This window comes from Dasypus novemcinctus, chromosome 16 (assembly GCF_030445035.2).
Source record: "Dasypus novemcinctus isolate mDasNov1 chromosome 16, mDasNov1.1.hap2, whole genome shotgun sequence".
NCBI lineage: Eukaryota > Metazoa > Chordata > Mammalia > Cingulata > Dasypodidae > Dasypus > Dasypus novemcinctus.
Window position 1 is genome coordinate 51817535 of NC_080688.1, and position 106506 is coordinate 51924040.

Consider the following 106506-nt stretch of genomic DNA (forward strand, 5'->3'; position numbering starts at 1 on the left):
AATTTCCAAAATAAAATAAATGAGTTGAAAGACAATATGGCTAGAGAGATAAAGGACACTTTAAAAAGAAAAGAAAAGAAGACACTGAGTGAGCAAAAAGAATTTGAAAACCTGAAAGAAATGTAACTGAGTTCATGGGAATGGAAAACATGATAGGTGAGATCAAAAACAGAGTACAGCGGGGAGCAGATATGATTCAAGTGGTTGAGTACCTGCTTCCCACATGGGAGGTCCCAGGTCCTATTCCTGGTGCTTCCTAAAAACAAATAAACAACAAGCAAACCAACAGAAAAACCAACTTAGGGAAGCCCATGTGGCTCAGTGGTTGAGTGCCAGCTTCCTAATATGAAGTCCTGGGTTCAATCCCCAGCCCCAATACCTCAAAAACAACAGCAACAACAAAACACATTAGAGGTATACAACAACAGACTTGAAATGAGAGAAGAATAAGTAATACCAAACAGAACAGCTAAAATTGAAGAAAGTAAACAATAGATAGAAGAAAGAATGGAAAAAATTGAGCAGGGGCTCAGAGAGTTGAATGATAACATGAAACTCAACAACATACGTCTCATGGGAGTTCCAGAAAAAGAAGAGAAGGGAGAAGGGGCAGAAACAGTATTTGAGGAAATGATGGGTGAAAATTTCCCAACACTCATGAAACGAACTTACCTGTCCAAAAAGTGCAGCATACCCCAATCAGAATATAGGCAAATAGACCTACACCAAGACACATACTACTCAGAATGTCAAATGTCAAGAGAAAAAGAGATACCCTCCCCTCTGTTTGAGAACATTAGGCCTCCCCAGGATGGGGCATAACACCTTCTTGCTCACTGTATGGGTCTCCACCCACTGATATAACACACTGTGACATGATGAGCACCCACACCCTCTCTAGAAGCCTGCCCCAGGTACCACCCTGTACCAGATGGCCCCTGTCAAACCCTGTAAACCAGTAACCCTTCCTTATTATATTTTCTAAAGAGTTTTCTCAACATAGTTTCAACCACACACCCGACAATCTCCTGTGTTCACTTGCTCTCCCCGCCCAATCTGCAGGGAAAGGGAAAACAAGGTGTGATATCAGGGTACTTTTGGGACCTAGAGTTGTCCTTGATGATATTGCAGGGACAGATGCAGGACACTAGATATCCTGCCATAACCCACTGAATGCACTGAGAGAGTGTAAACTACAACATAAGCTATAATCCATGTTGTGTAGCAATGCTCCAACATGTACTCATCAAATGCAATGAATGTAACACACTAATGAAAGAAGTTGTTGATGTGGGAGGAGTGGGGGTTATAGGGAGTGGGGTATATGGGAACTTCTTATATTTTTTAATGTAACATTTTGTGTGATCCATATATCTTTTTTTAAAAAAAGATAATAAAATTTTTTTTTAATTAAAAAAAAAAAAAGAGAAAATTCTTAGAGCAGCAAGGGAGAAACAAACCATCACATACAAGGGATGCCCAGTAAGACTTAGTGTGGATTTCTCATCAGACTCCATGGAGGCGAGAAGATAGTGGTATGGTACAATTAGGATACTGAAAGAGAAAAACTTCCAGTCAAGAATTCTTTATCCAGCAAAACAGTCCTTCAAACATGAAGATGAATTTAAAATATTCACAAATAGGCAGCGGACTTGGCCCAGTGGTTAGGGTGTCTGTCTACCACATGGGAGGTCCACAGTTCAAACCCCGGGCCTCCTTGAACCGCATGGAGCTGGCCCATGAGCAGTGCTGATGCGTGCAGGGAGTGCCATGCCACGCAGGGGTGTCCCCCGTGTAGGGAAGCCCCATGCACAAGGAGTGCGCTTGGTAAGGAGAGCCGCCCAGCGCAAAAGAAAGTGCAGCCTGCCCAGGAATGGCGCTGCACACACGGAGAGCTGACACAACAAGATGACGCAACAAAAAGAAACACAGATTTCCGTGCCGCTGACAACAACAGAAGCAGACAAAGATGACGCAGCGAATAGACATAGAGAACAGACAACCAGGGTGGGAAGTGGGGGGTGGGGGGGAAGGGGAGAGAAATGAATAAATAAATCTTTAAAAAAAAATCACAAATAAACAGAAACTAAGAGAGTTCATAAAAAAGATCTGCCTTTGCAGGAAATATTTAAGGAAGCCTTACAAGCCAAAAGAAAAAGACAGGAGAAAGAGGCCTGGAGGAGAGTGCAGAAAGCAAGAACAGCAGAAAGAATAACCAAAAGAATAAAAAGAAACAAGAAAATAAAATACGACATATGAAAACCAAAGAATAAAATGGTGGAAGTAAATAATGCATTTATAGTAATACAATTGGTGTGAATGGATTAAACTCCCCAAGCAAAAGATATAAGCTGACAGAATGGATTAAAAAAAAATGAGCCATCAATATGCTGCTTTCAAGAGACTCACCTCAGACCCAGGGTAAAAACCGGCTGAAAGTGAAAGATTGGAAAAAGATACTCCACACAAACAGTAAAAGGAGTTGGGGTAGCTATACTAATATTAGACAAAACAGACTATAAATGCAAAAAAAGTTACAAGAGATGCAGAAGGCCATTATGCATTAATAAAAGCAACAATCCTTGAAGAAATAACAGTCATAAATATTTAAGCACCAAGGGAGCAGATGTAGCTCAAGTGGTTAAGTGCCTGCTTCCCATACCCAAGGTCCTGGGTACAATCCCCAGTTCCTCCTAAAAACAAAACAAACAAACAACAACAACAAAAAAAAACAACTATCACAGGGAGTAGATGTAACTGTGCTGAGCACATGCTTCCTATGTACAAGGTCCTTGGAGCAATCCTCAATACCTCCTAAAAAAAAACACAAAATTATATGCACCTAATCAGGGTACCTCAAATATACATGAGGAAAACTCTGGCAAAACTAAAGGGAGAAACAGATATTTCTACAATAATTGTTGGAGACTTCAACATACCACTCATATCATTAGATAGGACAATTAGACAGAAGATGAACAAGGAAACAGAATTTGAACAATATAATAAATGAACTATACAGAACACTGCATCCCAAATCAGCAGGATATACATTGTTCTCAAGTGCTCATGGATCATTCTTCAAGAGAGACCACATGTTAGATCACAGATCTCAATAGATATAAAAAGATTGAAATCATTCAAAGGACCTTCTCAGATCATAATGGAATGAAACTGGAAGTCAATAATACATAGGACTCTGTATCCAACCCCTGGGAGAAAATCTACACCTCACTGGTGAGTCCCTGACCCAATTTTGAAAAATTATGCTGATCAATTTTAAAAACTGATAATAAATTGAACCAAATATCAAAGAAAAGCTGTGAAAAAAAAATAGGCAAGAGAGAGAAATTGGCCATCAGAGTAAAATCACCAACATATTCAGATGCGTAGGCATCAGCAAGAAATCACAAGCTATTCTAGGACAGAGGAAGAAAAGGGCCAGCTAAAAGAACAAACCAAATATCCTGAAGAGATTCAGGATTTAAGATAATCAGAGATAATCACACAACTCTCCAAAATCACTTCAAGGAAATTATAGAAAATATGACTCAAGATGTAAAGGATATTAAGAAGACACAGGGAAAGCACATGAAACAATCCGAAAACCTACAAAAAAGTAGAAGACATTATGGGGTGAAACAGATGTGGCTCAAGGAGCTGGGCTCCCGTTTACCACATAGGAGGTCCAGGATTTGATGCCCAGGGCCTCCTGGTGAAGGCAAGCTGGCCTATGCACCAAGCTGGCCCACACAGAGTACTGGCCCATGCGGGAGTGCTGGCCCATGTGGAGAGATGGCACAGCAAGATGACGCAACAAGAGACACAGAGGAGAGACAACAAGACGGAGCAGAACAAGGAGCTGAGGTGGTGCAAGAGAATGATCGCCTCTCTCACTCGGGAAAGTCCCAGATCCAGTTCCAGTTCCTGGAGCTGCCCAATGAGAATACAAGCAGATACAGAAAGAACACACAGTGAATGGACACAGAGAGCAGACAATGGGGAGGGGGGTGGGGAGGGAAAAATGAATAAATCTTAAAAAAAAAAAAGACATTATGGGAATGAAAGACATAATGAATGAGATTAAAAATACACTAGAGGTACAGAGGCATAGATTTGAATTGCTTGAAAACAGATTTAGTGACTTCAAAGGCAGAACATCTGAAATGGAAAAGAGAGAACAGAAAGAGAATGGAAAAAATGGAACAGCGTCTAAGGGAATTGAATGACAATACAAGACACACAAACATTTGCATTATTGGTATCACAAAAGGAGAAGAGAATGGAAAAGGGGCAGAAAGGATATTTGAGGAAATAATGATCTAAAACTTCCCAACCATTATGAAGGACATAAATATCAATATCCAAGGACAGCGCACCCCAAACAGAATAAATCTGAATAGACCTACTCTGAGACACCTACTATTCAGAATGACAAATATCAGAGATAAAGACTGGATTCTGAAAGCAGCAAGACAAAGTAAAGCATCACATACAAGAGAACTAAAGATTAAGTGGAGACCTCTCATCAGAAACCATGGAGGACAGCAGAAAATGATATGATGTATTTAAGGTACTTAAAGAGAAAAATTGCCAGCCAAGAATTCTGTATCTGGCAAAGCTGTGCTTCAAAACCGAAGGAGAGTTCACAGTCTTCACAGATAAACAAAAACTGATAGAACATGTTACCAAAAGACCAGATTTACAAGAGATACTAAAGAGGTGCTGCAGCCTGAAAGGAAAAAAACAGGGTGAGAGAATTGGAGAAGAGTTTAGAAATGAAGGTATTAGGGAGGGTAAACTAAAGGATAAGACAGACAATAGAACAGTATGACAACAGAGAACTGAAGGACAAAATGGATGAAGTAAGTAATGTCTTCATAGTACTAATACTGAATGCTAATAGATTGCACTCCCCAATAAAAAAGATAAAGACTGATAGAACGGATAAAAAAAAAGAGTCATCTATATGTTGTCTACAAGAGATCCACCTCAGACTTAAGGACTCAACCAGGTTAAAAGTGAAAGATTGGAAAAAGGTATTCCATGCAAATAATAACCAAAAAAGAGCTGAAGTAGACTAGATGAATGTAAAATAACATTATAGTACATGAACTATAATTACTCAGTACAAGTAACATCAGTATTCTGTAAGTTTCTTCATACAAAATAAATACTTGCTTTAAATTGAGGAGGACTGGAGAAGAGACATATTTTTGGATATTTCATTTTTCTTTACCCTTTCTTACATATACTTGTTAATTAAAATAATCCTTAATCTATCTGGATCAATAATGATTTAGCATGACTACTGCTGAGAAAGATTTTGAATTTTTCTGCCACATAAAATTATGAGTTGGCATATTGTTATCTGCTGTAATTCATTTCAATAAGAATTCCCAAATAGGAATTTTATTATCCAGAAATTATTATGGCCTAAATGGAAATTAAATAACCAAACTAATAATTTATTTCATTCTTAGAGATTACATCTAATAGTTGGTTGTAATATAAAATTAGAATTATGTTAGAATTAATTTCTATTACATTAGAATTATTTACATTTATAAATGTTTGTTGCTATGCTATTTCTTATAATTGATTATATTAAATCTAATGAGGCCTTGCATTCTCTTTTAAAATTTGTATTTCTTTCCATCTATTTTTCTATTTATTTTACAATCTTACAATAAGGTTCTTTTTAACAGCTAAAACAAGTCACTGATTATAGACTTTGGACAGATCATATGGTATGTGAATATATCTCAATAAAACTGCTTAATAAACAAATAAATAATTGTGTAAGAATAGCCAGAAATAGCAGCTATGTATAGCAGGGGAAACAGAGAGATTAACAGGAAGGAATTTTCTTGTTTGCTTGTCTTTTTTATTATTATTAATATTGAAATAATGAAAATGCTTTTAATAATGATTGAGGTGATGAATGCACAGTTATGTGATTATACCAAATACCATTGATTGTACACTTTGGATAAATTATATACTTTATTAATACGTATCGATAAAATTGATTTTTAAAAAATAGGGTGGGTTTGGGGAAAAATACACCAAATATAAGACATGGACTATAGTTAGTAGTAATATTTTGATGATTCTCTTGCATAGTTTTTAACAAATGTATCAAAACAATGCAAGGTGTTGGTAAAGGGGTGATATATGGGACTCCATATAATGTTATGCATGTTTATTTTGTAAGTTCACAACTTTTACTATATACTTATTGCTCATGTATGTACATGTGTGAATGACATACGTCAATAAAAAATATATATATATATATAATTAATACACAGGAAAAGGGAAATTTCCAAATGTGTGGAGGCTGAACAAGACACTCCTAAACAATTAGTCAGCAAAAGAAGAAATTGTAAGTGAAATTAGTAAATATACTGAGACAAATGAAAATAAGAACAAAACTTATCAAAACTTACAGGAGACAGTGAATACAGCACTGACAGGGAAATTTATAGCCCTAAATGCCTATATTAAAAAAGAAGAAAGAGCTAAAATCAAAGCTCTAACTGAACAACTGAATAAACTAGTGAAAGATCATCTAACCATTCCTAAAGCAAGCAAAATAAAAGAAATAATAAAGATTAGAGCAGAAATAAATGAAATTGAGAACAACAACAAATAGAGAAAATCAACAAAAGCTGGTTCTTTGAGAAGATCAATTGACATTCCCCTAGCTAGACTAACAAAGAAAAAAAGAGAGAAGATGTAAATAAACAAAATCAGACTGAAAGGGAACAAGTAATGACTGACTACAGAAATAAAAAGGATCAAAAGAGGACATTATGAGAAACTCTATGCCAACAAACTAGACAACCTAGATGAAATGAACAAATTCCTAAAAATGCACCAACAACCTACACTGATGGTACAAGAAATAAAAGACTGAACAAACCAATCACATTTAAAGAGATTGTATCAGTCATTGAAAATCTCCCAACAAAGAAAACTCCAGGACTGGATGACTTTACAGGTGAATTCTGCCTAGCAATTCAAAAAGAATTAACATCAATCCTGCTTAAACTCTTACGAAAAAATTGAAGAGGAGGGAAAATTACTCAATACAGTTTATGAAGTCAACATCACCCTAATACCAAAGCCAGATAAAGACACTACAAGAAAAGAAAATTACAGACAAATCTCTCTAATGAACATAGACGAAAAAATCTCAACAAAATACTTGCAAATAGAACCCAACAGCACATCAAAAGAATTATACACTATGACCAAGTGGGATTTATTCCTGGTATGCAAGAGAGGTTCAATAAAAGAAAGTCAATTAATGTAATACACTACATTAACAAATCGAAGGAAAGAAAACACATTCATATCCATTTATGCAAAAAGAAGGCATTCAACAAAACCAGCATCTTTTCTCAATAAAAACACTTTGAAAGATAAGAACAGAAGGAAAATTTCTCAATATGATAAAAAGCATACGTGAAAAAAGTACAGCCAACATCTACTCTATAGGGAAAGTATGAAAACTTTCCCTTTAAGATCGGGAATAAGAAAAGGATGCCCACTGTCACCATTGTTATTCAAAATTGTGCTAGAGATTCTACCTAAAGTAATTAGAAAAAAAAAAATGGCATCCAAATAGGAAAAGAGGAAATAATCAGTAATGTTTCTGTACACCAGCATTAACAATGTGAGGAAGAAATCAGGAAAAAAAAATTCCATTTATAATAGCAACAAAAAAGGCCCAAATACCTAGGATTAATTCAGCCACAGATGTATAGGATGTATATTCAGAAAACTACAAAACAGTGGAAAAGAAATCAAGAAAGACCTAAACAAATGGAAAGACACTCCGTGTTCATGGCTTGGAAGACTAAATATCGTAAGGATGTCAATACTACCCAAACTGATCTATATATTCAATGCAATACCAATCAAAATTCCAAAAGCCTACTTTACAGAAATAGAAAAGGCAATCACAAATTTATTTGGAAGGGAAAGAGAACCTGACTAGCCTAAAATATTCTAAAAAAGAAGAGCGAAGTGGAAGGAATAGTCACTGCCTGACCTTGAAACATATTACAAAGTGTGGCAGTTTGATATTATTTATAAACTCCAAAAGAGATATTATGTTTGTAAACTGGTCTTTACCTCTGGGCATGATACCCCTTTGATTGTATTAAATTCAGAAGTTTCACTTTTATTTTATTAAATCAAGACTTGGGCTTTGATTTGACCATGCCATTAGGGCATGCAAGGTTGAATCTCTGTCCCCTTGGTGGGCTATATACACAGACAATCAAGAACACAGGAATAGATACACAGAGAAGAACACAGAGGCAGAAATACACAGAAGTAGATAAACAGAGAAGATACACCTTCTTAGACCCAACAGAGGCCCCAGGAAGAGAGACAAGCCATTTTCCTGATAGTTTACAGCTGACCTTGTGAAGGGACCAGAGCAGCTGAGTCTAGAAAGCAACAAGCCCTGGGAAGAGACACAAGCCCTCTGTCAGCCTACGGCTGAGTTTGGAAGCTGGACCCACAGAACCTTAAGAGGGAAGAAGGCTGAACCCTCACAGATGTCACCTGCCATCTTGCAACAACACATGGTAACAGTTTGGTAAGGAAGTAACCTTGAGATGGACTCTTTAGGGACTTGTAACTGTAAGCTTTTACCCCAGATAAATACCCTTTTTAAAAGCCAACAGATCTCTGGTACTTTGCACCAGTACCCCTTTGGCTGACTAATACACAAAGCTACAGTGGACAAAACAACATCATATTTGCATAAAGATAGACATCGATCAGTGGAAGAGAATTTAGAGTCAAGAAATAAACCCTCAGCTCTAGGGCCATCTGGTTTTCAACAAACCTATCAAGCCCATGTTAATGGAACAAAAGAGTCTCTTCAACAAATGATACTGAGAACACTGGATATCTGTAACCAAAAGAATGAAAGAGAACCCTACACAAGACTCCCTCCCTACACAAGAATCAAGTAAAAATGGACCAAAGATCTAAATATAAAACCCAGGACCTCAAAACTACTAGGGAAGCAGACTTGGTCCAATGGATAGGGCATCTGCATACCACATGGGAGGTCCATGGCTCAAACCCCGGGCCTCCTTGACCCATGTGGAGCTGGCCCATGTGCAGTGCTGATGCGCACAAGGAGTGCCATGCCACACAGGGGTGTCCCCCTTATAGGGGAGCCCCACGCGCGAAGAGTGTGCCCCGTAAGGAGTACCGCCCAGCGCGAAAGAAAGTACAGCCTACCCAAGAATGGCACCTCACACACGGAGAGCTGACACAACAAGATGACGCAACAAAAAGCAACACAGATTGCCAGTGCCACTGATAAGGACAGAAGCGGTCACAGAAGAACATACAGTGAATGGACAGAGAGAGCAGACAACTGGAGGGGAAAGGGAGAGAAATAAATAAAAAATAAATCTTTAATAAAAACAAAACCAAAAAAAAACTACTAGTAGAAAATGTAGGGAAGCATCTTTTTTTTTTTTTAAAGATTTTTATTTATTTCTTCCCCCCTTCCCCGCCCCCCCACCCCCGGTGTCTGCTCTGTGTCCATTTGCTGTGTGTTCTTCTGTGTCCGCTTGCATTCTTGTCAGGTGCCACCAAGAATCTGTGTCTCTTTTTGTTGGGTCATCTTGCTGCATCAGATTTCCATGTGTGCAGCCTGTGCTTTTTTTGCATGAGGCAGCTCTCCTTGTGGGGTGCACTTCTTGCATGTGGGGCACCCCTACATGGGGGACACCCCTGTGTGGCATGGCACTCTTTGTGCGCAGCAGCACCACGTGTGGGCCAGCTCACCACACAGGCCAGGAGGCCGTGGGTATCGAACTCTGGACCTCCTATATGGTAGGCAGATGCTCTATCAGTTGAGCCACATCCGCTTCCTGGGAAGCATCTTAAAGATCTTGTGGTAGATGGTGGTTTCTTGGACCTTATATGTAAACCATGAAGAACAAAAGAAAAAATAGAAAATGGGACTTCCTCAAAATTCAACACTTTTGTACCTCAAAGGACTTTGTCAAAAGGTGAAAAGGAAGCTAACTCAATGGGAGAAAGTATTTGGAAATCACATATCCGGTAAGAGTTTAATATTGATGATATATAAAAAGATGCTACAACTCAACAATGAAAAGACAAATGACCTGATTATAAAACAGGCAAAAGGGGAGTTCCATGGTTTGAATGTCTGCTTCCCATGTACAAGTTTCTGGGTTCAATACCTCCTAGAAAAAGAAGTGTGTGTGTGTAGGGGGGCAGGTGGCAAGGCTTGAATAGACATTTGTCCAAAGAAGAAATACAAATGGTGAAAAAACACATGAAAAATTGTTCAGGTCACTTATGATTAGGGAAATGCAAATCAAAGTGTGAGATATCATTTCACACTTATTAGAATGGCCACTATTAAAAAGATAGAGAACTACAAGTGTTGGAGAGGATAGGAACATTTATTTACTGTTGTGGGAATATAGAATGGTACAGCCATTGTTTGGCAGTCCCTAAAGAAGTTGAATATAGATTTCTCATGTGGCCCAGCAATACAGCAATACCACTACTGGGTATATATACCCAGCAGAACTGAGAGCAGTGACATGAACAGACATCTATACACCAGTGTTCATAGTGGCGTTATTCATGATTGCCAAAAGATGGAAACAGGTGAGGTGTCCATCAACTGATGAATGGATAAACCAACTGCAGTGTGTAAACACAATGGAATATTATGCAGCAGTAAGATGAAATTAAGTTGTGAAACATAGGACAACATGGATGAAATTGGAGGACATTATGTTGAGTGATGCAAGCCAGACACAAAAGGATAAATACTGTATGATTGCACTATTGCGAAATAAATATATCGTGTAATCTCATAGAATTAATAACTTGAGTATGTGTTGCCATAAAATAGAATGAGTTTAGAGAATGGAAAACTGAAGCTTTCCTAGAGCAGAACTGGTAAAAAGGATGTGTGTTAATCTTTGGAAATGAATATAAGAGGTAAAAGCACTCCATAGTGTTGGTAAGTAGCAGTGCTATTATATGGGTATGACAGTGGTTGAAAGGAAAAAGGACATGTAAATTACTAAAAAGGAAGCTAAATATAGCATGGGACTCCATAGCATAGTAAAATCTCATGTGAAATATGAATGCAGGTAATATAGCATATATTAGACCATTTTTCTTTGAAACTGAACAAATATATGTTAATGTTACAAGATGTGAATATCAGAGCAAAAAACCCCATTATGCTAAGTTAAAGAAACCAGACACAAAGTACTATGTATTTCATGATTCTATTTATTTAATATGCAAATATAAATCAAAATTTATAAAGATGAAATAAAATTAGTGGTTATGTGAGGCTGTGGAAGCACAGAGGGATTGAGAAGTGACTGCTAAAGGGTGTGGAATTTTTCTTTTTGGAATAATGAAACTGTTCTAAAATTTTTTTGGTGGTGAATACACAACATTGTGATTATACTAAAAGCAAATGATTTTCTTATTTGTCTGGTTTTTGTTTATTATTATTATTGAAATAATGAAAATGCTCCAATAATGCTTGAAGTGATAAATGCACAACTATGTATTTATACCAGATATCACTGATTGTACACTTTGGATGAACTGTGTGCCTTATTACTATGTATCTATTAAATTGATCTGTTTAAAAAAGTCAATTATCTCCATTTATTATAATAAAATTCGATTATACTAAAAGCCATTGATTATACACTTTGGACAGATTGTATGGTATGTGAACACGTCTAAAAAATATGCTTTAAAATAAATAAATATACAAGAATAGTCAGAAATAGCAGCTATGTACAGCAGAGGAAGCATAGAGAAATTGAGAGGTGATGAATTTTGCTTGTCTGTTTTTTGTTATTATTATTGAAATATTGAAAATGCTCTAATAATGACTGAAGTAATAAATGCATAATTATGTGATTATGCCAAATACCAATGATTGTATACTTTGGATGAATTGTACGCTTTACTAATATGTATCAATATAATTGATTTGTTTAAAAATTTTTAAAAGAATCGTCTGTTTAGCTTGTTTAAAATGCAAATTTCTGGATCTATCTGAAATCTTCTGAAACAGAATCTCTAAACATAGGTCCCAGGAGTGTGCATTTAATACACAACCCAGATAATTCTCAGGCATTGTATAAAATCTACTTGTATAGACAGGGAAAGTAAATGGGAATGGGAGGTGTTTGAATTCAGGTAAAATGAACAGATGGAATCAGGTTTAGAGAGCCAGAGGTATCAGCTAGAGGACTACATCTCCCAAACTTTCTGGAAAAGGATAACCAGATCAAAGAAAATTTTTATTCAGTAGGTATGTCCCCTTTTGCCAATGCCCCAAGGAGTCCTATCAAAGGAGTTTGACAACACTGCCCTACAAAGGTTCTCATGGATCCCCGATTTTGATTTAAAGCCAAGGTGTGGTGAGAGCACCTGTGCTCCAGGGAGGACCAAGTCAATCTCTTCACTCAAAAGTCCTTTCTAAGTATTACAGAGCAGTGTGTCACAAAAGATATGGTCTTGTTCATAAGGAACTTACCATGTAATAAACTGTAAAACCCATACTTTATAATCTTATTACCTGAACTGTGAAATATTTTAAATTGCAAAGCAAGCCATGGGCTTCAAAGTTGGTCTACGAAAGTGGTCATCAATGCGCAGTCCCTAAACCCAAGTAGCATCAGCAACAAGTTGATGGAAATGCAAACTGCCAGGCTTACTCCAGATCTACTGAATTAGGCAATTTTGGGGGTGGGGCCCAGCAATCTGTATTTTAATATAGCCTCCAGGTGATTCTGATGCTCCCTCTCAAATTTAGGAACAGTCAAGCAATAGGACTCTCCTTCAGCAGTTCTACAGTAAGGTCACTGAAAACTACCAGTACTTTGCTTCCCTCTCAGTCCATTAATCTCTCCCTTCCCCACCCCATATCCACTTAATCAGATTCACAAAAATAATGTACACATTTCAAAAAGAACATAAAACTTTATTAAGAACATCTTATACTGTCATCAGATACAACCAAAGAAAAAGGAAGAAACAGGGAGACTTCATTCTCCCATGTGCTGTTGCCGCCTCAGAACAGACTCAGGTGTGAATGGCTAGAATTACAGTTGGCAACAAATGTTCTGTATTAAGTGACTTCAATAAGTAACTCAATATTCCCTTTCTATGCAGAGAATCAGGTTATGTGTGAAAAACCTTTGCTATAGTGCAACAACTATGAAACAAGACTATGTCTTTATGAGCTGTTTCTTAATAGAATACAAAGCAGTTTAGTAGCTTTATATTATTTAACATAATGTTAATTTTTAGAATGGAAAATTCAGAAAGGACAATATTACTTTCCAAAATAATGCATTTATACTTTTGAGTTTTTTTTCTCTAAAGATTTCTAAGAACCAGTTCAATAACTATACTTTAATCGACAGTGACAACTGACAATCTAGTTTTGTTCTTTTAATTTTGCAAATCAAGATGAATAGCTCATCCCAGTTTTTGTTGATTCTGAACAATTTCTTATAGAAAAACTCTGATTCACAGTGCATGTAAGAAGAGGTATCAAATCAGCTACATCTGGACTGGTTTTTCTAGAGGGAAAGGTTGGCTATTGAGCCAGGCTGGCTTTCTCAGACTCCCAGGATTCCCATGTGGTTCTTTTACTTACTGTAGTGATGGAAGGAACAGAGGAGCACCAGGGAATCTGCTCAAAATGCCACTCCAGACAGCTCTCTGCACTGTTTGTAGAGAAAAGAGTGATGGTATCCATTCAAACCACAGCACCCCTACTTCAAGTTTGATGACATGCTTTTCTCTTAAAGGGCTTGGCCAAACTGCACGCAAAGAAGCATACTTGTCTAAGGTCACAGTGGAGAAAAAGCTCATGATTTAGAATTTGGGACTACAGTATCCCATCTAACTCCCATTTCTTGAGAAAATGTAGCCTTCCTCTTATAAATGGAGACTATTTACTGCTAAGGCTTATCCATGTTAACTACCATAAGGCTGAAAACATGACTTCTAAATAAAACAATATCATTTGTGTTTACAGTTAGTGAGTTAACAAGTGAGGGTTTGTGAAGAATCAGTCAAGGGGTGGTATTGAGGGTGTTCAGATTCTGGAGTACTATCAGGTATCACAAATCTCATCAACTTTAAAAAAATAACGCATATTTCTCATAAATATTTAGAGCAGATACTGGAATTAAAATCAGTATCTAAGTAAGGTGAAAATATTTCAACAAACTCCTAATAGATTTCACTCCTCCCCGAGTATATAGTTTACACATTAATTTTAAAAAGAAAAAATATTTGAATGGATGAATCACCATTTTAGTAGATCATAAACAAGGTCAAGATGTTAAAAATAAGTTGACATACTAACAAGATTTTGCCTTCACATTAACAACAGCAAAAGACTCACTTACTATACTTTTGTAACAGGTTATAAAGGCTTGATAACTGTACATTTATTATCCCACTTGCTTAATCTTCTGTTTGTTACACCTAGGGACAGAAGAACACAGCACAGGCAGATCCAACTTGGAGACACCCCAATGTGTGAGTATAGCTGCTGTACACCATTTCCTTAGGGTGATAAATGCTGGTCACTATCTACAATTAGTAGTAATTTGTCAACCACATTCAAGTTAAGTATATTTGTGGTTAAATGGATTACTTTCCCAAGTTATCTGTAGTAAGATTCACAGGGAACCTAACTACTATTGTTTCTGTGAGAAAATGTGCCCTAACTACCAAATGTTTACTAAAAAACTTTAAAATATATGGATGGTGACTACTTACATGTGTCTCTGTTTAGGGGAGAGGTTGAATTGTTAATAGCACTGTTTTCAGAACAATTGGCTTAAAAAATGTTTGCCTTCTCCTTCACATGTAAATTCATTTTAACTATAACCTCTAATACTAAGAAAGAAACAGTGAAGCCATTCAAACTAGTGAGACATAATTGTCTTGTGGGATTTAAAAGGAAATGTTTTATTGACTATTCTAATTTGAATCTGCTAACAATGAAAAGAAAAATCTCTAACATGTAAAAGCAACGAATGAAAGAACAAATTTATCCTAAATTATTACTGGATACAAATCCATGGCTTAACAATGTGCCTTTTAAAAAAAAGCATGAGAGCATGCAACTGTTCTAACACATAGGATTAGAAATAAAAGTTAAAAGTACATTTGTTTTGCCAACTCTGAATATACAAATATAAAATTTACAAGATCTACACTGTAGTGTAGCTCTGCTTAATTTCAAAATATACAGTCATTCAAAATCCTTGAGGAAACATTAAAAATGTTTTAGGCTACTTTACCGAACATTAACGAAGACTGTGTTTTTGAAATATAAGAGCTACAAATGCTATGGTTTTTAAAGTTATATGACTAGGGAGTAATAAAAGTATTATTATTTTTAGTTTCTTTTCATTCCACAGATGACTTTATGTTAAAGGGATCAATTATGCTAAAAAGAGACTGATTTAACAAATAGAAATCAGTTCCAGAATCAAAGTTATCGTTTGGAAGAATATCAAAATTTATAATATTTCCAAAGCATTTTCATATTAATCTACTCAAATAATTCTAATAGCTTAGTCAAACAAGTCTTTAATAGTTTTCTTTCCTACATTGGTAGATGCAGTGGAATTCCTTTAATGCTATTGTGGAAAAGGTTCTGCAGGCTTTGATCTGACTCTCGAAGTGGCATACAAGTTTAGAGCTAAATTACTGACCTCTAGGGAATAAGGAGTCAAAGGCATTGAGGGCACAGAACTGATATTTTGGATGAGGAGAAGGGTAAGGATTAAGTTGGAACATTTGTCCCTTCTACAATCAAGTCCTAACTATACCATAATAAAGGCTCAACCAACTCCTGATTCATTCTTTCCCTTTAGAAAGTACACAGTATACAGTGATTAGATACTGAAGAAAGTAAAGAGAAACATTCAAAAATACAAGGAGATATAGAAACATGGAATTTCTCACAAGGCCCTGGATCAAAAAAATTTACAAAGAGATCTGTTGAAAATAATCACTATTTGTGAGCTTATTAATACACAGAGATCATTACTTTGTTTAACTAAGTCATGTAACTTACCAATAAAATAGTAAACAAACCAACATTTTAAACAATTTTATAAATTACTCGTTTCTTTTGTTAGTGTTACTTTCTCAACAATATACAAAAATAATGCTACAGGGCTATCCACCTAACCTGTCTTCATCTCTTGCAAAGTCCTGGGGCCCTGGAAAGAGACTGGTATCAATCTTCACTGTAGATGTCCCCGGCAAACGGCAAGTGCATGTGGCTGCCTGTGACATTGGGCAATCGAGATAAGTCTGGCAGGCTCTGGATCCGGGACCTGAGTTCTTTGCGCACCAGGGAAACTCTGGCTAACTTGCGCTTGTATTCCTGTAACATTAAACCACTTTCATTAGCATTTTGAGAGTTCAGGGTAGAGTTATCTAGTTAACACACAGCATAAAATCTGCTACTACAACAGGATAATACAAAATATAAAAAGTTCACTACAATGCGAATTTTAGAATCAAAAGAGTGACTTTGGAAACATATAACTTGGTAAACTCTATTATTATAAGAAAAAACACAATCTTTGGCTATTGTTTCCCACATATAGAAAGAAGACTAACATTAATACTCTTAAGCTAGCATGTATGATTTCCAGGGATCCTTGAGCTTTGGTAAGAAAAATCACATATTTTTCACACACTCAAGTTGAAATTAAACATGTTTTCAATTGTGAATGTTAGCAACAACCCACAGAAGTATTCTCAGTACCTGTGACTTAACCTCCAATAGAAATCATTTGTTTTCATATTACATTTTTTGAAGCTATCTAGAAACAGTGTTTACATTTGAAAGTACAGTAATTCTTAGACCAACCACTAAATGTTATCTGATATGTTAATAAAGAAGCGTATATGATTATGCAGTTATTTATTGGAAACAGATGTGGTTCAAGCAGTTGAGTGCCTGCTTCCCACATGGAAGGTCCCAGTTTGGTCCTTGGAGAATCCTAAAAACAACAAAAGCAAACACCAAGCAAACAAATGAAAAAACCCTTTCAATCTCCCTCTCTACTAACCAGGACTGATTGTTGAGGACGTGGAAGGGAGTGGAATTATTTCCTACCCAGGAAAAGGGAAAGGGCTGCCAGCAAAGGTTGGAGAAAACTGTCTAGAGAAAATTTGAATTTCAAGGCTCTTAGCCTCCAGGAAGGAACATATATCCAGTTCATGTTACAACAAACACTCCAACCAGGCATTGAAATGAGGGCTGTCAAAGAGCGCCATCTGCTGGCAGATCAAGGAAGTGCATGTGAGGAAATTAAAAGTAAATGAGAGGCTTTTTCCAGCCTTTATACCCTCCCTCCCCAAAACCCTAGGAAGTGGATGTGCAACCCAGTACTGGAACCAGAGCCCAGTTTTGAGTGACTAACAAGGACAATCCTAAAGACCCAGAAGAGGTGGAACCAAGAATCAAAGCACAGTAGTAACAAACAGGCTCCTGCTACTGAATCCTTACAAAAGAGAAATTGAGCACCTGAGTAAACTCATCATCCTAATTAGATGTCTAGACATCAACAAAAAACTATGAGCCATACAAGAAAATAGCAGACATGGTTCAAGAAAAGGAATATAATGAAGCCTCAGAAGAGATGCAGGATTTGAGGCAACTAATCAAAGAAACATATACAAATTTCCCCAAAATCAAAATAATGAGTTGAACACACAATATGCCTGAAGAGATAAATGACATCAAGAAGACACTGAAGGAAGTGGTTATGGCTCAACTAATAGAGTGTCCACCTACCATATGGAGGGTCCAGGGTTTGATACCTAGGGCCTCCTGATCCGTGTGGTGAACTGGCCCATGTGCAGTGCTGCCGCATACAAGGAGTGCCATGCCACACAGAGGTGTCCCCCATGAAGGGGTGCCCCACATACAAGGAGGGTGCCCCACAAGGAGAGCTGCCCTCTGCAAAAAAAACACGCAGCCTTCCCAGAAGTGGTGCCACACACACGGAGAGCTGATGCAGCAAGATGACACAACAAAAAAAAGTGGCACACTTTCCCAGTGCTGCATGACAAGAATGCAAGTGGACATAGAACATACAGTGAATGGACAGAGACAATGGCGGGGGCGGGGGGATAAATATCAGAAATCCTTTCAAAAAAGACTGAGTGAGCACAAAGGAGAATATGAAATCCTGAAAAGAAATGTAACAGAGTTCACAGGAACGAAAGATACAATAGGTGAGATCAAAAACACATTAGAGGCATATAGCAGCAGACTCAAAATGAGAGAAGAAAGAATAAGTAATACCAAAGACAGATCAGCTGAAATTGAAAAGAGAAAATAATGGAAAAAACTGAGCAGCAGCACAGGGAGTTGAATGACAGCATGAAATGCAAAAACATACGTGTCACGGGAGTTCCAGAAGAAGAAGAGAAAGGAAAAGGGGCAGAAAGAATATCTGAGGAAATAATAGCTGAAAATGTCCCAACTCTCATGAAAGAAATGAACATATATGTCCAAGAAGCATAATGTACCCCAATAAGAATAAATCTGAATAGACCTATTACAAGATATACACTACTCAGAATGAACTTGGATTAACTGTATGCTTTATTAATATGTCTCAAAAAATCAATTAAAAAATAATTGTGCAAGAATGCCAGAAATAGCAGCTATGTACAGCAACGGGAACAGAAAGAGATTGAGAGATGAAGAGTTTTCTTGTTTGTTTTTGTTTTTATTATTGAAATAATGAAAATTATCTCTAATAATAATTGAAGTGATGAATGCACTACTACATGATTATACTTAATACCATTGATTGTACACTTTGGATGAATTGTGTGCTTCATTAATATGTACCAATAAAATTAATTTGTTTAAAAAAAAAAAGGATCAACCAGGCTATGGTATAAAAGATGAAACTGAGGAAGAAACTCAGCTAAGAGTTTACTGCAATTACCCAGGAAAGAAATAATAAGGGCCTGAATCAAGCCTGGAGAAGTAGGACAGAGCAATGCACTTTACAAACCACACTGTATGTATTTAATACCTTAATCAAAAAGATAAAAATATGTTTACTAAGAAAAATTTGTAGGACATAGGTATTTCTAATGTGAAGTAGAATGATGAGGTTTCAGGCTTGATGAACAGATAGATGGAGACGTTGTTATTTGAAATAACAAAGATGGGTAGAAACTCCCTTGGGATAAGTAAGATAAAGAGTACAGTTTCCAACATGTTATGTGTGAATTACCTTTAGACTTCTAATAAACACATGGAAACATAATTCTAGCATTCTGAGCTGGAAATAAAGATGCTTACTTTGTCATCAGCAAATGAAGTCTTGCTAAACCAGGGGAAGCATATGAGCCAGGTAGACTTGTATGAGTGCACATAGGGAGGATTTCACAATCATTTTAAGCCACCTGCCTCTCCTTTTTCCAACTCTTTTGCACACCCTCCATCAGATAAGACTGTCAAACTTTAGTTTTCAGGGTTTCAGAAAAAAAACCATATATATATATACACACTGAACCTAATTTTCTATTAATAAATTATCTATCATACCACATGATTCCCATGATTATAATGTGCTCACAATGAGGATAAATGTCTTCTCCCTCCCCTGGTTGAGAATCAGATATACAGGAAGAAAGAAAAGTAGGCTAATAGCATAAAGTGGTAATGTACCCAATGTTAAGAAGGGACGGAAAAAGCAGTAGAGAACCAGGAGAAAGTAATACACATTTTTCAAAATTTTAAAATTTTTTAAAATTTAAAAATAAGCAAAATTTTAAAATTATTTAAAGTTTAAAATTTTTTTCTTAGGAAAATACTGACTTTCTCAATAGATGCTTTGGGTGCTGTGACAATCCAATTATTTGAGAACGGTACCATTCACATCCATTATCTGAAGAAATCAGTTATTATACTAAGCCAAGATAGAATATCTGCTTTGCAAGGTCTTGTAAGAGAATTCAATAACAAATTAACTGCAATTATATATTTGAAAATGGTTCACTTAGAGAATTTCATATTTGAAAATAATGGATTCCCATTCCTTAAGTATGGGATGCACGTAGGCACTTCCTTCCAAAGAGTACAGAAATAGAGAAAAAGACCAACTTTACAGCAGAGAAACTTAACGAACATAACCTCAGTCAGGTGATCAAGGTCAAAATCAGCAGTGATAAGTCATGTTGACATTATGAACCCTTGATAGGATGGGATGAGAATGGCTCTTTATCTCTGTGTTATTCCTCACCAAAACATGTAACTCCAAATCTAATTGAGAGAAAAATATTGACAAATCCCAAGTGAAGGACATGCTACAGAATACCTGAGCAGTAGACCTCAAAACCTTCAAGACTGTCAAGGTCATTAAAACAAGGAAAGTCTAAGAAATGGTCACAGCCAAGAAGTACCTAAGGAAAAATGACAATACAACATGATAGCCTAAATAGGATCCTGAAACGAAATCAGGACATCAGTTAAAAACTAAGAAAATGGAGAAAGGATGGGTTTTAACTAATAACAATCTATCAATACTGGTTCAATAATTGTAACAAATGTAACATACTAATATAAGATATATCAGCAGGAAAACTGTGTGAAGGGTAATAGGAACTCTTTGTACTATCTTCATGGGTTTTCCATAACCCAAAACTGTTAGGAAATAAAAAGTTGATCCTTTTATATTTTCCCAGATTACCCAAGCTGCATTGCCTACACTCTTTTCTTAATTCACACAAGAATCCTGCAACATAGTTATAGTTACACCTATAACTACAGGACTGCAGTAATAAAATGCCAAATCAAGAAAAAAGCTTCTTAAAAGCAGTGCGATCTCCTGCTTTCCTGGCTGGTCCCTCCCTCAACTCACCCACTCTGCATGGAGCCAGACCATGTTCCCAGTAAGGATCCCTGGTCTCAGATCCACAGGGAGCAGGATAACCCTAGTTCAGATGCTGGGAGCATGTATGTCTGGCCCAATCTGTCTGGTGGTGGCCTGAGGCATTTGCCATCCCAGAACTTGCCCTGCATGTATAAAGTAGCTAAGAGAGCTCTCCTACAGAATACTATGGGAATGCAATTAAGTTGCATTGCCTGGACCAAGGGATTGCTAGCAGTAGGACTTACAGTACAGTGCCTGGGGCTATGAAACTGGTTCCTAGGGAAAAGGGGACATTTGTAACTGTGTAAAGAGGGGAATTCCAAGGGCCACATGTGCAAGTTCCAGACCAGATGCATGCACAAAAAGGATCAAGGAGGTCCCTATGTTTTGGCCTAGAGTATTCTCATATTGATTGTATGAATAGCTCCTAAAGAAGAGCACTTGCACAGATTAATCTGCAAAGACTGGGAAAGGAGTGTTCATTTTTTCCTTTTATTTTTGTCAGCTCTTTGCATTCAAGGAAAACTTGGTCCTAACACTAGTTGGTTACAAGTCTAAGGAACAGATAGATGCCAGAGTCTAAAGTTCAGTGATAACAAATTAATATATCAAAATGTCCAGGTTTTGACAAAAGGCTACAAAACATACAAAGAAAGAGAATGCACAAGCTCAGGCAAAGGAAATGAAAGCACTAGAAACCATCAATGATGAGGACAAGATCTAAAAAATGCCAGTAAAGACTTTTTTAAAATGGTCCTAAATATGTTCAAAGAACTTAAGGAAAACATGAACAAAAAACTAAAGGAAATCAGGAACATGACAGAGGAACACAAAGAGAATATCAAGAGAGATGAAAATTATGAAAAGGTAATAAACAGAGCTGAAGAATACAGTAACAGAAAAATTTAAAACTTCCTAGAGGGATTCAATAGCAGATTGGAGCTGGAAGAAAGAATCAGAGAACATTTGCAATCATTCACTCTGAGGAACCTACAGGACCCTATCAAGTATACGAATATACACATTGTGGAAATGCCACAAGGAAAAGAGAGAAAGGGACTGTTAGAACATTCAAGGAAATAATGGCTGAAACTTCATAAATTTAACAAAATGGGAGCAGCTATGGCTCAAGCAACTGCGCTCCTGCTTACCATACAGAAGATCCAGGTTAAAAATAAAGAAAAAGAAAAAGACCTGTGTGGTGAGGCGCAGGCCCCCAGGTGGCAAAGAACACATCAAAAAAAAAAAAATTAACAAAAGACATTAATATAGGAAACAGATATGGTTCAAGCAGTTGGACTCCCATTTACCATATAGGAGGTCCAGGGTTCAATGCCCAGGGCCTCCTGGTGAAGGCAAGCTGGCCTGCATGGCATGCTAACCCACACAGAATGCCAGCCCATGTGGGAGTGGCCTCCCATGCAGGAGTGCTAGCCAATGTGGAGAGCTGGCACAGTAAATGATGCAACAAAAGACACAGAGGAGAGAAAACAAGAGACATGGCAGAACAGGTAGCTGAGGTGGCACAAGAGAATGACTGCCTGCCTCTCTCCCACTCCACAAGGTCCCAGGATCAGTTCCTGGAGCCGCCTAATGAGAATACAAGTAGACACAGAAGAACACACAGCAAATGGAGAGCAGACAATGGGGGTGGGGGGGGGTGGAGGAGGGAGAAATAAACAAATCTTAAAAAAAAAAGACATGAATATACACATTCAAGACACTCAACAAACTCCAAAGAGGACAAAGTCAAATAAACCCATGCCATGGCATATTATAATTAGACTGTCAAATGCCAAAGATAAAGAGAGAAATCTGAAAGCCAAAAAAGAGAAGCAGTATGTTATATACAAGGGCACCTCAATAAGATTAAGTGCCAATTTCTCATCAGGAGGCAAGAAGGCAATAGGATGATATATTTAAAGTACTGAAAGCAAAAAATTGGCAATTAAGAATTCTATACCTAGCAAAACGAACTTTCAAAAGTGAGGGAAGGATTAAGACATTCCCAGATAGAAGAGCTGAGGGAGTCTGTCACCACTAGACAAGTCCAAAAAGACATGCTGGAGAGAATTCCACAGGTTGAAAGGAAAGAACAGAAGACAACAGATGGGGGCTGTATGAATATGGGTAAATATAAAAGCCAGTACTATTGTATTTTTGGTTTGCAACTCCACTTTTTACTTCCTATAGGATCTAAAAGGCAAATGCACAAAATTTAAGGAGAAATAAGTAGTTCTGGACTCAAAATATGACCATGTAATTTGTGAGAACTACATAAAGGTGGGAGGGCAGAGGAGTATAGGAAAATAGTTTGTGTGCTGTGTATGTGTTTGTGTGTGTGTTTAAGAGGTACCAGGGTTTGAACCTGGGACCTCCTACATGGGAAGTAGGTGCTCAACAACTGAGCTACACCCACTCTCCTGTGTACACTACTGAAGTTACATTGGTATCAAAGCAAATGAGATTGTTACAGATTTAGGATGTTGAATTTAAGCCCCATGAAACTAAAGAAGATGAAAGCTTGTAGAGACAGAAATTAGAGTACAAGTTGCCAGGGGTGGGTGTGGGGAGACAGACTGAATGGTGAGTTGATGAATAATGAGTGAAGGGTTTCTGTTTGGAGAGATGGGAAAGTTTTAGTAATGAAGGTGGTAAGTGTACTGCAATATTGTGAAGTGATTAATCCCATCCAATGGTATGCTTGGAAGTGGTTTAGATGGGAAGGCTTATGATATGCAATTTAAAAAAAAAAATTTAATTAAAAAAAAATTTTTTTTAAAAATTTAAATTTTTCCCACAATTAAAAAAAAAAAAAAAAAAGCAACTAAAGAGACAATAACAATTAAATGCAATACATGATCCTGGATGGGATTTAGCAAGGGACGAGAAAAGCTTCAAAGGAACATTATTGGGAAATATGAAAGAGATTGGAATATAGACAGTAAGCTTTATATCAATGTTAAATGCCTTGACCTTGGTAACTGCACTTAATTTGGTAGTTACATAAGTGAATATCCTTGTTCTTAGGTAATGTAGGTGGCAGTATTAAGTGTTCAAGGAGTATTATGTATACAACCTATACTCAAGTGTCAGAAAATGGATAGACAGACAGACAGTGAATGGAAAGAGAAATAAAATGATACAGAAAATGTGGCAAAGCGTTAAAACTGATGGACCTGGGTATCTGGGGGTGGGTGTGTGTGAGGGTTGGAGTTTTCATTAGGGGATTTTAATAGTATTTGTAACTGTCCTGTATGTTTCAGTGTATTTCAAAGTTAACCCAAAAGTCTCTTCTTATAAGAAACAAAATCCTATTTGGACTGGTACTTAGTTTGAGCTTCTTTATGATAGAATCATCATCTACTATTAATGTTTAAGCAGTCAAATAAATAGAAATACTGCTATCAAAATGCAGGAAATTCGAGACTCTTGTTCACAAATATATTTTTATTTTTCTTCAAAAATGAAAGGTAGAATATAATTATTCAAAAAAAAAAATAACCTGGATTTTGTAATATTAACCCTGACCTGAACAAAGAAACAAAATTTACTTGAAGGAAAAAAATGACAAATTACTATTTAGGATCTTTTGCTCAAATTCTTCTTCCCTTCCTTGTTCAAGATCTTCATCCAATTTCTATCCATCCCTCAAGTGTCAGCTCAAATCCCAAGTGCTCCATTGCTTATTTCTTGCACATCTCAACTTTCACTACTACTTATCAACTATTTAATGGTGCACTGCTTTGTCATCCCATTGACTATCTGCATACTATCCATAAAGGATACAATTTTTTTAAAAGTTGATAAATGAAGTTAAAGATACAAAAATAGAAAAAAAATTTCTAATCATTTGAATGACTAAAACCCTTTTACATGCATATATATATATACACACATTTATTAAAGCCAACAGCCCTAAGCAAAAGAATCCATTTTTTTTCCTTTATATCATGGTTTAACTACTTGTTTTCTAAGATTACTTTTGGAAAGAGGAGGATTTAAACTAAATTAGGAATTCACTTGTGCCTGTTCTATTAAGACAAAGATGTAGTTAAACTTAACAAGAGAATGAACTTTGTATCTTTTCCCTATACAAATTCTGATCACCTCTTTAGTCAATGGCTACTTAAATCTTTTTAGAGAGCCTTCTTTATATTGCCACATTTCAATATTAATGAATCAGATACCATTTGTCTTGTGTACACTCCAAGTGGGTTAGATCTAGCTTGAAATCTAAACCACTTCTAGAAAAGCTTTAACAGCAAATACTGAGTACATATTGAGTATTTTATGTAATATAAGACCTACTTTAAGGATGAGCATTATCACAGAAACTTTCTACTATAACTTCACACTAACCTCTTTCAATTTGAATTATTTCTGAATTAATACTACTAAACTGTTCTCGTCTTCATAACCGTAATTACTGGAAATCACACTTTCATATATCCATATTTCTTACAGTGTCTAGCAAAGCACTGGGTATTAGCAGATCCCTAATTAATATAATTGGCCATAAAGTCAGAAGATTTGAAGTATTACTTCCTCATTTACTAAAGTGACCTTAGGCAAGGACTCCCTAAGATGAACAAGCCTGAACTGCTTAGTTTCCATTTATAAAATGGGACTATCTCCTTTGAAGGGTTGTGAGGCTTAATTCATACAGAAAATGTCCAATTATTCAGTGCTATAGAACTGTGATTATCATCATTCTAGGATGATATCAGAACCATCTTACAGTTAGATGACCTAAGGGAATGAATTTCCTGCAATTGGAGTAATTGCTCATTTTAGGGCTCACCCACATACAGTTGTACTAAAATTCCAACTGCTTTATGTCTTGGTTATTATTTCTGGATTTAAATATTTCTATAGCTGCCTTTTTCTTGCAGATATTGCTTAAATTCTGCTCACCTCTCTCATAAACAACTTTTCAAAAATGCTTGGAAAATAATTTCAATTACATTCACATGGGGATTTTTAGGGGTCAATCAAAGACTGTGGCCAATAATTATAAGCATCATGCCTACTACATTATGTTACAGCAGCAATGGATTCCTACTCACTTACTAAAAGAGAACTATAGCAGAAAGAGGACTGCACCAAGCCAGGAAGCTCAATCCTGAATACAGTAACCTAGCTGTGTCTTTTGTAGAAAGCAAATTTGAACATATAGTCCAGATTTCAGAATGTCTGAAAACCAGGACATAGCTAAGTAACTCCCTCTCTCACTTTTCATTTGTGAAATCAAATCTCTTAGCATCTTTTTCAAGTATAATGATTGGGCTGGGCAACAGCCAGTACTACCATTTTTTTCCCCAGCAAAGGAAACAGGGATATACTAGTATGATAATTAAAGACTCTTCCCACCACGGCACTTTTAAAGATGGAGACAGTGGTATATTTTCATATGGCACCTTATTTCCATAGTATTCCATAAGTTCTGTCTATGCAATCATATAAGCAGTTTCTCCCTGGGAGCTTCAACATCTGTGCCCGTAGTCTGAAATCTGATTTCTTCACTTCTACTTCAAATATTATCAGTATTAATCATAACTAAATATTACAGAATTAGAATAAATGGGTTGTTGGATTACAAAAGAACAAATTAAAGAAAAGGAAAGCTCGTCATCTCCACTCAAAAGTACTACAAGGTATATGGCCAAAGACTTGAAATAAGGGACTTGAACAGATATTTGCGCACCAAGGTTCATAGTGGCATTACTGAAAATTGCTAAAAGATGGAAGCAACCCAAGTGTTCACCAATCAATCGATATCTAAAATGTGGTATATACACACAATGGAATATTCAACTGTAAAAAGGAATGAAGTTCTGATACATGGAACAACATGGATGAACCTTAAAAGGCATCATGTTGAGTGAAATAAGTCAGATAAAAAGGATATTTTATAACTTCACTGATATGAAATGATTAGAATAAGCAAACTCAGAGTCAGAATCTAGAAGGGTTACCTGAGGGCAGAGCCAGAGTAGGTAATGAGGAGTTAATACCATATTTTTGCACAATTTCTATTTGGGTTGATCTTAACGTTTTGGTAAGCAATGGTGGTGATGGTAGCACAACACTGTGAAAGTAATTCGTTGCACTTAATTACATACGTGAATGTGGTTAAAGGGGGGAATTTTAGCTTGTATATTAAAAATAATTTTAAATCCATAGAACAGTACAACACAAAAAATGACACTATTGTACATGCTGGACTATAGTAAATAGTACAACTATTAAAATTTTATTTTATGTATTATAACAAATGTATCTCACTAACACAAGGTGTTGATAATAGGGTGGTATATGGGAAGTCTATATTTTGTTTTTTTCTGTAAACCTTATTTTTAAAAATGTGGTATCAAGGCATATTCTTCAGAACCTGTAATCGAAGCCCTAAAGTTGATAATCTTGACAACCCTGGTTCCCTTTAGTTGTTCCCTTGTAGACAACTAAATAAAGCCATAGAATGGTTTTATTTTTTGACACTGCATTTCATTATGTCTTTTGCCTCTCAAGAAACTAACAATTATAACAAGCTTTCATGATAACTATTACGAAGTTTGGGTTATTTTTCAGATTCCACCATTCTTTTTTCTTCATTTTTCTTGGCCTTGGATTACGGCTCTTGCTAGTTTACATGGTAAAAGTTAATTGGAGTATTGCTCCAGATAAAAATTACACAGTATCCCTAACTAGGCCAAGAAACTCCATGTCAAGCAATTCCTGTCACTGTGGAGATTAGTCAAGTCTGTTATTACTAGAGACAGAGTACAGATCAGGTAAAGATGCTATCAGTTGTTTGGCCCAACCCACCTTCCAGAAAACAAGTGCCCAAAATTAGCTAGGTGTCTATCCCTGGGATTGATAAATCTTTAAATTATAAAATCCAACATATCAAATCTTCGTTTCTTTTCATCTTGAACCACTCTAACATAGCCATCATTTTTAACTTGGCTGTACAGCAGCTTTCCCATCTACTGGGAATTACTTTTGTGTAAACGAATGTCATCTAACACAACGTCCTACTTCCTTCAGTTCATTTCAGGGCTATCATTTTCTCAAACTGTCTATTCTAAAAGCAGATTTATTTAGCCTTACATTTAAAATGTTCTTGGAATAAGTAATTCTCATGTATTTTTATAATTACTGCTAAGTTTCATTAGATTTTTAGACTTACGAATGGAAAGACAAAATTACAGAGGCTATACAAGGGAAAAGAAACAGGAAGAAAAGGGAAATGGTGCCCATAATTTCCAGGAAGGCTGAACCTGACAATGATCATCAGTTTCAACCATGAGAATTAAGCCAGGAGCTACAAGCAACATATTACTTGGGCAATTTCTGATTAATAAACAGCTTCAAAATTTAAGTTGGGAAAAGAATGAAGGAAATAAAGTATAACCATCAAATTAACTCCTTGTGTTGATAGTTAAGTGAGGAAGTTGACTTAATTATACTTCTTTTAAATTATTTCCACCTTTTAGCCTCCCCTAGTACATATTATTGTTACTAAAGAATTAAATTTATCTAGGGTCATAAAGGATCTAATGCGTTTAACCTGGTGTTTCTCCAGTTGAGTGTCTCGTGGATGTTTTTCCAAGAGACTTTAACAAGCAGACCACACAGAAGTTGAGCTCATGTTTGGGAGCTAAAAAGATTTCTTTTACTACAGGCCTGTTCATATCCTCAATAGTCTATGTCCAGTGAAACTTCAAATGAAATCTGACTTGCAACTTTCCTCCAAATCATTTTGGCTGATCTTATACCATCTCCCATAACTAATATCTGATTTACAGCATATGGTTAAAGATGGATCCAACAGTTATCCCATTCTTGCCAGCCAACCTCTCTCTACCTCCTCCTTCACTTTTAAAGAATCATCTCACTGGATATAGAATTCTAGGTTGGTGGCTTTTTCTTCAACACTTTACTTCACCCCACTCTTTTGCTTGAATAATTTCTAAGAAGTTGCTCTTTTATCTTCGTTCCACTGTAGATGTCCCCCCACCCCTGCCCCATGGCTTCAACTTTTTCTGTCTTTGCTTTTCTGCAGTTTGAATATGTTATGCCTATGTATACATTTTTGGTATTTATCCTGCCCGGTTTCCTCTAAGCTTTCTGGATCTGTGGCTTGGTGTGTATTAATAAATTTGGAAAATCCTTGCCCACTAATATTTCAGGTTATTTCTTCTCCTTTTTCTCCTCATTTTCCAATTACATATGTTACACCGTTAAAATCGTCCCAGGTCTTGGACACCTTTTCTCATTCGTTTTTTTTTTTTTCTTTGTACTTTGGTTTGGGAAGCTTCTATTCACTTATCTTCAAGCTCACCAATTCTTTTCTCAGAAGAGTCTAAACCACTGACAAGCCATGAAAGGGATTTTCATTTGTTAGTGGTTTTTTGCATTTTGATTCTTCCTTAGCATTTCGATTTCCCATTTACACTATTTCTTGCAGTCTACTTTTTTCATTAGATCCCTTACCATATTAATGTTATTTTAAATTCCCTAAATTCCACAATTTGAGTCTAGTTCTGATGTTGGCTTTGTCTCTTTAGATTTTTGTCTTTAGCAAGCCTGGTAATTTTTTGAAAGCGGAACATAATATAGCAGGTAATAGGAATTGAGATGAATAGGCCTTTAGCGTGAGGAGTAGAGTTGTGTTTAAGGTCTGCTATAGCTGTAGATGCCAGAGGCTGCAACTCAATACTGTATATAAAAGCCATTTCACATCATGCAATTGTGACAAAACGGTCTTGCTCATCACCTATTAACACATTAACTAGTCCTAATTCGGTCCTCTGAAGTAAATCCAATGCCTCTTTTATAACAGAATTTGAAGCATCTGAAGACAGCTAGGACATAAATCATGCCCCTTCCCCAACTCTGATCTCCCATTTGCTCAACTGTTCTCCAAGGGGTTTTGTTTCTGTATCTTTTGCTCTCCTGGCCCCAGCCTACCTATGCATTGTGTGAGTTAACTGCTTTTTCAAATGTGGGATGCAGAAGTGAATACAAAATTACATCTGTTTTTGTGTGATTTATGTATCTTTTAAAAATAAAAATATATTTTTAAAAAACACACTTTATATGTGGTTAAACCAGGAACTAATTTAAGTATTTTCCACATTCTGAGCACTGTTTGTGTAGCTTACCACTTCATACCAGTTACATCACTAGAGTTACCAGCTATGTGTGATGAGTATTTTCTCCCATGAAGTGCTGCCAGCCAGGTCCTGCCCATAATGATGCACCTAACTTGTGGGAATCCAAATGTAGAAATTTATAGTGGAGTTTTTAAGCAGAGAAAGGTGATGAGGAAAGCACTGAAGGGTTTCACACTGATCCCTGCTAAGTTTGCACTGGTTACAGACCAATGGACTGGCCAGTCAAGAACTTTAACCACTAGATGACACATCTGAACCCAGAGCCATGGATGAGTTTCAGAAGGCAGCCCTAAATCAACTGAAGTTATAAGCCAAATTGTGTGCATGTGTGCATTTTTCAAAGCTGTCTGTAACTCAAAACTATCTTTATGATAGTTCAGAATATATAAATACATGAATTATATATATACTTTTATTTGATTGGCGAGAACAAGTTATATTACCAAGTGACAAAAAAATCTTTCAAAATTAGAATTACAATAAAAGGTATTTACAGCATCAAAGTATCTAGTATGTAATCAAAATTTGCCATCAAATTTACGTTAATATAAGCTGCACTTTCTATCTGTGTGTTTCACTGTATGTAAATCATCCTGGTTTTTAAGATGTCTGGCTTTTTAAGCTCCATAAATGGAACAGGCTTTGATCTAAAGCAGTGACTTTCTCCATAGCCAGATCTAAACATGCATAGATGTGGGGGCTGCTTCACCAAGAATTCTTGTTTTAGGAAATTTAAGCCTCAGAGGATTCTTTCTATCAGCTTAAGCTTCTCTGGATGACATGGTTTCCCTTAAAATTTTGATTGCTGTATCTGCTACATAGGTTTACAATATATAGTGTGCAATTATATAAAAATTATCAATACTTAAATTTTAATTCTCATATGAATCTTACCTCAAAAATAAGGAGGCATTAAATGAATAAGATGGTACAGTTAATGGTAATAGCACTTCACCAATAAATTACAATGGCGCACTGAAAGAACTGGACATAGAGAGGCAGTGAGGACTTTTATTAAACTTTCAATTTTCTTTATACTAAATGTTTCCCTGTCATTTGTCATGCAGACCTGATACATTGAAGTAGTATGACTTATTCACCTCTAATGGATTAAGTCTTTAATTTAAAAAAAAAACAACAAAAACTCCTCTCCTGTTTGAAACAAAAAGGGGGGGGGGGAGTGCAATAAATGCTAGCTATTAAATGTTAAGTAAAAAAAGAATACTTTCATATTTTAAAAGGTGAAATTGCAAATATGCAACTATTTCAGATAAACACCAAAACAATGTAATGAAATACATCCAAATATTTATAATGGTTGGCTTCAAAGGCTAGTGTAAACCTGAGTTGTTTTCCTTTCTTCAGTTTATTGGTATTTTCCACATTTTCTATAAACATATATTTTTCGGATGGGAAAATTTAGGCAAAAAAGGCAAGGAAAGAAAAATTTAAACTCAACACTGGATTTATAAGTTGAATTAAACTGAAGTACTCAGAAGTTCCCAGCTAAAACCAAGAGATAAGGAATAGGTGAAAAGGTCAAAAGTACCAAGTTTTAGAGTCAGAATAGACCTTACAAGTCATGAGGTTTGGAATATACATGTTGCAATGATATAAAAAAGACCTGGATATTACACAATGTGTTCAAGTTCAAACAGTAGGCTCTAGAATTCATAACTCTCAATTCCCAGGCCATTATTCTACTCCACACCCCATACCCACTGAAGACTAACCCAACTAGAGAGCCAAGCAGGAAGCAAATCTGTAAATGCATTATGGCTACAACTATTTTTACTTTTTTGTTTTGTACAAATATGCCTGCAACTCTGCTTAAAATATTTTTAATCTGTGACTTATTTTAAGACTAAAGGAAATAGATCAAAATGTTATCAAGAGCTGCTTCAATGCCATTTTACTCCATTTTTAAGATTTCCTTTGAAAATAACACTTCTGTGCCTCAGTATGCTCATTCATAAAATGGATAGAATACCTACGTCATATAGTCATAATATCAATAGGTAAATATTAAGTATTTAGAACAGTGCTTTGGCATACAGTGAACGCTAAGTATTATTACTTTATGACAAAATTTAAAACTTTGAAGTATTATCTCTTCTACAAGGGAATTTATATATAACAGGATTTCAGACTATATATAAAGACACTGGTAATTTTCCATTCATGTAGTGTACAGAAACTTTTTTTATGCAATATTGGGAAAAGGTTTCATTCAAAAAGCCTAAGAACTCTGACAACCCCCCAAAAATAAGCAAGTAGAGGCTACAAGGGCTGAGTTTACCAACAGAAGTGGGTACAATTTTTTTCATTACGAGAGATCATATAAAGGAAAATGGTTGACAATAAATTACCAAAAAGGGGCAATGATGTCTAAGTGCAATAGAAAGACTATCTGGCAGAAATGGTCTGAGTTTACATCTTGAATTCAACCTAGCTCACTTAGGCCTAGTTGCCTAGATGCTCCACTACTTCCTTCAGATACTGAATTCTAAGACAGGTCTGGGTGAGTTGAGGAAGAATGATCATCTGGCAAATATGACACCAGCGGCAGGATAGGGACATAAATTCTGGCAAGGATGAAGAAAGCTGTACTGTTTGTTCCTCTCTATCTTCTTTTTTCTTCCCAGTTTTCCTTCTGTCCTTTCTTCAATTTTTTTTCTCTCTTCTTTCCTTTTAGTTTGTTACCTTGCCTCGTTCTGTATTCTGCTGTCAAAGGAAACTCTTTAAATAACACTTTCACCATGAACAACTGTACGGTGGAATTTTCAGTATCTCTGCATTATCTAGAAAGCACCTCCAACTTTCACACAAAGTTCATATTAATACTACACACTGATAATCTTAAACAGCCTTTTAATAGAAAAACTCAGGCTTTCACACAGTAGCTAGCAAACAGGCCAAAGCTACCCCAATCATGGTGCTCCAGTCTCCACTTGCTTTATACAGCAGTCTGGAGTTACATGGATGCTGACAGTTGCAATAACACACAAGGATGGAAACCAGACAAGCTGAGAGTGACAAATATTTAGGTCCACGCAGATGTTCGCTGGACTTCAGCTAGTGGACTATCTATTCCATTGTAAAGGAAATGAGACAATACATTTATAATTCTAAACAGATTCAGCATTAAAAAATTTCAGTGATTCACATGTAAAGGGACACTCACGGATCGAAGAGAAGTGCACTGCTCCTTTGCATGTCATATAAAAGCAAGAGAAGATGGCAATTGGTATACATTTTTTTGCTTGACAGATTTAAAGAAAATGGATGAGAAACCCCCTAAAATGAGCATTATCATCTCCAGCTCAATCCACGTCTATTTCCAAACTTAAATAACTGTTATTCCTATTTAACTTGAGAATAACATACAATTCTTAAATTTTATTTTATCTATGTTTAATATGTAATCTATGATCTTGCTCATTTTATAGCCTGAATAATATCAAAGACTTAAAGAGCACCACTAATTATAGCAAGGAATTTTTTAACTTAAAAATTCTCTGGGAATAAAAACTGCCCCTCATAGTAGGTAATTTTGTTGCTGAAATTTTGTATAATTGATTTTCATACATTATTTTTAAGAACGCATTATGTATAAAATTGGGGCACTGCCTTACTACATTAAGTTTAAATTCCACCAGTTCAATTTCAGTTTCCTATAATTACACAAAAATCTTACTTGTTCCATGGTTCCCACCATTATCTGGTTTCATTTCATAACCATAATGGCTTTGATGTTTTTGCTTATATTGATTACTCACTTAGAATTCTATTCTCCATTAAGTCTATATTCCATGTATCTTTTTAAAGGCCCACTTAAGTTTCCACTCTTTTGCATCTCAGATAGCACCTTCAGTTTTGTTTTTAAACCAAAGAACTCCTTTAATACTTAAAATATCCCTTCATTCATTTCTTCACACAACAACCAACATTTACTGCACACACTTCCATCAAAACCAGGTGTCAGGTACTGCACTATGCTTTGAAGATAGAACAATAAATATGAAAATAAAATAAGGTTCTTCCTCTAGTACTCTAGTGTCAGATATAGATGATAAATAATGAAGTTTTGAAATTTCAAATGATTATTACTATGAAGAAATAAGCAAAAGGTAATACAGTAGAGGAGGGAAGTGAAGTGGAAAGACCGGGTGAAAGCAAAAGAATGGAACAGGGAAGGATTCCCTGAAGAGTTGACAGAACTAGAAATCTGAGTGAAAAAAAAAGAATCAGCTAAAGATCAAGAGGCAAGTACACTACAGACTTCTGCTGAAATCAGCAAAACAAGTGTGAGAACACACTTTATCTGCTGAAAGAACAAAAAGGATGTAGAGATAGGAGAAAATACAGTCAAGTGGAGATTCATGATTAGTTATCCCATAGGCCATGAATGGAGTATAAAATAAGATCCAAACATGCAATGGGAAGTACTGAAGAGTTTTAAACAGGGGTGTGCAAAGGACCTGATTTCTTCTTAAAAGATCATTCTAGCTGCAGTGATGTTAGGCATTAAAGAGAGAGAGTAGGAAGGAGTTTTTAATTTAGGCAATACATGACAATAACTTAGAAAAGGATGGTTTGACAGAAGTCATGAAAAACATAATTAGGATTCTATTTAACAAGATATTTTCCATTTATATATGAGAGTGAACTAACATCTTGTTCCCTCCCAAAAAGCTACTAAAATAATAAAGCAATTTATAAAGGCAAAGCCCCAAAAGGATGAGGAGACCACAGTAAACAAAACAGATCAAGAAAGTTTTGGAAAACAAAAAATGCAAACAGGGGATTACGCAAAAAGCAAAAGAGGGAGTGGATGTGGCTCAGGCTGAGCAGTGACCTCCTGCATACAAGGTCTGGGGTTCAATCCCCAGTCCTCAAAAAAACCTAAAAAAACCCAAAACAAAACAAAACAAAAAAGCAATGGAGGGAAACGGACTTTGGCCCAGTGGTTAGGGCGTCCGTCTACCACATGGGAGGTCCGCGGTTCAAACCCCGGGCCTCCTTGACCCGTGTGGAGCTGGCCCATGCGCAGTGCTGATGCGCGCAAGGAGTGCCGTGCCACGCAAGGGTGTCCCCGCGTGGGGGGCCCCACGCGTAAGGAGTGCGCCCATGAGGAGAGCCGCCCAGCGTGAAAAGAAAGAGCAGCCTGCCCAGGAATGGCGCCGCCCACACTTCCCGTGCGGCTGATGACAACAGAAGCGGACAAAGAAACAAGACGCAGCAAATAGACACCAAGAACAGACAACCAGGGGAGGGGGGGGGGAATTAAATAAATAAATAAATCTTAAAAAAAAAAAAAAAAAAAAAAAAAAGCAATGGAATACATCCTGAGGAACTGTGTTAAAAATTCAAGATGTGGAAGTATCAGGCTCCTTGAGAAGTTAAAGGTGATGGTTAAGGTTGATAACAAGGTTCAATTGAAAACCTGCACATGAATCTGGTTCAAAATCCTTACCCAAAGAGCCAAAATACGGGAATTAAGAAACCGAGCCACAGAAGATCTGCATTTGAGAACCTGAATCACAGATGCCCTGTATTACCTCTCAGGCTTATTTGAAGCATTTTGTCTTGAGAAAATGAATGGTACAAGAGAGAAGACCTATATGTAATATTTGAGAACCACCAAAGAAGGCAATCACCTAGTACAATCTAATGGAAACAAGTATCAGGTCTTTAATGAGAATCAGCAATTTCATCTTAGAAATTTATCACAAGAAATAATATGTGAGAGCAAAGATTTATTAGCTAAAGAGATGTTCAATGCAGTACTATTAATAAAAAAGCACTGGAAACAATTCATTCCAACAGTCCCCTCTCCCAAAATACCAAAATCAAATGTCATTTTAATTCCCCTATCCATCAATTCCTGCTAAGATAATATGCTAGGTGAATAATAGTTTAGTATAGTAATTCTCAAGTTCTGAATGGTGAAATGATTCCTACAGCAATATACAGTCATGAAGAAAAGAATAGTTAAATACTATGATACATTCATATACTAAAAAGGAAAATAATGACAAAGTATGATACACATAATATATGTGAAATGGAAAGAAGGCGAAGAGTATATACAGCCAACACATAGGGCTAAGTCTTTTGTTTATATAATTTCCTAAAATGAAAATACATTACTTAGTCAATAAAACTGTTTAAAAGATAATAATTCATGAAAAGTAGATAAACCGGCCATAAAAAAAATTTTAGACTAAATGATATTTCAGTGTAAAATATATATATATATATATAAAGCTTAAGAAACTAGTAAATTTGTGTCTGTGCAAAATCTATAGATTATTCTTCTCAAGCTGATTTCTTCAAGTCAAATAAGTATTTCAAATAGAGACAAAGTAAAATGTAAAGGTATAACTGAACCACAAATAAAAGATTTCTTAATCAGTTATCCATATTCTTGCCACTATCACCTTGAGTAGCATTTGTAAACTAAGTCAATAAACATATTTTAAAAATCCATATTCAGATATCACCTTTAGCAAAAGACCTGCATTTTCAGTGCTATATATTTAAACACATTCATATTTCCTAAATTAAGAAAGCATTGTATTAGGAAATTCTAAGCATTAAATATTAAATCTCAGATAAAACAAAATTTACCTTAAGCATTTAAAATATGAGAATTACACCGGGAAAATACCATCTAGCAAAGCGTGAGAGACAGTAAAAACAAACAGTATGTCCCCAAACAGGGAAATCTCTACTTGACAAAAATGTTGTCATTTAGAATATTAGGTATTATGAGATGAGTATAAAATACTGAAAAAAAACAGGATATAAAAATTCATATATACAATCATAATTAGCTAAAATTATAAACTAGAAAGTAATAAATGCAAAATCTACTTTATAATGGTTCAGGCAAATGCGCCAGTAGAATAGACCCATGCATATACAGGAACTAAGTATGACAGAAATAGCATCTCACAACTATAGTAATAAATGACAGCCTTAGTCATTAACTGATTAATCATTATCAACAAATGGTAGGGGAACATTTTACTATTGCTCTGAAAAAAATTAGATTCCTACATCATACCATAAACAAAAATTTCACATGAATAAAACTATTTTATAAGGAACAAAGCTATAAAAAGAAGCATATTTATAGTTATGAGTTGGGGCCATCGTAAGTATATCCAGAAATCCCAAAATCTATAAAAGCAAAAAAGAGAGATTTTACTACATATTACTACATAAAAGAACCAAATAGAAAAATGGCCAAAGGATATGAGCAGGGAATTTGTAAGAGAAATAAAATGGCTAATAAATATTTTTATCTGAGTGAACAAGGAAATAATTTTTAAAAATCAGGCATGGAAAAATTTAAAACATCACTAGTATTCAGTGTGGGCAAGGATGTGTAGGAAAAGATGCCCTCCTAATGCAAGAAATTTAAAAAGGCAGAGCCTTTTGGAGTGCTTGAATACACTATCAAAACCTAAACACATTATGTCTTTGTACAAGTTCTTCTACTTTATCGAGACTCAATCCTGCAGATATACTTGCACACAACTTTGCAAACCTGCACCAGCAGGATATTCTCTATAGCCACTCAGCTATAATGCACAAAACTGTGAGCAACTTGATCACCTCAGGACAGACTAATATTATACTAAACTATATTCATACTACGAATACTATATAATCATTTTTTAAAATGAGGAATGTAGCAATTTGATGTTATTGATGAATTCCAAAAAGAAATGTTGGATTATTTCTGTAAACTGGTCTTTTCCTCTGGGCATATTAGATTATATTGGATTCAGAGGTTTACTTGATTAAGTAATCGAGTAGGTGTGCCAGTAGGGCATTTAGTCCCCACCTCTTGGTGGGTGGGGACTCACAGATAAAAGACATGGCAAAGGACAGAGTAGGAGGGTTTTTAATGTTGGAGTTTTGATGTTGGGAGTTTGATGCTGGGAGTTTGATGCTGAAATCTTACACTGGAGCCCAGGAAAGTAAGCACACAAAGGAAAGAGAAGCAGGCCTTTGGAAGAGAGGAAACCAGGAAGCCTGAACCCTGGCAGAGGTCAGCAAACATCTTGCCCCAACACGTGGAAATAGACTTTGGTAACAGAAGTAGCCTATGCTTTATGGCCTGGTATCTGTAAGCTCCTACCCCAAATAAACACCCTTTATAAAAGGCTTCTGGTATTTTCCATCAGCACCCGTTTGGCTGACTAATACAAGGAAGATCTAAATGTACTGACATAACATTGCAAAATAGAGAGATTTGTCCTGACCAACTTTCTCATTAGAATGTCTACAACTTGCAACTATGATTTGATTTAGTCTTCAAAGAGCCATCAGACTGTGAATTCCAATTGTCTAAATTGTCTATGGATACAAAAGCAATCTGAAATAGATCACTGTACTCTAAAATAAATAGGGAATTTATAAATAATATGTTTACCTTTTAAATAACACGTCTCAAATGACTTTTTTTTTTTTTTTAAAGAGGTACCAGGGATTGAACCCAGGACCTCATATATGGGAAGCAGGCACTCAATCACTGGGCTATACCCGCTCCACTCAAATGTATATTTTTAAATGAAAAGAAAATTCTTAGAAAGCATGTTTCTTTACACCAACTGTATCGTGTACAAGAACAGAGAAAGGACATTAGCTTATCAAATACAGAAGCATTTCTGGCCTCTATCTTGCTTACTCTCCAAAATTATAAAAATCAAAATGTAATTTTAATTCCTCTATCTACGTATGCCTTCTAAGACAATAAGCTAGATGAACACTATATTTAAGTACTTTCAACTTCTGAATGGTGAAATGGGTCCCACAGCAATTTATGAAAAGGATTTGGTGAATATAAACTGAATTTATTAATAGCCTAATTTAGAAGTCATTTCTCAGTAATCAACTAAAGTTAGTCTCAAGTTCCAAAAATAATGATTAACAATTCCCAAAGTTTTTTCAAAATACTTCATACTTTCATTCACTAGGAATATTGGCCCCTTTAAGTATAAAACAGTCAATTCCTAAACTGACTCTTTAAATTTATGACCCATTTTCAAGCCAAAAAAAAACAAAACTAATGACAGCAATACCTGTGTAATTATAGTTGACATTCAAAGATGCATAATTAAAAATGATTTGATATCACAGTTAATATGGAAAATATAAACCTGTCTGCCTCAACTTCAAAGTGACGCCACCTACTTTACAAAAAGTCTAAATATATCAAATTATATAACAAACATATCAAATTACATCAAAAAATTTCACATCTTCTAACAAAGCAATCACTTAGTTCCAAATGACAATTTAGAAAGAGTTTTGTGGAATAATACCTAAATTTATATAGAGATTAATATATTTCTTTCCTTGTAAAAAATACTCAACATAATTTAGGTTATTTCTTTATAACATGAAAAAAATCCATGCATTCCTATAACAGTTTATTTCAAGACAATGATTACCTCTGAGGAGGGAGGGAAGAGAAAGGGTTGGAGAGAGAGAGTTTTAGCTTTTGCTGTAATCTTTCATTATTTTAATTTAAAAATGAAAGCAAACATGTCTTTTTGATGTAACACACTGATTTTAGAGGCAAATTCCTTGACTGCTAAAGAATTCACCAGTTGTTTGGACAAGTTATTTAATCTTCCCATACCTAAGGTTCCTCAGCTATAAAATGTGGATAAGAATACGTCCTATTCTATAGGATTGGTATTAGTATTAAATGAGTTAATATACAAGAAGTGCTTAGAACAGTACCTGATACATGGTAAATGTTATTATACCATCACTATCATGAACTATGCAAACAGGAGGGGAGGCAATGGTGAAAGAATGGGAAATCTGTTCTATTTCCTACACTTATATTTTAAACATAAATTCTCCTTCAGTAACCAATGATCAATGAACAATATCGTGAGAAAGCAATATAAGGTAGAATAATAGTTTGTCTTCTCTTCAATTTTCAAAAACATGAGGCAATACAGGCTTTGGAGTTTGAAATTTATTTTTAGCAGGAAGAATATGCTAATGGCTGATGACATCACTAGAAGACACGCCCATGTCCAATACCTGCAACAGAAGCTCGATAGAAGTTAAAGAAACCATACCAAAAGACTAAAGACAAAAACTGTATGTAACATTACTTACCTTTAATTCTGGTAACAAGAAAATAAGTAACAATATTAGTTTAAGATTAAAGTTTCATCACAAGGTAAAAACCTGGCAGGTTGGCTATCAAATTTGTCTTTTTAAAAAAATATCATCTTTTCCTTTTTTCTTTCTTCATAGGCATGGGCAAACTCTCCAAAGAGTAGAGTGTTAACAACTATCCTCGGAGGGTCCATGTGTGAGGAGAGGAAGAACAATTTAAGAGATGAGAATTTGGGTTGGGGAAACTTTGTTGTTGATACTTAAGTAGCTGCTCTCACAGATAGTAACAGGTATCTGTACAAATTTACAGTGAATTGTCTCTAAAGGGATCCAGACAACTTAGAAATTCTATGTACTATTAGAATAAGAAATAGTGATAGCAATAAAACAATTTCAGTGAAAACTAGGATACTGAAATTCTTTTAAATAAGACCAAATCTAACTCTTGCATCTCTGACCATTGCTACTATGCTCAAAAGAAACATGATACTATTTCTTTTCTTATCCCCTGCATCCCCAGACTTCTCATCAACAATATCAATCACTACTCAATTTAGCTAAAGGAGCAATGATGTATACCTAAGGATGTGTGAGAGTCCAGGACATGGTGGCCTTAATTAAACACCAGAAGCAGTGGTGGAACAAGGAAGTTATTTGAAAATTACCCTCCCCAGCAAAGTCAATGGTTTATGGGGCAGTGACACTGGGGAATAGCATATTCACAACAAATTCAATGCTCCCAAAAAAGTCTTTTTATTTCTTAATTTTATACCTAAAAGATTCCATTTACTTGGAATACAAATTAATAAATCCAACTATATATGTAAGTTAACACCAGACTTTACACCAACTGCTATTTTCTCATTTTTGTTCATGAAGATAGGGGTTTAAACGAAGATAAATTATTATTGCATAAAATTTCACATGAATAACTTAAAAATGCAATCAATCCATCTAATTCCAAATTTCTAGGTTACTTAGGCATGTTAGGCATTTAATTCAGTAGAAGAAAACATATTAATGCAAGGAGCTTACCTGAGCCTCTGTCTCAAAAGGTCTACATACAAAAAAAAATGTGTAATGTGTACATACATTAAGATATTAAAAAATTCCTACCAAAAACTAAATTAAATGAATAAGCACTAAAGAAGGAAAAGGTTACGCACTTCCAATTTATGCTCTTTCTCTGCAAGGGCTTCCTTTTGACAACGGAGAAAATCTGCTAACATTCGAGTAAGTTGCTTCCTATCATCTATTTCTGCTGCCAATCTGCCATTGTAATCTGCCAGCAACATACAAGCATCCTCTACCATTTTAGAAAGCCTTTCTCCAGATTCTTTATCTAAGAAAAGCACAGAATAATAAAATTATTACTCACAAAAATAAGACCATATGCTGTTCACACACCCCATTCCCAAAAAATTAACTTTTTCTTACCTGTTATTTTATCTAGTAGGGATACTTCTTGGACTTCCACAGGCAAAGAAGCTATCCTCTGATGAACTGCCGCATCACCTGAAGCTGCATTTTCTAGATCTTGTAATGCTCTAACAAGATCTAGGGTCTAAATAAATTACACAATTTCAGAACCAACATAGATGAAGCTTAAGCAGAAATACAAAAGACATGGAATTTTCTCATATGCCTTAGTCCTTAAGGGCTATTTACAAGTTCACAGCTTCAAATATAAACCATTTTGGAAAATGGTCCATTTCTTTTATATAGTACAAAAAAGAGGCTACATTATGCTAGTTGTTGGAAATATAACTGAGAGAAGATCCTAAATCTTGAGTTCACAAGCTCCAGTGGGGAGACAAAGAATGTAAAAATAATTATCTGATAATATGAGGTAAGTGAAGGATTTATCATGCCAAATACATGCAGTGAGGTAGAAAGGAAATGTAGCTTATAACCTCAACCTGAATAGAAATTTTAAGTATGATATATTCATTATATTATCACTGTACATTAGAAAAAAATATTAAATTGGACATAGAAGAGAGGAGAATATAACACAGAAGAGCTTCCCATATAGCATTTCTAAATGATGTAACCAAAGCACAAGATGAATGTAGTTTTGGATTTAAATATCAGATCTTCAACTACACTAAAGTTTGTTAATAAGACCACTGAAATATTACAAAGTTCCATATAACTGATGACTAATATTATGGAATGCTTATCCAGTACACAAATTATTTGATCTTATTAAAATATTTTAGTTGCACTCTTCTTTTCAAACCAGTTATGATTGAGAGGGAAGGGCAATTCTTTGCTGGTGATTTCATATAAATGTCTATAAAATCATTCCAAAGACAAATGAATAAAATTTTCTTTTTACAAAGATCTATCTCCCTTAAAAAAAAAAACATCTTAGGTTCTGGGACATTAGGAAATTGCATACATACTTAAACATACAGAGTATTACTAATTCTTTGTATATTAAGTTGACATTTACAGCCAGTTATTAATTTTTCTTAAAGCTAGTACCTTACAAAAGTCTATCGCTGATGTATATACCACATAACAAATGATCATAGGTGCTAATGTTTCAAACATTATATTCTTATTTACTTTTCTATATATTTTATTTTTTCACAATAAAACTTTTAAAGAAAGAAATTATGGTCTCTTGGTAAGATTTAACAACATGCACGTGCCTTCCCTAGATGACAATCCACATTCCATGCCACCTGTTCTCTCACTTTCTGTTCTCTATATCTGAAGCTGCTAGTTCTGACAACTTAAAAGGGGGGTAGAGATTGCCCATCTCATCCTACCAATTCTTTATGTAGTAGGCAACCCTTGTAAGACTATTTGTTCAGAACAACTAACTTTTAACTTTGGTTGACCATCTCCACTTTTTTTTATTTTTTAGGAGGTACCAGGGATTGAATCCCAGACCTCGTACATGCGAAGCAGGCATTCAACCACTGAGTTATACGCGCTCCCCTTATTTTATCTAGAATTCTCTAGAATTCCCAAAAGCTGTTGGAGACTCTTGAGCTAGCCTTCATATGTTATATAAGTTTATTTCAAGTTTTTCTGTACTGAATTTTGGATAAATCACACATTACTTTCTTGAAATACAAGAGCTGACAAACTTTTCCTTTAAAGAGCCAAGGAGTAAACATTTTGGCTTTGTGGGCCATACGGTCTCCATCACAACTACTCAACTCTAACTCTGTAGTACAAAAGCAGCCATAGAGAATATGTAGAAGAATGGCTGTGTTGCAATTAAACTTTATTTATGGACAATGAAATTTGAACATGATTTCCTGTATCACAAAATATTCTTCCTCTAATGGACTGAATAATAGTTAGGCAGACAGACAGATGGATGGGTTGAAGATTGGTGAACAGACAGAATGATACAGCAAACGTGGCAAAATGTTAAAAACTGGTGGATCTGGGTCTAAGGGGAGGGAGGGGTCTGTTGGAGTTCTCTGTATGGGGTTTGCATTGTTTTTGTAAGTCCTGTAAGTCTGAAAGCTTTTCAAACTAAAAAGTTTAAAACTAAATATATATATAATGATTATTATTTGTTTTTTCCCCCAACCATTTAAAAAAACCATCATTAGCTCATGGGCCATATAAAAACAGGAAGTGGGCCTGATTTGGCCGGCAGGCTGTAGGTGGCTAGCACCTGTTCTAATCCATTATTCCTTTGATCCTAAGTATCTAGTCTAGAGTTTGTCTTGCAAATTAGTTTTTTATTTCCATGACTATATTTTCGATGTCCAGAAATTCTATTTTTTAAAATATATTTAAATGATCTTGTTTCCTTTTTGCCTTAAGTTTCTTTTATCTTACTTGAGGATATGAATCCATACAACTTTTTATTCTTTTAAAAATATATATATTTATTTATTTATTTTATTCCTCCCTGCCTCCCTCCCCATCCCAGTTGTCTGTTCTCTGTGTCTATTTGCTGGGTGTTCTTCTTTGTCCGCTTCTGTTGTTGTCAGTGGCACAGGAATCTGTGTTTCTTTTTGTTGCGTCATCTTGCTGTGTCAGCTCTCCCCGTGTGTGGCGCCATTCCTGGGCAGGGAACTTTCTTTCACACTTGGCGGCTCTCCTTATGGGGTGCACTCCTTGCGTGTGGGGCTCCCCTACTCGGGGACACCCCTGCGTGGCAGGGCACTCCTTGCGCGCATCAACACTGCATGTGGGCCAGCTCTACATGGGTCAAGGAGACCCGGAGTTTGAACCGCGGACCTCCCATATGGTAAACGGACGCCCTAACCACTGGACCAAGTTTGCTTCCCTACATACAACTTTAAAGTCATTTTCAGTGTTTTTTACTTTCATTTTGTCTGAATTTAATTAATATCCCAATTAGTTTTATTGCCTTTTTCAACAGCTACTTTTTCTTAGGTGTTTTGCATTTTCTGAGCTCTCTCTTACTTCCCCACAAAACTCCCTCATTCACCTCACTGCTGCTAACCACTCTCAGCATATCAATTTCATACTGGCCTCCCACTTGGCCCCCCAGCTCTACCAATTGATAACCCATTCACAGTGATGATTCAAGCTCTTATCAATGGTGACCATGTCAACTTCAGCATTCCAGTCATTGAGTAAAGAGGTAGATTGGCTCAATTTTCTGGCTGAGAACCTTGGTCTAATTCCTCCTGTTTCAGTATTTGGACTGATATGAAGTCACAGTTTTAGGCAGTGATTGGCTGCATCTTTCTTTCAAGCTCCTTTCATGGGGGAAAGCCCCAACCAGTCTTCAGTTTCATGCACTGAGTTTAGGTCCAGTCCTCCACATCCTGTGGAGTGCTCTGAGTAATTGTCACCCTACTGATTTCTGGCAACCCATGTTTACTTTTGGATCATAACTCAGAAGGAAACAGGCTTTGGCCCAGCATACTGAGTTGTGTTTTTTGCACCACTTTTATCTTAGGGAACATTATTTACCCTGTTCTAGAGTACTGCTATGGCTTCATTTTCTCCTTTTAAATTTTATCTCCTATATGTTTCTGACAGAAAAGGAGGAGTCTTAAAGATTCAATGCCCACTTAATTAAAAGTTTAGAATATCCCTCTGAAATTCATCTGATGGTTACTGAATGTTATTTTGTACCAACCTGGGAAATGTGGGGTATTAAAATAAATATTCTTAAGCCCTCCATATTATTCCATAGAACTGTACAGCTCTATATAGTTTTACACAACTGTATGAATACAGTCATACATTCCAAATACTATCAAAATAATAATAATATGGTTTTAAGTTTTTAGTTTGAAATATTTTCAAACTTACAGGACAGTTACAAAAACACTAAATTATATTTACATGTTTAAAGCAAAGAAGACTTAAAATGACAGTATTTATCTCTAAGACTTGAATAAAATATTATATAATGTTCTATTTATTTAAAAGTAAACTATTTAAGCAGAGTTCTTGCTAGACCTAATCACACTCAGCAATTAGTAATCCTCTATGTAAAATTATTGCCTAGTATACACAACATATTGCATTAAACATAAGCAAATAACCAGAAAATAAAGAGATATGTGCTACACATATAGCTTGTCATGCACCTAAAATTAAAATTAAAATCAATTAACAGAAGTAAAACATCAAAATTAATAAAGGTTAACGGCCATACAAAGTAAAAGCAATGTATCTCTTAACAAAGAAAGTCTTCTACCTGAGGTGGTTCACTTGGTGATCCCAGGGAGGAACAGTTTTCATTTTCATCCACCTTTATCTGTTCATAAGTTCGCTTCCTAGGTTTTTTATCACCATCTAAATCAAAAAACATTTAAGTTTTAATAAAAGAATACATTTTATTGACATGATCATGATAAACGATTACATACTTACACAGAGCTTGTTTAAGTTGTTCTAATACATCATTTTCATAAACAGACCTTTCTTCCCAAATAGATAATACTCTTCCAAGGTGCTTCTTACAACTTTCATCAGTTTCACTAAAGAAAAAACACAACTATTAGCAGGGAAAAAAGCATAGTGCTATTGAAAAGGTAATAGTAATTTTAAATACAATTAAAAATTCGTTCCCTGAAAAAAAAACCCTCCAAAAAGTTTCCCAAGCACCACTATGTGGCCAGAAATTTAGAAGTGAAGTAACCAAGACAGACATATCTTCTGCTTTCCTTAAAAAGCTTATAGACATATTATTAAACAAAAATTTGCAATAAACTTTAAAACTGTAAATCCCCAGCTCTAGGGATTCCAAAGAAGACTTTTAGTCTAACTGGGGCGTAACATAGGCTAAGTAAGGGAGGCTTTCTAAGAAATGATTTTTTTATTTCATTCAAAAATGTTTATTGACCAAGGCACTATATCCTTAACACTGGGGTACCAAAGTGAATACAACTGACAAATGGGAGTTTTATGGCAGGAATTGTTTATAAATGCTACAAAAGAGAACAAGGTGTTAACAGAGAGCTGATCCAGTTTAAGAGGGTATAGAAGGTTATTGGAGAATGTTATATTTAATCTGAGACCTGAAGACTGGATTTACAGGGAAGCAGGGAATAGGCGACTACTCCCAACTACTTCCTGCCTCCTTTATAACTACTGCTGTAATACTAAGCCACTATTATCTATTGCCTGGATTATTTCAACAGTCTTCTCACTGGTCTCAGGCTTCTTTCACTCTGCTCTTTACAAAGTAACCTACTAATGTAAATCAGATCGTGCTGCTCTCAATCCTCCAACAACCACCTATCATACCAAGAACAAAAACCAAATCCTTACCCTGGGCCGTATGGCCAATATACCGTTTCCTGGCTACCTCTCAGTCTGCACTCACCAATACCTTCTCCTGTACTGATCTCCTTGCTGATCCTCAAACATGCCTAGCACATAGATGTCTCATTCCTTTTGCAAGCCATTCCTCTCCCCTAGAATGCTTCCCCCTAGAGTCAAGCAGTTCATATCATCCTTTTTTCCTAGTCTCCATTCAAATACCACCTCCCCAAAGTATCATTCTTTACCACACAAAATAATTGAGCACATTATATCCTCTAGTTCCTTCCCTGCTTTATGCTTCTTCATAGCATTTATCATGATATAATATTTGCTTATCTATTCTAGTTATTACCTGTGTCACCACTGCAATTCAAGCTCCACAAGAACAGAAAACTTTGTTTTGTTCACTATTGTATCCTCAGGGCCTAGCCCTTACTAGGCACCCTGTAAATATTTTATTGAATTCTAGAAATAGGTAACATTAAAAAAGCCCGAAAGCAGGGAGAATTAGAAGAGGTTCGGTTAGCATACTGTGCAGACTACAGACTGTAAGAAATGTGAAGGAAAAATCTGGAGGAAGGCAGAGTCATGAAGGAACATATCTAGCTCGGGAATTTAGACTTGATTAGGACAAATGAGAATCACCAAAAGCAAAGGAGTATTATGATCAGCTCTGCAATTCAGACTACAAGTTTTAAAATGGATTACACATACAGAGGCAGAAAGCTCAGCTGGAGAAGAGTGCAATTACACAGACAAGATGTTATGGTAACTGAAATGGAAGGAAATCCGAGGAACCTAGAGAACATGTTCTACATGGAATATGAGGAATGAAGGAGAAAGAGTTTTTTGACAGAGAGCAAGGACATAATTAGTTCAGAATCAGACAAAGTGAGTTTGAGATGTCTGGGAGAGTACTAATAAGAAATGGCAATAGGTATTAGATATACATGTCTGGAAACAGAAAAGGCATCTGAACTGGAGTGTAAGATTTGAGTCAGTAGGATATATGTAATAACTAAAGACATGCAGTGTAAAAAATCACATCACCCCGAAGGCAAGTGAAGAATAACAAAAGAGGATCTTAGGACTAAGATAAATACCAAAATAAATACAAAATTTGAAAAGGTTGTAGAAGACAATATCTAAATTGAAGAGTAAATAATACTTAAGAAAGCGATACACACCAGTTTTTCACTCTGTGACTTTTTAAAAAAGTATCTACTGTGACTAAAACTTCAAGATTTGTGGTGAGTAGACTGTATCACTGAACATGGATCATCATCATTCACTACTGAAGTTGATAATTTAGATGTATTTAATATCTACCCCAATTTAATGTTTACCCAGTAATCTACCACATATTTGCATGTAAAAAGGACAAAAGCCAAAGTATAGGCTTCCATATTCAGAATTTTCTGTAGCAAAAATTTTCAACAAATTTAAAATTATTTTAAATAAATTATTCCCAAATTATTTTAAATACCAATATGGAGGAAAAGGGTACCAAGTTTATCCAGAAATATGAAAGATTGATAGTTTTATAAGAACACAAATTTTCAATGCAACACCTTCATTCATTCTTATCGAAGGCCATTCCAATACGGACGTTACTCCTGATCTCTTAAAGGAAAGCTATGATTCAAGTACTCTAAATATCCAACTTAGCCACAGTTCAAAACATTTTTTCCTCCACAGAAAGCATTTAATACATTAACAAACACCATTTACATTTTACAAAAAGTAGGTCTTTTCAAACAAAAGCTTCAAAGAAACATCTTCCGTGAGGTTTTTTTGTTTTAATGGGTTAAGGCAAATTTTAGCAAAAGGACAAATTGTGCTTTTAAAACATTACCTAGTACCCAGGACAATTATCATACCTTGAAACATGCTTAAAAGCCTCCACTATAACTGGTGCAAAATCTTTTGTAAACTCCGGCCCCTTCCTTTTGCTGTTCTGAATGACATCATTGGCTAGGTAGAGAAAAGTAAGCTTCCTGTTTGGTTTAGCTGAAAAAAATAAAAAATAAAAAAATCTACTTAAAATATTCTCACTTAACTTGGACAAACTTTCTCATTTCCCAAAAATTAAGCATTTTGAGAACTACAATAAACCTACTGACCTATGTGTATCATGTTCAATCCTAGCTTCCTAACTCTACTACCAAATATTTCAATCAAGTCACTGCTGCTAAACTTACCAGAAAACTATTCTTGGCCTTCTGGAAACTGATCATGTGAGAAAAAAGAGAACGATAGGGGCAAGAAGTAAGGTCAATAGTAGATCTTTCTGTCTCCTTGGCATTTGTACAAAATCACCCAAATAATTTACCCTTGATTACCACCATTCGACACTCACACAAGCAAATAGTTTTATATACTGAAACCCAAATGTCTGTGTAAAAAAAACCACATCTCTGGGATTCTACTCTATTCTAAATTTTATTAAAACCATTACAAACTAAATGAAACATAGCTATTTAAAATAAGATGATTTGTCATTTCATTAAGATGGTACCTTAAATACCAAATTGAATTTGATGGTTTTAATACCCATGTTGATTCAATATCAATGTTATCATGAAACAACAAAAGAGCATAAAATGTAAAATAGGTTGAACAAGACATTAAACAACTACATATTTTTTGTTTATGAAAAATATTTGCCAAGTTAAGAGAATAAATGTTAGGGACACCAACCAGTTGGGCAAAGCTTAGGTTTTTTTCTCCCTCTTTGGATAACACAGCCTTGAATAACTGAATTCACCTTGACAAAAACATGCCCCTACTCACTATATTCCGTAAGTGTAATTATTCTTCTAAGGAAGCAGACAAGATTTCAACAATTGGGGGCCAGAGTTCATTTTACTGATTACAGTGTTAAGTGGCATAGTCAACAAACATAACTCGCATAAGATCATAAGCTTAAGAAAAATTTACTTGGTTGAATATAATCTTTTATACTATTTTCATAATATAAGTTTACTAAAATTAAACTTGAATCATTCAAAATAGTATAATTTTTTTAATAACAGCATACCTTGTGGCATCCATTTTATAATGGTGTAGGGGATTTATGGTCAGGTCCAAACAGCCAGTATACTATCCATGTGAGCCAGCTTACTGGTTTTAAAACAAAAAAATCCTCTAGATTTAAGTATTCAATTTAAAAAGTTAAGCATTCTATAATATTAAAAAGCCACTTTTGAGTTCACATCTTCATGAGGGGAAACTAGAGACCCAAATTTATTACAAGAAACTATAAAATACTGAGTCACAACTGATCAGACTTTACAGACCTGTGCCATATCACTGCATAGTGTGATTTCCTGTTTAACTTCGCTACCTGCCCTTTTCAAGCTTTTGAAAGTCACTAGCAGGAAGCAGATATGGCTCAACTGATAAGAGCGTCTGCCTACCATATAGGAGGTCCAGGATTTGGTTCCCAGGGCCTCCTGGTCCATGCAGTGAGCTGGCCCACGTGCAGTGCTGCCGTGCACAAGGAGTGCTATGCCACACAGGGGTGCCTCCCGCGTGGGATGCCCTATGCACAAGAAGTGCACCCCGCAAGGAAAGCCGCCCCACCTGATAGAAGCGCAGCGTGCCCAGGAGTGACACCGCACACACGGAGAGCTGATGCAACAAGATGATGGAACAAAAAGAGACACTGATTCCCAGTGCCACCTGACAAGAATGCAAGCGGACACAGAAGAACAAGTGGACACGGTGAATGGACATAGAGAGCAGACAACCAGGGGCGGGGAGGAGAAGGGGAGAGAAATAAATAAAAAATAAATCTTTAAACAAAAAAAGAGAAAGTCACTGGCATGGAATAATAAGGAAGAGATGGCAAAAACAAAAAACCAACTTCTGGTTCTCTACCTTCTTGTTTGCCTAGATAAGTCAAAGCATACAGCCAGTTAAGACATCTGGACTCCTTCCTATGAAAGGGATAAGAAGAGAAACTTTCCAAATATTCGACTATCTCTTTTTTACCTCCTCCTACTCTCTCAATTCTATCTATAAGAAAAGCTCCTATTATTCAAGGACCTGCCTTCCTAGCATCAAAATGAGTTGAGAAATTCAAATTTTTATAACTGTCTAATTGGGAAACTCCCTACAGTTCCTTTGAATGGGTACCTGAACCAATAGGCTCCTTTTCATAATAATGAAAATGTTTATGTGCTACACACTAGTCTAAGCACTTCATATGTATTACCTACTGCAATCCATACTACCTGAGGTACCATTATTATGGCCCATTTGGTAGCTGAACAAACAGATATCAAAAAGTTTAAGCACAATTTGCCTACAATGAAATAGTTCGGAAAGGATTAAGCTAGGATTTGAATCCAAGCAGTCCAGCTCCAAAACATTCCCTCTTAACAACTGGACTATGTCTCCTGTCGTAAGTCATTATCTATCTGTTGAGCAGATTTAGTAGCAGCTCAATCAAAATATTTTAAGAATGTCACTTAAATCCACGGATTACTAATTTCTCAAAAAATAATTCAGAATAGCTTCTACAATATACACTGAACATTTACAAGATTCCAAAATATATCTCTAAATATATTCTAAAGGATGAACCTTATACAAGGAGGAAGAGATTTGGTATGGGGTCCAAATACCTAGATTTTATTTTCACACTTTTCCTTGAGGAACTCAGGGTAACTAAGGGAAATAACTAGAAATTGCCATAATGTAAGTACTTCCCCAAATTTTCAAAGAAAAAAAATTTACTCTCACTTAAAACTATGTGTACCCTTCCAGGGAGAAAGTAATAAAGCAATGAAACTAATCACAACAATGCCAGAGGAAAGTGACAAAAATGGTATTCAAACTAATTTTATTAAATTTTAAAATAACAGCAACAAAGATTGTTTTCAAAAAAAAACATAAAAGTTAACAAAAGGGCAAACAGACTATTTCATAATTCCTTAAAGAAATAGCTCTGTTAGCAAAAGAATATAAGGCTAAACGATGGATCTTTGTTCCTATGTTCTGTTGCTCACCAATTTCCTTCCAATGATACCTATTTAAAAATCACTTATTTTTCAAACTTTTCTTTCAATTTAATTAGCATGTATTTAAAGTTCTCTATATGCCAGGGAGCATACTGGGACAGACTAAAAATAATCTTTCCTATGCAGTCAGAGATTGGAAACTCCATGCATACTGGCACATAATAGATAATGTTACTTTTTTTCTAAAATGTTTCCTTTTCTCCTTTAGATAATGTGTCACACCAACACTAGAAGCAATCATAAACATAATATTATATTCCACTGTGTCAGTATGTGTGTGTACTGCTATATATTTTTTTTACCAAAAAGTATAAGTACCATTGAACACATATTATGAGGCACTATTTTCTTAGATCTTACCTCTCTGAGTTAAATTTTAACCTCCTGTGAGTAGTAAGTATAGCTCCTTGTTCTGGGGCCTTGTCTATAAACAGGTTCACACACCCACAGCCACATACACAAAAAATAATAAACTACCAGGCTTCAAAAGGAAATCAGAGTCTGGGTTATTAGACAATAATCATTAAAAAAAATGAAACAAACAGTCAGTGAAAGGACAGAAGAAATGCCATTAGTGTCAGTAGTTCACAATCAGTTTTTAATCTAGTTTCACTTGGTCATGAGCAGAAAGTGGTAGGAGCATTATTTTCTTACATTGTACAGAAGATTCATTTTGATATGTAGATTGACATAGTCTAAATCACACGTGTTCTATGAAGATGAAAATTTTTAATTTTAAATTTAAAGCTACTAGACAACAATGCCGGCAAATACAACAAACAGCTAAAATTTTATTACATTATATGTAAACATAAAAACCTTCTTTTCAGAGGAAGCCTTCTGCCTGGAAAGAAGTAGCAAAAAAACAATAAATATATATATACATATACATACAGGTATACATACACACATACATCAATGGTGGGAATTAGCAGTTTTGCATATCTTACAGCAGAAAATCAGGAGAAAAAGCATCATCTTAAAACAAAAGTCTATTAAAGATTCATTAATAACTGTTGGCCAGCCTCATTTGCCTGGTAAAGTGAATAACTACAGACTAGAATGAGATGTTATACGTGTACAGCAGGCACATATTATGTACTCAAATTTTAACTGTAATTTAATTTTGTTCTATAATTTAGTTGGGTGGAACTATAAGTGTATTTATCCTTAACCAAAAGATAATTTAAAATGATAGTAAGGATCTCATGCCATCATTCAATCAAAGAATGGTAATTATTTTGTACCTTCCATGTTCACAGACACAGCATTAGGTACTAGTAATAAAACAAGACTTATAATAAAGTTCATAAACCCTATTTTAATTCGTAAGTGTAAACGTGCAATGAAACATTAGTGGAAACAACATTCCAGACAGGAGTCCCAGTGCATGATGTCTTTTTAAGTTGTTTTTTTTTTATTTCTCTTTTTTTCTCTCTCATTCTTCTTCTTATTTTCTTTTAAATGCTACATTCAAAAAATATGAGGTCCCCATAACCCCCACCCCACTCATGCCACCCCTCCCACATCAACAAACTCTTCCATCATTGTGGCACATCCACTGCACCTGGTAAATACATTCTGGAGAACCACTGCAGCACATGGACAGTGGTCCACATTGTAGTCCACACTCTCCCCCAGTCTACCCAGTGGGCCACGACAGGACACACAATGTCCAGCATCCATCCCTGCAGCACCACCTAGGACAACTCCAAATCCTGAAAATGCCCCCACACCACATCTCTTCTTCCGTCTCCCTACCATCAGTGCATGATCTAATGAGTGCATTGTTGATTATGTATAAGGGAGTGATGGAGTATGAAGCTGGGAAGGAGGTATTTAAATTCAATACGAAGCCAACAATTTTAAGCTTCCTTTTGGACACAAAGAGAAGTACTGAAGTTTAAGAGGAAGGGGAAAGACACCTTCCGAGTGCATTAGGAAAAATAAAAATAGGTAAAACTGAGCAGTAAGGATACTTCAATAGATCATGAAATAAAAAAGAATCAAAACTAGAGCTGTGATAAGGGGATTTTGTCTTTCATTTTTCCATATGGCTCCTCCTTGCCCACATCTAATCACCACTAGTAAGTCCTTAGTTTTTTGGGGGTTTTTTTTTTTTTTTGCATTTTTGTCTTTGAATAATCAAACCCTGTTTTGTTTTTTTAAGATTTATTTTTATTTCTCTCCCCTTCTCCTCCCACCCCAGTTGTCTGTTCTCTGTGTCCATTCACTGTGTGTTCTTCTGTGTCCGCTTCTATTGTTGTTGGCAGCATTGGGAATCTGTGTCTCTCTGTTGCATCATCTTGCTGCATCAGCTCTCTGTGCGTGCGGCTGCCACTCTTGGGCAGGCTATACTTTCTTTCACGCTGGGCGGCTCTCCTTACAGGGCGCACTCCTTGCACGTGGGGCTCCCCTATGTGAGTGACACCCTTGCGTGGCAGGGCACTCCTTGTGAGCATCAGCACTGCGTGTGGGCCAGCTCCACACAGGTCAAGGAGGCCCTGGGTTTGAACCCGGACTTCCCGTGCGGTAGGCGGACGCCCTATCTGTTGGGCCAAGTCCGCTTCCCAAGTCCTTAGTTTTTTAGGGAGGCGGCACTTACAAAGAAAAGGAATTCTTCCATTCACTTATAGTAAATTCCTATTTTACAAAATCTCCAAATAGAACTTCTCATTTGCTGTATTTTCACTCTAATAGGAAGTAAATAACAAAGAAAATTTATTTCATCTTCTACAGTTATGCAATTATTTTCAATAACTGCCACTGAGAAAAAACCTGAGGCAGTACTAAGGCAGAATATTACTACAGAAGCCTAGTGAAATCCAAACAAGAATTGAACAAAGGTCTTCTGCATTAGTTTCAACTTACTGGAACAAAAATAAAAAAGAGCCTGTTCCAAGTGAATAATTCAGATAATCTCCAGGTTCTCCCAAATATTAATTCTACTGTCTCCATTTTAAGAAAATGAATATCAGTAATAATGTTTTCCATAATAATCTAATTATCTCTCCTGAAAACAAGGAGAAAGACTTTGAATGTTTCTTCTACTTTCTAGAACCCTATCTCCAGACTCCTTGGTTTCATCACACTGTCTTAAATCCCACCACAGCAATCAAACCCCACAGCACACCTACCTCAAGCTTACTAGATCCTCTCCCAAACAAACCTTGATTGTCTTATTTCCATAAAGCATGGCAATAGATTTCTAATTCAGTCTATTAACACTTAGTGATAATTTTATACCTAGATATAATTGTGGTATAAAACAGAGAAATTAAAAAACAATTTTAGTGAAAATGAATAATTTCTGATGCAGAATAGGTCTGTACAGTGCATGCAAGTGCTTGTATTCTGACAGTCTATCTCCAAAACCTACAGATTCTAACAGTTACAAGAGTTTTCTTTTCTTCTGCTGCTAGCACAGGTAGTTGTTAGGCAGAATCTGCTTTTAACTTAGTAATTTTCTTTGCCACAGAAAGTGCATAATCAACAGATAATTCTTTCAGTGGATTTCAACCTGTTCCAGGCAAGACAAAAGAGTTCAGTTAGATACAGCTGGCTGCTTCTCAGGTGAATGAAAAATAGAACTGGTGTACAACTTTCTGTACTACTATCAGATACCTCACACTTTTGACAGCCCATTCTGTGGAAGAGTTCAGGTTCTCACTTGGGGTTGATCTTGTCACTTCTTTCTTAAAACTCTTCAAGTAGTTTCTTATGTTCTCCAGATGACATTTAAAAAATCCTTAATGCAAACCATAAGGCCCTACAATATCTGCTTCCACCCTCTACATACTTTTTCTTGACACCAACACTACTGTTCCCTAACTTCCCCAACTTCTACCCATCCTTCTGACCTCAGCTTAAGTGGGTTCCTCTAGTTTTACCTAACTGCCCAGTCCCTGTAGGTTAGATATCCCCGAGATGCTCTCATAGCACCCCATACTTTTCCTATGCAGCACTTACTCCCCTCCCATTGTTTTTATTTAATGTAGGGTTTCTGACTAAATTCCATAAAAGCAAGAAATGCCATTATCATCAACCAGTCTATGGAATCAAGCCCAGCAGCTGTTTCATAAATTGCTCAGTATTTCCTAATAAAAATAAAAAAAAATTGACCTAGACCTGTGCATTAACTTTGCTTCTGGTCATTAACATCACTTAGTCTCTGAGCTTGCTGAGAGGGGAACACGTAAAATTATACTGCTCTGAAAACCTCACAACTTCAAATTCCAATTATGAAAAACAAACTTTCTTATAGATTTAGCTCCTCTTGCTTATTTCCAATATATTGTGTTCAAAGTATTTTCACTTGCCCTTCCATTCTAGAGTTATTACAAATCAATGTCCTGTAGAAAAACAGGCAAGTAACAGTAAGGAAATTCAAAGAAACACAAAGGTTAAAATAATTAGAACCAATGACCAAAATCATGATGGTGGAGTAAAACCCTTCAGGGTTCTATCAGCCCACAGAAGCCTTTAACAACCAGAAAAACTGATAGAAACATCTTTCTCAAAGCTCCAGAAAATAGTTAAAGGCTTGCAGTAATAAGCAAGCACCGAATCAAGAAAAAGGCCATTTAAAAGCAGTAGGTTCTTATGGTGCCCTTCTCCCTCCCCTACTCACTGGCATGGCATAGAGCTGGCCGCATTCCAGTGTCGGTCCTGGTCACTGTTCCGGAGGGAAGAATAGCCCTCGTGCACATACCAGGAACATGGATGTCTGGTCCAATCTGTGGGGTAGAGGACTGAGGGACTTTTTGTCCAAGAACTTGCCTTGCCTGAAGAAGATGGTTCACTGAGCTTTCCTACAGAACCTGCCTGGGGCAATCAAGTCGTGCTGCCTGGAGCAGGGGATTGCTGACCATAGGACAGAAAGTGCAGTTCCCAGTATTATGAGAAAATTGTTTCCTAGGGAAGAGGGGGACGCTGAGAACCCTATAAATAGGGAAATTCCTAGGGCCACTGCGTGCAAGGCCAAGACAACAAAACATGTGCAGAAAGGATCAGGGAGGCCCCTGTACTTTGACCTGGAGTTATTCTCTAAATTCAGTGTATAGATAAGCCTTGAAGGAGAGCATTCACACAAGCCAATCTGCAAAGACTGGCAAGGGTGTTTTCTTTTTTTTTCCTTTTTTTGTTAGCTCCTGGCATTCAAGGAAAGCTCTATCCTAGCAAGTTTAAGGAACAGATTCCTCAAAGTCTAGTTTCAAGCAATAAGATTAAAATATCAGAATGTCCAGGTTTCAATAAAAGCTTATAAAACATACAAATAAATAGGAAGCAATGGCCCAGGCAAAGGAGATTAACACCTTAGAAATCACCATTTAGAAGAAATGCACAACTTCAATGAAATACTCCTTGGGAGTGACTAAAGATGGGATCAGCCAAAAGCAGAATGGGGGAAATTCTATAATCATGTGACGGTCTGCTCAAAAAATAAATTTCATTAAAAAAAATTGGGTAGGGGATGGCGAAGGACTGCATCCTGTTTTGAACATTAACTATAAACAGATATTTTTTGAGACACATTTTGAGGGAATCTAGACTACTGAAAATGAACTAAGTTAAAGATCATCAAGAATAATAGTTAACTTAAGTGTGAAATGCTCTTATTATCTTAAATTTTTAATAGAGCTATTAATTTTTCTACTACAAACTGATATATTAAGGGTAAAATTTAAATTATGAAGGAAAAAGGGTATGGAAGGTGAGAGAGATTTAGAAACATGAAGCAAGAAAGACATTGTTAATAATGTTGAATCAGGTTATAGCTTTGGGGACGTTTAATATTGCATATGATTTTAAAAGCCCATGATAAAAAAAGTTAATTAGAAAACTCAAACAAGAGTTGAGAGTATAGTAATAGTAACGTATCACTTCATCTCCACCCCCTTGTCATATAAATAAATAAGGGTCAATAATTTGGTGTGTGTATCCTTTTCAGGACACTTTGCATTTGCAAATATTATATATTGATACCTATATACAGATATATGCAAGTTTTTTCATAAATGAGATGATGCTATAAATATTTTACAAATAGCTTTCTTAATGCTTCATATACCTAAGAAATTTTTGTATTTATACAAATAGACCTGTTAGCAAACTTTCTAACCGCCTCATTGCTTTTAACAGCTACCTAGTCACAAGATAAACAGGTTATTTCAAATCTTTAATACTTTTTATCTTTTAAAACCTGAGAAAGTACTTCTATAAAAGAGATTCTGAGACTCACAGGTGATGGATTAAAAGGTGTACAGTTCAGGGGATCAACTATTGGCCTCAGAGTGTGAGAAGTTCCAAAGACCCACTCCCCGGTGGAATTGGTGAAAATTATGAAGGAGGGAAAGCAAATGTGGCTCAAGTGATTGCGCTCCCACCTACCACATGGGAGGTCACAGTTTTGGATTCCCCATTGTGCCTCCTAAAGACAAGCAATTCAGCAAGCTGATGCGATGGGCTGGCACAGTGAGCTGATGCAACAAGATGACACAACAAAGAGACACAAGGAGGAAAACACAATGAGAGGCACAACTAATCAGAGAGCGGAGGTTCAAGTGATTAGACACCTCGCTCTGACATGAGAGGTCCCAAGTTCGGTTCCGGTGCCTCCAAAAAAGAAAAGAAGACGAGCACAAAAAGAACAGATATAGCAAGCAAAAACAATAAGGGGGTGGGGGGAGAATAAAATTTTTAAAAATAAATCTTAAAAAAGAAATTATGGAGGAGAAAAAGAAACACACACACACAAAAAACAGTCATTTAAAAACCCTTTGGAAATGGCCCTAAGTGCAAACAGCAAATGAAGAAACATTTATTTAAGAAAATCTAAGAAAATTCAGTAAGAAAAAGCAAGTCTCTGGTATTTGAACCAAGGAGGCCTTTAAACAGATATAGCTCCTAATCTCTTCCCAAAGGAACCAACTTCATTTGCCTGAAGGTACAACTCAAGAACAGTGGGTAACTGATAACTGATAACAGGCAATTAGGAGGAAATGCACAGATTTAATTATGACACAGACTGGACAGTAGGAAGACTAGTCTGCAGCAAAGACCGAGGAATGAGACAGCTGGGAGGACTCCTGTGGTAAAAATATGGAACACTGACTTCAGAAACCATTCCTTCGAAGGAGACACGATTTTATTGTATTTGTTTGTGGAACAATTTACGTCACGGGACATTATTGAAATAATAAGAGGAATCAGCCAGAAATTAGTAGAGGTTAGTAAGTGGGTATAGTCAGGAACACAGAGGAAGAAAGTCCAACAATACCACTGTTATTCCAGGCTAACTGGGGGCACATTCAAAGCTGTACCTTCCTGAGGAGCAATCTCACAGCCTTAACACTGTGGGAAATAGATTTCACTAAAACGATTCAGCCTAACAACTAAACAAATAATAAAACAATTAACAATAACAAGCTCTGGAGAGGTTGGACCAGTAACCACAGTAACTATAATGTATTTGCCTGAGAGGCCAAATTCCAACAAGAAATTACAAGGCATTCCAAAAACCAGGAAAATATGACAAACATACCAGGGAAAAAAAAGCAGGCAAAAGAAACTTACTTGAGAGCAATCAGATATTAGATGTCTGTTAAAAAAAAAAAATTTAAAGACCTCAAAGTAACCTTTACAAATAAGTTTAGAGAAAAAAAAATGAAAACAAGTTAAAGACATAAAGGAAAGTAATGACAATGTCACATCAAACAGAATAGCAATAAAGAGAAAAATGATTCTAAAAAGAACCAAATGGAAATTCTGGAATTGAAAAATACAATAACCGAAATAAAAAAATTCACCAGTGGAGCCCAACAGTGCACATGAACTGGCAAGAGAAAGATTAACAAACGCAAAAAAAGAAGGAAGAAAAATGAACAGAGCCTCAGAAAAATATGGAACACCAACTAATGGGGCATAACAGGAGTACCAGAAGGAGAGAGAAAGGAGCAGAGTACATATTTGATGACATAATGGCAGAGAACATCCCAAATTTACTGAAAAACACAAGCAGATGCTTAACAAACTCCAAATAGGCCAAACATACAGATATTCACAAATTCCTAGAAAGGCACAAACTACTGAAACTTACAAGAAAAACAGACAATCTGAATAGACCTATAAAAGTGAAGAGACTGAACTAGTAATCAAGTAACTATCCTCAAAGAAAAGCCCAGGTTCAGAAGCCTATACCTCTGAATTCTATCAAACATTTAAAGAAGAATACCAATTCTTCACAAAATCTTGCAAAAAAACAGAAGAAACATTTCCCAACTCATTTTATGGGGCAAGAATTAACCTGCTACCAAAACCACACAGAGATATCTAAACACAATGAGAGACACAACAACATAGGGAATGGAGGTGGCTCAAGCAATTAGGCACCTCCCTCCATATTGGAGGTCCTGGGTTCGGTTCCCGGTGCCTCCTAAAGAAACAAGGAAGATGAACATACATAGCAATTGCAAACATCAAGGAGGTAGGGAGAAATAAATAAATAAAATAAATCTATGTTAAAAAAAAAAAGATGAGAAGCAGACGTGGCTCAAGTGATTGGGCTCCCATCTACCATATAAAAGGCCCCAGGCCTCCTGGTTAAGGTGAGCTGACCTTTGCGGAGAGCTGACACAACAAGATGATGCAACAAAAAAGAAACGGGAAAAAGACAATGAGAGACACACACACACAAAAAAAAAACCCAAGGAACTGAGGTGGCTCAAGCAATTGTGTGCTTCTTCCCCATGTCAGAGGTCCCAAGATTGGTTCCCGGTGCCTCCTAAAGAGAAGACAAGAAGAGAAGACAAGCAGAAACAGAAAAATGCGCAGTGACTGGACACAGAGAGCAGACAACAAGCGCAAGTGGCAAAGGGGGAGGATGGAAAAATAAAATGAATAAAATTTAAAAATAAATTATTTTTTTAAAAAAGGAGAACTACAAAATGATATCTCTTACCAATATAGATACAAAAAGCTTCAACAAAATACTAGCAAACTGAATTCAGAAACACAAAGAATTCTTACAGCATGACAAGTGGGTTTTATTGCAGGAATATAAGGGTGGTTATCTTTCAAAAGTAATGTAATATATCACATTAATAGAATGAAGGGGGGGAATCACATGATCATCTCAAGAAACAGAAGAAGCATCTGACAAAATCCAACACCTTTTCATGATTAAAAAAAAAATTCAAACTAATAAAAGAAGGGAAGTTCCTCAAACTGATATAGGGCATATATGAAAACCCACATTTAACAGCATACTTAATGGTGAAAAACTGTGCTTTTCGCTTAAGATCTGGAATAAGACAAAGATAAAGATGTTCACTTGCTGCTTCTATTTAACATTGTACTGGAGATTCTAGCAAGGGCAGTTAGGCAAGAAAAAGAAGTAAAAAGCATCCATATTGTAAAGGTGAAAGTAAAACTATGTTTGCAGATGACATAACCTTCTATATAGAATATCCTGAGAAATCCACTAAAAAACTATTACAACCAATAAACAAGTTCAACAAAGTTGCAGAATACAATCAATATATAAAAACCAATATCTCTAGTTTTCTACTCTTGCAAATAAACAATCTGAAAGTGAAATTAAGAAAACTATTCCATTCATAATAACATCAAAAAGAAAAGTATACTCACGAATAAATTTAATAAAGAAATGCAAAACTTTGCCCTGAAAACTAAAACACTGTTGAAAGAAATAAAAGATTTAAACAAATGGGAAAACTTCCCATTTTCATGGTTTGCAAGGCTTAATACTATTGAAATAGCAATACTTCCCCCTCCCCCCCAAATTGATCTACAAATTCAATGCAATCCTTTGTAGAAACTGGCAAGCTAATTCTAAAATTCACATGGAAATGCAAAGGATCCAGAAAAGCTAAAGCAATCCTGTAAAAGAACAAAGCAAGAAAACTCACATTTTCCATTTCAAAACATACTACAAAAGAATGGAAACCAAGACAGTGTGCTTCAGGCAAAAGGGCAAACAATATAGATCAATGGAATATGAGAGTCAAGAAATAAATCCTTACATCTCTGGTTAAATGATATTCGACAATGGGGGAAAGAAGTTTTTTCAATAAATGGTGCTGGAACAACAGAATATCCACCTGCAGAAGACTGAAGTTGGGGGAAGTGGGTGTAGTTCAACGGTCGAATGAATGCCTGTTTCCCATATATAAGGTCCAGGGTGTGAACTCTGGGACCTCCTAACAAAAATAAAAAAGAATGAAGTTGGACCCCTAACTCACACGACATATAAAAATTAAATTACAATGGATCAAAAATCGAAATGTAAGAGCTAATACCATAAAACTCTTAGAAGAAAACAGAACTAGAAAATCTTCATGACCTTGCATTTGGCACTGGTTTCTTAGATATGGTACCAAAAGCAAAAACAGATAAATTGGACTTCATCAAAATTTAAAACTTTTGTACATCAAAGGATTTTATCATGAAAGTAAAAGAACAATGCACAGAACTGGAGAAAATATTTGGAAATCATATCTAATGAGACATATCTAGAATATATAAAGAACTCTTACAATGCGATAATAAAAAGATAGCCCAAATGAAAAATGGGCAAAGGATTTGAATAGATATTTCTTCAAGGAAAATATACAAATGGTCAATAAGCACATGAAAAGATGCATAACATTATTAGTCACAAGGGAAATGCAAATCCAAACCATAAGGAGATACTTTACAGCCATAAAGATGGCTATTTAAAAAATACATAAATAACAAGTGCTGGAGGGGATATAGAGAAACTGGAATCCTCATACACTGCTTGCTGGTGGGGATGTAAAAAGGTGCACTCACTACAGAAAACACTGATGGTTTTTCCAAAATAAACTTGGAACTACCATTTGACTCAGCAATTCCACTCCTAGGTATACACCCAAAAGAGGGAGTAGGGTGGGAGGGAAGGACTGTAACAGATATTTGTAGCAAAGGCTCACAGTTTGTAGCCAAACAGTGAAAACAACCCAAATGTGCATCAACAGATGAGTGGATAAACAAAATGTGGTATAAACATATAATGAAATTCACCATAAAAAGGAACTTATTAATGGTATCAAGTAGAAAAGATAATATTTAAAACCCAAGTTATAAGTGCATAAATGAAATTATGGTTAATTATTTATATTTTTGCATGTGCTAGTTGTAGCCTATTAACAGCATTTTTTAAAAGATTTTATTTATTTATTTATTTATTTCTCCACACCTCCTCACTGTTTGCCCTTGCTCTGTCTGTTCATCTTCTGTTTCTTTAGGAAGCACTGGGAACCGAACTTAGGACCTCTGATATGAGAGGGAGGCACCTAATTTCAACAGCATCTTAAAAATTCTAGAAAATAACTTACTTGTATTAAATCCTCAATAAATATTATTTGATTTATTGATTACATTAAGTAAAACTGGATAAATCTAGATAAAAAGCTTTTCAAGTTAGTGATTCATGATATCTTTAAGAAAAAAGTTTTGACAGCTTGTCAAAAATATGGTCCTTGACTACCCAAATTAGTTTCATTCATTTTGAAGAATAAAACACAGTACATACAGTATATAAGCGCTAAAGAGACAAAAATGGTTGGCTAGCTTAACTAAGGTTTTTAAATCAAGCTTTTGAAACAGGATGATGTTTACTGGACTAGACCAAAGTATGCCATCATAGAAATCAACTAATACAAACCACTTTCCCAATTTAAAGAAAAAAATTTAATTGATGTAATTTTTAAAAATTTTGTCTTCCTTCTGAGACAATCTTTTGACACTGCCTTCTACTTTTACTAGAATTAAATATGATACATTTAGCACAAAGTTAAGCAGTAATTTTAAACATATGTGAATTTCATTATGCTCCTTGCAGAGCTTTAGTATAGCATCATGAACTGATATTTGCACAAGTCTGAGAACCACTTATTTAAACAATTACAATAAAATTATATTTAGAGGAAAAATTTGCACAATTCAGTCTAAGGTGATCTGATATCATAAAGATGTGAATTTAAGTTAGTGTAAAAATTAAAGTGATACCCAAAAAGTAGCTAAATTTTTTTGTCCCTACAAATTATACACTGAATCTACAGTTTACATGAAAAAATAAAACCGGAGTAAACAAGAAAACTCCGAGTTAAAAAAAAAAAGAACAATGTCTGGAGTGGAGGAGGGAAAAGGACATCCTATCAGATACACCCAAATACTTACGAAAAAATAGGCAATGATAAAAAGAGGCATCTGAAAAGTCTCAATATACTCAATCATTTAAAATTTTCTCCAGACATAAAGTACTCAAAGGTTTTATTCTACCTAGCTCAAAAAGGAACTTATGAACTGAAATATTCTATTTAAATTCTCAAAGTTGTTCTAATAAGTAGACATCCAAATGATTAAAAACTATGTCTATATTTGCTGTATGGTTACTAGTAATTTCTACTCATAATTCAAATCCCAAATCAATGAAGCCTGCACTGCTTACCTAAACAAGATTAGGTTCCCAGTTATATGTCTCCTTCCTATCACTGACTGGGCAGTTATTAGTCTAGTAACTCCACTTGCCTAACAGATAAGCAAGCTACAAAAAGATAGCTGTCTTTTTTCTTTTTTAACTTATTCATACATAAACATACATAAACAATAAGTATATAGTAATACTTGTATATTTACAAAACAAACATATATAACATCATACAGGACTCTCATACCTCACCCTACCACCAGTACCTTGCATTGCTGTTTAACATTTTTAATTAATGCTTAAAAAACATTATCAAAATATTACTACTAACAAAAGTATTTTTCCCACAACCCACCCTATTATCTTTGTATCATTTATACATGAACATACATAAATAAGTGTATAGTAAAAATTGTGAACTTTCAAAGCAAACATGCATAACATCATACAGGGGTCCCATACATCAACTCGCCACCAACACCTTACATTGTCATGAGACATTTGTTACAAATTATGAAAGAATATTGTCAAAATCTTACTACTAATTATAGTCCTTATCTTACATTTGGTGTATTTTTATCCCAACCCACCCTATTATTTTTAAAATATATTTTTATGACAGAAGTTGTAAACTTATAAATCATGCACCTGTGCAGAATTCCCAAACAACATCCTTCTATCAACACACCACACTGTGGTGGAACATTGATTACAGGTAAAATAATATCATATGATTGTTACCACATCCATAGTGTACATTTGGCACATATTTTCCATTCTGCCCCATTATCAACACAGTACACCTGTGGCATATAGGTGCAAGAATATTATATTATTACTGCTAACCACAGTCTATAGTTCATTCCAGTTGTATTTTTCCCAGGCTTCTCCACATTCCCACCACCCTGCAATAGTGATGTACATTTGCTCTAGCTCACAAAGAACACTCTTGCATCTGTATCATCAATCACAATTCTCATCCACCTCTTGGTTTACTGTGCTATTGAGTTCCTAGATTATGCTCTAGTATTCTGTCAATTGGCATTTACATCCTTAAACTACCATTTTCAGCCACATCCCCATTTATAAACTAGCTGTTACTCACTATGTGTTACCATCCACTCTATACATTTCCACACTTTTACAGTAAAGCTAATTAAAACTTCTACATACATTAAACATAAATAGTCCATCTCAGTCCTCCTCTTATCTCCTTTAAGAATCCACCACCGACCACCAAATCTGGAAGATATTTTCCTACAATTTCTTCTAGAAGCTTTATGGTTCTTGCTTTTTTTTTTTTTTATATCCATTTTGAGTTAATTTTTGGATATGGTGTGAGATAGAGGTCCTCTTTTCCCTTGACTAGGGACATCCAGTTTTTTCAGCACCATTTGTTGAATGGACTGTTCTGCCCAAGCTGTGTGTGTTTGACAGGCTAGTCAAAAACAATTGACCATACATGTGAGGGTCTGTTTGTTTCAGAACCATCAATTTAATTCCATGGGTCTATGTGTCTGTCTTTATGCCAGTACAATGCTGTTTTTACCACTATAGCTAGGTAATATGATTTAAAGACTGGAGATGAGAGTTCACTTTTCCTTAAGATGTTTCTGGCTATTCAGGACCATTTATCCTTCCAAATAAATTTGATAATAGTGTTTTCAATTTTTTAAAAAATGCTGGTGGAATTTTTATTGGGATTGCATTGAATCTGTGTATCAATTTGAGTAAAACTGACATCTTGTATTAGTCAGCCAAAGGAGTGCTGACACAAAATACTAGAAATCAGTTGGTTTTTATAAAGGGTGTTTATTGGGGTAGGAGCATACAGATACCAGGCCATAAAGCATAAGGTACTTCCTTCACCAAAGACTATTTTCACATGTTGGAGCAAGATGGCCGCCAACATCTGCCAGGGTTCAGGCTTCCTGGGTTCCTCTCTTGCTTGGTCTTGCTTCTCTCTGGACTCAGGTTCCTCTCTTCCCAGGATTTGCTTCTTTCCAGGCTTAGGGTTCCTTTCTTCCCAGAGCTTGCTTCTCTTTCCTCTGTGTGCTTACCTCCCAGGGCTCCAGTATCAAACTCCAACATCAAAACTCCAACATTAGAAACACTCTGACTCTGTCTTTTGCCGTGCCTTTTATCTGTGAGTCTCCACCCACCAAGAGGTGGGGACTCAATGCCCTACTGACATACATATATGACATATAATCTCATATGCCCAGAGGAAAAGACCTGTTTACAAACATAATCCAGTATTTCTTTTTGGAATTCATCAATAATATCACACTGCTACACATTGATATCCATGTCCAAGAAGCACAATGTACTTCCATCCAAAAAAATCTGAATATACCAGTTGAGAGACACACACTAATCAGAATGTCAAATGCCAAAGACAAAGAGAATTCTGAGAACAGCAAGAGAAAAGCAATGCATAATAACATATAAGGAATACCCAATAAGATTAAGTGCTGATTTCTCACCAGAAACCATAGAGACAAGAAGACAGTGGTATGATATATTTAAGATACTACAAGAGAAAAACTTCCAGCCAAGAATCTTATATCCAGCAAGATTGTCTTTCAGACTTGAGGGCAAGTTTATAATATTCACAGATAAACAGAAACAGAATTTCTAACCAAGAGACCAGATTTTCAGGAAATACTAAAGGGTCTGCTATAGCCTGAAAGAAAAGATAGGAGAGGGAGGCCTGGAAGAGAGCCTAGAAAATGAAGACTATATCAATAAAATAATTACAAGTATCAAAAGAGAGGTAAAAATAAAATATGACAGATAAAATTCAAATAATCATGAATAAATTTAACCAACAATGTAAAGCACTTGTATTCAGAAAACTGCAACTCAAGGTTAAAAGAAATATCCTGAGTTTACAAATACCCTTTATAAAAACCAACTGATTTCTGCTATTTTGCATCAGCACACCTTTGGAACACCATGTCCATCAATAAAGCTGGGAAATTTTCTACCATTATTTCTTCAAATATTCCTTCTGCCCCTTTTCCCTTCTCTTCTTCTGGGACACCCATGACATGTATGTTTACATGTCTTTTGCTGTCATTTAGTTCCCTGAAACCTTGTTCAATTTTTTCCATTCTTTTTGTTTTTTTAAAGATTTATTTTTATTTATTTCTCTCCTCTCCCCCCCCTCCCCCCCCCCCCCCCCCGTTGTCTGTTCTCTGTGTCCTTTTTGCTGCGTGTTCTTCTTTGTCCACTTCTGTTGTTGTCAGTGGCATGGGAATCTGTGTTTCTTTTTGCGTCATCTTGCTGCATCAGCTCCCCACATGCCCCATTCCTGGGCAGGCTGCACTTTCTTTCATGCTGGGCGGCTCTCCTTATGGGGCACACTCCTTGCATGTGGGGCTCCCCTACACGGGGGACACCTCTGCGTGGCAGGGCACTCCTTGCACACATCAGTCAAGGAGGCCTGGGGTTTGAACCGCGGACCTCCCATGTGGTAGACGGACGCCCTAACCACTGGGCCAAGTCCACCGCCCCCCCCATTCTTTTCTATATTCACTTTCAGAGGCCATTTCTTCAAGCTCACCAATCCTTTCTTCTGCCTCCTCAAATCTGCTATTATAGGATTCCAATGATTTTTTTAATTTTATTTATTGCGCCTTTCATTCCCATAAGATCTGCTCTTTTTCTAAGTATGCTTTCAAATTCTTTATGCTCATCCAGTATGTTCTTAATACCCTTAATCTCTTTAGTCAACTCACTGAATTTATTAAGGAGATTTGTTTGAACATCTATGAGTAGGTATCTCAACTCCTTTCCCATCTAGAAGCTTATCTTATTCCTTTAACTGAGCCACATCTTCCTGTTTCTTGGTGTGGATTGTCATTTTTTTTGGTGTTTTGGCATCAGGCTTATTAGAGTATTTATCCTGGGTGCAGTTTTTCTCTTTAGTTTAGGGCTTCCTGCCCTTTCTACCTTGCTGGTTGTACAGCCAAGGAAGTATATAAGCTGTGGAGGCTCAAGCTGACCTCATTGCCCACAGACTGATAAAGCTTCTCCCAACTTTCTCCTTTGCCAGGGGTAGGGAGAAACTTTATTGGTCCCTAGGCAATGAGGGAAAGGCAGGGGTCCTTTCTCTCCTGCCTGAGTTGGGGATGGAGCTGCAGGTATGGGCAGCAATCTATGCTATCCAGGTCCAAGATGACCACAGTTGCCCTGGTAGACTTCCGATTATTGTCTGTGCCAGTCAAATATACCTGCAATTACCTGGATAGGCTGGCGCAGAGTCTGTCAGTTTCCTCCCTACCAGAGATGGGGCTGAAGCCTAAGTTAGGGCTGCAGGCTGATCTGGGTGAAAGAAACTGGTCCCTATGGTCACTGTAATTCTCCATCAGCTCGGCTTCCCCTCATGCTGGTAGCAGAGTCAAAATGGTGGCTCTCAGCCTCTTTCCAACCTGGACAGATTCAAACTTTAGCTGTTCTTAGGGTTATATTTGAGCCAGTTGAATTTACTAAGCAGTAGCTGAAATTGGTGGCTATCTCCTCTTCCCATTTCTGGGAAATGAAGTATCAAATTCCAGCCACAGAATAGCTTGTAGGGTGGCTTGCGCTGCCGAAGTAGGATAATCACTGGCCTCCACGGCTTGGCCAGTAATTTCCCAGAGAGTCTGGTGCAAGTCCCCCCAGCTTCCTTCCTCCCAGGGGTGGGGCTAGGCCTAGGCTAGAGCTGCAATCTGATCTTGATTGAAAGAAGCTGGTCCCCACCAGCACTGGGATTTTCAGTCCGCCCCACTTCCTCTCTTCCCAGGCACAGAGTTAAGATGGTGGCTACCAGCCACTTTCTGACTTGGACAGTTTCAAACATTAGCTGTTCTTAGAATTATACTTTAGTTCACCAAATTTACTCATCAAAGCTGAAGTGGGTGCCCAACCATCTCTTCCTGTCCCATTTTTGGAAAGTGTAGCTTTCAATTCCAGCAGCAGAACAGCTCCCACAGCAGCTTGTGCCTCCAGTGGAGGATGGGAATTGGCCTTTGTGGCGTGGAGCGCTCTACTTACAAAACTCCTCTGCAGATGGGTAGTCTCCTCCTTCCATTCCTTCAAGGATGTTGCAGGATGCTCTTCTGGTCTCCTAGAGCCCCATACAGGTGCTTCAGCGAGCTCCAGAGAGCTCTGGGTGTTTACTAACTGCCCTGTAGCAGGAGCTGCCTCTAGGAGTTCCTTACTCCTCCATCATCTTGCTGGTTGTCCTGTGTGTCTTTTTATCTGCTGAATCACCCATGGTCTAGTAAGTAGGAAGTCAATAAACATTTGTTGCCAAAAGGAGAAAGTTTTATTTAAACATTTCAAATCATGTTATTAAAAATCCACCTGTGGAGACAGATGCGGCTCAACCAGTTGGGCTCATGTCTACCACATAGAAGATCCAGGGCTCGATGCCTAGGGCCTCCAAGTGAGGGCAATCTGGCCCATGAGGTGACCTGGCCCACATGGCATGCTGGCCCATGCAGGAATGCAGCCCCAACAGGAGTGTTGCCCTGCATGGGAATGACGCCTCTCACAGGAAAGCTGCCCCACACAGGACTGCTAACTGACGCAGCAAGATGACGCAGCCAAGATGACACAAGAGACACAGAGGAGGGAAAGTAAGAAGACATAGCAGAACAGCGGAGCTGCAGTGATACAAGAAAGTAATCACCTCTCTCCCACTCTGGAAGGTCCCAGGACCAGTTCCTGGAGCCGCTTAATGAGAATACAAGCAGACACAGAAGAATACACAGCAAATGGACACAGAGCAGACAATGGGGGGAACAGGGTGGGAGGGAGAAATAAATAGAATAAATATTTCAAAGAAAAAATCCACCTGTAAAATTACTTATTTTCACGCTTGTTTATCTGGGTGAACCTTTATTTTTATCAGAAAATTAAAAATTATTTCTTTAGCAGCAAAAATAACATCAAATCATCAATTTGAAAAAAGCATTATGTCATGGGAAAGAGAATCTAATGAAAATTGTATTATAGGTCAAAATGAAATTTCACAACTTTAAGTTTCCAGGGGAATTAATATTTTCGAGGGAACATGTCTACTTAAGGCAAAAAAAAATGTTTTCTGGATTCTAGATTTAACTACCAAGTTATAAAAAACAGTCTATGGGGGAAGCGGATGTGACTCAAGTGACTAGGCTCCTGTCTACCATATGGGAAGTCCAGGGTTCAATTCCCAGGGCGTCCTGGTGAAGGCAAGCTAGCCTGAGCAGACAACTGGTCCATGCAGAGTGCTGGCCCATGCAGAGTTCTGGTCCACACAGAGTGCTGGCACACACAGCGCGCTGGCCCGCATGGAAAGCTGGTGTAGCAAGATGACGCAACAAAAAGTGACAAAGAGGAAAGACAGTAAGAGATGCAGACCAGAGAGCTGAGGAGGCACAAGAAATTGAGCACCTCTCCCCCGCCTCCGTATGGTCCCAGAATCAGTTCCCAGTGCTGCCTAAAAGAGAAGACAAGCAGACAGAGAAGAACACACAGTGAACAACACAGAAAGCAGACAGTGAGGGCAAAAACAATGGGAGGGGGGAGTGAATAAATCCTAAAAAAAGTCTATGGGGGAAGTAGATGTGGCTCAAGTGACTGGGCGCCTGTCTACTATATAAGATGTCCTGGATTCCTGGGGCCTCCTGGTGAAGGCAAGCTGGCCTGCACAGAGAGCTGGCCCATGCGGGGAGTTGATGCAACAAGATAACACAAGAAAAAAGAGACACAGAGGAAACACAACGAGAGACACAACACACCAGGGAGCTGAGGTGGCTCAAGTGAAGGAGTGCCTCTCTCTCATATCAGAAGGTCTCAGGTCAGTTCCTAGTGCTTCCTAAAGAAAGGAAGAGAAGACAAGGAGACACAGAAGAACATGCAGTAAATAGACACAAAGAGCAGACAGCGAGCGCAAGCAGCATGGGGGTAGGGGGTAATAAATAAAATAAATCTTAAAAAAAAAAAAACAGTCTAGCTCTCAATAAATGGTCCATGAATCTCCGGGGGGGACTCAAAACCCTCCCATGGAATCCATGAAGTAAAAAATACTTTCATAATAATAATAAGACATCATTTGTCTGTCTCACTCTATTCCTTCACATATATACAGTGGAGTGGAAGATTATATGATGTGTGATATAGCAAGACTGCATGCAAAAGCAGATATGAGAATCTGTCTTTATTAAGACACAGAGATTTGCAAAAATGTAAAATACTCTTTTCTCTAATTCTTTTTTTAAGATGTATTTATTTATTTATTTCTCTCCCCTCCCTCCCCCACCCTGGTTGTCTGTTCTCTGTGTCTATTTGCTGTGTCTTCTTTGTCCACTTCTGTTGTTGTCAGCGGCATGGGAATCTGTGTTCCTTTTGCTGCGTCATCTTGTTGTGTCAGCTCTCTGTGTGGGCGGCGCCATTCCTGGGCAGGCTCCAGTTTGTTTCAGCTGGGCAGCTCTCCTTACGGGGCGGAATCCTTGTGCGTGGGGTTTCCCTACACGGGGGACACCCCTGCGTGGCAGGGCACTCCTTGCGCGCATCAGCACTGTGCATGGGCCAGCTCCACACAGGTCAAGGAGGCCCGGAGTTTGAACTGCGGACCTCCCATGTAGTAGACGGACACCCTAATCACTGGGCCACGTCCACCGCCCCTCTCTAATTCTTAAAGTAGTTACTTTTCATTAAAATATTATCAAAAATATTTTAGCATATTTTAATCTCTAATACAGTAACCACCATTAGATATATCCTACATAAACAACAGCTCCTTTGGATCCTCAGTAATTTTTTAAAGAGGAAAAGGGGAAACAGATGTAGCTCAAGTTGTTGAGTGCCCATTTCCCATATATGAGGGCCCAGGTTCAATCCCTGGTGTTTCCTTAAAAAATGAAAATAAAAAATAAAGAAAACCTGAGAAGCCCTGGCCTAAAGAATTACTATGGAACAACCAACTTGGATTTTCAATGAATAAATTAAATGAAAGAGGAAACTTATAAATGTAAAAGAATTTTAAGAATATACTAATCAATTGCAATTAATTAACTTTACTTGGATTCTGATTCAAACAAATAGCTAAAACAATTTGAGATAATTAAAGAAACAAATACTGACTGAATTATATGATTTCTAAAGAAATCATTAACTTTTTATATTAGGAGGGAAGGTAAGCAGACCGGCTGATTCTAACTGTTAAAGTTAGGTAATGAATACATGGGTTCATGTTTGTTTGACATTTTCTATGAGTTTTTAAATTTTTTTACAAATCAGCCTATTGACTGAATGTTAATTTAACACTTCCATGAAAAGTTACAACAATTACCTTATATTACAGATCTAGATATCGGAAAGGGATGCGAATGAACAGTACATGAAAAGGGAGGAGAAAAGAAAGTTCCATAGCCCAACTATAATTTCACAATTATCTTCAAAGATGCAGTATATACATGCTCAACTTCATAGAAATAATAAATTCTGACATCAAATCCTTTTTTTTATTTCTCTTCCCTTCCCCTCCCCCCAGTTGTCTGTTCTCTGTGTCCATTCGCTGTGTATTCTGTGACTGCTTCTATCCTTATCAGCGGCACCGGGAATCTGTGTTTCTTTTTGTTGCGTCATCTTGTTGTGTCAGCTCTCCGTGTGTGCGGTGCCATTCTTGGGCAGGCTGCACTTTCTTTTCGCTGGGCAGCTCTCCTTATGGGGCACACTCCTTGTGCGTGGGGCTCCCCCACGCCAGGGACACCCTGCGTGGCACGGCACCCCTCGCGTGCATCAGCACTGTGCGTGGGCCAGCTCCACATGGGTCAAGGAGGCCCCAGGTTTAAACCGCGGACCTCCCATGTGGTAGACGGACGCCCTATCCATTGGGCAAGTCCACTTCCCTGACATCAAATCCTTTTAAGTGTAAGGATTTACAAACTGTCCAACTTACTTGTTCAATTTTACTCTAAAAAAGCAAGTAACAGTATCAAACAATATAAAAGCCACAAATTTTAAGGAATTATATTGTTATATGTTTTTAGGCAAGTGAAATTTTTTTCTTTCCCTTTTGTTTTCCTAAAACCAAATAAATTATGGTGGCTAAGAAGAAACACACTTATTTTAGCACTTCTTTCAAATCTAAAGCCATATTGCAAATACAAATGTTAATTCAAATGTATTCGCCGGGTGCAGTGGATGTGCCACAACGATGGAAGAGTTTGTTGATGTGGGAGGGGTGGCATGGGGGGGGTATGTGGGGACCTCATATTTTTTTAATGTAAAATTTAAAAGAAAATAAAGAAAAAATTAAATTAAATTAAATTAAAATTAAAAAACAGAACCTTTGTCAAAAGCTGTACGCTGGGGCTATGGAGGCCAAACACTGAAATAGGCAAGCAACAACTCAAAGTGTCTACTACAGACTTCACAACCAACATATATCATAACATAATTTAAAGTGATTAGTTCCCTGAAACATGTCTGATATACATAACTTAAAACAAACTGCTGTTTTTAATAAGTGACTACAAAATAGAAGGAAAAACTAACCAAAATAATCTAGTATTTTAATTCTTGCCAATTCCATGAAAAACAGTAATAGGAATTCAAGGGCTGAAAATCCCCCCTGGTTTGGCTGTTTATATGCCAAGCTCATCCTCACCTCAGCACCTTCATATATTCAAGACTGGCTAAAGGCCTCTCTACCTGCTTATAGAATAGCCAATTCCAGGAAGTCTTTTATTAATTGTTATCTACTGAGAGATGATTTCCCTCACCACATTAACTATAAAGTTCTCCTCCGAGGGACTTAATACAAAATTTATATTTATATTTTTAATCATTTGCCCGCTCCATAAGGTTATAAATTCTGTCGGGGCAGGGACCAACTGCTTGACACATAGATTACCAATACATGTTAAATTAATATACTCTAAAGGGTTGAGGCACTTACAGTTTTCTTGAGACATAAATGTGAATAACGTGAAAGAGATCGGTGTGAGAGATTCAAATCACTAGGCAAAAGAAGGACGTCAACTCCAGCCAACTGCAAAGAACTCCCTTCTATTGTGCTTATTTTCTACAACTGTTGCAAAGAGAATATTTTGGTGCTACATGTGCAGAAAAAAAGTCCTGTAACTGTAAGTGCTGGTTTTATAAATTCAGGTGCACTCATGGTCAATATTTCTACAGCAATGCATATAACAGATTATTTACATTAATACTGGCTATTAATATTTTTATAATTTAGCCCAGTATTGAGTCATTTAGTCTAAAATATTCATCTTCAAAGGACATCATCAAGAGAGAGAAGAGATACTCCAATAAATAGGAAAAATATTTTTAATCATGTGTCTGATTAAGGGACATGTATCTAGAATGACACAAAGAACTCTTACAATTCAGTAATAAAAGGACAAGCCAATTTTAAAAAGGACAAAGAATTTGAAGAGCCATTTCTCAAAAAAAAAAAAAGACATACAAATAGCCAATAAGCACATGGAAAGATGCTCAACATCACTAGTCAACAGGGAAATGCAAACCCAAACCATAAGGAGACACCATTTCACACCCACTACAATGGCTATAAATAATCAAAAAGAGATATGATGACAAGGTTGGAGAGAATGTGTTGTAACTGGAACCCTCATACACTGATGATGGTAATGTAAAATGGTATAGCAACTGTGGAAAACAGTCTGGCACTGGCAGTTTCTTTTTTTTTTTTTAATATTTGTTTATTTTTCCCCCTTCCCCTCCTCCTGCTCTGCTTTTTTGCATTCTGTGTTGTCTTCTCATTTTCTCTCCTCTAGGATTCACTGGGATTTGATCCTGGAGACCCACTGATGTAGAGAGAGGTCCCCTGCCAGTTGCACCACCTCAGTTCCTGGTTCTGCTACACTTCACCTTGACTCTCCCCTTGTCTCTCTTTTGATCCATCATCATCCTGCTGCATGACTCACTTGCACGGGCACCGGCTCACCATGTGGGCACTTGCACAGGCACTGGCTGACTGCACGGGAATATTTTCTCTTCTTCTTTTTCACCAGAAGGCCCCAGAGATTGAATCCTGGTCCTCCCATATGGTAGGTGGAAGCTCTATCACTTGAGCCACATCTGCTTCCCTCTGGCAGTTTCTTAAAAAGTTAAATACGGAACTACCACATGACTATAATAAAAGCCATTGATTATACACTTTGGAAAGATCATACGGTATTTGACTATATCTCAATAAAACTGTTTCAAAAATTATCGTGCAAGAATAGCCAGAATTAGCAGCTATATACAGCAGGGGAAGCATAGAGAGATTGAAAGGTAAAGAATTTTCGTGTTTGTCTGTTTTTATTACTGTTGTTGAAATAATGAAAATGTTCCAATAATGATTGAAGTGATGCGTGCACAACTATATGTTATGCCGAATATCACTGATTGTACACTTTGGATGAACTGTGTGCTTTATTAATATGTAACACTAAAATTAAATTTTAATGTAAATATGTACACATTCATATTAGGTCTAACTCTCTTATCATATTGCTCCAAGTTGTTTCCTTGTTGATCTTCTAACTGTTCTATCTAATGATGTGAGTGGTAAGTTGAAATCTCCAAAGATTATTGTAGAGATGTCTATTCCTCCTTTATTTTGCCAGAGTTTGTTTCATGTATTTTGGGGCACCATGGCTAGGTGCATAAGTATTTATGACTGTTATATCTTCCTAGTGGATTGTCCCTTTTATTCATATATAATATCTTCTGTATCTAACATTTTGCATTTACAGTCTGTTTTGTCAGTTATTAGTATAGCTACCCTAACTCTTTTTGTTACCATTTCTGTGGCATTATCTTTTTATATACAACCTTTCATTTTCAGCTAGTTTGTAACCCTGGGTCTAAGGTGAGTCTCTTGTTAGCAGCATAAGGATGGCTCATGTTTTTATTCATTCTGTCAACCAACATCTTTTGACTGGGGAGTTTAATCCATTCAAATTCAATGATATTACTGTAAATGCATTATTTACATCCACCATTTTATTCTTTGGTTTTCATAAGTTGTATCTTCTTTTTTATCTGTCTTTTTATTCTTTTGGTTATCCTTTCTGCTATTCTTTCCATACTCTTCTCAAGCCTCTCTCTCCTATCTTTTTCTTGCAGGCTCTAAGGCTTCCTTTAACATTGCCTGCAGAGGTGGATTCTTTTTTGCAAACTCTCTTACTTTGTTTATTTGTGAATATTTTACACTCGCCTTCATATCTGAAGGACAATTTTGCTGGATAAAGAATTCTCAGCGGGCAATTTTTCTCTTTCAGTACCCTCATTGTATCATACCGCTGTCTTCTTGCCTCCATGGTTTCTGATGAGAAATCCAGGCTGTCTTACTTGGTGTCCCTTGTAGGTGATAGCTTCCTTCTCCCTTGCTGCTCTAAGAATTTTCTCTTTACTGTTGATGTATGACATTCCGAGTAGTATATGTCTTAAGAGTAGGTCTAACCCAGGCCCAGAGCCTCAACAGACTTCAGCTCCTACACTTTGATTTATTGGACTGACCCCACTCAGCCAACATGGACTTGAAGAAGGTCAACCACCACACCATGGAGCCTAGAGTGTCTACAACTGAAAGAAGGAGGAGTGCATCCAGTATCCATGTGGAATCTAAGCCCCCACTTGACATAGATGTGCAATGGACACAACCAATCCAATGTCCACAGAGAAAATGTGGAATGGGTGTGGGAAGGGTAGCCATGGTGGCTGCTGGGTTTGGGGAATGGGAGGAAGAGATGAGATGTGGAGGCGTTTTCGGGACGTGGAGTTGTCCTGGGTGGTGCTTCATGGACAATTACAGGACATTGTAGATCCCCCCAGGGCCCACTGGATGGAACGGGGGAGAGTGTGGGCTATGATGTGGACCATTGACTACGGGGTGCAGTGATGTTCAGAGATGTACTTACTGGGTGCAATGGATGTCTCACGATGATGGGAGAGAGTGTTGCTGTGGGGGGAGTGGGGGATGGGGGCGGTGGGGTTGATTGGGACCTCGTATTTTTTGAATGTAATTCGTAAAAATAAATAATTATAATTAAAAAAAAACAAGTAAACAAACAACAACAACAAAAAAGAGTAGGTCTATTCAGATTTATTCTGATTAAGGTATGGTATGCTTCTTGGACATGTAAGTTCATTTTTTTCATGAGAGTTGGGAAATTTTCAGTCATTATTCCCTCAAATACTGTTTCTGTCCCGTTTCTCTTCACTTCTCCTTCTGGAACTCCCATGACACATATGCTGTTGCATTTTGTGTTGTCATTCAACTCCCTGAGCCCCTGCTCAATTTTTTCCAATCATTTCTCTGTGTTCTTTTCTCTCTTCAAGTTCAGCTGTTGTCTTTGATATCACTTACTCTTTTTTCTATCATTTCAAGTCTGCTCTTGTATGCCTCAAATTTTTTTTCACTTTTTCTTCCGTTTTTTAATTGTTTTTATTTTCTAATGTGTTTTTGATCTCACCTATTGTGTCTTTCATTCCCATGAATGCTGTTACTCTTCAAATTATTCTTTGTGGTAATATCTTCTTGATGTCATTTATCTCTTCAGCCACATTGGCTTTCAATTCTTTTGTTTGATTTTAAAAATTTGTGTGTATCTCTTTGATTAGCTGCCTCAAATCCTGTGTCTCTTCTGGGGCTTTAATATATTCCTTTTCTTGGGCCATGTCTTCCATTGTCTTAGTATGGCTTGTAATTTTTTGTGATGTCTAGGCATCTGATTAGGATGGCGTGTTTACTGAGATGCTCAATTCCTCTCTTTTGTAGGGATTTTGTGTTAATAGTGTTCTTTGACTCTTGGTTCAACCTGTTCTGTAAAAAGAAATGAAGTACTGATACATGCTACATGCATGATAGACCCTTACATGGATGAACACGGAAAACATGCGAACCAGAGGAAGCCAGGCACAAAAGACCACATATTGTATGATTCCATTCATATGAGATGTTCAGGATAGGTTAATTTATAGAGAGAGATTAGTGGTTAGCTAGGGTTGAGGGAATGGGAAGGATTGTGGGGATGACAGCTAAAAGGTATGGAGTTTCTTTTTGGGTTGATAAAATGGCCTAAAATTAACTGATAATATGAATATACTAAAACTGTACACTTTAAATGGGTGAACTGTATGATATAGGAATGATAGTTCAGTAAGACTGTTATAAAACAATAAAATGGTCACATATTTTTGGTTACTTTATTGCATTTTTAGAGAAAGTATAGTCTTCATAAAGTACTTGGGCATATCCCACCACATGGAAATTCTCTTTCTTTATAGAAGGCAGAGATGATAAGGTTAAAAAAAAAAAAAAAGTGGGGGCTGGGGGTACCTTCATAACTTTTGATTATCATTTCTGACTAAATTTTACCTTCCCTCTGTTTTTATATACATATATATTTGTAGGAGGTTCCAGGGATTGAAACCAGGACCTCGTACATGGGAAGCAGGCACTCAACCACTGAGTTACATCCATTCCCCAATGAGAATTGGTTTTTTCATTTGTTTTTAGGAGATACCAGGGATTGAATCCGGGACTTCATACATAGAAAGAAGGCACTCAACCACTTGAGCTACATCTGCTCCCCCACTGTTATATTTTGAATTAACATAAATTTTTACTAATAATGTCATATTTTGTCTTCAACATAGATGTCTAGAAACTAAAGAATGCCTACATTAATAAAATTTTTTCCATTTTTCTTTATTTCTTGATTTAATTTCTTTTCAAATTTGATAAATTCCTTTCATAAATATTTATTCTGCAAAGTAAATGTGAGGCTTTGAGGTATCACCATAAAATGGCTAATACAATGCCTCATATACCCTCAGTAAATGATTGCCAATATTGTGCTACAGGAGATGAAGGATCCTGAGGTGACGAACAAAACTGGAGAGAGCAGGTTAAGACACAGGGGCTATGCCCTACAAAGGCAAGTCACATGTCAGGGAAAGGAAACCCTTGGCAGGTTAACCTAGATCAATATGACAACTGCAGCAAAAGCAACATCAGCAACAATAATACCATTATCATCACCACCACCAATACACCAGTATATCACCATCTTCTTCCTCCTCCTGTACTATTTATATGACTATAATTTTTTCTAATTAAAAAGTATTTAAATATACCTCACACTCAGCTAACATATCACATCATTTCCCCACATTTGTATCAAATTTTTTTAAATACATGAAATATTAGATAAAAGAGATCGCATTCCATTTCCTTTCTCTCTTATAGCAACTCCCATCTTGGTATGTGGTGTTAATCATTTCTATGCATGTTTTAACTGTAACTACCAGTATGTGTACTAGCATACCAGTATGGAGTACTGTTTTGCATATTTTCAAATTTTATCAAATGGTATATGCTTTACCCAACTGCTAAAACAATACCAAGCAATGGGTTGGCTTAACAGGAATGTAATGGCTCACAGTTTCAGAGGCTAGAAGACTTGTTTCCTCCCAGGGTCGGTATCTTCTGGCTGGCAGGCAATCTTTAGGGTTCCCTCACTTTTTGGTCACACAGCAATACATGTGACAGCATCTTCTCCTTTCTCTTCTGGTTCAATTGACTTTCAGATTCTGGCTGCTCCCTGTGGCTTTCTCTTTCTCTGTGGCCTTATCCATAAAGCCTTCACTAATAGTATTAAAACCCATCCTGATTCAGCTGGGCCACACCTTAATTGAAGTAAACTCATCAAAAGGTTCTATTTACAATGGGTTCACACCCACAGAAATGGATTAAGATATGTTTTTCTGGCATATATCACAGTATATTTAGTAAATGGTATAGTAGTCTGCATCTTGCTTTAACTCAAAATTTTGTTTGGGTATTTGTTGTTTGTTTTTTTAATTCAGTCATGTTATTTCATTAGTTCTAGTTCTTTCATGAAAACTCTTGGATATTCTGAATATCACAATTTCTTTGTTGTGTATCTAACTAATGAGATGTATATAACATAATAAACCACAAACATATTTCCTTGAGTATGGGTACTACTTTCTAGGATATATTCCTAGAATGGGAATTGCTTGTCCAAGGATACATACCTTCAACTACACTAGAAGTTGCCAATTGATTTTTGTACACTCCCACCCATAGTGTAGGAGAGAGTGCCTGTGTCTCCTCTTCCCTGCCAATTCTTGGTATTGTCATACTTTTAAATTTTGCCCAACTGATGAGCTTAACGAACATAATGATCTCATTGCTTCTTTTTTTTTTTTCTTGATTAAGTAAGGTCAAACTTCATTTATTAGCCTTTCAGGTTTCACATATGTGAAATGCCTGTAAACAGCATTACCATTTTTCTATTGGGTTGTTTGTCTCATTGATTTGTAGTGCCTCTTAAGATAGTTTAGGTATCAATCCTTTATTGTTTCTAGATGTACTTTTTTAAAAAGTATCAAGTTGTTGCTGATTTTTAAATCTACTAAGGTGTAAAAGCAAAGACCATTCCTAATTTCTCAAAGTTTACAGTTGGCTATTTTCCAAGTCTATATCAGTGTTTCTCAAACCTTTCTGGCCACTCACAGACCTATTCCTCAATGACAGCCAATGTACATACATATAAACCGAAAAATGGAGCTCTATCTCAATTTCTTCTAAGGGATGACACAATCTTTCTTAACCACAAATGAACACACAAGAGCATTTTGTAAGAAAAGGACAACTTGTCTCCATTCAAAATAGCCAATGCAACATTGTGGCTCTCATGTTAATACAGCCTATAGCTTTCATACTGATAAGTAAACAAGCATCATTTTGATTAACAACGATCTGTAAAAACTATTAACATTTAATAAAGAACCATCATATCTATCAGGATGTCTGAAACAATATAGAGCACCTACTACTGTACCCGGATATAAATTCATACTTCTCTAACATAAAAAATAAAATCATGGGGAAAAAACATTCAGACTAATTGAACATTTTGAATTTTTTAGTCTCATTAACAATATAGTCAGTTCTTTGCAGATAGTCGCTGGGCAGAAGAGAACTGGATCATTTCAGTGACAAACAACTGCTCAAAGCTCAAAAGTTAACTTCATTTGGAGGAGCCCTATCAAATGTTTTGCAAATGAGAGACGCTGCATTAGTCATATCAAGAGCTGGAACAGACCGTAGATCACTTACTCTAACTGCATTTTCAGCTGAGGAAACTACAATCCAGAAGTTAAGAAATGTGCCCGATCCTGATCCTCTAAAATCTACAAATTTAAGGTTCTTTCCATACGGCATTATGCATCTTCTTTAGACTTATTTAAAACTCTGATTCCTCTACTAATTTTAAAAGATTAGAATATGTTATAGAAATGATGGGCTAACTCCCAACCCCACGCCATTCTTTTCCTTTCCAGTTCCCCACCCTTTCGCGCCGCCCCCCTCCCACCCCCATCATCACCCAGTATGATCCTCGGAATGTGAAAAGTACCTGCCTGTCTGAATTTCTGACCCTAATCGGGTGCTGCGTCCCGTGCACTGGCTACTGTTCCTGTGTTAAATTAACTGAAGTTTAATTTTATCCTGCCGTCCTTTATTTAACAAATACCTACTAGGCGCCGACTTTGCAGGGAGCACGACGCATACTGCTCCTCCTACCCCACGGACCACCGCGCCCGGGCGCCGAGCTCTCCCGACGCCCGGCACTCAGGGGCGCCAGGGAAGCCTGGGGGCTCCAGGGACGCGGGGCGGGGTACCCGGTGGCGCCAGGGAACTGGCCGGGTGTCGAGGAGCAGCCGAGACGCGCGGGCAGCTCACCTTTACGCAGCTCCCGCTCCCACACGGTGACGATGGGCCGTGAGTGCTTGCGGTGGTGGATAAGCCACAGGGACAAGGTCTGCACACTCTGCTGCGAGTTGCTCAACTCCGACAGCTTCTTCTCCAGCGCCGCCTCAGAAAAGGCGGACATCCCTCCGACAGCACGTTCAAGCCGTCCCGCACGCAGGGGCCGCGAGGAGGAGAGTTTCGCCGCCCTCGTCGCGGCCTCGCCCCCTCACCCCACCCTTCCCCACGCCCTCACCACCACCGCCGCCTCTACATCCAAGGCCCTCCGCAAACCAGCAAGATGGCGTCCGGCCGGCAGTGACGTTACGGCCGGCCCCGCCCGCCTCTCTGGCAGCGAACCCTCGGAAGAGGCGCGGCCACCGGGCGGAAGGGGCGCGGCCACCGGGCGGAAGGGGCGGAACCGAAGCCAGCCAGTGGGGGCGTGCCGCCTGAGACAAGCGGCTCCAGAGAAGATAACCTGAGTTAGGAACCTCTTGCAATAAAATTGCCACCGCCAAAGAAGGAGTTTTTAAAAAATCTCTTTATAGACCTGTAAATTGGTATAGCCATTTGGAAAAAATGTTTGGTGTGATCAATTAAATTTTTAAATACACCATCCCTGTGTCCCTGCAATTTCTCTAATTTCAGTGTTAGGGAAACACCATCGTGTTTGTACAAGGAGCTGTATGCTGGATGTTCGGTCAAGCACAGGAACAGTGACTGTGATAAATCCAACATATGGTGGGTTGGTTTGATTAAGTTGCAGTAGGAAAAGTTCGGTATAACCTTTGCTTCTTAAAAGGGTGTGTTTTAAGTTGCAAATTGCAGGGCAAGAGGGCCTGAAGAATACCCACCATAGTAATAGTGATTTCTTCAGGGAGAGGTTCAAATTTGGAGAGAGAGGATCAAAATTGCATCCATATTGTTATTTATTACAAGAAGAAAGCATTCGTGTATTATTCACAAAAGTAAAAACTAACTTCAGAAATCTCATAATTAATCCATCATATTTTGAGTCTGATTTAGCTGCTCCTGTTCTGGGGTCCCACAGTATTCTGAATATGAGTGTACCATACTACATATACACTCATTGTATATGGCTTTCCAGACCATGCTGCTAGATATATATTAACTGAAATTGTGACTTACAGTTATGTGATGACAATATTACCTGTAACCATTTATTACCTTTTTACTTATGGTCATATCTTGTCTCCTCTGACAACTCTTCTTGATTTTGTCTTCTCAAATTCAGGCCGCAAATTCAGAATACTGCATTTTTTACATAAACTGTCTTTGGATTTCCTGGAAGGCCACCAAATAACTTTTTTTTTTTAAGATTTATTTTATTTATTTATTCACCCCCATCCCCACCCTGCATTGTTTGTGCTTGCTTTCTTCTGCGTCAATTTGCTGTGTGCTCTCTGTGTTTGCTTATCTTCTCTTTAGGAGGCACGGGGAACCAAACTTAAGACCTCCCATGTGGGAGGGAAGTGCTCAATCACTTGAGTCACCTCAGCTCCCTACTTTGTTGTGTCTTTCATTGTTTTTCCTTTGTCTCCTTGTTAAGCATCTTGTTGTGTCAGCTTGCTGCACCTGCCCATTACACCAGCTCATTGTCTTGCTTGTCTTCTCCAGGAGTCACCAGGAACCAAACCTGGGACCTCCCATGTGGTAGACAGGAGCTCAATCGCTTGAATCACATCCACTTCCCCCAAGTAATTTTTAAGTACTCTTCTTCAACCTATTAAAAAAATGTGCTCCTTTCTTTCCATTACATGCAAAGAAAATTATAGATCAATATATCCCTTATGAATATAGATGCAAACATCCTTAACCAAATACTAGCAAACTGAATCAATAGCAACATATTAAGAGTATTATACATCACAATCAAGTGGAGTTTATCCTAGGAATGTAGGGTGTTACAACATACAGAAATCAATGTTATATGCCACATTAATAGAATATAGGGGAGAAAAATTACATGATCATCTCAATTGATCTAGTAAAAGTATTAACAAATTTCAACACCTTTTCATGATAATAACACTAAAAAACTAGGAATGGAAGTGAAATTCCTCAGCATGATAACAGGAATGTATGAAAACCCACACCTAACATACTCAATTGTGAAAGACTGTAAGTTTTCCCTCAAAGATCAAGAACTAGACAAGGCACAACTGTATCAAATACCAATACCACAATTATAGCAAATACCATTGATTGTACCCTTCAGATGAATTGTATGTTTTATTAATATGTATCAATGAAATTGATTTGTTGAAAAAGAGAACAAGACAAGGTTGTTCAGTGTCACTTCTATTCAATATTATATTGGAGGTTCTAGGAAGGGCAATTAGGCAAGAAAAAAGTAGTGAAAGGCATATAGATTGGAAACGAAGAAGTACATTTTTCTCTATTCACAGATGACATGATGTTATATACAGAAAACACTAAAGAATATACAGGGAAACTATTAAAGCTAATAAATGAACTCAGAAAAGTTACAGGGCACAAGATTAACACACAAAAGCCAGTTGTATTTCTATACACTTGCAATAAAGAATCCAAAAAGGAATCCAAGAAAACAACCCTGGAAAGTGGATTTGGCTCAATGGATAGAGCATCCGCCTACCACGTGGGAGGTCCAGGGTTCAAACCCAGGGCCTCCTGACCCGCATGACGAACTGGCCCATACGCAGTGCTGATGTGCACAAGGAGTGCCATGCCATACAGAGTGTCCCTCATGTAGGGGAGCCCCACGGGCAAGGAGTGCGCCCCATAAGGAGAGCCGCCCTGCATGACAAAAGTGCAGCCTGCCCAGGAATGGGGCTGCATACACGGAGAGCTGACGCAGCAAGATGATGCAAAAAGATGAACAAAAAGAGACAGAGTTTCCTGGTGCTGTTGACAAGAGTACAGACGAACACAGAAGAACACACAGTGAATGGACACAGAAAGAAGACATTTGGCGGGGGGGGGAGGGAAGGGGAGGGAAAAAAAATCTAAAAAAAAAGAAAACAACCCTATTTGCAATAGCACCAGAAAGAATAGAATTCTTAGAAATAAATTTAACCAAGGGGGTTAAAGACATATGCATTGAAAACTATAAAACATTGCTGAAAGAGTACAGAAGGCCTAAATAAACTGAAAGACACCCTATGCTCATGAATTAGAAGACTTAATATTGCTAAGATAGCAAATACTACTCAAAATGATGCACAGAGTTAATATAAGCCCTATCAAAATCCCAGTGGCTTTTTTTTTTTACAGAAATGGAAAAAGTCATTCAAAAATTCATATGGAATTGCAAGGGAATCCAAATAGCCAAAATAATTTTGAAAAAGAAAAGCAAAGTTGGAGGACTCATGCTTCCCAATTTCAAATCTTACTACAAAACTACAGTAATCGAAACAGTGTAGCACAGGCATAAGTTTAGATGTCTAGATCAATGAAATAGAAGTAAGAATTCAGAAATAAATGTATGCGTCTATGGTTAACTGATTTTTGCAAAGGTGCTATATTAGTCAGTCAAAGGGGTGCTGATAAAAAGTACAAGAAATCTGTTCGCTTTTATAAAGGATATTTATTTGGGATAAAAGCTTACAGTTACAAGGCCCTAAAGAGTTTAACTCAAGGTACCATAAGAGGTACTTCCTCACCCAAAATCTGTTGCCACGTATTGAAGCAAGATGGCGGCCGATGCCTGCAAGGGTTCAGCCTTCCTTTTCCTCTTAAGGCCCTGTGGGTCCAGCTTCTGCCAATCTCGGCAGTAGGCTAAGGGGCTCGTTTCTTTCTGGGCTCAGCTGCGCTGCTCTCTTCACAAAGTCAGCTGTAGACTATGAAGCTCATCTCTCTTCCCAGGGCCTCTGCCATTTCTATGGAGCTGTCTCTCTTCCTCTGTGTTCTCTATGTATCTGCTTCTGTGTTCTTGATCGAATGTCTGTTTATACAGCCTACCAAGGGGGTAGGGACTCAAACTGAGTCACCCTAATAACATGGTCAAATCAAAGTCGTAATCTTGATTTAGTAAAGTACAAATGAAACCTCTGAATTTAATACAATCAAAGGGAAATAGACCAGTTTACAAACATAGTCAATATCTCTATTTGGAATTCATAAATATAATAATACCAAACTGCCTTAGGTGCCAAGACCATTCCACAGGAGAAGTATTTTAAAGAAATGGTGCTAGGGCAACTGTTTATCCATATGCTTAATGAAGTTGGACTCCTGCCTCATACCATCTTCAAAAACTAACTCAAAATGTTTTAAAGACTTAATTATAAGCTAACATTATAAAACTCTAAGAAGAAAACATAGGGGTAAATCTTTGTTACATTGGATTTGGAAATGCATTCTTAGATACAATGCCAAAAGCACAAGCAACAGAAGACAAATAGCTTGGACTTCATAAAAATTTAAAAACCTTTGGGCACTAAAAAAGTGAAAAGACAATACACAAAATGAGGGAAAATAGTTATAAATCATTTGTCTTTTAAGGGTCTAGTAACTAATGTATATAAAGACTCTTAGACCTCAACAACAAAAATAAAAATCCCCAATTAAAAAATGGGCAGAGGACTTGACACTTCCTCAAAGTAGATGTACAAATAGCCAACAAGCACATTTCAAAGATTCTCTATATCATTTGCCATTAGGGAAATGCAAATCAAAACCACAATGGGGGAAGTGGTTATATAGCTCAATGGTACAGCACTTGTTTGCCATGTGTGAGGTCCCAGATTCAATTCCTGGTACCTCCTAATAATAATAATAATAATAATAATAATTAAAAACCACAGTGGGATACCACTTCATACCACTAGGAGACTTTAATAACTGAGGCCCAGAGAACTAAAATAACTTGAGTTAAACCACAGTGGCAAAGCAAGGATTTGGACCAATTCTGCTAAGACCAAAGTCTTAAAACTGTCTCCCATCTAGATCTCTCTTAAAGTGCAGTTCATGGTTATACTTACATATGAAATTATCATCCATTTAACCATTGAAGCCATTAACATATGTTTTGTGTTTTTCCAAAACACAGTATGTTGTAATGCCAACCTGAAAATGATTTCTATGTACATTATTGATGATGCTGTTATATCTTGGTGTGTGTGTTTATTTTTGGTTAAACAAACAAAACTTGTTTGAAATGAAATTTATCTTTACAATCTTAACAGTCAAGATAATGTAAAATAAATGTTTTCATTTTACACACATTAAAAAAATGGGAATTAATAATTGTTGGCATGGTTGTAGAGAAATTGAAATGCTTGTACATTTCTAGTGGGAATGTAAATTGGTGAAGCCACTGTGGAAAACAGTTTGGGGTTTCCTCAAAAAGTTAAACATAGAATTACCATATGACCTGGCAATTCTACTCCTAGGAATATTCTCAAAAGAAATGGAAGCAAGGATGCAAACGGATACTTGTATACTGATGTTCATTAGCAGTGTTTTTCACAATAGCTAAAGGGTAAAAACAACCCAAATGCCCATCAACAGATGACTGGATAAACAAAATGTGGTGTATCCAAACAGTGGAATATTATTTGGCCATACAAAGTAATGAATTATTGATACATGTTACAACATGGATGAACTTCAAAACAATATGCTCAGTGAAAGAAGCAAAAAATAAACGCTGCATTTTGTAGGATTCCATTTAGATGAAATATCCTGAATAGGGCAATCTATAGAGACAGAAAGTAGATTTTTGGTTGGGAGGAGATAACAGTGGGGAGTGACTGATTAATGAGTACAAAGTTTCCATTTGGGGTAATAAAAAAGTTCTGGAACTAGTCAGTGATGATGGCCTCAAAACATTGTAAATCAACTAATGGCACTAAATTGTGCACTTTATAATGGGCTAAAATAGTAACTTTTATATGTATTTTTAAGTTGTATTTTTATATACCCCAGTTTATTTTGATGTATATCCAGATGAATGAGATTACAGTTACCTTAAAGTACACAGAAATTACTTAGATTTTGCCATAAATGAAACACTGATAAAATATCTAACATTACTTAAGAACTTCAGCATAATAAACTATTTTTTTACATCTAAATCAAGGTTTAACTTTTGGGTTATATGTGCTTATAAAAACAAATCAGTTTGTCAAAGTGAGCAAAAGATAACACAGCATTCGGTATCCTTTCTTGTTATAATTAAATTTTCAGATACAAAGTAGTCCAACAGGCAAGGTAGCCAAAAGTCTAAAATCCCCTCTCAGGTGTCTAGCTTCTTTCACTGAGTATATTGTTTTCAAGGTTCATCTATGTTGTAACATGTATCAGTAATTCATTACTTTCTATGGCCAAATAATATTCCATTGTTTAGATATGCTACATTTTGTTTGTCCATTCACCTAAGAAGGAATATTTCTACCTCCACCGAAAAGTAAGGGGTAGGGGAAATCCTACATACTAAGGTGGGGAAGTAACATGAGAGCTAAAAGAACATCACTAAAGTTTTAGAACTCCTTCTCAAAAGTTCGTGCACTTTGATATGGAGTGATCAAAAAAGAGGGCTTCTCAATATAATATTGGTCTCTCAAAGTGGAAGAAATGCCATCTTAGGAGAAAACATGTTTATTTACAATCCTACAGACATTGCAGGATATTTAATATTATACTAAAAAGTTCTAGGAAACAGAGTTTAGGGGATTAGGTACTTTGATACCCCTATACATATAAATAACTACAATACAGCCATTGTCACAAGTGATTCAACAGTTCATAAAAAAAAAGAATACAAAGTACTGTCTTTAATTCAACAAGAGATGATGTTCTTTAAACAACCTTCTGATAAAAGGAATCTTGAAAATGGATCTGGATTTAACGGAATAATATCCAAGCTGAGTTTGTTTGTCCTTGAATAAAATGGGAAACTGAGAATGTAAAAAAAAAAAGCCTCTGGAGTTGAAAACTAGGTTGTAATGTTCCTAACAAAACATAAATTACTCTCATAGAATATAAACAATAACCATACAAGGTCATTCCATGACTGTAGTGAAACAAGACAGAATCAAGGCTATGCTGAAACCCCAAAGATTGCTAATATCTCCCTTTTATAAATAACATAAATAACTACATTTCATTTACCAACAGCATCTCTAGCCCAAGTTTATTTTTTTTTAGTGTATTTTTATTAGAGAAGTTGTGAGTTTACAAAACAATCATGCATAATGTGCAGAATTCCCATAAATCATGCCTTTCCAACATCTTGCATTGTTGTGGAACTTTTGTTACAGATTGTGAAAGAACAGCATCAAAATGTTACTACTAGCTATGGTCCACAACTTACATTTAGTTATGGACACCTTCCTATCATACCTTTTAATCTTCATATTCTCAGCATATAGCAAGCACCCAATAATTGAGAACTGAGATAATATATCTTTCCTCATCTGAGTTTGGAAATTTATTGAACACTGCATCAGTTGTCTATTACTATGCAACAAATGATCCCAACTTAGTGACTTGAAACCACAAACATGTTATTTTGCTCATGATTCAGTGGGTTGGTCGGGCAGTTCTTCTGGTCTGGGCTGACTTGTCTGACTCTACCAGGTTTTCTCACGTGCCTGAGATCAGCTTGCAGGTTTGTTGGTGGTTGAATAATCTAGGATGGCTTCAGTCATATGTCTGGTGGTTGGTAGACTGTTGGATGCTTTGGTTCTCTTCCATGTAGCCTTTCACCCTCCAGCAGGTTAGCTCAGACTTGTTTACGTGGTGGTCTCAGAGTTCCAACCCCAAGCCTGGGTACACAAGCACTTGTCAAACCTCTGCTTGTATCATATTTGCTCACATCCTATTGACCAAAGCAATTCACACAGTCAAACCCAGACTTGAGGGGCAGAAAGATAGACTACAGCTCTTGATGGGAAGGGAAGAATTTGTGGTCATTTTTGCAATCTACCACAAGCACTTCCTATGTTCCTAGCATTTTATTAGACTCTCGTGGAGTCTTGCAAACCCTTTCAAATTTACAATATCACTGTGAATATTCATTCATTCCAGAAATATTTCTTGAGTGCCTACTCTGTGTCAGGAATTGTTCTGTCTAGTCCAACTTTAAACCTCCAACTTCACAGATAAAAATTACCAAAAAGTATGCCCAATCACCAAATTTTCCCTGCTTCCTGAAGCATCCAATGCAGAAAAGACCCCTACTTTCCCTAAAACCTCCTTAGAATCACCAAACTTGAATCTGATGATAAATCCTTCTCCTTTACCTCTTAATTATATATCCACAGTTTCTCTAGTGTGTACTCATCCTTGCTGCAGCAAGCTAAATAAACCTAGCATTGTTTGACTTTTGGTGGTCCTTATGGACATTGGATACAAGCTTTGATATAGATTATACACATCAAACTTTTAACAATGGTTAGCTCTATGGGTAAGATTACAAGTAATTTTTTTAGAGATTTATTTCTCATTTTTTAAAAATTTATTTCTCTCCCCTGCCCTGCCCCCACCCCCATTGTCTGCTCTCTATGTCCATTTGCTATATATGTTCTTCTGTGTCTGCTTGTATTTTTGTCAGCAGCACCCAGAATCTGTCTTTCTTTTTGTTGCGTCATCTTGCTGCATCAGCTCTCCATGTGTGCAGCGCCACTCCTGGGCAGGCTGCGCCTTTTTTCATGCTAGGCGGCTCACCTTATCAGACGCACTCCTTGCACGTGGGGCTCCCCTATGTGGGGGACATCCCTGCATGGCAGGGCACTCCTTCACGCGTCAGCACTGTGCGTGGGTCAGCTCTTCACATGGGTCAGGAGGCCACATGGACCTCCCATGTGGTAGGTGGATGCTCTATCTGTTGAGCCAAATTTACTTCCCAGTAATTTCTTATTTCCAATATATATGGTTGAATTTTTTTACCATAAGCATGTAAGAGTTATATAAGGAGAAAAATAATAAATATATATTGATTGGGGCAGAAGAAAGACCCCTATTAGTTCCCCTTTGCCCATAAAATAAAGTTCATATCCTTAGCATGGCGTACAAGGTTTATGCTAATCCAGCTCTATCATTCTCTGCTGTCCCATCTATCACAAGTCTTGGGGGTCCAGTAGAGTCAAACTTCTCTAGACTTGGGGATTCAGTAGAGTCAAACTTCTCTGGCCATGCCCCAAATCCTATACTATTCCATTATCCATTAGCCTCTACCCATTTAGACAAACAGTATTCTCCTTGCAATATCGTGCCAAAAAAAGGCTTCCTTTTAGAAATTCAAGTTTTATTATGGAAAGTGAAATAAATTTGTAAAAATTAAGAGAACAATACATATAATAAACCTCCATGTATCCATCTCTACCTTCAACAATTATAACTCCTTCTACCTATACCCTCACACATCACAAAACTCTATACCACTTCATACACACACATACACTGGACTACATCTAGACATTTATCATTTCATCTGTAAATATGTCAGAATGCTTCTCTAAAAGGGACTCAAACTTTTTTTTTTCTTTTTTTTTTTTTGAGGTACTGGGGCCAGAGATTGAACCCAGGACCTCATATGTAGGAAGTCAGCACTCAACCACTGAGCCACACCGGCTCCCCCGAGTTAGTTTTTTTGTTTACTTGTCTGTTTTGTCTTTTTGTTTTTTTGTTTTTAGGAGGTACTGGGATCAAGGGATCAAACCCGGGACCTCGTACGTGAGAAGCAGGTGCTCAACCAATTGAGCTACATTTGCTCCCTAAGCATTTCTTTACCAAGAAATTCCTATTCCTCCTTCAGGACCCAGCTCAGATATCACCTCCTCTGTAAAACTTTCTCTGTTTTCCTTGGAGCCAGCATGACTCTTTGCCCCTTCCTCTTGAACAGGGTTTCTCAGTGTCAGCACTATTGACATTTTGGGTTGGATAATTCTTTGATTAGCAGCATCAATGACCTCTTCCAAATAGATAATTAAAAATATCTCTAGAAGTTTCCAAATGTTCTCTGGGGGCCAAGATTGCCCTCAGTGAGAATCACTTCTGTAAAACTGCCCTTAAGAACTGCACTGCAGATGTTTATTTCCATGTCTGTCTCCATTGCTAGACTATGAAAGTGTCTGGAAGAGTCTAGACAGCTTCTTCCATATCTTTTTCTATGCATTCTCTGATTCTTACTGGGCACTTCATAAGAAGCAAGCTGGAAGGTCAAGTGAATGTTGGCAGATGTTAGAACGTCACAGATACCTGAGGCTTTTGGGTCCAGCTTTTTATGTAGTTCCATATTCACTTATACAATTTTCCTGTTCGCTCTCTCTCCAGCCTCTGTTGAGAGGTCAAGCCTCTACTCACCTTTCTTGCAGTAGTCTCATTTTTTTAAACTTCTTAAGGTGAGCTGAAGCTTGCTCACACTCTGACTTATAAAATAAGCCTAATTTTACTTCCACATGTAAGATCTGTCATACCTGAAAACCACCATTATGTTCATTCAATCAATTGCTCAACAAATATATATTTGTAAAAGGGAAAAGCAACTGTTGACATCAGGAACTGGCCTGGCTCTATCGGCTAGATCCAGGTATTGCTGGGAGTTGGCCTGGTATTCACGGAGAGGCAAGCAATGGAATTCTCTTGCTGAACACAAATAATCTCATAGAATACCTATATAAGATAAGGTCGTTCTATGACCCTTGCTAAAACGAAATTCCACCCTCACCTGCCCCCCCAAAAAAGATCACTTCATAAACTTACCTAAGAACAGAAAAAAACAAGGTCACTGCATAAACCACAAAAATACCAAACATACCCTACTCCTAGCTAATATAAGCTATTCTTTACCAATTACAGCTTTAGCCTTCCTCTCTTCTTCCTTCATTCTAGATAGGATTCATTAAGATACCCAGTCATAGAATTACTCTTGCTTCCTGACAGCATCCAATCCAGAGCAAAGCCCCCAATTCCTTGAAAAACCTCCCCAAATCATTTAACACAAGCCTAAATGCTCGACATCAGATCTAACTACATCTTACTGAGATGCTCCATATTTCCCCCTATTGTATATTCTCCCTCATGCAACCAGCAAAAACAAAACAAAACAAAAACAACTTGTCAACCACAGGAATTATGTTACTCAGGGTCCTTGAAGGAAACAGAATCAATAGGAGATATCTGTAAGTATTATGAGATTTTGTAAAATTGTCTCACATGATTGTGGAGATCACATGTCCAAATTCCATGGGGCAGGCCACAAACTGATGGAGGTTTTGAATGACTTCCCCAGGAGAAACTGGTTGGCTGAAGTAGAGATGGAAATTCTCTTTTTTGACTGCTGAAATCCTCACTTCTCCTTTTAAAGCTTTCAACTGATTGGATGAGGCATTTCTCATTGCTAAAGGCAATCTCCTCAGTTAATTATAGATGTAGTCAGTCATACATGCAATCAACTTACTGCTGATTTAAGTCCATGAAATAACAATCAGGTTAGTGCTTGTTGACCAAACAACTGGGCACCATTGCCTGGCAAAGTTGACTCATGCTGTGAAGAAGTAAATGTCACTAAGTCTACCGTGGAGGAGGGAGTGATCAACTACGTCAAATGCTGCTGATAGAATAAGGAAGATGAGGACTGAGAATTGACTATTGGATTTAACAATAGCTTCCTTGGTCTTTTTCTGGAAGAAACATCTCAATTCCTTAATAATTTTTGTAAAAAATCACTTTCTAATATGCTACATAATTTGTCTTTTCTACCTGATCTTACTAAATGTAAACTCCATTGGGGCAGAGATTTTTAAAAAATCTATTTTGCTATCAGTAAAACACTGTATAGAAATGTGTCTGGACATAGTAGGGGCTCAGTAAGTATTTTTTGAATGAATGGTTTTCAGAGCCATTATTGTTTTCACACCTGTGAACATGCCCCAGTTTGGTATTATTTCTCTGAAAATATTTTAGCCAAGTCCTGTGTCACTAGAATTGTTCTCCTTTGTTTAAGGACTAGTAATTTATGGTGTATCCCAGCAAGCACACCTGTGTATCTCCCTGCAATTTCATCCCTCCTTTATTTAGCACCAAATGTTTTTTCTTTGAACTCAAAGGAAAAAAAAAAAGGATCAGCCAGCCCATCATAGCTCAGTCTATCAAATGGTGGAATCACATGTCTCAAAGGAAATGGAGAAAAAGAGCATCAGGCACCAGATTAGGAACATTTCTTTTTAAGATAGGGATGCCCAACTTGAATTCCCAAATTCTTCAGCTTTGGAGACAGACAGGAAGGAGTTTAAATCTCTTCCATGCCATCAGCTAGCTCTGGGACCTTGGTCAAACCTATTAACCTCGCTGAGCTTCACTTCCCTTATCTGCAATATGGAGCTAATAAGCTTAATGTTGCAGGATTGTCAGAATCAGAGCAGATCATGTGCAGAGCCTTGCTTAGTACCGTGCCTAGAGTTAACCTTAATGAATGTTATAATTACTTCCCAAACTCTTTACATTTGCCAGATGTTTCAGTTAAGACAAAGCAGGAGGAAAGAGCTTATTTTTTATGATAATACAATCCAGTAAAGAAGGTGCAGTGCCTTACTGAGCGGTTTCATAGACATTATACCTTACGTGAACTGCCAATGGCCAAGTGAACTTCAGAACCAACACCATTGCCTTCAGGATTATAAATTCATGGAGCATGCTAGACAAAACCATAAAATGATCCTCAAGATTCCCACCCTGAGTGTAAATATCCTGTATGATCTCCTCCTGTTGAATGTGAATGTGACGGCATAGTCATACTCTTGATTAGGATGCATTATGTGGCAAAGGTGAAGGGGTAGTCACGACAGTGGTATTACATTACGTAACACTGCATTTTTATAGAATAGAGAAAGACTCTCCTGTTGACCTGGAAAAAGTTGAAAACTGCCATGAGTCCCACAGCAATAAGGAACTGACTTTTGCCACCTGAGTATGGAAGCGAACCGCAAGACTCAGCTGAGACCACAGCCCAGGATGCCTTCTGCAAGACTCTGAGGAGATGGTGCAGATCAACTGTGCCCAGACTTCTGATATCATGGAATTATGAGATAATGAATGACTATTGTTATTAAGCAGTTTTACTGAGATATAGTCACATACTGTACAATCTTTCCATTACTCCAAAGAGAAAAACTCATCCCTTAGCAGTCACCTCAGTCCTTCTATCCTTCTCCAGCCCTACATAACCACTAATCTAATTTCATCTTTATAAATCGATTTATATTTACATTTTATTTATTTTTGCATATTTTTATTGTCTTTTTTTAAGGTACATAGATCACAAAAAATGTTACATTAAAAAGTATAAGAAGTTCCCATATACCCCACACCCCACCCCACCCCTCTCCTCCTACATCAACAATCTCTTTCATCATTGTGGCACATTCATTGCATTTGGTGAATATACTTTGGAGCACTGCAGCACTGCATGGATTATAGTTTACATTGTAGTTTACACTCTCCCCCTGTCCATTCAGTGGGTTATGGCAGGATATATAATGTCCATCATCTGTCCCTGCAATATCATTTAGGACAACTTCAAGTCCTGAAAATGCCCCCACATCATGTCTCTTCTTCCTTTTCCCTTCCCTTAGCAACTACCGTGGCCACTTTCTCTACATCAATGAAACAATTTCTTCCATTGCTAGTCATAATAGTTCTATAGTAGACTACCAGTAAATCCGTTCTAATCCATATTTTATTCCTCCATCCTGTGGACCCTGGTATGGTGATGTCCACTCCATCTCTAAATCAAGAAGGAGCTTAGATTCCACATGGCTAATGGATGCAATTCTCCTGCTTGGAGTTGTAGGCACTCTCGGTTCCCTGGTGTGGTGGTTGACCATCTTCACTTCCCTGTTAGCTGACCTAGGTAAGTCCAATGAACTGGAGAGCAGGAGTTGCAACTCTGCTGAGGCTCAGGGTCCAGCTGGCACATGACCAGTCCAAAGATTCAAGTCTCCTAAGTATCCACCAACCCCAGCATCAACCACAGGTTCAGTAAAAATGTTTACATGGTATCATACATATGTAGTACTTTGTGTCTGGTTTGTTTTCTCTAGCATAATGTTCATTTTGTCTGACATTAACACCTTATAACATTAACATATATTTGTTCCATTTCAAAGAAAACCAGTCTTCTATATGCAATTTTATCCATATTCATATTTCACATGAGGTTTCACTATACTATATAGTCTCATGTTACATTTTTTTAGCTTTTCTTCTAGTAATATACATAATCTTAGACTATCCCCTTTCACTCACTATCATACCCATATAATACTGTACTGCTAGTTACAAACACTGTGTTGTGCGTTCACCTTTTCTATTCATTTCCAAAGATTAACACACATTCTTTTTACCAATTCTGCAGAGGATAACCCTCAGTTTTCCATTCTCTAACATCTTTCTATTTTCTGGTGACAAATATTCAAGTTATTGATTCCATGATATTACACAATATATTTAGTTCACAATAGAAGAATCATACAGTATTTGTCACTTTGTGTCTGGCTAGTTTTACTCAACATAATGTCCTCCCGGTTCATTCATGTTGTCACATGCTTCACAACTTGATTTCTGTTACAGTTGCATAATATTCCATCATGTGTATACACCACAGGTTATCCATTCTTCTGTTGATAGACACTTGGTTGTTTCCATCTTTTGGCAATAGTGAATAACAGTGCTATGAACATTGGTGTGCAGATGTATATTTGTGTCACTGCTCTCACTTCTTCTGAGTATATACCCAGTAGTGGTCTTGCCAGATCACATGACAAATCTATATTCAACTTCTTTAGGAACTGCCAAACAGTCCTCTACCATGGCTGTACCAATTCTACACTCCTACCAACAATGAATGTTCCTATTTCTCCACATCTGTTCCAACACTTGTAGTTCTCTGTCTTTTTAACAGTGGCCCTTATAATAGGTGTGAAATATCTAATTGTAGGTTTTATTTACATTTCTCTAATCATTAGTGATGTTGAGGATTTTATCATGTGTTTTTTTTACCACTTGTATTTCTTCTTTGGACAAATGTCTATTCAAGTTTTTTTGCCCATTTTTCAATTGGGTTGTTTGTCTTTTATTGTTGAGTTGTAGCATAGCTTTATATATCACAGACATTAAACCCTTATCAGATATATGATTTCCAAATATTTTATCCCTTTGAGTCACCCTTTTGACAAAGTCCTTTGAGATGCAAAAGTGTTTAATTTTGAGGTGGTCCCATATATCTATTTTTTCTTTTGTTGCTTGTGCTTGGGGTGTAAGGTCCAAGAAAACATAACCCTACCACAAGATCAAGATGGTTCCCTACATTTTCTTCTAGCAGTTTTATAGTCCTGGTTTTATATTTAGGTCTTTGATCCAATTTTAGTTGTTTCTCATATAGGGAGTGAGAAAGCAATCCTCTTTCATTCTTTTAGTTATAAATATCCAGAAATCTGCTGGCTTTCATAAAGGGTGTTTATTGGGAGTAGAAGCTTACAGTCACAAGGCCATAAAGTGTAAGTTACTTCCCTCACCAAAGTCCCTTGCCATGTGTTGGAGCAAGATGGCTGCAGGTCTCTACCAGGGTTCAGGCTTCCTCTGAAGGCTCCATGGTCCAGCTTCTCCCAATATCAGCTATAGGTTGGAATAAGTCATCTCTCTCCCAGGCTCATTTCTCTCTGGGCTCAGCTGCTCTGCTCTCTCCACAAGGCCAGCTGTAGACTATCAGGCTAATGACTCACCTCTCTTCCTGGGGCCTCTACTGCATCTGCTTCTCTATGTTTACTTCCTGGGGTTCTAGCTCAAAACTCTCACTTCCCTTCTTTGTAATGAGGTTTCTCTGTGAGTCCCCGCCCACCAAGGGGCTCAATCAAAGCCATAATCATTATTTAATCAAGTAAAAGTGAAACCTCTGAATCCAATATAATCTAATATGCCCAGAGGAAAACCCAGTTTACAAACATAATCCAATATCTATTTTTGGAATTCAAAAATAATGCCAAAGTGCTATACTTGGACTAGGTAGGTTTGTCGCAAACCAGTTGGCTGTAAAGGTGAGAATTTACTCCCCGAGTCTCAAGTCTATTCCACTGATGTGTCTATCTTTATGCCAATGCCATGCTGTTTTGATCACTGTAGCTTTGTAATATGTCTCAAGGTCAGACAGTGAAATTCCTCCCATATCACTCTTCTTTTTTAGAATGCTTTTGATTATTGAGGTGAACATTCTCTTCCAAATAAACTTGGTAATTGCTTTTTTCTATTTCTGTAAAGTTGGCTGTTGGAATTTTGATTGGTATTGCACTGAATCTGTAAATCAGTTTGGGTAGAAATGACATCTTCACTTTATTTAGTCTTCCAATCCATGAACATGGAATGTCTTTCCATTTGTTTAGGTCTTCCTTGATTTCTTTCAACATTTTGTAGTTTTTCTGAACATAGGTCCTGTACTTCCTTGGTTCCTAGGTATTTGAGTCTTTTTGTTGCTATTGGAAATGGAGTTTTTCCCCTGATTTCCTCCTCAGATTGTTCAGTACCAATGTATAGTAACATTATTGATTTCTGCATGTTGAGCCACTTTGCTAAACTTGTTTATTAGCTCAAGTAGCTTTGCCACAGACACTTCAAAATTTTCTAAATATAAGATGACATCATCTCCGAATAGTGAGTGTTTTACTTCCTCTTTGCCTATTTGGGTAACTTTTATTTCTTTTTCTTCCCTAATTACTCTTGTGAGAACTTCTAGCACAATACTGAATAAGAGTGGTGACAGTAGGCATCCTTGTCTTGTTCCTAATCTTAGAGGGACAGTTTTCAACTTTCCCCATTGAGTATGATGAGGGCTGTGGCTTTTTCATATATGCCCTTTATCATATTGAGGAACTTTCCTTCTATTCTTATCTTTCAGAATGTCTTTTATCAAGAAAGGATGCTGGATTTTGTTGAATGCCCTTTTTGAATCCATCGAGATGATCATGTGTTTTTTTTCCTTCAGTTTATTAATGTGGTGTATTACGTTAATTGGTTTTCCTATGCTGAACCACCCTTGCATACAAGGAATAAATCCCACTTGGTCATGATGTGTAATTCTTTTGATATGCTGTTGGATTCTATTTGCAAATATTTTGTTGAGAATTTTTGCATCTATGTTCATTAGAGAGATTGGTCTGTAGTTTTCTTTCCTTGTAGTGTCCTTATCTCACTTTGGTGTTAGGGTGATGTTGGTCTCATGAAATGTGGTGGGTAATTTTCCAGCCTCTTCAATTTTTTGGAAGGGTTTAAACAGGATTGGTGTTAATTTTTCTCAAAATGCTTGTTAGAATTCACCTGTGACGATATCTGGTCTTGGACTTTTCTGTTATGGGAGATTTTTGATGATGGATTCAAATTCTTTAAATGTGATTGGTTCATTAAGTTCTTGTATTTCTTGTCGCATCAGTGTAGTTTGTTTGTGGGTTTCTAAGAATTTGTTAATTTCATCTAGGTTGTCAAGTTTGTTGGCATACAGTTTCTGGTCATATCCTCTTATGATCCTTTTTATTTCTGTGGGGTCAGCCATAACTTCCCCTCTTTCATTTTTTATTTTACTTATTTGCATCTTCTCTCTTTTCTTCTTTATTATTCTAACTAAGGGTTTGTCCATTTTATTGATCTTTTCAGAGAACCAGTTTTGGGTTTTGTTAATTTTTTCTATTTTTTTTCCCCCTCAGTTTCATTTATTTTTGTTCTAATCTTTACTATTTCTTTTCTTCACTTGCTTTGGGAATGGTTTGCTGATCTTTTTTTAGTTTCTCCAGTTGTTCAGTTAGATTTTTTATTTTAGCTCTTTCTTCTTTTCTAATATAGGCATTTAAGGCTATAAATTTCCCATTGTCTTCACTGTATCCCATAAGTTTTGATATGTTGTATTCTCATTTTCATTTGTCTCAATATATTTACTGATTTCACCTGCAATTTCTTCTTTGACCCACTGATTGTATAGGGCGTGTTGTTCAGCCTCCACACATTTGTGAATTTACCCCTGTCCTTTCTATTATTGATTTTTAATTTCTTCCCATTATGATCTGAGTAGATGCTTTGAATAATTTCAGTCTTTTTATATTTATTGAGACTTGCCTTGTGACCTAACATGTGGTCTATCCTGAAGAAAGATCCTGAACACTTGAAAAGAATGTATAATCCACTGATTTGGGCAGCAGTGTTCTGTATATGTCTGTTAGGTCTAGCTTGCATATTATGTTGTTCAAATTCTCTCCTTCCTTGTTGGTTTCTGTCTAGCTATTCTGTCTAATGATATGAGTTTGTGTGTTGATGTCTCCAGCTATTATTGTAGAGATATCTATTTTTCCCTTCAGTTTTGCCAGAGTTTGCCTCAGGCCAGTTTACCAGAGTTTGCCTATGCACCCTGGTTAGGTGCTGTATTAATCAGCCAAAGGAGTGCTGATGCAAAATACCAGAAGCCTGTTGGCTTTTATAAAGGGTATTTATTTTGGGTAGGAGCTTACAGATACTAAGCCATAAAGCACAAGTTACTTCCCTCACCAAAGTCTATTTTCACATATTGGAGCAAGATGGTGACTGACTGCTGTTCAGGCTTCCTGGGTTCCTCCCTTCCAGGGTCTTGCTTCTCTCTGGGATCAGGGTTCCTCTCTTCCTGGGGATTGATTCTTTTTCCACTCTGAGCTTACTTCTTGAGGCTCCAGCTTAAGGCTTCAACATCAAACTCCAGCATCAAAAACCCTCCAACTCTGTCCTTGGCCATGTCTTTTATCAATGCCCTAATGATGTGGCCCAATCAATGCCCTAATCATAACTTAATCATGCGCAGGTATAGAATGGATTACAAACATAATCCAATATCTATTTTTGGAATTCATAACCATATCAAACTACTATAGGTGCATAGATATTTATGACTGTTATTTCTTCCTAGTGGTTTGGACCTTTATGAAAAGATGTAATGGCCTTCTGCATCTCTTATAACTTTTTTGCATTTAAAGTCTTTTTTTGTCTGATATTAATATAGCTACCCCTGCTCTCTTTTGGTTACTGTTTACAAGTAGTAGTTTTTCCCAGCCTTTCACTTTCAGTCAGTTTGTATTCCCAGGTATAAGGTGAGTCTCTTGGAGGCAGCATATGGACGATTCTTGTTTTTTTTTTTTTATCCATTCTATAAGCTTATACATTTGATTGGGGAGTTTAATCCTTTCACATTCCAAGATATTACTGTAAATGCATTATTTACTTCCATCATTTTATTCTCTGGTTTTCATATATTGTCACTTATTTTTGTCTGCCTTTTTATTCTTTTGATTATCCTTTCTGCTATTCCTGCCTTCTACACTCTCCTTCAAGCCTCTCTCTCCTGTATTTTTCTTTTGGGCTATAAGTATCCCTTTAATATTTCCTGCAAAGGTAGAGTCTTATTACAAACTCTCCTAGTTTCTGTTTATTTGTGAATATTTTAAAATGACAGTTTTGCCTGATAAGGGATTCTTGGCTGGCAATTTTTCTCTTTCACTGTCTTCATTTTATTATACCATTGTCTTCTCACCTCCATGGCTTCTGATGAGAAATCCACACCAAGTCTTACTGGGCATCCCTTGTATGTGATCGTTTGATTCTCCCTTGCTGTCCTTAAAAATCTCTCTTTATCTTTGACATTTGACATTCTGAGTAGTATGTGTCTTGGAGTAGTCTACTGAGATTTATTCTGATTGGGTAATGCTGTGCTTCTTGGACATGTAAGTTCATTTCTTCCATTGAGCTTTGGGAAATTTTCATCCTTTAGTTTCTCAAATATTCTTTCTGCCCCTTTAGCCTTTTCCTCTCCCACTGGAACTCCCTTGACACATATGTTGTTGCATTTTGTGTTATCATTTAACTCTCCGAGCCCCTGTTCATTTTTTTCCCCATTCTTTTCTCTCCTCTCAATTACAGCTATTCTGTCTTCTGTACCCTTTATTCTTTCTTCTCTTATTTTGAGTCTGCTGTCGTATGCCTCTAATGTGTTTTTGTTCTCACCTATTGTGTCTTTCATTCCTGTCAGCTCTGTCACTTTTCTATTCAGGATTTCAAATTCTTCTTTGTGCTCCCTCAGTGTCTTCTTGATGTCCTTTATCTCTTTAACCATTCTGTCTTTCAACACATTAATTTGATTTTGGAAATTTGTTTGAACTTCGTTGACTAGCTGTCTCAAATCCTGTGTCTCATCTAGGCCTTTGATATATTCCCTTCCTTGGGCCATTACTACCATTTTCTTAGCACGGCTTGTAATTTTTTGCTGCTGTCTAGGCATCTAATCATGAAGTTGAGTTTACTCTGTTGCTCAATTTCTCTCTTTCATAGAGATTTAGTGGCAGGAGTCTGTGTGTTACTGCTGTTCATTGATTCTTGGTTCAACCTCTTCTGTGTTTTTAGGATTGACCCTGTTAGTTGCTCATATATGGGACATGGACCCAGTAATGGGTTGCCGACCTGCTTCCTAGGGCCTTTGGGAGGGAGGCTGGGAAGACTGAATAAAGCAGCTTTTACTTACTTTTAATTTTCTCATGTGCAGGTCCTTGGCCAGTAGATGGCGTTCTTTGACAGGCTTCTCAGTTCAAAACTTAGTCATTGAGTCTTGTTTGTTTCTAGGGGGACTGATTCAATGTGATAGAGGATCCTGCCTGGAGGCTAAGAGCTTCCTAATTCAAACTTTCTCAGGGGTTGTTTTACAGCCTTTGCCAGCATCCCCCTCTTTTCCCAGTTTGAAAATAATTCCACTCCCCTCTTATGTTCTCAACAAACAATCCTGGTCAGTAGGCGGCGTGTTTGAAAGGGTGGGATCTCTTTAGTCCTGCGTGGGCTCCCAAGCCAAACTAAGGTACGGCCCCTCCCAGCCTGGAAGGGCTCCTGGAACACAGCAGACCAAACTTGTGATTCAAAAGCTGAATCCGTCTTAGCTGTGTCCTTCTCTCTCCTTTCCCTGGGGAGGTGGATCCCTGGGGCCCTCTTGGTCTGTAACAGTGGCCTTGAGGCCTTAGTTTTCAAGATTATCTGTAGGGCAGGGGAGGGTGCCAGCAGCTCCAGCTACAACTTTAAGTCACAGTTTTGCCATGGAGATTCTTTTCCTTTGCCCCTCTCTCTTGTAGGCAGGGTCCAGCCTTCCCGATGGTGTACTAAACTCTAGAATATATTTTTTCGGGTTATTTCTATACGTCCTCTAGCTATTTTTCTCAGAGGGGAGGGGCACATGTCTTTCTAGTCCACCTTCCTGGAAGTCTATAAGTATTTTTTAAAAATATTTATTTATCCCCCGTCCCCTTGTTGTTTGTACTCGCTGTCTGTTCTCTGTGTACATTCTCTGTGTGTTCTTTCTGTGTCTGTTTGTTTTTTCCTTCTCGTCTTTCTCTTTAGGAGGCACTGGGAACTGATCCCAGGACCTTCCAGTGTGCGAGAGAGGCACTCAATTGCATGAGCCACCTCAGCTCCCTGGTCTGCTGCCTCTCTGTCTAGCCTCTGTGTCTCCGTTTGTTGTGTCATCTTGCTGTGCCAGCTCTCTGCAGCGTGGGCGGTCAGCTCTCCACGGCATGGGCCAGCTTGCCTTCACTAGAAGGCCCCAGGAACCGAAACCAGGAACTCCCATATGGTAGACGGGGGCCAATCTCTTGAGCCACATCCACTTCCCTATGAGCACTGTTTTAAGCCACTGTATTTGGGTAATTTTTTATGTAGCAACAGAAAACTAATATAGATTTTCTGAAAGTTGGGTGCTGCTGTAACAAATGTCTAAAATGTGAAAGGGATTTTAGATTTCACCGTGGGTGAAGGGCGGAAGAATGTTGAGGAAGATGATAGAGAAAACCTAATTACCTTGAATAGACTACAAGTAGAAATGTGGACATTGAGGATGCTGTCAGTGAGGGCTCAGCAGGAAGGGAGGACCTGCTATTGGAAACTGAAGGAAGGAGCACCTTTGTTATATAGTGGCAGAAAGCTTAGGAAAATGTGTCCTGTGGTGAGGTAGGAAGAAAATCTATAAGAGATGAACCTCTTTACAGCTAAGGAGATTTCCAAGCAAAGTGTTGAAGGTGCTGCTGGTTTGTTCTTGCTGCTTATCGTAAAATGTAAGAAGAGAGAAAGAAATTGAAAGAACTGTTAAACAAAAATGAACCAGGATTGGATGATTTTGAAAATGCTCAGCTTCACCAGATGGCTGAAAGTTGGAAATGGCTGTTGAATGCATGGCATAGAGAAAGGCTGTATATAACTGTATGCCCTTTTGCTAAAACCTCAGAATGAAGAGAATCAGACTATTCCATCACACAGAGGCCCTTTGTAGAGATTAAGGGTGTGCCTCATAGATCTTTTCAATCAAACCAGAGGTCCTCTAAGCTTAAGGACATTGTCCTCAGCAGGAGGAAAAGATAGAGAAGGTATTATCTCAAAAAGATTTGTGGATGTGGCTTTTACCCAAGGGTGTAAAAACCAGTGAAATATAATACAAGGCCCACAACATTGTTCAGAAAATTATGCCGTAGGAATACTGCCAGCTTGGACTGAAAGGGACAGAAAGAATACAAAATGAGAGTACAAAAATGGACCCCCAAAATTATACTAGCAGGAAGCAGGCAGATAAAGCTACTCATCTGCTAACACAAACTACCTTTTATGAATAAAGTAAGGATGATCTAGAAGGCAGAACCAAGAGCCCAGAGAGCAGAATTGAGAGCCACAATCTTGCTCCAACATGTGGCAACAGAGTTTGGGGAGGGAAGTAACATGCTTTATGGCCTGGTTACTGTAAGTTTCTACCCCAGATAAGTACCCTTTATAAAAGCCAACAGGTTTCTGGAACTTTGCTTCAGCATGCCTTTGGCTGACTAATACACATGGTTCAATGTTTGTACAATCCATTCAAAGTTTACACTCAGTGGCTCTCATTTTCATCACACTGTTGTGCTGTAATCAGCTCAGTTGATTTTAGAACGTTTATTAGTCAAAAAGGGAAAATCCCATACCCTCTTATATTCTGTATTGTTGTCCCTTAGGATTGGAACAGTAGCTTCTTGCTATTGCTGCAAAATATTACTACACTTATTACAATACTGTTAAGTGTCATCCATAAGTTACATTAGTTCTAGTTTTCCCGGGTATTATACTCTTAGCACTGTAAGAGAGGAGCATTCTTATATTTTATATCATTAGCCACAGTCTTAACCCACTGTCAAAATCACTGTTACACACTTCCTAGATTAACCTCTAGTTTCCGTTCAATTGACATTGACATCCACAGACTACCCCTTTCAGTCACAGAGTCACAGTCACATTTGTAAACCAGCAGTGTTAATTACACTCACTATAATGTGTTAATCTCCACTCTATTCATTTCCACAAGTTTATAATTAACCTTGTTAATAGCACATTAAGCATCAGTTCCCATTCTCGATGCACCTTCTATTTCCTAGTAACATATTTATCACATTTAGTTCATATTAGTGAGATCATACAATATTTGTCCTTTTATGTCTGGCTCATTTCATTCAACATAATATCCTCTAGGTTCATTCATGCTATCACATGCATCCCAATTTCATTTCTTCTCTCAGGAATATCTTTCCATTGTATGTATATACCACGTTTTATTTATCCATTCATTGGTTGATGGACACTTGGGCTGGTTCCATATTTTAGCAATGGTGAATAAAGCTTCTTTGAACATCAGTGCTCAAGTGTCAGTTTGCCGAGGCAGGAGGGACACTGTGACACGAAGTCCCCAGAAGAGGTTTCTGCTTCCTGCTGGGGTGGGCCCTTTAGCCAAGCTCCGGGATCCCTGCCGGCAAACGGGCGCCAAGCCTGGCGTCGCAGCCTAAGTGGCCTTAGCCGGCCGCGGGGGCTTCGGGCCCTCCTCGGGCGACACTGCTGGCTCCACCTCGCACGTCGGCTGGTGTCCTGGGCTCTCGGCTGTGCCCATGTCCCCGCAGGACGTCCGCTTTCCCACCTAGCTTCCTGGAAAGCTGCTCATCGCCTTTGGGAAGTCCTCCTGGCTTTCCTCAGCCGGGTCCTCCTCTTTGCTCCCCCTCGTCTTCACCGATGTGGGGCTCTCCCCGCACACTAAAATTCACAACCCCTCACCCTGGAGGGATCCACACTGGCCTCTGCATGGGCT

At 37.2% G+C, this 106506-nt stretch overlaps 1 protein-coding gene across 4 annotated transcripts; it reads right to left on the reverse strand.

The window, feature by feature from the left end:
• Nucleotides 1-13024: 13024 nt before the first annotated feature.
• Nucleotides 13025-82765, reverse strand: RPRD1A (regulation of nuclear pre-mRNA domain containing 1A). 4 transcript variants are annotated; one of them, XM_058277146.2, is made up of 8 exons: nucleotides 82365-82732; nucleotides 48961-49090; nucleotides 46187-46293; nucleotides 46011-46108; nucleotides 41789-41915; nucleotides 41518-41693; nucleotides 41387-41408; nucleotides 39046-40270 (listed from the first exon to the last, which is right to left on the reverse strand). In XM_058277146.2, the coding sequence occupies exons 1-7, from the start codon at nucleotides 82513-82515 to the stop codon at nucleotides 41400-41402; spliced, it is 798 nt and encodes a 265-aa protein (XP_058133129.1). In that variant the 5' UTR covers nucleotides 82516-82732; the 3' UTR covers nucleotides 39046-40270; nucleotides 41387-41399. The 4 variants fall into 4 exon arrangements, with proteins under 4 accessions (XP_004464565.1, XP_058133129.1, XP_012383017.1 ...); XM_004464508.4 differs by lacking the exons at nucleotides 39046-40270; nucleotides 41387-41408 and adding an exon at nucleotides 13025-16486 and having other exon boundaries at nucleotides 82365-82765; XM_012527563.3 differs by lacking the exon at nucleotides 41387-41408.
• Between the last annotated feature and the right edge of the window lie 23741 nt (nucleotides 82766-106506).

What these genes read in the sequence shown, in the direction of transcription:
- RPRD1A (XM_004464508.4), bottom strand. Translation starts at nt 82,515, where the DNA reads ATGTCCGCCTTTTCTGAGGCGGCGCTGGAGAAGAAGCTGTCGGAGTTG. An exon ending in GCTTTTAAGCATGTTTCAAG is followed by an intron (nt 46,294 to 48,960) that starts GTATGATAATTG and finishes TTTTTTCTTTAG; the next exon opens with TGAAACTGATGAAAGTTGTA. An exon ending in CCTACTAGATAAAATAACAG is followed by an intron (nt 41,694 to 41,788) that starts GTAAGAAAAAGT and finishes TGCTTTTCTTAG; the next exon opens with ATAAAGAATCTGGAGAAAGG.